The 144,179-nt window shown below is 40.5% G+C and overlaps 6 protein-coding genes across 11 annotated transcripts in view; 3 read left to right on the top strand and 3 right to left on the bottom strand.

Annotated features, from left to right (window-relative positions):
* Window positions 1-2,668, top strand: part of LOC133451035 (arrestin domain-containing protein 3-like) — a 3,722-nt gene extending 1,054 nt beyond the window's left edge. The window contains exons 3-6 of the mRNA XM_061729961.1: window positions 1-151; window positions 272-359; window positions 454-713; window positions 1,159-2,668. The exon at window positions 1-151 is cut by the window's left edge and continues 21 nt beyond it. Of these exons, the coding sequence (XP_061585945.1) occupies window positions 1-151; window positions 272-359; window positions 454-713; window positions 1,159-1,296 (637 nt within the window). The 3' untranslated portion in view covers window positions 1,297-2,668. The remainder of the gene's footprint in view (window positions 152-271; window positions 360-453; window positions 714-1,158) is intronic.
* Window positions 2,614-7,964, bottom strand: LOC133451259 (piggyBac transposable element-derived protein 4-like). The gene is made up of 4 exons (XM_061730230.1): window positions 5,966-7,964; window positions 4,559-4,701; window positions 3,446-3,458; window positions 2,614-2,633 (listed from the first exon to the last, which is right to left on the bottom strand). The coding sequence occupies exons 1-4, from the start codon at window positions 7,962-7,964 to the stop codon at window positions 2,614-2,616; spliced, it is 2,175 nt and encodes a 724-aa protein (XP_061586214.1).
* Window positions 7,965-24,806: 16,842 nt separating this feature from the next.
* Window positions 24,807-30,999, bottom strand: tmem167a (transmembrane protein 167A). Its single transcript, XM_061729960.1, has 4 exons — window positions 30,917-30,999; window positions 27,494-27,603; window positions 25,757-25,791; window positions 24,807-25,655 (listed from the first exon to the last, which is right to left on the bottom strand). Exons 1-4 carry the CDS (start codon window positions 30,917-30,919, stop codon window positions 25,585-25,587), a joined length of 219 nt encoding a protein of 72 aa, XP_061585944.1. The 5' UTR covers window positions 30,920-30,999; the 3' UTR covers window positions 24,807-25,584.
* A 27-nt stretch (window positions 31,000-31,026) lies between these two features.
* On the top strand, window positions 31,027-57,188 carry LOC133451032 (DNA repair protein XRCC4-like). 6 transcript variants are annotated; one of them, XR_009783143.1, is made up of 8 exons: window positions 36,768-36,866; window positions 37,138-37,298; window positions 38,117-38,304; window positions 49,831-49,997; window positions 50,470-50,634; window positions 51,374-51,474; window positions 55,676-55,753; window positions 56,648-56,769. XR_009783143.1 is itself a non-coding variant. In XM_061729958.1 (8 exons), exons 2-8 carry the CDS (start codon window positions 37,160-37,162, stop codon window positions 56,908-56,910), a joined length of 864 nt encoding a protein of 287 aa, XP_061585942.1. In that variant the 5' UTR covers window positions 36,768-36,866; window positions 37,138-37,159; the 3' UTR covers window positions 56,911-57,188. The 6 variants fall into 6 exon arrangements, 5 of the variants coding, with proteins under 5 accessions (XP_061585940.1, XP_061585943.1, XP_061585942.1 ...); XM_061729958.1 differs by lacking the exon at window positions 55,676-55,753 and adding an exon at window positions 56,889-57,188 and having other exon boundaries at window positions 56,648-56,729; XM_061729957.1 differs by lacking the exon at window positions 55,676-55,753 and adding an exon at window positions 56,889-57,188 and having other exon boundaries at window positions 56,648-56,780.
* Window positions 57,189-72,412: 15,224 nt separating this feature from the next.
* On the top strand, window positions 72,413-129,067 carry LOC133450405 (versican core protein-like). The gene is made up of 12 exons (XM_061729019.1): window positions 72,413-72,476; window positions 73,763-74,146; window positions 75,062-75,236; window positions 75,563-75,690; window positions 77,058-77,351; window positions 121,629-121,742; window positions 121,834-121,947; window positions 124,076-124,234; window positions 124,496-124,578; window positions 126,603-126,747; window positions 126,921-127,103; window positions 127,190-129,067. The coding sequence occupies exons 1-12, from the start codon at window positions 72,413-72,415 to the stop codon at window positions 127,333-127,335; spliced, it is 1,989 nt and encodes a 662-aa protein (XP_061585003.1). The 3' UTR covers window positions 127,336-129,067.
* A 2,026-nt stretch (window positions 129,068-131,093) lies between these two features.
* Window positions 131,094-141,714, bottom strand: LOC133450404 (hyaluronan and proteoglycan link protein 1-like). Its single transcript, XM_061729018.1, has 4 exons — window positions 141,430-141,714; window positions 134,415-134,756; window positions 133,064-133,366; window positions 131,094-132,873 (listed from the first exon to the last, which is right to left on the bottom strand). Exons 1-4 carry the CDS (start codon window positions 141,518-141,520, stop codon window positions 132,584-132,586), a joined length of 1,026 nt encoding a protein of 341 aa, XP_061585002.1. The 5' UTR covers window positions 141,521-141,714; the 3' UTR covers window positions 131,094-132,583.
* Window positions 141,715-144,179: the final 2,465 nt, after the last annotated feature.

The following is a 144,179-nucleotide window of genomic DNA, read 5'->3' as shown; positions in this document are numbered from 1 at the left end:
AGGGAAATGGGGTGAGATCACATACAGTTTGCGAGCACGGCTGACTCAGTCAATCTGGCTCGTACACAAAACCAAGGCCGCGTTCCCTTTTCTGACCAACTCGGACTTTCCCTTTGCTTCAAAATCAGAAATGATCATCATTGGACTTAAGGTGGGAAAATTATTTACTTGGTTCTATTTTCCTTTTTCTGATGCAAAACCTTCCACTCAGTGATAATCAAAATGTTTTGAGAATTGTCTCCCTGAAATCTTCCGTCTCTGTGTGATACAGGAACAACAATGTGCCACCAGAATTTCATTTCAAGGCTCTGGAAAAGTGACTATGACCGTTAGCGCGGAAAAAATGGGCTTAAAACAAGGTAAACATGTCGCATACAGTATTTTATCTGTTTCTGTATCGTCTACATTAGAATATAAACTATTTATTTTCCCAAAAATAAAAAAAAACACCAGGTGAAGCGATGGGAGTTGTTGTGGAAGTACTGAATGAATCCGCATGCTCAGTGACTCCCAAATTCTACCTGTGTGAGAAGCAGACCTTTGTTGCTGAGACGAAGAGGAGGAAAGTACACACAAATGACGTCTTGTTTGGGACAGGAGAGGCTGTTCCAGCTCGGAGCTGCCGCACCATCTCTAAAGTCCTACGTATCCCTGCACAGCTCCAGCCCACCTTCTTCAACTGCTGCATGATGAAGCTGGAGTACAGAATCAAGGTAATTGTACCTGTAATGAGAGAGGTTTATATCAATATCACTACATACCAGACTTGTGTAATGGGTTATGCCTTTATATGAAACAGGGTGAGGATCAAGACTTTTAATTAAACATAGACAATGTTTCCCTGGTTTAAAATGAAGATTGTTTGCACTAACAAACAGTGCCACACAGTGGTTGTATGATGGCAAGAGAATGAGAAATGGAGGGGTTAAAACCCACATGGTTTGTGCACATACAAATTAAGGAAGCAAAGGTTTCATATTACAGCCTAACCTGTTCCTTCCGGCCATCTGTCCTTAAAGAGACTTACCATAGATGCTGGTTTTCACAGATTCAAGTTACCTTATGGTCCATTTAGATCTGAATGATCAGATCAAGTCCCAGATTTCCATCTATGCAAATGAGACAAATACAGTAGTAACCCCCTCCCCTCTCATACAGGTAACGCTTGATGTTCCTCTCATAAGAGAACCTGAAGTCAAACTCCCTCTGGTCGTCCTGCAGAGCTTGGCTGTATCAACCACAACCCAAAGAGATCCATCTGCTTTCCAAAGCTTCCTGGTTACAATGATATTATAAAGTTAAAGAAAAAAACAAGTTGTATGCACAATAGTGTTTGAGTCTGTGTTGAAGGATTCAAGGTGATAACACAAGGGACTATGGTAAACTGTACGTCTGTTTATCGAAGCACAATCTAAATGAAAAGGATCTTTTCTGGAGGTTTAGAAACCTCATGTGCTTCTTCGTTTATCACCGGCACGTGTATCTAATAAACTGGCCGGGGAGTGTCGATACTGTCCACACACTTCCACTAGATGGAGATGTCAGAACAGAACAACGATTTGAAGGCGCTAACTCTGTGTCCTTGAATCTTGGTTTGGGCTCTGTAATTAACAACTATTGAAAACTAAGAACACAAAAACAATTAACATCATTTTCTACTTATTTTGTTCAAGAAAAACTATCTTTGTATTGAATGTCACAGAAAGGATGTCTTTGCAAGCTGATGTCAAGGAAGAGACGAGAAAATAGTCTGATGTAGATATATCAGGCTGTTATTTGATACAATGTAACAAACAAGAAAACATAATAAGGTAATTTCAAGACGGAAGCAAATTAATCTAAGTAAGGTAAATGTTTTGGAACTGCTTGTAAACACTATGATGGCTAGCCAATACACTTCACCTACTTCTCAAATGCTCTTATCATGTTACCTGGCAACAGGGATGCTGCAGGTAATCACTGTGCCCAAGTAGTAGTACTTGGCCAAAATATAGTTATTTATATGTATCAATTTATAAGATGGCTGCTTCTAATTGTATGTGGTCATTTCTACACAAGGTAAATGTACAAATCAGGTGCAGGAAGTTTGTCAGACGGTGTTGTTGCTGCACAACTAAGCAAAAGAAATATGCCCTTTTATCCAACTCTGATTGAAGGCAAAGAAACAAACTCCCTAAATATTGTGTATTCCATCCAAATATCAGAAGTACTCATTATTTTAGAAAAAAAGGCACTTTGACATATTTTTATCTTTTAAAGTGATCATGCAAATGAATCTGCACACAACAGATCCAAATGATCATAGTTGTTACAGATACAAACATTCACAGCATTTATGTCTTAACACATCAATAAGCAACAACTCTGAATAAAGACAGCAACGTTGAAGAATATATGTAGACAGTAAATAGGAAAATTGAACAGTGTATGTGTATTTATGTTCTGTTCTGGTGGTTGGAAATGGAGAGGATAGTTATGTACAATACATACATCTATAGTTAAGGTTAAATAAATTGTTATGGACTCATGCTGACAGATTCTGTGTAAACTTTACTGTTGAAGGCTGAGAAAGACCTGATTATTTCCACTACTAATGTCATTTATCAGACGCTTTTATCCAAAGAGACTCACATCTGAGAACACAAGCAAGAAATCACAGCATGGACTGGTCAGACTGCTGTGAGTCCAGTTGGAGTCCACGTGATGTGAGATAGTTCATCCTGGTGGACGAGGCTCAGAATCCATCAGACAAATATAGTTTCATAAGATGATAAATATGAAAGGAAAATTAAGTTATTCAACAAAACTCAGTTTTCAGCTTTTTTCCAGCTGCTGGTTCTTATAAAGTTCAGGCAAATCTGAGCATCAGACAGATAATCAAATTAAAGCACGAATAAGATTAAAGGGAAAATGTTTCTTTGAATCCTAAAAGCTCATAGAAGATAAACCAAAAACCCCATAGCTCAGAGTGGGGCCTATCTACAGAGGCCATTGCCCTCGTGCAGGCGGTGCAGTTATGAATCCTGTCGCTCTTTCCTGCATATCTTCTCCCTCTCTCTATACCCATTTCCTGTCCACCTACTTTGAATAAAAGCCACTAGTTTTATTTTATAAGTACCTGCCAAGCAGACTAAATTTTTATTTTTTAATTTTTAGAAAAGATGAGTATTAAACTAAACTACAATTTGACGTACATGTGTTATAATTGAGGTATACATACTTTGAAACTGTACTCGTCTTGTATGTTTACATGTAAAAAAATGTATATAGATTTTTGAATGACCCTTAAACAACTACATTTAATTTTAGATAAAGATTCTGAACAAATACATTTAATGCTATTGTTCTTGTCACAGGGATGTCTCTGTAGAGTATTCGCACACAGTCAGTCAAGAGACACACAATGAATGAGAGAACTGAGAATTGGATGTCAGGGCTTTCTCACGGTCGTCCTGATTCTGCGACAGAGGAAAGCGTTTAACAAAGGCACATTCATGATTCTCACTACATGTGTTAGCCAACCAGTTGTTCTTAAGTGAAACCAGGCCCATGTTCTTGACAGAGACTCCCAGCTCTTTCCTTGCCCAGGAGGGGAAACATGTTGAGTGCTGAGCACTTTATGGTTGGGATCCATCCTGGAAACATTATATTTGGCTATCGTGACACTGCGTACAGTACACCCACCTGCCTAAAGAGAAACAGAAGCGTGTTTGGTTCTGACTCAGCACAGATGGAGCTCTACCGTTCCCAGAACACACAGGAGATTAAGGACCAAAAAAAAGAGATGTTCTACTGCTAAATTAACCATTAATAACACAACAGAGGCTAACAGATGTTAACATAGGGTAACAGAGGCTTCACATTTATGTCTTAGTGTATATGTTTTGTTATCATGATTCAGCCCGTTTAGAAATATTAGTATAATAAGGTAAAAATATAAAATGTTGTTTAGATTAAATGTAAAATAATGATTTAAATGTACAACATCTCGAGTGGTCTACATGTAAGACCTTTGACACTAGAATATGAGTGCAGAGGAATGGACATGATGGACATCTTTAAGCATTCAGGTAGGACAGGTCTGTATGTATGAGTGCAAACTTTTGACCAGTGCTTTACAAAGTGAAGCTTTAACTGATCCTGCCTCATCTTCCGATGTGACGATACGGTGTACACGTTGGATATGACGTGGAACAGTGTGCTAATAGAGGCCAAGGATTGCTAAATCCCAGCAACACCTGCATGAAGACATCTGTAAAGCAGTACTTCGGTACGATCTTGACAGCAGTGCTGTAGCAGAGCCTGCCTGGTAACCAGCCTGGCTCGGTGTTGGGCGTGCAGACTGTCAGCCAGCCAGCTCCTTCCACACACACACACACACACACACACACACACACACACACACACACACACACACACACACACACACACACACACACACACACACACACACACATACACACATACACACACCACACCACAGCCCTCTCTAGTTTTGGAGAGAGGAATTGGGAGGTGTGGCCTCTGGCACCTCCCATCATGTAGCCAGAGTGAGTACCATGACAACCATGTGGGCCTGCTGGCGACTCCCTGTCTTCATCGGCCACGGTTGCCATGGCAACTCCCCACGGGGCTCCAGCAGATCAGCGGGACGGCCGTCCAGTTGACTAACCCTCTCCCAGCTGGGGAACGGCTGAGGGACTACAAGACAGAGGAGCGGAGAGGAAAGGAGGGGAAGGTCTGTGTGTGTGTGTGTGTGTGTGTGTGTGTGTGTGTGTGTGTGTGTGTGTGTGTGTGTGTGTGGGATAGCACAACAGAGCTCAGGGAAGGAGAAAGATAGCAAGAGATATCATCCTAAAGGAGAGAAACCTCAGAAGGAGACACGCGGGAGGCGAGTCGTCTGACCCGCTGAAGCGTCCAATCTCTGCCTACGTACGCAGCCATGTCAGCTGCTAACAGGCAACAGAAACGCTTTGGTGAAACTAGGCCTTCAAAAGTCAAAGATATTTCTTAATTAACCTCTACTCATCTCTTATGCGTCAAAAAAAGAGCTTTGATCCAGCACATAATCATTCGTCTAATCTTGTACAAGCTGTTTTACATGATTCAAATATGCCCCGCTCATCCGTCAGGCAAAGAATATTCCATCAAAAAGGCTGTTTCTTTCATTTCCCAGTCGAGTCGGAGACTTGTAGCACTTTTTGGGGTTGAACCCACTGCAACAGGGCCACAGATGGCTCTGTGGTGCGGTTGGAGAAAGAAATGGCATCACTAGGTCCACTGGCTAGGAAGTACTGAGGGGCTTTTTCTGCCCTCTAATTAGTCCAAGCTGTGTCCCCTTGAAGGGCCAGATTTTGAGCTGTGAACCAACCTGAAGATAAAAAAAACAACAACAAAAAAACCCCCACTAACAATCAGATTTCAATAAAACTATTTTTTTTAACGCATATAATATTATGGTGGTTTTAAAAGAGAGAGAAAGAGATTTGGTTTAGTTAAGTCCATCATAATGAAGTTTTTATTTTGGAAAAAAGAGAGATAAATTTCCCATTGTAAACATTTTCTCATCAATTGCAAGTGCAGAAACGTTTGACTTCATATTTTTTATACAAAATTCTTACCATGTTTTAAACGTATAAAAAAGTGACACAAGGCATTTATGTCAGTGTTACAGAAGGCGAGCTCCAAAACATTCTACACTAAATTCAAATAATCTACAGTTTCTTCGATTATTTTCTCTTATATACGTGCAATAACACCGCTAACCTAAAACTAGCTCTACGTGAAGTGTGTGACGATAACGTGTGCACTTGTAGTGCTAACCTTTGGAATTACAAAATTGTTTTACTGTTTAAAAAAAAACAAAAACAAGAAGATAATTGTGACACAAATTGTTGGATTACACAAAGCATATAAAAACAAAAATCAGTTTGTATTTATTTATGAAACTCCGAGAAGCATCCACCCCTGCATAGGTGGACGTTGCATATCTTGCAGCCGAACACGCTTTCATGCCGCAGCCCCTTGTTGGTGCAGTTCCTGCAGCGACGAGAGCGCTCGGACATGCGCTCCAGGCGATGTCCATACTCTATGGGTGAATCTGCGTGCCTCTTGCGTGCAGCCCGTTCCATACCTCTCGCCCCTTGGTAGTCTCCTATCAGCTGCTGTGCCAGGCGCACACGGAAGTGGCGCTGGGTGAACTGCTTTCCGTTGAAGCCGGCCGGGGGCGTCCCCCCTCTGCTCTCTCTCAGGATTATGTAGGCGTTCACAATGCACAGATTTACATAGAACCACAGAAAGTAGCGCCACCACTTCTTACACGGCCTGCCAACCTGATAGCATTCCCTCAGCTGGTCGCAGAGGTCCACCCCCTTCATGTTCTCTTGGTACAGCAGCAAGGGCAGAGGTCGTGGTACACCATAAGATGAACCTGAGCTGTCCCTACTGTCGCTCTCCCCCTCCCCCTCCGCGTCGTGCTGCTGCCGACCCGGACTTATGCCCACAATCCCCGGTGCACAGTTGGTGGAGAGGCAGCTGACCATCTTGACGTCCCTGGTCACCGTAGCAATCAGGTTGCCCCGCTGACACTGGTAGAACTCGCCTTGGCACAGCTTTCCGACGTTACGAGGGCGCAGGACTTCCGGGTAGCCCCTGCGCCCTGGACGAGTGGGTCCGCAGGCGTACAGCCCGTCCCTCAGCAGCCTCTGGAGGAGGAGCGCCGATGTGAAGAAGCTGTCCGTGAAGAGATGGTGGTACTGACCCTCCAGGCCGCGGACCAGGGAGGTCACCACCCTGTAACCCAAGGAGGCCGCTGCCTCATCCTCACCGGGTGTGCCCACATAGATCTTGGTCCGGTGGCAGTAGCCCGAGCGGGAGTCACACAGCATCCACACCGTCAGCCCCTTCCTCAGGGGCTTAGAGGACATGTACTGGGTGGGGGAGAAACGTCCCTTTGTGACAATGGCACACTTGTCTATTGTCAAACAGCGGTTGGGGACGTATGCGTCCCACATAGTGTTCTCAACCATGTCCAGGAGAGGCCTGATTTTAAAGAGTCCATCATAGCCACGCTCTCCACGCACGGGCTCCGACTCCCGGTCACACAGCTGCAGGTACTGGGAGAGCTTTTCAAAGCGCCTGGCCGTCATCGTTTTCTTAAAACCCGCGTTGCCTATGAAAATGTCACTGGCCCAGTACATGCCGGTGTCGGGAAGCTGATTGATCCCCATGAGAATATTCAGCCCCACATAAGCTTTCATCTCCCTCTCATCAGTGGGGTGCCAGTGGGGGTCGGATTTTCCGCTCCTCCTCTGCCGATAGAGGGCGTAATTGTTTGTTTGTTCTACCATGTGTTCAAAAAGAGAATCTGGGAAGAGTATCCGGAAATAGTCACGGGTGTCAGCGTCGTCCCCCAGCGAGTGCTGAGGGCCACTGGCGGCGGAGAAGGGCTCGATGGAGATCACCTGGTCAGGTTCCCCCCAGAAGTCTGCAGCCGCGCAGTCCTCGTCCGCGTCTTCCTGCAAGCGGAAAAAACTCCTGCGCTCCTCCTCCTCCTCCAAATCGGAGAAATCAATATCCGAATCGTTCGAGGTGGCGTCAGAGCAGTTAGTGGAGGTAGAATAATAACAGTCCTCCGCGTAGTCCTCCTCGTCGTGCTTGGTGCCGTTGCTGCCCGTCACCAGTATGATGTTGCAGCCTCCCCCCGCGATGAGGCTGGCCGCCGCTGCGGCCGCGGCTGCGGCTGCGCTCCGTCCATTCTCCCCCTCTCCGTCCTCCTCCTCCCGCAGCACTCGCTCCTCGTCCTCCGAGTCCGAGTCCGGCTTTCTGTTGGGGATTTCAAACCACCTCACATCGGCCGAAAGATTAAGCGGGGAGTCTTGGCTGTCGCGCTCCGTGGCACTTTCTGCGTCCGCGCTAGTTTCCAAAATAGTAAAAAGCTCTCTCCCTTTTCTTGCCGTCGCCATGTCGGTGTATTAAAGTGCCCCTGCATGAGTCTTTTTATGTGTGTTTTCCAGCGTGGAAAAATGATCGCTTAATAAGCCGCTCATCCGAAAATGAAGCGATGTGCACTTAACAGCAGCCCTGTGGTCAAAAAAAAAGCTCGCTGGTGTCGGACCTATGCGGCGTCTATAAGCTGGGCTCTCATTGTTTCCGCTGCTGGCTTTTCTGCTCTTTGTAGCGCAGTGTGGCCGCAGACGTCAGAAGCTGCATGCATGTCCTGCTTTGTAGGGCGTTTTGCGACTGCAGCTGGTGGGGTTGCTAGTTCTCCAGGCTGGCAGATGGCCGCTTGCTGTTCTAATGCCCGCTGGCATTCACCGCCATCAATAAGCCGGATACCCATTTTTTATGTGGCCGCGGAGGAAAAAAAAAAAAAAAAAACACACAAAACACAGTTTTAAAATCCAAAACGTAGCAATCACACGCTGTCAATCAAGTGTCAAACCTCCCAGTTGCGCTTGTGGGAACTTTGCAACTTTGCATTGGGTGATATACACTGTAACACAATCTGTAGCTGTTTTGAAGTTGTTCACAGCTTCTCTGTGTGTGATGGAAATGGTGTTAAAACGCTCACATGAGGAGCGAACTGCGGCCGCGGATGTTGTCATGTTGTCAGGACTTCTGATTCATCCTTTAGGTTATCAGACTACACACTGATCGGGGGCAGAGAAGCAGTATGTTCATTCATAAACATGCTTCCTCCCCCTGACAGGTTCCTACATGAATCTGAAGCCCTATAGGCTATTGTAGAATTAGGGACCTCCCTCTAATTTATGAATGTGGGCAGATACCCTTGTGTTTTACTCCAGGAATGAAGTTTAAGAGCTTTCCTCGATGACATTGATTGATCCCCCTGCAGTGTAGCCCCAGATTTACAATATGCTGACCCTTCCTGTCTGATTTCAAGTTTCAATCAAAAATGGTGGGGAAATAGTCAAAACAGTGCATGTAACATTTTCCCTTTTTCTAGCCATTAATATAATCATCAATACCGTGGGAATTTCACTTTAACATCTGCTGTCATTTGCAGTTACCTGCATCAATAAGCAGCAGAATAAGGTACCCTCTGTGAAAGCTATCTTTAATCAATGTTCTCAGTTTTATGGAGGACTTTGTAATATGTAATTTAAAACAAGCTGATCCACATTTTCTTTCCCTCAAAAGCCTCATGTTGGTGTGAATTAAGTACTGTCTAAATAGGGTGTTATACAGCACATATTCACAGCATAGTACACAGATCAAAAATAAAATGAAACCTCAGACTTGTATTTAAGGTCTGTTCTTTGAGAAAACCTTTGGTTTCTGGAGAGGAGATAGGTTTCTGTTAGTGTGGGGGATGGGCTGCAGGAAGGGCCCTTTCCAAATTCTTTCAGCTGTGGCCTGAGTCTACATGGCTGGCTGAGTACTGGGTTGCTGCCCCTGGGCCCTGCAGTGGAGGCACGATTTATGCGTCCTTCCTTTATTGCACAGATTCCCGTTGTCTCAGTGGTATCATATTGCCTCTGCGAGCTTCAGGCCTTGCTGTTGTTTCCATCTGCAGTGAAGGCAGTGAAGCTGCACATGCAGTGCACACTGGGAACCAGTATGTCAGAAAACTGTGGAAAATAAAGGAAGCTGAGGACCATAGATATGCAGCCCAAAAATAGAAGTAATGTGGGGGGAAAAAAGGCTCACTCCAGCGTTTCCAGGCCCCCGGAGCAGAGTGCTGCAGCAGACCCCTCAGAGACTCCCGCGGTGGGGTGGAGAGACGTCAACCAATGGGGGCGCAGGCGTTCAGTGTGGGTGTGCGTGTGTGTATGTGTGTGCGTGTCTGTGCGGCAAACTCAGCTCCTCTACAGTTCAGATCCTGTTCTTGTGGATGACTTCAGTGATGGCTTCTCTGTGTGTGTGTGTGTGTGTGTGTGTGTGTGTGTGTGTGTGTGTGTGTGTGTGTGTGTGTGTGTGTGTGTGTGTGTGTGTGTGTGTGTGTGTGTGTGCATCTGCCAGCATGTGAACAAGAGCAAGTGGTGCAACCACTGCAGTCCCAGCTAAAGACACACCAACTCTTGTCTCTGCCATTCCCTGAAATGCTGGTTCTAGTTCTCCCGCTCGCTCTTGCTCTCTCTCCCTCTGTCGGTAAGGGGCTTATTAATAATGATATCTCCTTCCATTGCCAACGGCACCCTTGGACTCAGCTGATGTGATTGGAATAAAGAGCAAATCACAGGCAGCATGATTTCTCTCTGAATGAGTGAATGTTTTGTTCATTTAAGGAGATGATCTTTGACATAAGCTAATTGGGTAAACTGATCTAGTGTTGTGGGATCTAAATAAACTGTCTCTTGGGACACCTCCAATTGTTTTTGAAATGTAGCTCTTGAAGACATTTGCTTCATTTTAGATTCTATGCCAGTGTGTGTCCCCTTTATGGCATGGTTTTGCTCTGGATAGCTGTATGTTTAGAGAACCGTATTACCTGTCTAACATCAGTGTAATGTGTATTATTGACCTTGAGGAACAGTGATTGCCCCCTCCCTTAAGGCAATTTGTGACACACTGCCCCCCTGTGGTGATTAGAGAGAAGTAACTAGTCAGCTCAGAAGTTGGAGTATTGACTAAAAATGTTTTGTGATGTATTTATTTTCTCGGTTGAACTTTGAATCTGATATTTTGGTGTATTTAATGATAATATGGTCATCCGCAATCCCAGATGTCATACCTTAGTAAAAGTAGTAACATTGCCATTCAAAATTAATGAATAGGGGTGTCCAAACTTTTGACTAAAGAATTTATACATATATATATATAAAATCTGTGTAAAACAGCAATCTGTGTAACATAAAATAATTTGAGATGAGCAACAGGTTTTCTGTCAGAGCCAGTCACACTTTCTGCTGAACCTTATTTTAACCACTAGATGGAGGAAGAAGACAAAATACAGAGACAAAAGCACAATCAGCGCTATACTCAAATCAGTGGCGTATGTTGTGTGCAAACATGTTTTAACATCCCAGAAGAAACAAAAAGCTTCTCACTTAACTAAGATGAGACTTGGCTGTTGGTTGTAAGGCCTTATGTTCCGCATCAGGCCTTATTGTGCAGGACCAGGACGAGCAGACCTAATCAGCGAGGCCTTGGACCTGGTTTTTGCAGAATTTCAAGACTTCAAATGGTTCTGGTTTTGCTTAAGTTCAATATCCTGGTTATTATTCTCTTTTCGTCACAAAATTGCCCCTTTGTGTTCACTTTGAGATTTCACTGGGTGCATTTAAAATCCACCCTTGTATCGATTTTCTATCCGTCGCTTCATCCTGGTCAGGAATGCAGGGGAATCGGTCCCAGTTGTCGTTGACATGGGGCCGGGATACACCCTGGACAGGTTGTCTGTCCATCACAGGTCCAGGCAGACGTAAATGAGACAAACAGCTGTACACACTTTCGTGCATTTCTACAGACAATTCAGAATTACCTATCAACTCAACATCCAAGTTTTTGGAAAGAAACGATCTTAACCAAAGAATTCTCAAGCAGGCACGAAGAGATGTTGCAAACCGCACACATATTTCAGCCTGGAGTCAAAGGAGTCTCTGGCTGAAAGTTCATGATTCCGAAGAACATTAAATGAATAAAAAAAGTCACAATCGCATTGTTGAATGTGAGACTCATGACTTGATAAGTTAATACATTTCCAGTTAAAACTCCATCATAACTGTGGATGTACATGTCTGATTGATTCAGATGGATACATGCCACCTTGGAAGCAACTGCACGATTTTTTTCTGAGATTAGTGCATTAACCATATCAAAGTTTATAAAACAAAAACGCAGTAAAAAAACAATATTTGGTTGTTGCTGCCATGATAGATAACTTTCATTACTATTCTTCCAGTCACCCCAATTCTGGCCCTAACACCAGCTCAGAAAAGGAATACAGCAATTCTAATTGTTTGTGTTAAGTACCTTCTGTTAACAGGAATTTGTATGTACACAATAAACATGGTCCTTTAACTGATATTGATAGATACAGTAGGACAGACATTATTTGTGCTGTTTGTCCTTTGTAAATGTTCTAAACATGATGGAAGCTCCATGTCTCCAAGGCGAGGTAATTGATTTAGAATATTTTATTGCATAGGTGTGTACTGGAGGCGTGTTCAAAACATAAATTACTGCCACATTGGGGCTTATATAAACTGTCGTGTTTGCTGTAATGCATAAATATAAACCATAAATTCAACAAGTTAAACAGCCATTGGCTGAGGCAACTGTCAATCAAAAGGCTACGCCTCATGTTAGAAATAAATGTATTGCTTTATATAAAATTACTTTATGAGGTATAAACAAATTCATCCACTCAGAGTTGTAATGGATATGAAATCATAAAACAGAGACCAAAACAATTTTTTGAACCAGGCTGTAAATCTATTTGTTTTTGCTGTCAAGTTGAACATTTTGACATGGGGGTCAATGGAGGGTCATGGGGCTCAGTCACAGAACTCCGACTTATGAGATTCAAATTAGATGGTCAGCATTTGGTAATTCTCCATTGATCACCATGTAAAAATTTCCGACTTTGCAGCAAAAATAAACATTTTAATACCCTGGTACAAAAAAAAAATGTTTTGGTTTCCATAACTTGATTTTCAAAGGCAAGGCAAGTTTATTTGTATAGCACAATTCAACACAAGGTAATTCAAAGTGCTTTACATCAACATTAAAAGTGGCAAGACACATTTAAACAGTAAATAACAAATAAAATGAAATAAAATGATAAGAAAAGAGGTAAAATAATAAAAAGCACAAGTTGTTAAAAAGTCAGGGCAGTAGAGTACAGCAAGTAAGTATTTAATTTGAGAGTACGCTTCAGTAAACAGTAATGTTTTTAGGCCTGATTTAAAGGAGCTGACAGTTGGAGCAGACCTCAGGTCTACAGGAAGTTTGTTCCACCGGTGAGGAGCAGAATAACTGAACGCTGCCTCACCTTGCTTGGTTCTGGTTCTTGGGAACCACAACAAACCAGATCCAGATGAACCTCAGGGGTCTGGGAGCTTCATAGGAACTAACAGATCAACCATGTATTTTGGTTCAAGACCATTCAGTGCTTTGTAGACCAGCAGTAAGATTTTAAACTCTATCCTTTGACTCACTGGAAGCCAGTGTAGTGATGTCATGACCGGTGTAATGTGGTCCAGTTTCCTGGTGTTTGTAAGGACTCTCGTGGCAGCGTTCTGGATCAGCTGCAGCTGCCTGACTGATTTGAAGTGGTAATAGGCAGATTTAGTGATACACTTTAGATGGCTGTTGAAGTTCAGGTCTGAGTCAATAAATACACCAAGATTTCTGGCTTGGAAACAGATTTCATGACTATAAAGGGTGGGATTTTAATTTTTTTCTTGTGCCATATCAGGTATCTTGTTATATAAAGCAGCAAATGTGTGTATAGTTAGGAGCATGGTCTTTAGATTGATGGTGGAAAAAACTACTTACCACTCAGCACTTGGCTTCTGAACTATGAATACAGACAATAAAACAACAGCAATTTTCTTTGTAACAGTAATATGGATTCTTGTGCTGCCCATTTTGGGTTGGACTGGAAAGATTTGGAATTGAAGAAAAAGCAACGTGACGTATCCTTGATCCCATTTAAAAGCTGATGGTCAGTGATAACCAGAAGACATTTAACAGACTGGTTCTGGCTCATTAGCTTCTACCATTTCAGCAGCTGGACCATCCTGTTTAGCAACTTTTCCGGTCTTTGGATCAATTCAGGCCCCTTCCAAGTTGACCAACTGGATTGCTAACTAATGACATCCAAAACTCATGCTATCAGTGATGGAGCAGGAAGTAGCGGGAGTCCACTGGGACCTGTAGTCACTCGGTTCCCAACTCTCACATCTACACCAGTAGCCTTGCCCAGTCCACAGGCAACTACAACCAGCCTAGCCCCAATAGCGGCAGGCCGAGTGACAGCTGGTCCCAGTGGAACTCCTTATTTAAGCTCTGATAGCACTCCTTTAGTTGTTTTTTTGGTAGTGACATTTGAAATGACAATGTTTGAACAGATTTGAGCAGAATCTATGTAAAGTAATATTAATTAATATCATAGCTTAGCGTAAGCTAAGCAAGCCAAGATAAAATAGCTAACTTGCAGTGAATGTGAATTGGTTCCCGTCGGTTACTGGACCTTTTTCTTCGGCCCATTTGTGATACGGTGCTTTGAAGAACACAGGGGAAAAAGGGTTCAAAAGCAGTCTTCATAAAACCTGGCCGACATCACAGGGGGGGTTGTCCAGTTCTTCTTATACAGTATATGGTTTCAAAGCACACAGCTTACTCGTGTACTGACTTGGAAGATATACGATTGGTCCTTTTGTGCAATCAGGGCATCAGAAGATGTGCTGCACTAGGGGAATCCCCCTCTTTCTCATCGTTGTCAGGCAGAATATTGTCATATTGTTGTTGAGTGACAAAACAACCAGAGACAGATTCCTACAGTGACGAAAGAGAGACCACAAAATATGACACAGCTGAGGATTGTGCAAAAGTGTTTTGTGTGCTGCATACTGACAATGACCATAAAACATTTTGCACACTAATGAACAAACACAACATTTGTTTTGAATAATGTGCCAATCATCCAACATAAGAGAACAATTCATACCAACCTTCGCAGACTGAGCATTGCTTTAAGGCTGAGGGAGCTCATGTTTTCTTTGGATGACAGCTTAAATGGAGAGCCTTTCACTGAAGTACTGTACTGTGATTTGATTATTAGCTATAAATCTTTTATTTGCTTTTTAGCCTCCCAGATGATGAGAACTTGCCTTATGTTCCCTTTAATTGGATCCAAACAGCCAGGATGGAAGAAGATGAAGAAGTGGATTGTGGCTGGTTTACACAACTATCTGGAAGTTAATGCATACATTTGATCACCACATGCGCTGCGTGTGATGTGTCACACAGTAGTTATTTACTGACAACTCTGGGCAGCACGAAGCCAAGAGCACTCTGTTAAGTCACAGCAACTCGCTGTTTCTTCATCTAGATATCATAGTTCCGCTTAAACTCCACTGATTTATGTTTCGCTACCTACCCTACCCTTTTTAAATCCCAGTTTTCAAAACAGACATCAGGAAACACTCCAAAATTGAAAAGCTTTCTCGTTCAAGCATGTTCCACCTCTCCTCCAAGTTCCATGAAATTTAGCTCTGGAGCTTCTACGTAATTTCCCTTGGAACACAAACAAACGGACGAAACAAATGACACTAATAGTGATAATGATCACATCCCTCCACCCTTTATTGTCCTTGAATTTTGAAAGCAACATATTCATCCTATGAAAAACTTCTTTTTCACCACTGAGCCTTGTCTGGTGCTATCAATACACTACATGAGTCATTGATTAAAATCTTTTGAAAAGGGCGATTCATGCTTCTGGTGAAAGTTGTTCTGTGGGAACTTGACTTAACAGTGTTAATCACTACACTGCTGGGAAAAGCAGAATTGTTACAACACCAAACAGTACATTTTAATTTAGGTTGCTTTTGTTTCTTAGTTCAGTTTGGTACTTTATACAAGGTGGCATTCGTTTCAAAACATGCTACTAATGTTATGTTAAATGCATCAGGGTATTCTCTAATTCATATTCCTCTTAAAAGTTTTTAAGTCAGTATTGGCTGATTTTGTTTTACTCAGTGAGGTTGACTCGTATGGATGACCAAAACTGACATCATTAAAAATAAATGCAGAAATATATATATATATTTTTTAAATTCCTTTTCCTTATACATGCATTTTCATCAAGAAATGTATGTGTAATGTATATAGACTTGATCTGATTGCACGTGTCCAACCAAACAACTTAAGATGACAAATACAAAGCTTTTAGGTCTCTTACTTTGTCCTCATCTAAAGGTCCAAGTAAGGGACCTTTGAAGAAATTTCTTTTTCTTTGTTTGTAGTCTTTATTCATCCTCTGGAGAGCTAAACAATGGATTTTGTGGACTTGTTAAAGCAGCCTCCTCACACTAGGGAGTTAGACAGAGGAAGTGACCACATATGGACCTTGTTACCAGCCGTTGATGCACGCTTCAACTCATAGGGCTAGGTTATCCTTTGGGAGCTGTGTGTGTGAAAGAGAGAAGGAGTCTCGTCAGTTTCTACATGGCTCTAATCTTGTTGTACGATGACATCTACCTCTCTGAAGTCAAATCTCTAGGTACTTACTACTGTGGTCAAGACTGCCTTTTTCTAAATGTTTGGTTTGACCACAAGTGCCACAAAGAATTGGTCCCACAGGCTGAACAAAATTGCTGTGAAGTATGAAATGGGCTTGGATAAACAGAAGCTAGTGACCAAACATTACTGAAACAAATTTCAATACAATCCTTCTACTGAGTATGAGCACTTTAACACAGAAGAGACAGTGATCTTTGAAAATTACTGATGTTAACACGAGTGAATCTACACCTGGCTCTGAGATGGACGGAAGTCACGTCATCCTGAGACAGCTGGGATAAGCTCCAGCAGACCCCTGTGAGCCTTATTAGGACAAAAGCAGGTAACATGACTTCAGCAAATGTGAGAATGTTTTTAATATGAGCAAAATAAGGAAACATATTTTTTCCCTCCTTCTTCTTCTTCTTCTTGTGGTGCAGTGACCGGTTACTCCAAGACATCATCTCCGTGTCTCAGCCTGAGTCATGTCTGAGAAGCAGACAGAGGGGCCTTTGTAACTCTCCCACACTTCAGAAATGTGTCTTATCTGGGCAAAAACATTTTTTCCACTGTGTAGGAGATTGGGTTGATGATACTTAACTGCTTGCTTCATTGGCACAACAATAAAGAGATCTCTGCCGTTTTACAGTCTTTTGGTTAAGTCATGTGGGTGTAATGTAAATACCTAAAATATTTAATTATTTTAGGTTATCGTACTGTGTATTTCGTTTTTTTGTATCTTTATGTATCTTCATACTTTTATACTTTTAGTAGACATTTTTTTTGGTCTTTTTTTTTATAAATGTATCTCATTGTGTTATTTATATATTGAACCTCCTAAGACCTGGTCCATTTTTTTTCTCTTGTTAATTTAGACCCCTGTCAAGAAAATACATACATATAATGACATGGACAACAAAGCATGTGATGTCTCTACATATTTGTACACCAGGTCTTAGGAAGTTAATACATTTAAATCACTTTGATTGTGGATCAGTGACATGCCCCTTCATTTATTGCCCTTCACGTCCCAGTGATGGTGGCAGTAGGGATCGTTCTCATTGCTGCATTCTCATCAGCTCAGAGACTTTCTGGTGGAACTTCACTCATTCTTGCTAGTTGGTGTTGGCGTTGACAGGCTCTCATCTTAGCCATGATCTTATCTCTCAGGTCAGTCACTCTCTCACTCAGCTCATCTGTCATTGGGGCTTGGTACCCGATCTCTGGGGGGAAGTTGGTGTTAACTCCCCCGTCTGACCTATCATCCTCGCTCCCCCTTGCCGTAGCATTTTTCTGTGTTGTACTTCCTTGGCCTCTAGCTTTGATAGCAGTTGCCGTTTCTGTACGTAGGAACACTGATCTACTAACGGTTTCAGTGTCAGTCACTAGAGTAGTTGCATTCCAACAGTGCTCATGTTCCAGTAGCCCATTTCCTGCCATAGTGCCCTATTATATATATATATATTTAAAGAATGTATTGTAATGTAATGTAAATTAAAGTGGAAAATAAGTATTTGGTCAATAACAAAAGTTCATCTCAATATTTTGTTATACCCTTTGTTGGCAATGACTGAGGTCAAACGTTTTCTGTAAGTCTGTAAGTTTTCACACACTGTTGCTGGTATTTTGGCCCGTTCCTCCATGCAGATCTCTCTAGAGCAGTGATGTTTTGGGGCTGTCGCTGGGCAACACAGACTTTCAACTCCCTCCAAAGATTTTCTATGGGGTTGAGATCTGGAGACTGGCTAGGCCACTCCAGGACCTTGAAATGTTTCTTACGAAGCCACTCCTTCATTGCCCGGGCGGTGTGTTTGGGATCATTGTCATGCTGAAAGACCCAGCCATGTTTCATCTTCAATGCCCTTGCTGATGGAAGGAGGTTTTCACTCAAAAATACATGGTCCCATTCATTCTTTCCCTTACACGGATCAGTCGTCCTGGTCTGTTTGCAGAAAAACATCCCCAAAGCATGATGTTTCCACCCCCGTGCTTCACAGTAGGTATGGTGGTTTTTGGATACAACTCAGCTTTCTTTCTCCTCCAAACACGACAAGTTGTGTTTCAACCAAAAAGATCTACTTTGGTTTCATCTGACCATATAACATTCTCCCAATCCTCTTCTGCATCCTCCAAATGCTCTCTAGCAAACTTCAGACGGGGCTGGACATGTACTGGCTTAAGCAGGGGGAAACGTCTGCCACTGCAGGATCTGAGTCCCTGATCGTAGTGTGTTACTGATGGTAACCTGTTACTTTGGTCCCAGCTCTCTGCAGGTCCTTCACTAGGTTCCCCGTGTTGTTCTGGGATTTTTACTCAGCGTTCTTGTGATAATTCCCCACGGGGTGAGATCTTGGTGGAGCCCCAGATGGAGGGAGATTATCAGTGGTCTTGTACGTCTTCCATTTTCTAATAATTGCTCCCACAGTTGATTTCTTCACACCAAGCTGTTTACCTACTGCAGATTCAGTCTTCCCAACCTGGTGCAGGTCTACAATTTAGTTTCTCACGTCCTTTGACAGCTCTTTGGTCTTGGCCATAGTGGAGTTTGGAGTGTGACTGTTTGAGGTTGTGGACAGGTGTCTTTTATACTGATAACTAGTTAAAACAGTTGCTATTAATACAGGTAACAAGTGGAGGACAGAGGAGCCTCTTAAAGAAGAAGTTACAGGTCATTGAAAGCCAGAAATCTGGCTCGTTTGTAGGTGACCAAATACTTATTTTACTGAGGAATTTACCAATTCATTCAGTAAAAATTCTACAATGTTATTTCCTGAATACTTTCCCCCATTCTGTTTCTCGTAGTTGAAGTGTACATATGATGAAAATTACAGGCCTCTCTCATCTTTTTAAGTGGGAGAACTTGCACAATTGTGGCTGACTAAATACTTTTTTGCCCCACTGTATATATATTTATATACACATACACATATATACATACATACACATATATACACATATCTGATTAAATTTCCACCATGCATGTTTTCCCAGTACTGCAGATGATACACAAAGATTGATTTATTGTGGATTGTTGGCTTTCACATAACATCATTGTGCAATTGAATGGTTGTATTGTCTCATAAAAGTGAAGCCAACAAGTACTGAATATGACTGTGGTCTATCACCTACTAACTTTTATACAGTTCTCCTTTGCATTAATACCCCCACCCCCCCACACCCCCACCACACACACACAGCATCACTGTTTGGATGCAACATTGCTGTTTCAATCATTCAGCCAATGGATATTTAATGTTAATTACACTACTGTGCCAAAAAAGTGGTGGGCCAATAAATAAAACAAACAGCACCCTTGTAGAATAATTAAAAACAGATCTTTTCTGTTGCAGTTTTCATCTTTCTTATGAAGATGTTTATACTCTGAATCTCTGTTGATTTGCTGCGCTGAAACACTGATACAACTGGAGACTATTAATGTTATTACTTCCCAATTTGGCGTTACACCCATGACTTTGAATTTATGACGGACAACTGACAGAATTTAAAGATTTATCGTAGGTTGGCATGTTTACTTTGGCTAAATGCACTTCAATGCAGCTCTCGTAGCGGTGCTGTCATTTATGTTCCTTGAGTCAGGGAACATTTGGCAATGTTTAATGGGCATGGTCTGTGTTTCCTCAACATTACTGTAGGACAACGGTCTGATTGCATACATAGTATTGCAGTGCCTGTGTTTTTAATACAACCAATAAAACACATAAAACACAGCAAGTCATTTACATTCAGAGCAGTAGAGGACTGAAGGAAATGCCCCTGCAGGAGGATTATAGAAAAAGAAAGTATGTTACATGGTTAAAGAAGAGCGTTATTAAAAATAAAAGATGTTTACAAAGTTGATGTTTTTGGAACAAAGAAAAAGATAACTTGATTTGTGTTTTAGTTATATAAGTTGTTTTTAATGATATAATCACAGTGCACTGGTGACCTGTTAAGGGTTTTCCTCGCCTTTTGCTCGAAGAGAGCCGGGACAGGCTCCATCCACCCGTGACCCTGCATAGAAAGAAATGGGTAAAGATTATGGGTGAATAATTTTAGACCGACAATGGCCTGAATTCTTATTTAATAGTATGCCACTTTATACTGAAAATGTATTTCACCTTCATAAGGATTATAATGAGTAATGTGTTATTTATATACTAATAGATTATGGAGTGGTCATATAACGGTGATCCAGGACTGTAACATGATGACAAAAGTAAATAGCTAATCAGATGCAATAACATCTATGGATTTCTTGCTTTAAAATGTAAGAAAACCTACAAAAACTTCTATAAACATTTATCTTTGCTCACCTTAGCTTTTGACAGCCTAACCTAATTTTTTGAAAAACAAACAAACAAACAAACAAAACTAAACAACCAACCTAACTCAGCACCACAGTGGTAAATCAGTGGGATTTAATTGTTTTCCTTAATTTGCCCATTGAAAAAATATTGTCTTTCTTTCCCAGAGAGAGACTTTTAGATAAGGTTTTAACATGTCATCAACAGTTGTGTGTTAAAGGTCAAAGTCCTAGATTTATGCCACCAGAAAGGTGGCAGTACATGTATAAAAGTGATTTGCATCAGAACGTTCATGATTATTCCATTTCTGGATCTGCTACTGGTGTCTACCTCATCAGCAAGTCTCACTCAGCTGCACAAGTGCAAGCTGTTACTGCACATAGGATTGTTGTTCGATCAACTACACTGTTCCCATGGTAGCTTCGAGAGGTGACGCAGAAGAACTTGTGTCTCAGTTCATATCTGGAAACCTGCCTGTTGGATGCGAGTCGCCATCTCAACTGCCAGTTGAACAAGGCTTCAGTCTTCCTGGAAATGATAGATGAACTCAAAGTATACTGTAGACACAGCCCTTGAGCATGGCAGTCAAACATGAAGAAAACTCTGAAATGAAAGATTTTCCTACATGTGTTCATGCGCTTTCACTTTAAACTGACCACGTGAATATGGTGAAATCTGTCGCTTTTGTTGTCTTCATGAGAAAATAGCTAAAAATGCTCTATTTATTTATTTTTTCTTTTTACATTATGTCATTGATAGTTTGAGTACATGTCTTTCCATGAGTTGTTTCACGGTCACACCTTTGAACTTACATTCATATCTTTCAACGTATACCGATATTATACTGTTGATCCTCTAAATCATTGTCCAGAAACGTATTCAAGCGCACGCAATTATACCAATTTTTCTGACTTAGCAAACAGCTGCAACATTTTTAATCTTTAAAGTTAAGGTTTTAAGTCTTTTAGCAGCTCATCACAACGTTCATCTAAAGCAGTACAGATTTAGGCTAACATTTAGCTTTCAGTCTAAAGTTACATCTAAAGTGTTTCATCATTGTAATATTGTATTGTTTTGGTTTAATATGTTAAATACACAGAAGAAATAAGTTACACTACAGTTAAAAGGTTCAATTAAAAAATATCAAAAAATCTACCATAGCCTATAGCCCAGTAAAAAAAAACAATTTTGATCTGAGAAGCTAATTTTCACATTCATGACAACTGCGGGATGAATTTCTTTGTACCACATCAGGTAAAATTATATATGCAATAAGGGACTTTTGATTGGTGGTCTGATTTAGCTAGCAAGCTGTTGTCACTTTTGCTGTGAAAGTTAGCACAAGCATCCAAAAAAAAACATATTTTTTTTGCTGTGGGAAAATATTAAAGATCCACTGACTTCACATTAAATTGTCCACGGTGTGCCTGAAACCCATTAAAGTGGGCTCCATTCAGACTGTGAATGAATATATTGTGGGGTAAAAAAGCTAACATCTGCAAAACCTTTCCTGGTTAATTAAGTTTGAAGTAATAAATTAATACAGAGTGGACTCCCGCTTCCTATAAGCAAGCAAGACTGAGATGTCTTCTGCCCGACCTGTGAATGGCTCTTTAATGTGCAGCGTTCCTTTACAGTGGTCTCAGAGAGCTGTCTGACATGAGTAGGGTTGAAATGTTCTTGTGTTACAATTAAACTTCTGGTAAAAGGATGACGTGTGGCAGGAGTTAGCGCTACTTTAATGGCCAATGACACTTCATAACATAATGCCCTTAGGGCTTGTACTATGCACCATCAATTATTGCATCATTCCTACATTTATTTATCAGGCTGGCCACTGACCCAGACTTGAGAACCTACCTTGAGAATACTGGCATCTTTCAGCTGGCAATATTATTCTTGTCCTTTGTTCCTTCAAAGTAAAACATAATTTACCACAGTGTAGCCTCATAATCATCTGTCAGAAAAAGGGTCTGTATCAGAACCATTAGCAACAACAAAAAGATACACAAGGTCACAACAGGGTTGATCATGCCACACCATTTAAATGATAAGCACAAATACACCCCGCTCTTGTGTGCTTCCCGACCTTTTCTACTGTCTTCCTGCTATAACCTCCCTCAAATTCTCTCCAGACATATTTGGATGTGACATTTTTTTCAATAGCAGAGTGAGTGCATTGGTTCAAACAGGCTCCAGAGAAAATTTTAAGGGTCAAAGTCTGATTGGACCCTTCTGGTTCACTCAGCAGGAGACGGTACAGACTTTATTAGCCTGATGGCCTTTGAAGTTTCCTAAACTATTGCAAAAAAAAAAAAAAAAAAAAAGCTCCAATAAGATGAAAAGAGGGAAGAGACAGGGAAATTAAAGTGATATGCTCTGGATGCTCCACTGCTGGAGCTTAATGAGTGATGATGAATAATATGGAAATGCATGAAAGCTTTATTGGAATATCTATATTTAGTACAGAGTTGCACTTGGGCCACCACGTCAAATTGTGTTGAGGGAAAATGTGCAACTTTGATTAAATATTGAGGACATTTTTTTTGTCTCCTCCTAAAAAAAGAAGTTTCTTGATAAATTGAGGTATAAATGATATCTTTATGGTCGTTACTCTTCTGATGGCCTTGAAACAGTTTTTCTTTTGTCCTTTTTAAAAAAAAACCTACATACAGGTGGCTTCACATTGTGAGGATTGCTGGCCATGGCCATGGCTGAAGGATCTGAGAAAGGGCTCAATAACTTTAAGGATATATATAATGATGCTCATCAGATTACTACAGACCTCTGACTCAGTTGATAGAATAAGATCTGCTTTCTTGCATCCTTGATCAAATCATAACATGCATTAGATTCACTTCAGAAGTTTTTTTTTGGCATTTACTTACCGCATTTCTACCAGGCGCTCTTTGTCACGGTTTAACCCCTTGATGCCTCATGTGGCATGTTCGATACATTTCTTAAAACTTTACATCACCCCCAGATTTAAAACAATAAGAATAAAACAAATGTATACAATTGAAAAAAGTTAATAAATAGAAAATAAAATAAAATAAAATGACCCAATGTCATAGACACGTAAAAACATTCGTTAGAAAACATTAAATGACAAAATTGGGGGTATTTTCAATAAAACGAAAGGAAATGTGTAATTTTCTGTATATTACTTCATATATCCTGTGAGGTTAACATCTGTAACCATAGTTCCTGAGAAATTAAGTCATTTTCATGCACAAACTGACACAAACACTTGATTGTTTAATAGAACAAGCTTAACAAGGCCCAGGAGTCTGCACTTGCCAACCTTCACTTTACTTTGCCAACGTTGTGTGGGTGTCTTTTTCAATCTTTACCGTGTAAGGGGAATAATGATAGCAGCTGCTATCATCAGCTGAGGTAAGCGACAGTAGTTCCCGTATTGTTTTCCTTCCAACATCACACGAGTCACTTGCCAGGTTCACCCAGCCAGCGACGTCCCTGCAGCCCAACAGTATCTCTTCTCCCCGAGATAGAAGCAGATGTCTGAGAGCTTCCTGCTACTCATGAATCTTCGTCACCTCCTGATAATCACGAGTTTACCAGCAGGCTTTACTTGATGGTTTATCTCAGAGTCCCAAAATGGACACATGCATATGTGGAATCAAGGATCCATGACAGGGACTGTTTTAGGGATCCGGATCCTCATCAGTGACCATGTTATCAAAGGTGAGTGTATCCCTGGTTCTATACAGAACAAAATGTGTGGGACTTTTCTCCCGTTCTACATCACTTCGCTGATTGTGATTTTTCCTGACAGATCAGTACCACTACATGCCAGCATTCATTGGGATTCCATAAAATTCCAAAGTTGACAATAAAAAATATGGTCCGATGGCATCTTCTGACAATCGAACATATCACAGCTCTGTCAAAGCTTTGTACTGTTTGAGCTTGCCGCACACCGTATCTGGAATGTTGTGGCCACATTGTGGGGAATATTGGGCTTTTAAGCTGTCAACGTTGTCCACAGTTATAAAATTACTGAAATTAGCCAAGAGTGAACAGCTTCCAAAGAATTCTGGTTTGACATATTCTTCCCAATTTCAGCCACTTAGCTATGTCCTTTTAAGTTTATTTCACCCCCAAAAAATAAAAGCGTCCAATTTTATCCTGCATCCTAGGAAAACCGTGTGAAGATGTCGACTGCATGGTTGTATAGGAGGATATTCTACTTTATCCGTCCAGAGGACTACACTCAAGACTACCAACAACTCAATCTTCTGACAATGTAACCTTAAAACGGTCGATGCAATTAATTTCATAAGGAGAGAAGATTGACAAAAGATTTATTAACAACATGTAGCTTGTTCGTTTGAAGTCATTAATGACACCTCTTACAATGTCCTATTTTCACAACAGATAAAACTGGAGGTCAACAGAAAGCACCAAAAAGGTTTATAAAGAAAAAAAAAAAGCCTTAAATCAGATTTCAAAAAAGGTTCTTTAATAAATAGCTGCAACTCACTTTTAAAAATATCAGCAGCTCTTAGAGGCAGCTGGACACCCGAAGAGCTAGAATTCTATTTTCTTTCCATTTAGTTTTTTTGTTTCCGTTCGTTTTTTTGCTGCAGAACATGAACAACCTATTTAGATTCAGCAAATGGGGCCAATTACAAGTCACCATGTAAAGCTGTTAACATTTTGGACATTTATCTGGACATTTCAGGTTGATGCTATTGTGACAAAAAGAAAAAGAAAATGTTTGAAATGTTTAGGCAAACGATGTATCATTTGATCCCATAAATAGCAGATAACCGAGAAGCACTTCTCCACCCACTTACACAAAGAACAGGACTAAACATTCCACAAACAGACACTCCACAGAGATTTAGACACACTGTGGAGACATCAGGTCACTGCCGCCCTCTCTAAAAGACATGTTTTGTCACTCCATGGTCATGATGTTTTGATGACAGTTTTCTGTTTTTGTATTATCTAAGTGACAGCCACTGGATGTCCTGCTTTGCTTCGAGGATCATACTGTCCAGGCTTTATTGTCCATCCACTTCTTCAGTGTTCCCATATGCAGTTGTCTCTGGGTATTGCGTTACTGTAGAAACAGTATACTAAAAGCCATGATGACACAGCAGCAAGCCACCCAGGGGCTCTTCCTCTCACCTGGAGAAAAGGGAAATATAACAGTTACATATTTACAATAAACTACTGACTTGAGAAAAAAAAGAAAAAAGATAATTACACTGTGTAAAAAATATACTCACCTATTCTGGCACATTTCCAGAAAATTCCTAGAAGCCTACAAGACAAAAAAAGTATAGAAAATTTACAAGCAGGTTTGGTGCTTCAACAAACATACAAATACCCTCTGTCACAACATCATCAAGGACTGTAATCCCCTTTCTCCATGTAAGGAATACACTCTGCTCAGTGAAGGACAGGGAGACAGCAGGACGTCTTATTATCTCTAGTGACAGCTGACGACAATGTGGCATTCCAGAGCTTCAATCTCCTGATTAGCCTAACTGTATCTACAAACGCAGTTTTTTTGTTTTCAACATTCAAAAGCAATTCTCTTGAGGTTAAGGGCACATGTTTTGAAGTAAAAAAATATCTCTTTTTGATGCTTGAGAGAATACATCACTCAAGTAAATAAACTTTGAGATAATCTTGTCAGTCACTTGGATGCTAAGTCTATTGTGGCATCAAAGATCCAGATCAGAGTAGAGTTATTCAGTTTCTTTATCTTCATCGTCACCCAACTTCACATCTTGATCCACTCGTTGTAAGCCTGGACAACTGTACCCATTTGCTTTGCAACCATTCTTTGTTGTGGGATGGGTCTGGTCAAGAGCCCACTTGCATTCATTTCCACCAGTAGCAAACGTACTGAACCAATCACAACAGAGGGGGGTGGGTTTTTATATGATGTCACACAGTAAGGTCCGACTATTCAAATCAACAGTTGACTGCAGAGAACTGCTAATAACACCTTGGACCAACAAGTTTTTACTGAAATGAAAACTGAAAACAGTCAGTCATCAGTGGCCCCTCTCTGCTGTCTGTCATTCTAAATGTGTTTATTGACACGAGTGTGGTTGTCACTGTCAGATACCCTGATTGGTTATATGCCTGTCCAATGGTACTTGTGTCAATTGTTACTGATCCCTGGAAATCAGTTGTAACCAGAGAGAAATTATGAGGATATCTGGCCACGCTACTTCGCTGTACCTCTTTGGTGGGTAGCACGAAGCCGTAACACCAGCTTCAAAAGAGACACACTCTACAGCAAGAGTGGAAGACTCAGCCCAGCTAAACTATCACTGCTGTAGGAAAAATGATGAAGACACAATGGAAAAGGAAGACAGTGCAGTGCAGTGCTATGTTACAGACATTTAGATCTAAGGAAAGTATTATTTGCAGGTCCGGCACCAAATAAACACAAATAATAGTTAATGTCTTTGTCAATAAATCAGGCAAGAGGGGAAAATTGTTAAATGATCCCATCTGTCACAGTGTCTTTTGGTTTGTCTGGAAATGTTTTCCCTCCCTTGATTAATGGTCAGAGAGATGAGTGAGTAGAGTTCATGCACCACGTTTATCAGTAAATTGTTGTTTGTACACCCACATATAATAAACTTGAACTGGTGAAAATAAGGCTTTCTGCTCCTTAAGTCACCTCAGTGAGGAGCTTTTCATTAGTTGCATTATGCCCTTATAAGTCAAAGTGAATTTTTAAATGATGTTTATTGTTTAAAAACTTTTCTTTAATCCACCACAGAGAAAATAGTTAAGAGTAGCATTACATCACAATCCACGATATACTAGTCAATACATACGTAGAGGAATGGTATACAGGCATACTAGTGGAAGCAATGTGTTGTGCTGCATGTGCTTAACTAACTAACTAACTAACTAACTAACAAACAAACAAACAAAGACCAACAGTTATTTGAGGTAACCCGAATGGCAGCTTCTTCAGTGTTGATATTTGATCATACCCAGTCTTATTCTTGTCTAGCAGGCTGGGGGCCAGCGCTCTGATGTAGGCACAGGTACAGATCAGGAGGAGAATCACGGTTAACAGCGACTGGAAGTTGAAAATGGCCGACTGTAAAATAAGAAAGGATGAAATGTTTAATGTCAGCAGTGTGTCTTTAAAATACAAAATACTGATCCATATTCAGGAATTTTGTCGCACCAAATGTCATCTGTGACAAAAGTGTGGGCTGACTGATCAGACCCATTTAACACAGCTCTGTGTGACGAAACAGACCAAACAGTGCCACGAAATGTATTTGCATTGTATTAGTCAGGTACCTCAGAACTTCAGGGGCCATTTCAATCTAAATTGAAGTTGTAAAAAAAGGAAGAAAACTTCAATTTGTATTTAATTAATTTGTCTTCAATTTACTTTGTCTTTTTACACTTGTTATTCTGTCAAACCAATGCGCCACTTCAGTTATAAGGAAGCAGAGCCCATAAACTGTCCTCTTTTGCATCTATTAACATTTGTACAGACTTATGGCAAGAAAGCCAAAACTGGTAGGAGATCTGCTTGTACAGTCCTTTTTATAAACTTGATGTACACATACAAAGTTAAAATTACTATCTACACTACCGCTTTAGCTGAATTACATTTTTAAGTCTTGTCAACATTTTCAAATAGCTATTTAAATTTAACACAACTTCACTGTGGCAAAATTAATTGCTATTTTGCTGCAAACATTTTCCATTCTGTGTCAAAACTGCTTTGTTTCACATTGATTTGGCTCCTTCTGATATTTTACACTCCTTACAATCTAATAATACACCTACAGCTGTTTTATCTCCAAAATATTTTATTTAACATTTACTTGACAGACAGAAATACAAAGAAAATGTTCTTCATTGTCCAAGCTGATCACCTTTAACGTGCTTAAAACATTTAGAAATATCAATCACATTTTCCAGTTGTGTAACATAACACTTGTTTTAATTACGTTTGAATTGTCTGTGAACAGAAGGTACTAGCTGCTGCTACTTCACAAGTGAAATCCATGTTCAATTCTTGCTCAATACAGCTCCTCAGCTCCTCAGCAGCCCAGGGCTGTTGTTGAGCAGTTCTCCTCTTCATGATGCATTTTAAATAGCATAAAGAGCTGGACGGCTGGCAGGTTAATCAAGTCCCCCACACACTCCATCTATGAAGCCAGGCAGTTGTAAGTCAGAATGTAGATTATGATTAAATATTGTCCTGCCAAAATAACCACAGACCTCCCAGCAAAAGACAACAAATTATGGTTATGGGTTCTTCACACATGTGCAAGTAACTCATACAAAGACCACTGATAGTTCTCCAAAACATCACAGACATGGATTTTACACATGTATCATCTTTAGCACTTATATATTGCTTCCTATTTGAATGACACTTAAGGTTGCCTTTCTATCAGCTCAAACCAGTCTGGCCATTCTCCTCTGACCACTGGCATCAACAAGGTATTTGCACCCACAGAACTGTCGCTCACTGGATATTTTCTCTTTTTCTGACCATTCCCTGTAAACCCTAGAGATGGTTGTGTGTGAAAATCCCAGTAGACCGGCAGTTTCTGAAATACAAAGACCAACCCGTCTGGCACCAACAACTATGCCAGGTTCAAAGTCACTTAAATCACCTCTGTTCCCCATTCTGATGCTTGGTTTGAACAGCGGATCGTCTTGACCATGTCTACATGCCTAAATGCATCGAGTTGCTGCCACGTGATTGGCTGTCCCTCATTAAGTGGCCGATGAGTGTATAACTGACATGATTATGCCAGTTAGTTAGGTAACGTGCCTATTGAAATTTCCCAAGACTCACAGAGTCTATTAACAATATTAAGAGTTATAAATGCTTAAAGAACCACATTCTTTGCAATTTTGCATTGACAAATATATAGGTTTTTAAAACGTAATTATTCCCCCACTGAATTTGGCATAAAGTGTCAACTCATTAGCTATTTTGACTAGAAAAGACTTCAGTCCTTTTCACAGTACAGTTACACTATATCCTCATAAAAAAGGGAATGTTTGCAGTTATGTCTTTGGTAATACATACTGACCAAACAAAGGCCATCAATGTGTGCTTAGATTATATAAATATAGAACAACAAAACTAAAATATAAAACACACAATACAATATTAATCTAATGACAAATGTCTTTCAGAACCGTGGTACTTGCATATTATCTGACATATAGAAGTCACGTTTAGACCTTCAGATACGTGTCTATGTTCATATGTTGATCCCACACTTATATACCATTATATTAATCTTGGTTTGACAGAATTAATATTAATGGAAAAATGGCAGCCTCTACCAAAAGCAATATGTCGGCCTTTAAGGAAACCTGGAATCCATTTCTTACTTTACTACCTTAATGTTGATGTAAAGCACTTTGAATTACCGTGTGTTGACTTGTGCTATACAAATAAACTTGCCTTACCATATTAAAACAGCCTACGCACATCTCCATAATCCCATAGTAAACTCTTTTTCTTTATTTCCTCCTGTATTTGATTTTTTTTGTTTTATTTATTGATTTATTTATTTATCTTTTTTAAATGTGTGCATTATTATGAGCAATACTATGTTATTATTACATTATTATTGATTATAATTATATAATTATTTAAAAAAAGTGTTATTTTCTTTTCTGAATGAATGTGTATTTTTGTATAGATCACACACACATTATTTACTACCTTGCATGTTCAAAGAGGATTGTGATGTTGATGGATATTTATTATTATATTCTACATTACTTATTAAATTAATTCATTTCCCCGTTCTTTTACTTTATGTATTCGTTATTAATTTATTATTATTATTATTATTATTATTATTATTATTATATGTATTTATGGGGGGAGGGGGATCTTATTTGAACTTTGAGATAGTATGCAACTTCTGTCATCATTTCTAAGTTCTGTTACACGTGTCTCTTGCCATGGATATTTTTTTTTTAATAATGAATAATTCTATAAGCATTTTTACATTGTAACTCTGAATTATATGCATCCATGGATGCAAAAGTGTAACTATTAGTGTAGCTACGTGGCACACACCTACAAATACTACTTTGCTCACACTGTCGGTACTTATTTGTCAGTGCTACTTTGTGTCACATACCAAATAACACAAGCGGACCACACTGTGAAACATAAGTGAAGGTACGAGTCTGTTTAAAAACTACATTCATTAAATACAGACATGTGACGTCATAGCTACATATGTAGCCCTTATTAGCTTAACGCTAATAGCGCGACTCTTAAGCGGTTATTTGCTCATTTGTTTTCACGAAATGCCAGCATTGATTCCTTCTGCTTATATCTAACACAGAGAACGTGCACAGCTCCGTCGTAAATAATGAAAGTCGCTGTTTGATGAAAACACACTTACCATTTTCGTACGGGAATCAAAGCCACATCACACTTCCGGCTCCCTGGAATTTACGTAACGTAACGTACTTACGTCAACGTCACGTGGGTAACGTCCTGCTCGCTGGTTGGCTGAACGAATCCAAGCTGTCAAAAAGGAAGGAAGAGCAAATAAGTTTTCCTTTTAATTCAAAAAGGGCTCAATTGGATATCGCAGTAATCTGCCCATGCAGTGCCGTAAGTGCTTTGTGAAATGTTTATTTGTCAGGAGCTTCGTGTGCATAAAAATACTTCATTTTGTCAACCCCTTGTCAAATCGATGGAGTAAAGATGACCCGCAGATGCAGCAGACACGGAACACTTGCACTGTTTTCAGTCATCTTTAATTTAGCTGTACTTAATTGTACACGCTTTGATGATTCTAGCATTGAAAGGGAACATCATTATTATAAAGCCCAACGGGACTCTGATAATCTTCCATCAGAACTATAATCACAGAAACATGTGAACCATTTCCATGTGTATGACTCAATTAACTGAATCAGTTTCATGGTGCTGGAAGTTTAGAGCTTTGATAGCTGATCTATGAGAAAATGTAACCTTTCAACACCTCTTTGTTATTTTGAAGAAGAAATGTGGCTATTTTATTTATATTTTGCATGCTTCAATATAGAGTAATAGAAAGAGAATAATCACGAGATTTTGTTCTAGACATATATGAACATCCTATTTTGTCATGATGACGCGAAACAAATTTTTGTGGTCCACTTTCCTCTGAAAGTTTTCACAATGAGGTTCCCTCCCTCTAACCAGCCACACAGCATCTTGATTACATTTAAACCATGTTTCACAAATCCCCCTCTATCCTTCCTTCCAGGCACTCCTAGAGAGCCCTTCTTGTAAGAGGAAATCTGTCACACTAAACCACACATGAATAACATTTTAGACATTTTACTGCAAGAATGCACGTGTAATTAGGCTCACAATCCCCAGATCACGATTCAGATTTATAGTTATGATTGTGCTGACCAGTTGAGGTTCCAGTACTGCAGTCAAATCAAGATTACATTTTGATGCCGCTTGCAGTTTGATGAGAGGTAATATCGGGCTTTACTCTTACGTGTAACTATTGGAAATGCAACAGCAATAATGGCCAGGTACTTTCCATGCTAATATTTGAAACAATGCTTATTTTCTAAAAAACAGTTTGGTTTCGGTGTGTTAGACAACTTATCAGTAGCCTATTCCAGTTTGTTTGAAGTGAGTCAACTTACGTTGTAAACGATGGAAATATATAATATGCTAATCACATATTGTACTTAGAATACACTTGTCAAGTCTACAGTGCCTTGCGAAAGTATTTAGCCCCCTTGAACTTTGTGACCTTTTGCCACATTTCAGGCTTCAAACATAAAGATATAAAACTGTAATTTTTTGTGAAGAATCAACAACAAGTGGGACACAATCATGAAGTGGAACGAAATTTATTGGATATTTCAAACTTTTTTAACAAATAAAAAACTGAAAAAGTGGGCATGTAAAATTATTCAGCCCCCTTAAGTTAATACTTTGTAACGCCACCTTTTGCTGCGATTACAGCTGTAAGTTGCTTAGGGTATGTCTCTTATCAGTTTTGCACATCGAGAGACTGAACTTTTTGCCCATTCCTCCTTGCAAAACAGCTCGAGCTCAGTGAGGTTGGATGGAAAGCGTTTGTGAACAGAAGTTTTCAGTTCTTTCCACAAATTCTCGATTGGATTCAGCTCTGGACTTTGACTTGGCCATTCTAACACCTGGATATATTTTTTGTGAACCATTCCATTGTAGATTTTACTTTATGTTTTGGATCATTGTCTTGTTGGAAGACAAAACTCCGTCCCAGTCTCAGGTCTTTTGCAGACTCCATCAGGTTTTCTTCCAGAATGGTCCTGTATTTGGCTCCATCCATCTTCCCATCAATTTTCACCATCTTCCCTGTCCCTGCTGAAGAAAAGCAGGCCCAAACCATGATGCTGCCACCACCATGTTTGACAGTGGGGATGGTGTGTTGAGGGTGATGAGCTGTGTTGCTTTTACGCTAAGCATAACGTCTTGCATTGTTGCCAAAAAGTTCGATTTTGGTCTAATCTGACCCGAGCACCTTCTTCCACATGTTTGGTGTGTCTACCGGGTGGCTTGTGGGTAAACTTTAAACGACCCTTTATATGAATATCTTAAGAAATGGCTTTCTTCTTGCCACTCTTCCATAAAGGCCAGAATTGTGCAGTATACGACTGATTGTTGTCGTATGGACAGAGTCTCCCACCTCAGCTGTAGGTGACCCCTGACCTCAGCAGTTCATCCAGAGTGATCATGGGCCTCTTGGCTGCATCTCTGATCAGTCTTCTCCTTGTATGAGCTGAAAGTGTAGAGGGACAGCCAGGTCTTGGTAGATTTGCAGTGGTCTGATACTCCTTCCATTTCAATATTATCGCTTGCACAGTGCTCCTTGGGATGTTTAAAGCTTGGGAAATCTTTTTGTATCCAAATCCAGCTTTAAACTTCTCCACAACAGTATCTCGGACCTGCCTGGTGTGTTCCTTGTTCTTCATGAAGCTCTCTGAGTTTGCTGCACTGAAAGTAAAGGGGCTGAATAATTTTGCATGCCCACTTTTTCAGTTTTTTATTTGTTAAAAAAGTTTGAAATATCCAATACATTTCGTTCCACTTCATGATTGTATCCCACTTGTTGTTGATTCTTCACAAAAAATTGCAGTTTTATATCTTTTATGTTTGAAGCCTGAAATGTGGCAAAAGGTCACAAAGTTCAAGGGGGCCAAATACTTTCGCAAGGCACTGTAGACTTGACAAATCTTTCCTATCCTGGTTCCTTAAAGGCTTAATAAGCCATTTAATTAAAGATTGAAGATGTTTATTGTCATATACAAGGAAAGTAAGTTTTCTCTCTCTCTCTCTCTCTCTCTCTCTCTCTCTCTCTCTCTCTCTCTCTCTCTCTCTCTCTGTCTCTCTCTCAATACATTTTTTTCTTTGCTGTCCACCCTGATGCTGGTGTATAATTACAAAAAAACAAAATAAAACAGAGAATACAATAACTTAAGAAATGCAAAATTAGAATAAAAACTGAATTTAATACATTTGTAAATGAAATAAAAGCAGTGAAATGCAAGTAAAAACACCCCAAATAGAATAAGACAGAAAAAAACAATAAGAAAACCCCCCCCCCCCCAACAACAATGGTACAATGCTGGTATGTATAAAGTGTCTGATGTGCAGTGAATCTGCTGAAATGTGCAACGCGGTTGTGCCAGAGTGTAGTCGTAAGCAGAAAGTAGTACAATGTAAACAGAAGTGCGGTTTAAGATGACGAGGTGGTACATGAATGTGACTCCTGTCAGCTTTTCTGTTCTGATAGCAGAGGGGAGGAAATACTTTTTGAATTGTGTTGTTCTGCATTTCAAACTTCTGTACCTCTGGCCTCAGGGTCGGAGAGTGAACAGTCCGTGTTGTGGATGGGTGGAGTCTTTGAGCATGGTGGCAGCTTTGCTGTGGACTGTCTTAACCACTCTGCAGGCGACTGCAGTCCACAACAGTAGTGCTGCCGTACCACACTGTGATACAGCTGGTTATAGTGCTCTCAACCACGCAGCTGTAGAAGTTGCTGAGGATCCTGGGTGATGTGCCAGGATCATCCTCAGGAAATACAGCGGTTGTTGGACCCTCTTAACCAGCTGTGTGTCCTCTCCTTCTTTTTGACCACTATCATCTCTTCTTGTTTGTGTTGAGGGAGAGGTTGTTGTCCTCACACCAAGCCAGTAGACCAGCCACCTCCCTCCTGTAAGCCGCTTCTCACCTCCGGTGATGCCACTAATCACTGCGGTGTCATCTACAAACTTTAATGCAACAAAGGTCAAATCTGTTCAACAAGTCGAAGACGGGAAGTGGCAGGGCAGTGTTGCACAACTTCGTGTTCTGGCTTTTAGAGCAACAAAACATAATTGGTATTCTGTTTATAACAATGACACGGTATCAGTTGGTATAAGTAACTACTCACCAATCAACATTTTTGAAACCCTTATTTTCAGCAATATGAGCATCTATATTCTGTACACCATGTGATACCTTGTATTTTTTTTTAATCTAAGGAGAACGTACTATAACAGTTCTTATATGTTTTTCACCTGTGTGATTGTTTTAATTCCCGTGTTCATATAGTCGACTTAGTGATGTTAAGATTAAGGTGAGCTGGAAGTCAGTGCTCAACTTTGAGTTTCCACTTCCAGTTATGTAGTAGTTATTTAAGACCCACTTTTAAGTTTGGGGCCATTGTTGTGCTTTTAGACTATGTTTGGGATCAATAAGACATAAAAAAAAAAAAATTAGGGATCCGCAATCATCATGTTATTAGTGTCAGCCAGTGATTAACAATAAGATACTGGATGTTGTCAAAGATCAGATGTTGCATGCCTTTCCAGGTTCTTGCTGAGATCAATATCTCTTTTACAGAGAGCTTATTAGTTCAAAGAGGCAGCAGAACAGATATAAAGGTTCAAGAAATATGCTCTTATGATACACTTACACAAAGGTTAACATTGCATTGCAATACAGAAAAAATGGCAATGAAAAGGTTATGCGAAAAATGACAGAAAGACTATGGTATCCATCAGAGCTGCAGAAGAGCTTTGGCTGATGATTTAAACACGCCGGTAATTTTGTCTGCACGTCCAGTGCTCTGAACAGATGCTGAGACTTTAGGATTAGCTTTGATGGTTTTTCTGCAGCTATCCTGACAGACAGCGCTGTTTATTTAATTGAGGTGCCCTTCTGCCATTACCACAGGGTCATCGTCCCTCCACAACAGATGTTACAGTAACTAATGAGTAGCTGGGTTTCCTTTATGGGGTTAAAGTTCATGCCTTCAGCTACCTCATTCGTTCAGCCACACCCCTCCTAAAGGTACAAAGGGTCAACTTTAATCTGCTGCATCTTTCTTGGTGTGTACTTGCACAAGATAATGTAGTGTTTGCGTGCATTGACATCCGTGCGTGAAATATCTTCTGCATGTCTCATTTTGAATACCCTTGACCTTAAACCTTCCTTACCTACCATTTATAACAAATAATGCTTAGAAAGCGTAAGACCCCCCCCCCCAAAAAAAAAAAAAGTGTTCTCACGTTATAACTTAAGCACAATGTCCATGGGCACTCATTTACATTTTTTCCAAACATGTCCAGCGTGGCTAACTGCAAATGTGGCTGTCTTTTCTGCTTCATCTCCACACACTTTGCCCTGTGTTTAAGTAGGGAAGCAGTCCAACTCACCTCTCACTTCTTGTGGAAGTAGTAATCACATGTCCTGGACAGGCCATCCGTAATCAAGTAAAAGTTTCTCAAGCAATTTGTGACCAACAACAGCGTGTAGCAGGTAAACTGACTGGACATTTTAGACAGTTTAGAGAATGGAACATAAATCATGTTCCATTCCTTAGATGAAATAGTCTTATTTGTTGAATGGAGTCTGTTTCTAGTTGTACACATAACTTTATCTGCAGAATTGAGTCAGGCTGTAAAGACAGCTGCCAGAGGGTAATGTGGCCGTATCAAATATTTTGTTGGTCAGAATATTCATCAAACAGCATTGCATTAGTAAAATATGATTCAGTATCACAGCTTTAATATTCTTCTTAAGTGAGTATTTCCTTAAAGTTTATTGGGCAAACCCATGAGATGCAGAGTGGCTCTTTGAGGTTATTAGGTGATGTCTTTTAACAAATATATTTACTAGATATAGTGGAATAAACAAACACATTGAATGCAATCAGACTACTTCTTGTACATTTCAGTGATATTCCTGTATTTATCTTTAACAGCATGTAATTACCTTCCTGGTTTGTAGGCGGCCCACATTCCCACACAAAAACATGCCAAAACCTGTTCATCTCCGTGTGGTCCCCCTGACTCAGACCCCCGCTGAAGGTACACACAGGAACTTTTATTACCAAATCCGAGCTGTAAAACAATGAAGCACATTGATGCAGCTGGGTGATTAACACAACCCTGCCACACCGAAATGGATTGATTTGGGGGTACGGAGGGGTCCTCTTTGAAGGAGGTCCTGGGACCTGATAATAACAGTAGTGCCAACGAAATGAGATGGACACAGTGCGGGGGACTGACTTGCTGGAAACATTTATCATAATGGCATCTTGGTTTGAATTTCTGAATTGCTGTCTTTGATTTTCTGCAGGCTCGAGCGCCATTCAAGAGACATGAGTGGTACAGTTCACCAGATAGCTCTAAGCACTAAACCTGGCATCCCCTACTTCCTGCGAGTTGACTGGGCCCACTGCTTGGGTGCTGGGTTCACCTTAGCTCTCACTGATGGCAGCTCAGCATGGATTGGGGAAGGTAAAGATCTCAGATGTTAAAAAAAAACAGGCCCATTATTCTCAACAAGACTGTCTTGGGATACGTTAGTTGTAAATGACCTACAATTTTAGGCTTAGGTGTATTATATAAATTTAAATCTTTTTACTGCTGGCTAGACTGTTGTCACTGTGTGTATTTCATCACGTTGTCCAAATTGTGTAGGCACCTGGCTGACCCCATCTAATAATGTTGTACCTGTTCTGGTCCTTTAACTAGTGGGACAGCAGTGACCTTGTTTCACCGCTCCTCTTTACTCCTGTGCTGCAGCTTACAGGTGTATAAGGCAGATTAAATTCTACAAGGCTTTTCTTTGTATGTGCAAGTCAATGGTCTGCACGTGTCCGTCTGTCTGTCTCTGCTGTTACATGTGTACATAACTATGTATTCTGTGGAGGGACACCTGGAACATAAGTGCTCCATAGTTGTCCATCTGCAGAGTTGACAGTTAGAGATGGGGTTGTGACAGCTTTGTGTGAGCTTCTGGATCATCTGTGTTTCTGTGTGTTTGATGTGTTAATTGGGACCTTCAAGCCTGCATGAGCAGCTGTGGAACAGCTGATGATGTCCCCCTTGGTTTCCCTGCGTGCCTTCTTTTCAAATCTGCTTTCGCATGCACTAGTGTGTTACAGAATAATTAATGTTTATAGTTTTGTCCTGAAATCCTCTACCGTCTCTTTTTTTCCCTGTGTGCAGCTCCCCTCATCTCTGCAGCTCCGAAATAATGCAAATATTGACAAAGAAAGAAAAAAGCTTTCAAAAGAATCAGTTCTTTGATCAATTCCACTTTTCTTTGTCAGTTTCAGAGGATGAGATGACAAGGGAGGCCACTGACATGGGAGTTTCAAGGGACAAGTATGTTGAGGATCTTCTGCAAGCTTTAACAAAAAGTGAAGGAAGGCAAGAGGGCGGCAAGGATGCGTTTTCTTTCCATCTCACACCAGATCACCATTATCTTTCTTATGAAAAGATCTGTAATAATATTTCGGTGAGAGAAAAGCTATTGGTTTTCTTTTATTGGTTGATTTTTTTTTTAATATTCTTTACTAACGGCATCAAACTGTCACTAATAACTAATAACTGTGTGTGTGTATATACATACATATATATATATATATATATATATATATATATATATACGTGAACGTTGAGTTATAGTTAGTTTTCTCTGGTTCTCTTTCTTCTGTACACGTCATATCTGCGTGCAAAAGCCCACGCTGATCCACACCAGTGAGTGATGTCTGAGTAGCTCTGTCCCATCGTCTGATATGGCGTCAGCTTTATCTGAAACAACAGTTCTGTAACTGCTGCCACTGATACTACGCTGTGAAGTTGTATTTGCAGGAGTTGTTTATGAGTGCTTGAGATCAGTGTTGCAGATTTATCAGTACTTCACTTTTGAATCACATAACGTTATGCCCCTCCCTGTTATCACTGTTTCCCGAGGACAAATGCCTCCAAAAACATAAAACCAAAATAAAAGGACGTTTTGTTTTTTGTTATTTTTACAGGGGGCCGTTTAAAGATAAGGTTTATTATCTCCCCACATTACAGCAGAATTCTAAAGGGCTGAAGGCCCTTAGGCAATGGTGGAAAGAGCCAGGATCCAGCATCAACAGAGTTGGGTAGCTCCCCACAAAGAAAACCTGTTGAATAAAATTTCATGTGGATTATCTGCAACACTAACTACCAAAAACCAACGACGTTCAGAGGCATGTGCTAACCACTGTTCTGGGATAGTTTACAGACATTTCACAGTGAGTGACACATTTGATTAAGGACAGGTCATGCTGCGTCCAGTGCATTTTGATGTTATTCTTCTAATTTGTGAGAGGGTGCTGTTGCCTTAAGGGGGCAGGTCACCTGGGGTCCTGGGATGCTGTGCTAGCAGGGCTGACCAGAGAAAGAAGGCCATAAGGTTAGAAACACTGTAGGGACCATAAAATCCTGATTTATGGAGGGTCGTCCCCAAGTTATAATCTTCAAAAAAACTAAAATAGACCCTTTTCTTTTGTTTTACGGTACTAACTTCCTTTTTGAGTGATTGTATCCTCTACCAACACCTCTAATATATCTGATATATGGTCACGATTATGGAAATTTAGTAGATAATTTGTCCTAGAAATTATTTAAAATAATGAAGGATTTTTATTCCTATAGCACATTTAAATACAACTTCAGTTAACCAAAGTACACAACCTAAAACAAAAAACAGATACAATGTAATCTAAGAAAATTAACTGTACATACAAAAAAGCCAAGGTATAATGCTCATGCTTGCGTGAAAGCCAGCTAAAGAGTTCTTTAACAGAGATTTATAATGTTCTGTTGTCTGGGGTGCTCGTATGTTGAAAGAGAGGCTGCTCCACAGTTATGGGCCAAACCAGAAAAAAGGTCTCTCAGCGCTACTCTTGAGTCTAGAACAGCCAAGAGCAATTGATCGGCTGATTTCAGGGCTCTGGCTGGAGAAACCTTAAGAGCTCAGACAAGTAAGGTGGTACCCTGCCATGGAGACTCTTAAAAACAAACAATAAAACTTAAACTGGATCCTGAACAGGAAAGGGAAGCCAATAAAGGGTGGCCAACATTGGAGTAATGTGCTCATGGTGTTTCCTCCCTGTCAGAAGATGAGCTGCTGTTTTCTGCACAGTCTGTAAAGTACTGAGCAGCAGCTTATCCATTGCTACCGTATATTCATCGATTTAATTCAGGTGACAGATAATACAATCTTTTAGAGAACGGAAGGCCGCCATCTATCTTAAAATGACATATTAATATATCTTCTTATTAAGTAAGGTGAAAGCCTTAATGCTGATCTTTTGAAATGAAAAGCCATTATTCAAATGTACACAAAGGTTCCTCACTAATTGTTGCACTACAATGTTAATGGGCCAAAAGCTCTATCATAACTATCTACGATGGTTGGCTTATCAAATGTGATCATTTATTATATTTATTATTATTATTAATTCCAAACATGAATGTACTTCCATAAGACAGTTCAACAGAGTTTGATCAGAAGCCACACTATTTGTCTGTATGGGGACATAAATCTGCAAATCATACTTCTTAAGAAATTTAGCCAAGAGTAAACATGGAAAATGCAAAAAGAATTGGGCCCAAAATTGAGCCTTGTGGTACCCCACAGTTAAGCAGGGATGCAACTCCTCTTTGACAAATATGACTTGAAACACGAGGGCTGTACTCTCAATGCCCACACACAGGTCTAGGTGAGCTAAAGTGTTTATGATCTATCATGTAAAAGGCAGCAATGAGATCAAATCACACCAGAACAGCAGTGCCCAGAACCAGATGTCAGTAATTTACTAATTCCTGTAAATAACATTTTCATTTTTGATGCCCATGTCCATCTACGAATTCCGGAACAGCCAAAAGCCTATAGATTGAAAATGCATATATTTCAGAGGAACCTATGTAGTCATCTGAAGCTTTTTTAGGGAGTTGTTCACTATTTTAAAAATAAATCATCGCCACATGACATACTACATGTCTTCAAATGCTATGGCTTACTAACAGGAGTGTGTCCACCCGAAATGTTTTTATCCTCTGAAAATGTTTGATACATTATCAAACATAAACATTAAGAAAGGAGGCCCTAACTGCTGAGCAGCTGAAATACTTAATCAAGCAAAAATGTGAAAACGGTTTACTTTCAACTCACAGCTCTTGGTCTGCTCAAATCCCAGACTTACTGCTCATTGTACCTTTTTAAATTCGGCTCTGATTAAAAAACAAACTTGAAAAAAGATTTTTGCCACCATTTTACTTGCATATTATAGTGTCACAGGCTTTTTGGAAACAGGATTGTTAAAAAAAAAAAGGAAACAGGATTGTTAAAAGATTTTGAGGACTTAAAAGACATCATTCTTTGAAGAGATGTTATTTTTTTAAGTTACAACTGCCTGCCTATGGGGTGAAATGGATAACCACCATCATTCTAGTCAAGACTGAAATTTTGATTATTTCATGCAATTAAGAATATTTTATGTATCAAATTTCACATAGAAATTTGGAAATTTCCATGGTAAAAATTACAGGATAAATAGTAATAATCCCTCAAATGTTTTTGGCCCTAAACACCAACATGACCTCGATATTACCTGCTAACCACTCATCTATGATCAAATAAAGCTTATTTCTGAATGTTTCTCATTCAGAACAAAAGACAGTATGTGTCCTATGATTATCTTAAATAACTTTATAATATGTGCTTGAGTGTTGCAGGCATGACTCTCTGACGGAAGAGTAAGGGGGACTTGAATAATGTACATGCTAATTTAACCACCGTCCTTGTCCGACACCTTTTTTTTCTTCCTTGTTTTTTTTTTCTTTTTTTACATGTTCCAAGCTGGTGGAACATGTTTCTCTAGTCAGATAATTTCAGGTTGTAGGAATTTGGCAAGCTTCCCATTGGAATAAGAACAGAAAAAAGGTTGGACACAAAACAGGTGGTAATCTTAACCTGATATTAATGTTTTATGATTATGACCTCAATAGTTGTAATGATGGATGTAATTAGGTGCTCTTTTGTTTGATTTTTACTCAACAGGTGTTATTCATGAGCTAGTCAAACATTATCTCTTCCTAAATGTCAGTTTAAGTATCAATCTGTCATTGGTTAAAAAAAAAAATGACTAAGAGTACTTCTGAAAAAACCTTCAAAATGTCAATGTCATTCGTAATTTATTCTCTTATCTATATAATTATTTACAAATATTCTCTCATTTGCTGATTTGTTAATTATTGGTTGTATCCGTCTATAAGTATAGCCAACATAGTAATATAACTAAACATTATAACAAGCGCTTGAAGTTGTCACATGCCAGTGAACAGTTCAGCCTGGGGTCCATATGGTTTTTGACTGTCACTGATAATAAGTATATTTTTCTTTTTTGCATTGTATTTTTACTCAACTACAAACTGTGAATGAAGTATTTTGCCTGACTATGGGATATTTAACCCTTGAAGTGCACTAAGGGTCACAATGACCCCGCGACTGCGCTGAGAGGGTTAAAGTGGGACAATCCTTCCAACAAAGTAAAAAAATGAATTAAAAACCAAATGAATGATAGAACATCTCTCCACAGATTTGTATGACGCTGGTGTCCCCCCATGCTGTCAGTATAGTGTATAGACTTTTGTTGCTGAGATAATTCATCCATTCAATGTCGACTACACAATCGATGACTAAAATCCCTCGAAAACTTTTAAAAGACTGATGTATGGTCACTCACATCTAGAGACTATAAAGCTAGTTTTAAGTTGTGGATCATATGGGGTCACTGTTTACATGACTACAGCCGGATTCCTTAGGAATAACACGACACCCCCCCCTCCTAATTTATTGCTGACATTGACTGCAATCATGGAATTATACATTTTGCATGAGACAAGACTAAATGCTTGTGGTGATATTAAATATGATTTATTTTGTTCCCAAGACTCTGTAAAAAATTGCCACCTTACACACAAGTGCGCCCCAAATCGAGCAAGGCACAATTCTTTTTTTCCGGAAATGTGTCCGTAACGTTGAAATCCCTTGTAAATTTGTTATGTGTGAGACTTGCATGAGGGTTACAATTTGGATAATTTTGCTATTGTTTGATAACGGAAAGGGGTGTGCTACTCTGCCTGTTTTGTATATGCTCGTTAAAAATGAATGATGAAGTCTAAACCGGAGATGTTTGCGCAAACATAGTTGAGTTGATGAAGAAAAGTAAAAACAATGACTTGATCCTTTTTTACAGAAAAGATATGTTAAAGCAAAAACCATAATGCTGCTAAAAATTAGGTTTAAGAAATAGGTAGATTCCACATCCCTTCTCTGCCATCTTACTGACAAACTGAGGCTACTTACGTACAATCTCGCTGAAAACGGCACTACATATGGTACAATTTGTCTCTTCTTGTGATATGATTTAATCTGAGTAAGAAAACATGGGTCCTGGAGTTAAATGTGTGGTTGGCGTCATGCTGCACAGCTGGAGTCCCCAGTGTGCTAATTTCTCTGACAAACATAAATCTGAGAATAATCAGTATCACATTTACCCCCCCATCCTATCCAGAATCCTGCAGCTTCACTAATCACAACTGTTTGAAATTATCTTCATCGGAGCTGGTTGAAAATGAGAACCACGCAGAGGGAGAGAAGCTTTGGGAAACCAAAGAAACTTGTTAACATGTTAACAGTGGCGCGTGAAATGTTTAAATCCTTTAAATGGGTTTAAATGGGATTTGAAAAATCCATACACGAAGAAAACAATAAAAAAAATCAACAGGTTGTCATTGTTCACTTTAAGGTTTCAGGGTTTTACTAAAGTTAGTAGTTGTAACCTGTGGAAAATTGTGGCACAAATGGAAACCAGGTTGACCACACTGAGGATTCTCATCCAACCACACATCAATCCAGCTGTCCCCACCAACAGGTTCCATAGCAAAGCAGCTGGTCAGAGTTGTAGTTTATTCATGTTAATAATTGTGTAATGAGCAGCAGATATCTTGTAGCCAATACCTCCCTGAAAATAAAGTATTCTTCAATCTGCTCTTGAGTTAGTCATGTGTTGCAGTATTATCACCACTTCTCTGAAGGTTTGTGTTATCAAGGATGTATTGGCTAATTGTCGCCCCCCCCACATCCTGCTCTTTATCTGGCCTCACGCCTCTTCACAGCAGATGAGGGAATTTATGGGACATCTAATCTCAATTTTTGTGCCCACATTTCCCTAACTGGGTGCCCGGCCTAACCCTGAACACTGTCTCTTTGTCATCATGCACACAGCGCTCACCCACTCAGTTCCCTGTTCCCAGAGAAGGGAAGAAAAGGAGTACAAGCATTGCCTCTATATTTTTGTTATATTTGAAATTAGAGGCCATTGCCTTTTTATTGCAATGTGAAAATTCAACTCATAGGTGGACTTACCCATGAGTTACCCATGAATATCTGTGACATCATTCTATTGATTTAATGGAGTTTTCATTTAAAAGGGGCAGATTATCCAATGTTCCTTGGGATTGAATCTTGGTTGAGGTCTCCAGCTGGTTGGATGGTGTGATAACAAAAGCTGTGTGTTCTCTGTTCCCAAAGCATGTTATGGTATCATTTTCACTGGGACCTGCATACCTACGTCAACGTTTGACCTTATGGTCTAGCTGACTGTCTTAAGGCTCACACACACGTACAAACAAACAACTGGACCACACACACACTAAACCACATTGTTATGATGGAGAAATTTGTCTCAAGAAGATTTTATTTTCACACATTTGGATAGATGTGGGTGTGCGAGATGTCACACAGGAGGTTTTTCAGGGTGTAGAAGGTCAAGAACTGTTCCTCAGATGAAACATAGATATAAAAAGGATTTAGTATTAATTCCTTTGTGCTATCTTTTTCTCTATACGTGCAGAAATTATTTTAATTGTTTTACATGTGGAAATGCTTGCTCTAAACAATATCCTTATTTTATTTTATGTTTTTTTTTTTTTTCTCCGTTGAGGAAAAAAATGCAGCAGTGGGTTGTTGAACAGGGACAAACAGTCTGACCTCCTACACCTTGGCAGAGGTTGGCAACAGCATGCCAAGTGACCTTTAACGTTATCTTTGTGTCTCAGGAGAGCAGAAGAAACTCGAAACTCAAAGCCTTATCAGTCAACATTAATCACTTTATAAAAACAAAAGCAGAACAACATTAATTGCCATTTGTCACTTGAAGTTTGTATGCTGCCCAGCTACATTTTCAAATTTATGTAATGTTTGGTGTAATCCCTCCTTTTTGCATCCAGTAAAACTGAACTTTACGTGATGCCGAATTCTGGTGTTTACTGCAGTAGGAAACCTGAAAGTAAAGACGGTGAACCCTTGCAACCTTTGCTATTTAAAAGGCAGCAGGAGCAGAATAAATAAACAACAGCTGAGTTTCATTTCCAGTGTTAATTCAACAAATAAAAGTTGTGCCTTCAGCAGTTTAGATGTCGGACTGGCATCTTGAATGGTTCCTGTGCTGGCTAGAAGATTTATGGCAGATTTATGATTTAAACTGTGTCTGTGGGTAAAGCAAAGTTTAGCAAAGGTTCCAGTCATTAAAATGGATTGAGACTTGTAATGCGAAATGTAGAACATGAAACCATTCTTTGAAGTGTGGAAATATTAGTGTACTCAGCATGTCAGAGAGTTCAAAGCCTTGCTAGTATGCATTTTCATGTGATTGATTTATGTCGTATGACCTTCCTCAGGTGCACAGTACTCCAGAGATTTAGGCATAGATAGCAAGGGGAAAGTTTTACAGAGAAGATGTAGATGATCTTCAAGAAAAAGATCAAAGCTTTCTTCGTTGCCACTCATTCACTAATTATGCGGCTCTGGAAAAATGCATACAAATGGTAAGCTATACCTTATTGCACTATAAGATTAAAAAAAAATAAAAAAACAGTTGGATGTAATTATGATTACTCAAACATAGTCCATTCTTTTGGTTTGTATAACCACTAGTTTTGCTGTTTTAGATTAATGCAACCAACTTGCACAGTCACATCACAGCTCACCTGTTGATGACTACAGTATGTCAAAAAAATCTCCTCAAAAAGACAATCCTGAACTGGACACCTGAGACAAACGGATGTTCTTAATTTTAGAGATGTCGGGATGGTCGTGTCTCTTAGATCCTGGGTGGTCTTTTTTTCCCCTCATCCCATTGTGTTTGTTTTTGTTAAATCACTGATTGTTGGGATTTCCCATGTGCTGGAAATGTGGACAGGTTATTGAAGATGTGATCTTCTTTGAACTTTATGACTATATCAGTCTATATGGACAATTATTGTAGGTTTTTTCTTTTTCAATCAATAACGTTTTTTTCAGCTGCTCCAAGTTTTGTTGTTGCATCCAGTGCTGTAAGGACATACACATTCATGAGTCCAATGCTTACTACATTTTTTTTTCTTTTGCCAAGTTGAAACACAACCATGCACATGCAATAACTCAAGATGAGCAAGACTCTTGATAGTGGATTGCTAACACTGCTCACAGAGTCAGTGATTATGGATATATACCAACTCACATGGATGTGTGTGTGCAGCTCTTCAAGCTACAAAAAGTTAAATTGATTTGGAACCTATTATTGATTGATGACTTGGGCACAGCCTGCTCCTACTAGTAGCACGACCCTTGTTAACAAAATAAACTGGTTTATTAAAACATTTGAAATGCACTGTTTGACTCGGATATACTTTTGAGGTTAATACATTTCAAATTTGGCAGTTTTTTGTATGGCTTCCATTAAGATGAACATAATTACAACTGCCAATCCAAAAAAGCAAATGAAAAGCAATGCACCAATTCTTACATTGGCCTTGACTTGTATATATTTGTGTTCTTTTGTTTTTCTTTTCTTATTATTCTAGTGAAGTTAATTTCATTTGTCGATACATTAATTTAGCTTTTTGGGCTGACAGCACATTCCATAAAAAAGTTGGGACACTGATGCGTTTACACTTGTCTAATATTGTCATTCATGAAGTGCTTCATTTGTTAGTTTGTCCCTTTTTTCCTGCAGACCTTTAAAGGGATTGTGACATGAAAAACACATTTTTCTTGATTTTTTGTGTTTTGTTGGGTGTCTTGACATCAATTACACCCAAAAAACAACGAACTTTTAACATTCAGTGTATTGTGTGCTTTCTGGGATTTTCCGCATAACTGTGCAAAAACGGCGCATGTGGTTTGGTGGCGGATCGTTACGTAACGATCCGCTAAATCACCGCCCCCTCCACCCAGCTCCCTGTCTCCTCTCCTCTCCAGCGCGCCATAAAGGCTGATTTATGGTTCCGCGTTACACCGACGCAGAGCTTACGGCGTAGGGTTACGCGGCGACGCGCACCATACGCTGAACCCTACGGCGTAGGCTCTGCGTCGATTTAACGCGGAACCATAAATGAGGCTTAACACAGAGCGGTTTAGAGCCTCTTTTGTTCTAATCACCGGAGGAAAACTGCTAAGAAGACCCGCGGCCACTGACTGGACTTAAGATAAGGGGACAGTGCTGCTTGCATGCCTTTATTTTTATGATTGTTTGCTGTGGTTCGCCCTCCTGCTTTTCCGTGCATGCTTCGCCTCTCGCTCCGACGCCGCTGTGAGCGTATGGCTGGAGGAGGAGGAGGTTTGGAGGAGGAGCGGAGCAATGATTGACAGGAAAGGGGGGAAAGGAAGCATTTTTCACGGCGCAAAAAAACACTGTAATAAAAAGCCAGGAAAATAGTACTAGAGTGAAGTTTTTCTTGTTACACTCTTTTAGACACATTTGAGGGATGTTGGCCAAGACTTTTAATAGTGTTAAAAGCATGTTAAAAATGATGTCACAATACCTTTAAAGGTGTCAAATGGTACTGCATTGTGATTCTGATTTTAACAAATATTCCACTCTTTCTAATTGGGGACCTGTCAGGATTGCAGCCTGTCCAGTTACTTTCATACTCTGTTCTTCCTCTGGCATTCCTTTGGAAATTGTGCACAATATGGGTTTGCATTTTCTTGTCCTGGCGTCACTGGAAAAGATGTGGCGTTGAAGGCAGCATGTTGCTGTGTGATCTCAGTGTACTTTTCTGTAACAGTGCTGTCATCACAGAAATCTAAATGACCCTTGCAACAGGAGCAGTACAACCTCATACATCACAGAGTCAGGCTTCTGGACTGGACTTTTCATCATTTGTCAAAAAGTTCTGACACACCGATTTATCCAACCCCAATATGCATTTTTGCACCGTGATGGTCCATCCCACATGCCATCAAGCCCAGAGACATTGGTGTGCCCTCTGGTCAAGGTTAACATAAGGCCTATTTCTTGCACTGTGACGTTTTAATGTAGCATTTCTTAATATACCTCCGTATTGTCGCACCTGGGTAAAGGTTTCTCAAACACATCCCGTGCCCACATGATTATATCAGTGATTAGTTAATGTTGGTTCTTAATTTTGTGCAATCTGAAGGATTTGACATTACAGTTCTCCAGACCTGCAACCTTTCTCATTATGCACTCTAGTTCCTGTAATGCACATTTTCCTACCAGTCCTCCTTTGAGGAACATTGTATTTAAATATTTCAAAATGTTTTGTTGACAAATTGCAGATCCTGATCCAAAACTTGCTCCTCAAACGCTCAATCATGGATCCTGCTTTTGTACTGACATGTTGATGTCACCTATTTAGGATAAAATACTTTTTGTTTCACCTTCTTACTAGTATTACATTGCCCCATGCCAACTTTCTCTTGGTATGTGTTGTAGACCTGAAATAAAAAAAATGTTATATAATTATTTGTGTACCTTAAGTTATGACATATAATATAGTACCTGCTCTACTTTTTTGCTTTTTAAGAGATAGGTGTTTTATTCTCACATATTTGTAAGAAAAAAGTGGGAAGAAAGGGGAGCGAAAATAGAGGATAGACCAGAACAAAAAGAAATGAGAAGAACACTGCAAGAACAAAAGTGCTGCCTGTATAGCCGGTGTCCGTTCAGTGACATGTTCAAGTTCAGCAACGGAGACTAGGAAAGAAAAAAAACCCCAACAAAAAACAGCTGTGTGGCCTGCCAGGACAGCATCAGTCCAAGACAAAAATGACAGCTATTTTATGAGAGCTTTTGAAGTTGGTGGTTTTATTATTGTGGGTCTGTGACCTCAGTCCAGCCCAGTAAAGATTTAGCGTCCCATAACCTCCTGTTTTTTCTGTGTATCATAAGGAATACTTCTGTGTCTTTCCCTCTCTTTCCTTCCCTCTTTTCTGTGTGTGTGTGTGTGTGTGTGTGTGTGTGTGTGTGTGTGTGTGTGTGTGTGTGTGTGTGTGCATCTGCCTGTGTGTGTGTAGATTCTGTGCTTTGGCAAATCCTGCCATTTTTCATATTTGTTGTAAACAAAGATGTTTTTTCTGCTTACAGTGAGAGGTCTATTGTAGTTGTTTAATTTTCCTGAAGTTAGCTGCTACGTCTCAGGCCTGCCGGGTGAATTCAGGTCAAAACGCAACCCAAATGCAAACTTCTCCATCTCATAGTTCACTAGTGACCAGTGAATTCAGTCTGTGTTCCTCCCAGACACAAGAAAGCATGTCATCACCGTTAAAATATGTCTCTCAGTGAAGAGAAAATCTTACGTAATATTTCTTGCACCTACTGATGACAGAAAGATACTAATACTTACTCATATTTCACTGTCAAATGATTTTTTTGAAGGAGGGAATTACTTTGTTGGGTTTAACCTAAGGATTCATGCGTCACTGTCAGGATTGGGATGCCAGGTGAGCTTTTCTCAGGAAATGTCTGTAGGCACTCCCAGAGAAACTCAGTTCCCAATTGTCAATTGTGAATAATCAAAGGGAGAGACAGACAGAGTTGATGCTCCTCATTAACAGTGCACTACCTGAACTAACAACCGTACTCTGCCGTGATTAGATCATACTCCTTTTTTTTTTTGCCATCCATTGTCATTTCTCTTTCGGTCCTGGGCATAGGTGCAGTTGGGGTCTGTGGCGATCCAACCAGCTCCGGACCCTCTCGATCTCATCAGAGAGATGATCACCCAGTCCCTAAAGCACAGCACCAATCTGAAGACAGAAAACTCGCAGTTGTTGGAGGACAACCACAGACTGAGGCAGGATCACCGGCAGATAATCAAAGAGTAAGGATGGGGAGGGAAATACCCTGGATACTTTTCAGAAGCAATGGTGGTTATTTGTCGCTTGTGCTGCCTGCATACCAGCTCCTTTTGCGTCTTTGAGTTGTGCAGCTGACTGTTTATAGCCACAATAATTCCCCAGTATAACATCATCACAGGGCTTACATTAGAGAATAATGTGGGTTCCACCCAGTCATGAAAGTGAGGCTTGATTTCTGGAAACTAACTCCAGCTTTTTTATTTGTATGAATTGTTTGTATGATTGAATTTGAATAAGCATTAATTGTGTCATTGTTTGTCTGCCCTTTGATGTGTGTTCTATCAATGGCACACTTGTGCTACACAGATTTGTTTCATCAGCATCATTCTTCTTAAATGGTCAATGTGAAGCCAAAAATCTGCCTTGCTTTTAAAACAAGTGTTTATTTGTTTCAGTAGAGGCTCATAAATGTATGTACTTGTGTCGTTTCAACAGGCTGGAGGAGCGGGTTCAGGAAAAAGAGACTTTAGAGAGGGAGCTGTACTCACGTTTTGTCATGGTGCTGAATGAGAAGAAGGCCAAGATCAGAAGCCTCCAGGATGTTGTCCAACAGATCCGCCAATCAGACGACCGGCAGAGACATGAAGAAGGAGCACAAAGGTATGACAGATGTTTGATTTTTTGGGTGTTTTTCAATGGATTCAATTATTTTTCTGGGACAGAACCCACAGTTCTTTATTTGTCCGGATCAAGATTTCAGTAAAGTTCCATAATTCAGCCATATCAAATAAATATATACTGTAGCCTTACCTATTTCTAATTGATTTTTTTGTGTCATTCCAAATACTATTTGTGTTGAAATGCTAACTACGGGTGGGTGCATTTATCAGCTGGAGTAAACGCATCGAAAAGGTTTCTGTAGTTATGTTTTGATTGTTTATTGTATTAGTGCTCTTCATCTACCACAACACCAGTGGGTATGATATGTTTTTAAAAGAAGCTCTAAATTTTGCAGCAGCTGAATTTGTTATGCTTACATTTAATAGAAATTCTGTATAAAACGCCACCACCATAACAACCACTTGTACTGTTGCACCTGTTTTTTTGGGATTTTGATTTAAAACAGATGATGATTACCATGTTTCTTTTTATTCCAACATTACGTAGTTAATGTCAGTATATGGTGACAGGCTGCTGAGTGTGCATGGAACATTGTACCTATCATATCTCATTTCTTGTGGTCAATCATATTAAATACAGAAAGAAGACTTCCAAATTCTGCCAGACTGCTTCAAACTGGTCCATATTTTCTCCTGCCTCTTCACTCATGAAACCTCCCTTTTTCCTAACACTGATCTGAAGGAAACACTTTTTTCCAAATTTGTGTGATTCTTCTTAGTGACAATGGCAGAACTCAGGGTGAAGAAGGCAGTGAGGACAGAGGAGAAGAGACTGTTCAGAGCATCCATCCATCCCAGGAGTCAACCATCCTCATCACAGGTGTGTGTGAGTAGTTGTACGTGCTCATACTAGTAGGATCATGCCTGCAAAAGTGACCAAATGAATAATATAAAAACGTAAAATTTTATTCTTGACCGTGGTCAGTTTGCACTAGGAATTGAAAGCAGAGGCCAGACCAAACACAGATTTAAACTGGTTTTACATCTAAGTTTTTGCTGCTGCACCTCAAGTCCAGTAATCCACGTCAGTGCTTTGGCTAGTCCAGGAGAAATTATTCAGTTCAGTTTATTTATATAGTTATAACAGTTAATTTCAAGTCAGTTCAAAGAAAAAGTATGAATAATTACAGACCAGTTCAACCCTTTTTAATTTATTTATGTTGTGATTATATCCCATTTAAATAAAATTTATTAAAATATTTTTACAATTTAATTCTCTCATATTCACTATAAATACCCATATAATTTTATCCATGGAAACAACAGAAATGCATCACATGTTTAGTTCAGTTAAATCCAAGCTGGAAAAGCCAAGGATATGACTGGGATGGCCGTGTGATGGGAATTTGAGAATTGGACTCATGCTGTAATTATGTTGCAGCCAAGTTTTAATGCTTAAAGGGGACCTATTATGGCATTTAATGTCTATTTTAAACAGGCCTTGAATGTTGAATCTTAAAAACAAGCTTTTGATTGTTTTTTCTATATAAATTAGAAATTCACCCTCACATGCAGTTACACGGTTTTATAGTTGTGGGCGTGGTTTGCATTTTGGTTACGTAATGAAAATGCACCGAATCTGAACAGCTCGTAGAAGTCACATGACACTGGACGGCTCATCCGGGCGACTGTACAGACACTGCAGAATTTGGTTGCTGTCCTCCTTCTCTGAGTTGGCAGGCTGAGGGGAGACCACTTTATATATGTTAAAGCAAGAAAAAACGTGTTTTTCATAATAGGTCCCATTTAAGCATATGTTTTGTATAGTTCAATAAGTCAAAATGGGATGCTTTTTTGTTTGCCTGTGTCTCCATGCTCGAAGATGAGCCCAATAAGTTAACTCAGGGAGGTACCACCTCCAGGAGAACTTCACCCAGATTCCGAGGGAGGCTGGGGACATTGAGTCTGAGTGGACCATGTTCTTTGCCTCTATTGTTGACCTGGTGTCTCGAGGTTGTGGACGTAAGGGGTCTGGTTCCTCTTATGGCAGCAACCCCAGAACCCGGTGGTGGACACCAGAAATAAGGGATGCTGTCAGGCTGAAGAAGGAATTCTATCGTGCCATGTTGGCCCGTGGGACTCCTGATGCAGTTGAGGTACCGGCGGGCCAATCAAGCCGCAGCCCTGGACAATGACCGCAGCCCTGGACAAATATGGGAGTTTGCCCAACCAGGCCACATGTGCTTTGTGAATCTGAATCTGGCATTCAACTGCATCCCTTGTGGTATTCTGTGGGGGGCTGCTTAATAGTCACTTTTGCACTAGTATCACCTCAGCTCGGTTCTACCCGTTTTGCGCTTTTGCATTAGGGCTGAGACGGGTAGAGCCGCTCCAAGCCGATACCTTTTTCTGTAACCATTTCAGTGAGGTTCTATAGCGGGCTGAGCAGGGACTATTTCTGACGTCACCACCCTCCACGCCACTGATTGGTCGGGGGGCGGGGCCGTCAAACGTTTGAATCAGGAAGCGGGAGTCAGCGCGAGGCGACTCGCGGCGATTTTATTATACAGCAAAAACGTCTGTTTGGCGATCCAACTCTGAGGTGCAGATGTTCATAAACCTGGTGGCTGTCGAGAAAAAATTAAAAAAGCGATGTAGACGGGCTGTTTTTTTCTCAGCCGCTCTCGGCTCCAGCTGATTTCTCATCTGCGCCGACATGAACAAAGGTGTTGCGCAATCGAGTACGTCACAGCAGCTTCACCCCACCCCCCCCACTTCTCCCCTGGCTGTGCGAAAACACACGTGTGGAGCCGCGCCGAGCCGAGTCGGGCCAAGTAAGTCCTAATGCAAAAGTGCCAAATGACAAATGGGGTCCGGGGCCCTTTGCTAAGGACTCTTCGGTCCCTGTATGATCGGAGCAGGAGCTTGGTTTGCATTGCTGGCAGTAAGTCAGACCGTTACTTGTTGGACTTAGGCAGGGCTGCCCTTTGTCACCGTTTCTGTTCATAATCTTTATGGACAGGATTTTTTGGCATAGCCAGGGGCCGGAGGGGGTCCAGTTTGAGAACCACATGATTTCATTGCTGCTTTTTGCAGATGATGTTGTCCTGTTGGCTTCATCTGGCCAGGACCTTTACCATGTGCTGGGGTGGTTTGCAGCCGGGTGTGAAGCGACTGGGATGGGAATCAACACCTCCAAATCTGAAGAGTGGTTCTCAACCGGAAAAAGGTGCTGTGCATGCGGCCAGTGTACCGGACCATCGTGGTGAAGAAGGAGCTGAGTCAAAAGGCAAAGCTCTCAATTTAATGGTCATTCTACACACCCACCCTTACCTATGGTTATGCACTTTGAGTAATGACCGAAAGGATTGTGGATAGAAGCTGCCAAAATGAGTTTCCTCTGCAGTATGGGTCGCTTAAAGATGGGGTAAGAAGATCAGTTATTTGGGATGGGCTCAGAGTAAAGCTGCTGCTCCTTCAAATTGAGAAGAATCAGCTGAGATGTCTTGGGCATCTGTATTGGATGCCCCCTGGACGCTGCCTTAGGGAGGTGTTCCAGGCATGTCCCACTGGGAGGAGACCCCGGGAAAGAGCCAGGACACGCTGGAGAGACTGTATCACATGGCTGACCTGGGAATGCCTCAGAATCCCCCGGAACAGCTGAAGGAAGTGTCTTGGGTGAGGGAAGTCTGGGTATCTCGGCTTAAACTGCTGCCCCCGCACTTACTTAAATATTGTCGGGTAGCTCAGAAGACTTTTCTATATATAAGTAGCATGTATTAGCCTGTTTTTAATGGGTACTACTTCAAATGCCCTGTTGCAGGGTCATGCCATGAGCAGCTGTGCTCCAGCATGCGCTCACTTACATACAAACTGTATCCTGTGACAGGATGCCTTAGTATCGAAAGTGGCAAATTTACTTTTTGAGGTTTAATAGTGATGATTAATGTGATTCTGAAACAATGCAAATCTGTGGAAACTCTGAAGTATTTGATCTCCTCTTGCAGATTTTACTGACCATTAAACTCAACAGTTAAATTTAATTGCATTTGCATGTAGGGGGTTTGAGTGTTAACCTAAAAGCAGAGACAAAACCTTTGGGTAGCTCAGTTCTGGGAAATACTTGTCAGGGACTCTGCGCTGATTGCTTCCACACGGCAAACTATGAGGTGGTCTGCCCTTTCCTGCGTCATGCAGAGCAGGCGTGTGACATCACATGTGCTGAGTCATACCCCCACCGACTACAGCACAGTGGTCTCCTGGGTTTAACCCAATGATCGCTTTCTCAATACTTGTTTTTGTGGTAAACTTGAGCAACCTCAGAGAACAACTCAAGTTTTGACAAACTAGGATGTTAAAGTGGCTTTTATTAACATACTTGAGTCCTTTTGGCACAGTGGGTGTGCCTTATTGGTACAAAAGAAGAAAGAAAAGGTGTCCTTGTATAAGTGGCACTGTTCCTCATTCACATAGACCGAATGCAGACATCAGAGAATCAACTCAGTGAAAGGAGCAGTGGTAAAATAATAATTTGCTGCCGGCTCGCTCTCACACACAGCTCGTCTCCACCCTATTTTGGCTCTGCTACTACCTACTAGAATAAAAGTGTCCTGCCATTCCACCCTAAGGTCACTCACGACTGAAACGAGCCAGAATATCAGTGGAAACGTCCCGCTTTTAAAGTGCAGTCTGTAAGTGGCTTTTATCTCACTCGCATTCACACACAGGTACCCTCCCCCTGGCAGTGTTTCACACGCTTTTGTTTTCTGACCCCAAAGGATTTTAGCTCATCAGTGAAGTCCCTTTGGACTCAGTAACAGTGTTTATTAATATAGATTGTCTGGAGGTTTCTTTCCTAGCCAAAATCGTGGAGGAAACAAGGTTATTCTGTGGCTACTTAAGGGAAAAAAAGGAAGAAATTATGCTGAAGTGCAATGTTATTCCCTCTTGTTTTTACGTGTGCAGCCTTAGCGTGGTAACCGCAGCAACCAGTGAGACAAGAAGCATTGAAACATACAATTCTTTCATGTTGTTGTCATCATTCAAGTCATATTACACCTCTTTGACTTTTCTGTGTCCAGCGTAAGTCCTCACACATTTGGCTATGACGAGACTCGACCCAGATCAGACGAACAGCACCGCAGCACACCAGTGCTCTGGTGAGCTACGATTTTCCCCTTTGACATGCTTAGCCCCCGTTGACCTTTGAGCCCCCAGGCTGTGTTTTCATGCTAAGTAGAGCTGAAGGCTCTCTGACCCGCTCCCTCCAGGTTTAGTTTCTGATAGTGCAAACACAGGAAGCATCACTCACAATGGGAGAACGGGCAGATAAGGGAGAGGGAGACAGAAGGAAAATGAAAGGACAAGAGAAGGGCTGTGTCACTTAAGAGGCGAGGGAGTGTCTCTTTGGGGAGATGAGTGAAAGGAGGAGGAATCACCAGATATAACACATTCTTATCTCATTTAAATGTAAATACGGCATCTACAGTAGCCTCAAGTTTACGTCTTTTCTCTTAATCAGTTCAGATCAAGTGTTTCTTTGTTGTAGAATAACAGCTCAATCTGGCGATCTTTGAATGGGAGTATGCTTGCGGCCGTGTTAAAGGGCAAACAGGTGTGTTTGTCTCCGTATGTAATCGATTGTGACCAGGCCTGCGTGGAATGCCAGATCTCTACTAGCGATAAAGGTTGTGGAGTTGTTCTGGGTTTGCAAAGGGTATCTAGGGTAATTTTATCTGAAGCTGCTTTAAATGTGGCACAAATGATGCTGATGGAGAATCCGCTTGCGCTGTGAGGGTGGACCACTGGGATTTCTGTTATTAAAAACCAGCCAAAGATTTGAATGGAGAAATTAGTTTTGAGGCGGTCACAGGCTGTTGTTTAGCCACAGTTTATGAACTTACAGTGCAAAGGTTAAACGCTTTTGATTTACAGATATATATATATATAGTCTAGCTTATATTTATGAGATCACACATTTAATTATAACAGTACCTGTGAATTAGTGATACTGATAGCTTATCATAAATGTGATGTGTGTCGTGTATTTCCAGGTCATAATCTGGTGGCGCATGGTATCTCTATTGAGCAGCCTTTTTCCGATGATGAAGATGAAGAGCCGGCACGGAAGCTGAGGTTACGTCGCTCCCCGAGTCCCCACTCTTCTAAAAAGAGATGAAATTACAGGTTTATTTGATGGACACTATACTTTCATGCTATAAAAACATTTATTGACACAACTTGCACTCAGTAGGAAAAAGTGAAACAAAAGTAGAAGAAAATATGTTTTTGCAGATGTTCGGTCCGCCCATGTTGAGATTCTGCCAGTCCACTCTTCTATCACCAAGACAACAAACTCATCCCAAATCTGAGTTAAACAAAAGTGCAGGTGAAGAAGGCACTGCTGAAATGTTACGTCCTGTTCATTCCATTTACCACATTAACGAAGATTGAATTTTGTTGCAAAAAAGCAAAGACAATAAAATACAATTTTTTACAACTGTATGTGTTCAAATAAGTTTTTGTGTGAGTTTATGATTTTACAGAAACAACCTTTAAATATGACAACCTCACACAGCTCACATGTGCAAATAAATGACACAGAAAATGACTCCAGTTTGTCTTGTGACTGTTCAGAAATTGACAATATGAATACAAAACACACACTTTTAAACTCTTACTTGCATCCTCAGTCTTCTATTCTTATATTCATTAATTTGCTGCTGTTTCTTCTCCTTTCTTTAGTAGAATATTAGCTCCTGACGTGTTGTATGTTGAAATGAACTTTCCAAAGAGCAGCTCCATATTGAAGGGTATTTTTTCCTCAATTCTCTTTTTCTCCCCATGTCTCGTCTGCACCTCTACAATGTAGTATGCGAACCAGATTTAACCTGATTGAAGCCAGTTTTGTTTATTTAAGTACCCATTGTCCTGTGATAAAGAACAGTTGAGGAGTTTTTGATGATAAGTTTGGTTTTCACCAGACAGGGCATTTTGCACTATACAAACATCCACGGGTATCATCTTTCCAAAGGACATTGTTCCAGAAATCTTGTGTTCATATTCAAGTTTGCAAACCAAATCAATATAATATTCTCTTTAGAGGAAGAGGCGCTACATGGAAACCCTCTAAAACAAACCGTTCATATGCAGTCTTGAGTAGCTCTTGGATTAATTACAATTTCTCTTTGTAGTTTTCTGACACAAGGATGAACTTGTTCCCTTCTGGGATGCTTGCAGGTGTCTTGAAAGTTTTCCAAATTTTCCCCGCTGTGGACTCCAATTTGTTTTGGCCTTTGCCCTTCTCAGATTTATGGGCAGTGACAATTAGCCTGATAGATCAGTCTCACATATAGAAAGATGTTGGGTCTTAAAGTGATCCATAGGACCTCTCCATCCAATGGGTGGCACGGTGCAACAATTGCTTATCCAATTGTCTTTGCACGCAGCTGGTAAGGGTTACGATCGATCGGAGCAACACACAAGGTGATGTGTTCAGAGCGTCAGAAAAGAGTCAACTGGAGAGTGTGTTATGGAGCAAATATACTTCTCAAAAAAATAAAGGGAACTGACGTGTTTTAAAGACATTACAAAGTTGGAGTGTGGGTTTTTTTTTTCACTTTAATTTTCAGTGTGACTCCAAATCCAGACCTCCATGTGTTGCTTAATTTGCCATTGATGATTTTTGTGTTATTTTTTTTGTCAAAATGTAACTTGATGGTAAAGCTGATTTAAATGGCCAGATTCCTTTACTGCTTTGTAGTAATTGTGTGAAACCCACCCAGAGACTCTCTCTGCAAGGATAGACTGATTTGATTGGCTCCCCTAGCTTTTTGGGCATATTTAATGAGCTCCAACAGATGGTAGCTAGATGTACCTGCAAAGAAAATGTAAATGTGATTTCTAGGTTAAGTAACAATAGCATCTAAGATCATTCCTGGTACTGGCTGATGCATAGCAGGATCAATGCTACCAAGAAGACCAATCACAGCTGTTGCTTTCCCATGAAATTAAAACAGGATTACGTTATTTTTCACATGATTGAATGTGGGCACCAAACTTTGGCTCGTCAAATTTAAAGCACTACACACAACCAAACGCATCATCAACCAGGCAACGGTGTCCCAGATTTTGTCCCACATTGTGAGAGCAAGTTTCAGAAAGCCAGAGCATGTTACGGCCATGTGGTTTGCTTTAACGGTGACAATTACCTGCTGCAGCTTTCATGAGGCTCTTTAGTTGCCTCTTGTGCTCAATAAATCAGAAGCCAAGCAATTAATGACACCATATTTCCCCAAACTCTCCAGAGAGTCTATCCTGAAAAGTATCATTATCCATGTGATAACAGGAACTTCATTATCTCCAGTACTTTCTAAGCAACATATTGTGCTGCTGATAATAACACGGAGAACATGGTCCGAAATCTGGACTACGAGTATGGAAGCAATTTGTCATGAGTTTGACTCTCAGCCCTGAGCTGAAAGTTTCTAGCCAAGCCCTCAACATCAACTCTGTGTACAACAACCCCCCCCACCCAATGAAATCTACTGCAAGACAGTTTGCTACACCCAGAAAACAGGGTGTCACCGCCAAGGAACTGAACCTCCTTTGTTGCTTCTTATTCATCATGTCTCGCTGCTGTTTTCTTCTCTTTTCATTATGAAAATAAAGGATAATCCGTCTTTCATTTTCCCTCTCTAAATTAGCATTTAACAAGTGTTGATTTGACCTCCTTGCTTTCATCTGCCCTTTTAATTATGTGACTGTTCTGCAGTCTTGACTACCTAAAGTTTGCTTACCAGAGTCTTAATAAGGTTATGTTCTCACTGTCTCCTTCTCTCCAGCTCGTCATTTTACCTTGGCTACCAGATTTAGGTCCTGAAGGTCACTGCAGGGTGTCTTCACACTGAGGCAAACAAACCATCCCGTTCTGGGTCTTTATCTGACCATTCTACCTTTGGCTTTTAGACCCTCTTGCAGTCTTTGTTATTTTGATGATACCTTTTTGTCTGCTGAAGACCACGGGTGGCCGCTTGGATAATCCCCTTGCAACACGTTCTTTCTGGTTTAGTAATCCCCACAGGAATGTCACACTCTCTCCTCAATTACAAGCCACCAATTAGGTACCTTACAAAGGGCGGTAGAAAAGAGTGCAAAAGGCTGATTTACAGATGAGTGCATGGCAACGCAGGATTGAGATTAGGAAACTACCTTTAATATTTTGTTGGTTTTATTGGAAACAAAATGGCTATGCCTTTAATTTAGGCCCCGTTTACACGGAGCAAAAACGGAGGCGTTTTCATGCGTTTTGGCCGTTCGTTTACACGAAAAACGGAGCTCAAAGTCACCAAAAACGATCATTTCTGAAAACTCCGGCCAAAGTGGAGATTTTCAAAAACTCTGTTTTCACGTTTGCGTCTAAAGAGAGGAAAACGGAGATTTAGGCTTCAGAACGTCACATTATGCAACAGAAACGTCACCAGCGTCATGAGTGCGACCTGTGTTTACAATTAGTTTGACCACCGTCAATATTTTCTTGTATTTTACCTGTTTTATATTCTAAAGTCACACTTATTTGGTATGTTTGATTAAAAGTGCTGGAGATTAGTTTTTACATTTTGTAAATACATTTTGAATGGTGTAAATGTTCAACCCAGTTGATGCAGCAGTGATTTGAAAATATTTTCCTTTTGAATCAAAGAAAAAGTAAAAATATTATTATTGTGGTTCAAACTGTACAAAATGGTTTGTAACATTATAAAACGGCTGAAGCGTGTTAATGAAAGCCTGACTGTGAAACCGTTTTGTATCATCTTTAACTTTTCTGACATTTTCTGATTTAATATTTATCTTTCTCTGTTTCCATGCAAATTAGACAAATTGTTGGTTTCTTTAACATTTTTCCCCCTGAAATGTTTTTTTTTTGTTATGAAAGAAAAAGAAAATTAATTAAAGTTTCCGTTTAAAACTTACAGTTTGTGTTTTAATGCAGTGATGTACAAAGTCTAAACCTCCATTATTGGGAAGACAATATTACCATGACAGTTTTGATTCTCATATAAATGTAATATTGAAAATATTTGTAGCTTTGAAACCCCAATCAATTGTTACAAAAATAAAATGAAGTGTAGGGGAGAACAGAAATGTGTCTTACTCAATCACTACCGTTGGTTATGTTTTTTCAGACAGATTTGTCTCGAATGATAATGCCAGGGTTAAAAAAATGCTATACCTATTATTGTATGGTAAGGAGCGTTTTGTTCGGGACCAAAACAATGTGAACTGAAGCTGTTTTGAGTTGAAGCAAAATGACAATAAATGTTCAGACACACCTTGGATCACATTCTATAAAGAATTCATAAAATATTCACCACTCGTAAAATATAGAACTAAAGATGCTGACAATAAATATAGAAAATATCAAAATAAACTGACAACTATTTTACGGATATCAAAACAGGAAATCCATAGCAAATTATTAGACAGGAATACGAATAACATTAAAGGTATTTGAAATATATTGAACAATGTCCAAAGGATAAGTTCTAGACAGACTTACCAGCTAACTAGACGGACAAAAAAAGGTTATTGAGGCTATTGTTAAACCACTGACATCTGTAATCTGCCGTTCAGAACCCGGGACATTTCCAACAGAAAAAAAAACCTGCAAAAGTCATCCCATTATACAAAACGGGAGACAGACACCAATTCTGTTTCTTTACCCCCACAATTTTCTAAAATTTTAGAAAAACTATTTATTTACAGAACAAATTTATTGATAAACACAAACTGCTTTCTGAAAGCCAATATGGATTCAGATCTCAAAGATCCACATGATTGGCAGTCCTGGACTTAAGAGAAGAAATCACCAGCTCCATAGACAAAAAGAGATTTGCAGTTGGGGTGTTCATTGATCTTAAAAAAGCATTTGACACAATAAATCATGACACATTAATCAAAAAACTGGAGCGTTATGGCATCAGGGGAGTGGCTCAGACTGGTGATTTTCAACTAGTACAGAGATGATGATCTGAGGTGAAGTTGGATGTCTCTAATGCTGTAAATAGGATTGTAAATACGAGTATGACTGTATATTTTTGGGTGAGTGTGTATTTGTGGATAAGTCATGTTGGATTGGTAGGTAGTTGGACCTCCTACGCTTTTCCTGGTCCCTCTTTGTTGTGGTCTGGTTCCATGGATGTCTGGGTTTGGGTTCCAGCAGCGGTCCACATCTGGTGCCCCATGGTGGCGGGGCGGGACCAAGGTTCGGTTCTCAGGTGTGAATGTGTATAGGAGTATCAGTGTGTAGTTGGATGTGAATGTCTATCTGTAAAATTTAGCATTAGAATCATATTAGATTACTTTATATATATTTATATGCATTACTTTATATTTAGACATGTTTTTTTTTTTTTTTTTTTAATTTACAAGACTCAGAAAACCGGATGGATATAAAGTGTAAATACTGCATATTGGAGAAGGGGAAGGATTAATTAAGTTTTACTTCTCCCTACCCCTTTTCATGTTAAACAGGATTTGTGTGTTATGTGTATTGTTATGCATGTATATAGGTATGTACATATAGATAGATTCAATTAAAATATTCAATTAAAATGTAAATTTAATAGTGAACAATTTTTATTATTATTAAGAAAACAAATTATTTTACTGTAAAAGTGAAAGGAATGACATCCAAGTATAGTTCACAACAGAAACACATCTGACTTTCTTATTGTTGTTGTAGTCTCGAAGCTGTTGAACCTCTATATGGATACATTAAAGTACAAACCTGCTGTAAAGTCGTAGTGTAACAGGTTAGTATTTAAACAATGTTCAGATTGGTCTGTATTACCTACCTATTTACATCTTAAAGAATGTAACTGACAAATCTTGTGCTATTGGTGCTCTAAAGAACAAGAAGGTCCATAGAGCAGAAGGATTACCTGGTATGACCTTGCTGCTTTGTGATTTCACATCAGTACTGGTAATCTTACCATCATCATGTTTAAGGTACGTAAAACTCTTACTAATACTTACATTTGTGTTGGGATAAAGATAGTTTTTATACAAAAGGAATCATTTTGGAATAACTTTGTCATGACCCCACAGAGCCTGTTACCAAGGGCACGCTGCATCCATCAACTGCACACATGCTTCTGCAGCTGAAGGGGTTAACTCTGTTTGGGAAAGAGCAGTGACAGCTGGGCCAGCCTGAAATTAAACGTACTTATCATCGTCGTTCACTTACAGAGTGCACCTGTAGAGTTCCCATCATCCAAGGGAATGACAGGGGTCTTCCTGCTCTCCTGCCTCAGAGCTGCACTGAGACAGAGCGGTCTTTGTGCAGCGCTTCTGTGCTCTCACCGCTTGGTGCTTTGCAGTGTAATGTCTGAAATAGTTTGGCCTTGATACAGGCAGCGTGTGAAAACTGAAGATGACATCTTATTTGCTAAATTCTATCAGATTGGTCAAAGCTAACAGTTTACTCACACTGCTAACAAACCGGCTATTTTGGTGTGTAACGAGCTCATGATTACTGGTGCTACAGTTAACCTCTTTGCTCTATGAATAAATTAGGATTCTCATTCTTTAAAACGGTGGTGTCTCTTTGTGTCTTGGTTTATATCAGATTTTTGAAAATATATTTTCTACACGACTTGTGATGGCTACCTGTAAAGGGGACATTCCTGCATCTTGCCCGTGGACAGCTGAGATAAGCTCCAGCAGACCCCGTGATGGATGGATGGATGGATGGATGGATGGATGGACGGATGGATGGATGGATGGACGGATGGATGGATGGATGGATGGAAAGATCAACACTTTTTTCAGCCTCAGAACTGTTAGCAGTTTCATTAGGTTGGTCATGTCTTTATTACAGTACCTGTCGTTTATTTGGTTCTCACTGGGCAGCACACATATCTTCATAATCAGAATCAGAAAGAAGTTTATTGCCAAGCAGTTTAACACACACAAGGAATTTGTTTGTTTGATTGGTGCAATACAAAAGAGCAAATAATATTAAAGGAAAAAAATGTACAACAAGTTGGTTCTAAAGTGCCGGAGTAATGAGTCTGTAGGAAAAAAAAAATGTACATGAGGTGACCTGGGATGTGCGTTAATGTGACGCATAAGGTCAAGAGTAGAGTCTTTACGTTAAAGTAACGTAGAGTGGGGGGACAGTCTGTGGTAGCCGGGGCCTTGTTGACGAGGCCAGCTGCAGTTGGGATGAAACTGTTTTTATGGCGTGACGTTTGGGTCCTGATGGACCGCAGCCTCCTGCCAGAGGGAAGAGTCTGAAACAGTTTGTGTCCCGGGTGGGAGAGGTCTGCCACAATCTTTCCTCTTTGTTAGATTTGGATAAGATACATACCAGTAAATGGACAGCTTGTTTGCAATTTAAAGAATATAGTCCGGAGCAATCTAAAAACCCTTCCTTTTGAATGTGGAAAAACCTGTGCCCTCTGTACTCTGTATGTAAGAGGGTACTTTCTAGACTTTCTAAGTGTGTTGTTTTATTCATTTAGATAGATGTCTCCTAGCAGACACCTTGTTCTCTAGAGTAGTACTAAAACCGCTTGATATGACAGTTTAACTATTGAATGGCTTAGCTGACAGTGTCATAAGTGCAGTTATGTCTGGTGCTTTCACAGACATCCCTACTCATATAAAAGTCACGGCCGTGGCTACAACGAAACGTTCTTGGCTGCCCGACAGTGACAGAATCAAACACAAATCTCAACTCTACATGAGTGCCTAATTATCTCCCAGTTGTGGAGTCTGTGCTGCAATGGCTTGTATAGCCAGGTATCACCACGATTAAAGTGGTTTCTCCTTGGGAAGCTAGTGTGAACTGATTGGCCTCATTGTTTGAATTAAACCAAATGTTCTGCAGGTTTCAACTGGATGCAAATTGAACGGTCTGCGACAATGATGGCATGCTGCAGTGCCGTACTCGGAATAAGCCTTCTTGTTTTTTTTTTTTTAAATGCTAGGAGTTTACAACTTGGTAAAAAGACGTGCCAATAAACCGTATAGCTTTCTCATTTATTCATTTATTTATTGCGTTTACATTTTGTCAGAAAGAAGAAACATCTTGTATTGAACTTTAACAATGTTCACTACCAACTTTATGACATTTTAAGTGCAGGAGGGTTGAAATCTGTCCCACATTAACTTTCTGAAAATGAATTAGTGTTTTGGCTTGTGTCACTATGGCAACATAATACTAAGAAATGCACAGGGGTGTGCAGTAACTTCTAAGCAGTTTTTAATGTGTGTATGTCAGCCGAGCATTTAAATTGATGACTTAAGACTTGTATTGCTGTTCTACCAAAACATAATTTAAAATGGAAATGGAAACCAAAGTCACCAAAATGATTCTGCACAGCTGACTTGATGTTCCTCTAATGACTGGGAGTGCATTATATTGTTATCTTAACTCTGTCTCGGTTAGAGAGCAAATGATCATCAAACTCTGCACAATGCCTTCTCTTTTGTAGGCCTAATAGCTTCTTGGCTTAAAAACCCACACGCCCAGTTCTGCTATGGGTGAAGTGCAGCGAGAAGCATGACTCGAGTCGATGGATGTTCACATGGTCTGCGTCATAGTCGCATGTTTTGAAATACCTTGGTACTAAGTGGTCAACAATAACTGCAAAGCCTAACTGGAATCATGAGCCAATGCAACAACCAGGGGGATGAGGTTTTAGTGTGTGTGTGTGTGTGGGGGGGGTTCCCACAATGCCGCATTATGTTAAGTGTGATTGGCAAAGATCTGTAAGATGGGAATGGTCTGTGTTTGGTTATACTCCCCCACCCCCCTTTGCTCTGTTCTTCCTCCGTCTTTGTTGCATTGCCTCCCCGTCAAAGTGAAGTGGTTTCCTAGATTTTGCATTAAAATTATTATTATTTTTTTTTTTTGAATAAACAATGAATTGTAGTCTGGTTTCACAGCACCTGGTGTTTATTTTTATTACAACACGTGAATAAAGATGCTAAAGTATGAAGACAGGAGTGTAGAAAAGATACATGAATAACCAACTGAATGCAGAAATGAAGGCTAAAAGTCTAATGGTTCTCACTAAAGGCAGTTAGTGGGAAGAATGGCAAACTTTATTTCTTTCATTGGACTTAGTGACAGTCCAGCATAAACTGCTAATTTGTGACTGACACCTACATTTTTTTTTTAAATCTTTTTTTAATTTTTATGGAATTTGGGACTTCTTGGGAAACAAGTTGATGTTTCCCTATAATAAACACTGTTCATTTTTTGATGATTCATTAAAAATGTCCTTGTCTGCAATTACAGCTTCATGAGGATGAAAGTATCAGTTTATTTTTGAATGCAAGCTAATTTGACAAAATGTAATGTTTCAGACTGATATTTGAGCATCCATCTATGTTGGCACAAATAAAAGTAGAGGTGAAGTATGGTATATATATCCTTTTTTCATATGTGTGTTTTTAATTACATCTATATTTGAGATTTTCAGTGAGGTCTATTTAATCCTACAGAACACATATTTCTAAGTCCATAATGCAGCAGTTCACAGACTGAGCTTAAATGTATTTTATTATTGTTTTTTTTCTTCTTTTTTTAAATTATATTGTACCCTTTGACTATTGCATTTTTGAAGAGTGTGTTACCGGTTCGAAAATCGCCACACGTTCCCCCTTATCCCTCATTTAGCTTAATCTTTGAAAGTCCCTAACTATTTTATTTCAAAAGTCTACCAACTTGATAGCAAATTCAGTTGATGTGCAACACATGTTTTCCTCAGACAATCCAAGAAGAAGAAGAAGATCTGTCTGACGGTTCGAAGAAACGTAATAAAAATCAATTCCTGTGTCGTACTTTCCTTTTGACAAATCTGAAGGGATCAGCCGCGGTGGTCTGGACCTCCTCACTTCACTCCAAAGGATCAAGGTTCACGTCTGTCCAACTTCATTTTCCCACATGTTCTACTCTAAACAAGGGGTTCACTTGCAAACACACACACACACACACACACACACACACACACACACACACACACACACACACACCCTGGGAAACCACAGCTGGCTGTTTTGTTTTTTCCCCCCTCTCTCTCTATCACAGGTTTGGGTTTTGCTTACATTTCAATTCAACAACTAGTTTCACACTATTATTTATTAATTTGTTTCTGCTCCAGCCATGCTGTGAAGAGTATTCTTATGTATGCCTGTTTGATATTTCTGTGTATTTATACGGACACAAACATGTTGTCAGGCGCAGTGAGTAACTGCAGATTTTCTTTATTGTTTCTGATCTAGGAGGTCTGATCTACATTTAAACCAGAGCAGCTTTGACCTCCAAAATTGAATTCTAAGTTTCTGAGGGAAGCCCCTTTAGGTTGGAGAAGTTTAATGCACATTTCATGCTGTCTGTGGTGGCATGGGGCCGGAGGCAGACCACCTTTATAGGTCATGTGATACGTGGGTCATCTTGGGGCCCACACAGCAGATCACCAGGATCAAACACTCTTTAACTGGCTCGTCAACTCCATGATTTGTAGGTGCTTGAAGGCAACAGGACTTCCATGGTTACACATACAGTAGAAACACTTTACATGGCCCTAAGTGACTTCCAGCTTTTAACTCAATGATGAGCCAATTTGGAATATAAACCAGTAAAATGATGAAATGATTCTTAGAGCTCTGAAATGGATTGATTCTTTGTTAAGATGAGGTTTCACCAGCAGCTGGTTGCTGCAAGGCTTTGTGCAGTTGTTTTAAAGTTACAGAAACTGGGCACTTGAGCTGTGTTGTCAGAACGCAATCCGTCTTTGTCGTAGCTCATGACTGATTGCAGTGACAGATTGCACCTTTGTTTCCTCTGAACCGTCAAAGTTCAAATGTGTCTTTAAGTACACATTTAAAATGTGTGTTTAAGTGTCATTTTCAGATTTTCTCTCCTTGGCCCATCTAATAATGCCACAGTAAGAGTGGCAGGTTGGAGCTGTGAGTTAGGAAATTAGTTCAAATTGACCGCCTGTTGCCTCCAGCCTTCCCTTTCTGTCTCAACTACTGCTTCCTTTCCCTCCTTATCCTCTAAGAGTCTGGCTGGTCCAGACCAGTCCAGCCTTGTAGGAGAGAGGTGTATTGTGGGTAAGTGTTGCTGGCCCCCCAGATGATTACAATGCACGCAGGTACGGAAAAGGCACCTACAACGTTTTACAAGGGCCCTTAAGCCTCAGGGAAAGGCTTTTCTTTTAGAGCATTTTGCTTCTGCTTTGACTCTTTCCTCTCAGTTGGCTTCAGACAACAATAATGATTTAGAACAATTAGCCCACCCCCACACCGAGTGTGCACCAACTGGGCTTTATTGATGACTTGTAGTTGAAAACTGATGTATGATTTTAAAGTCTAGACCTCTTTTTTACCCTCTTATCATCAGCTAAAGTGTGGTTGCAACATTCACAGAACACACATTTGTTTCTTTTGATTCCTCTTGTATTTTCGTTTTTATACTAATTAATTAATTAATTAATTAATTAATTAATTAAATAATTTCCTTTCAGGGATTAATAATTAATACAATATTTTTAAGAAAATGGATTAATAAAGTATTTTTGAATTTAAATGTACTGATATTTTGTTTCATCTAAAATAGACATTAAGAAGTCCAGGTTGATGTGAAAGCTTTTCTCACTGGTGATGTCAGTTTGGTGGTGGAAAGTTAGGATACACAAAAATGTAGCGTGAGCTCACTTGATATTCAGTATAAAATGTTATATATATGCTACAATAAAGAGGCTGCATGCTCCAAATAAGAAGCCAACAGACAATCGTAATGGGAGCAGCAATGGTTTGTGGTGCAGTATGCAAGTTTACTTAAGCACTTTTTAGTCATTATTGGGTAAAATGTGTGATACATTCAGCAATGTGCTCCAAGTCTTTTTTTTTTTATATTTCTCATTTTGCATGGAAAAGAAATGATGTGCCCTCTGTTGCGTCATGGTGTGAAATACTTTTATGTTGGATGAGTTAGTTAGGTTTGGGCATAAAGAACAAAGACTGGTAGTTTAGATAAATGTGTCACAGACAAGCAGTGTGACTAATACTTTACTCAGGTCAACTGCTCACTTTCCCTGCAAGATTTCTTCAAATATAAAAATTTAACAAATATGGACTTGGCAAATAATTAGCTGGACAATTTTCATATATAGATTGACTTGGAAAAAATAGATCAACTCAATAAAAATACATAGTTCTGTACTTGACTTAACTTTATGTAAATAGTACTGGAATTCTCAAAGGCAGCCGGATGTTCAGTTACCGGTAACTTCATTGAGGATTATCATGACCTAAGATTTCAAAATCACTTATGGAGAAAACCTATGGGTGACATCATCGATAATCCATGAAGGTAACATAAAATATTTAATTAGCTGTTGGGTGAGGAAAAGAAGAAGCCTTTCCAAAAGCTATAAGGAGGATCATTCCACAGTAAATAGTTTGCTTCAGTAAGACTGCAGCACTGATACATTCAAACAACATTCCTGTGTAGGCTTATCTTTTGTTAAAAATCTCTGATGTAGGCTAAATGTAAAATTTCAATCACTAATGGTGCATACTTTTATAAAATATGTTGCTGACTTTTAGGAATATAAGTATTAGCCTTTGCAAGTGTTACGGAGAACTAGAACATAGATTAAAAAGGGCCAAACATCATTTGGAATTTGTGACCTTGCTCCCATTCTTATGCAGGCAAAATCTGCATCAAATGGAGGTATCAAACAGGCTTACGTAGGTTAATTCTTAATCACTTGAAGTAGTTCCCCTATCTCAAGAAAACAGCGATGGATGGGAGACACGAAGGAATGGTTATCTTAATACAAGGCCAAATCCACCATGTTTGGATTGGAACAAGACAAAGAGAGACGAGTGATTGGGACCAATCTAGGCTCCAATGAAGGCAGGACTAAGTCTACGCCATGGTTCCTCGCCATCAGTTTAGCCAATTATATTGTAATTATTTATCTAAATATTTGCATTTTTGTCAGTAGAAAACTATGATGCACATTCTTCATCTGGTCTTTTCTGGGAGGTTGTCCGTTGAACAGAACAGGTCAGTGTTTAAGTTTACTTTGAATCTTCAATAAGAAAAACTTTAATTGAGAGAAGTTGTTAATCTTTATTTCTAACTATGTGTCTTCTTTCTCATATCAAAGAGCATGCAGATTTATAACACCTAACACTGATTCACAGTTTAGAGAGTTTTCTGTAAACTTTCCTGTTAGTTTTGAATCATATGCAGAGGCTAAAAGCCTTCCCTTAAGTCAATATTGATGACACCAGGGCTCAAGCTTATGTATGAGAATAATCACTTATCTCTCTATGAACTATGACACGATGGGGGCAAAACAGGTCATCGGTTAAACAAGATGCAGACCAAATACATACAGATTAAAATAATTTTATTTATATTGTCTGATATGGCCATTACACTTTTATGATCCTACAAGGCAACTATAAACAGACGTGCACACGATCACGTCTCGCCTTCTAAACCCCTCCTACTTGTCTACAGGACCCAATCACGTTGTTTATTGAAGCGTTGATGAACTAGGGTCCAGCCCCCACTTATCCACAGTCGGGTGGCTTCCACTCACAGCGCTCAGAGGGAATTTATTTCCACGTCAACTGATTATTTTCCTCTGATAAGCTCTTCTTTTTCAAATAATGAGTAAACTGCATGAATGTAAACCAGCTGCAAAAATCCCACCATGAGTGTAATTGAGCCAAGTGAGGATTTGCGCTTCGCCAGAGATGAGACCAAGGTGTCTTCAATGGTCCACTGACATGGACGGGAATACACCCTCACAATACTGGCAGAAATGTGCGGTTGAAACAGACAGGGCTCTATTTTGTGACTCAAATTCATCCGGAGACATGACGGCACCATGTTTCCATTGCACACCCTTGAATATGACTGGTGCGCTCTCCACATGGCATCAGCGTGAGATCTCTAGTAAAGGTTGATCATAACTATCATTTATATTGTGGAAGAAGAAAAAACGCCCTATATCAAATAGTTGTTTTAAATTGTATAAACTATTCCCTTTTTGATTACATTTGTATATTACTTGTCGGCTCAAAGTAAAGATTTACCCACTTAAATGAATGGGGAGGATCCATGAAGAGAGAAAAAAAAGGATCTGCATGATGTCAGAAGAGTCTGATTGGATGAGAATTTAGTACCTCTCCGGCACTTGGTCATATTAAGCTTTTCTTTCCTTTTTTTTCTTCCCTCCACAAGGTGTCTCATTCACTTTTTAGATGGGCTCCTCCTCTGTGACGAAATAACAGAGTGGTTTAAGCAAAATTGAACTTGTTTCTTGCCAACACTTCACAGAATCTGTTGCTTCGTCCAGAACAAGGATCATCCCGTGGTAACGGACTGCAACTGTTGAGCATCAACGAGAAGAGAAACAGCTCCCTGGGAAGATAAATGCTGCTGCATCAATTTGGAGTGGACCTATCCGGGCACTGATTTACGCACGCATTTTACGCACTGGGACTATCCCAATTTAAGGATTTACACTATTGTTTGCACATTTTATGGAATAAAGAGAAATTATTTAAATGTAAGTATTTTCCTATCTTTTAACTTTTATAATCTGGGGTGTCGTAATATTTGTGTTTATCAATATTTAATGCTTGTCTCGACATGTCAGTTTTCTGTGATCATTCAGTTAAAATCACCACATACGTCAATTTAAATCAACTCATCATTTTGCAAACAATGCATTATGCAATGTTTGTTGTCTGTAGATAAGTTACAGTTGCGTTTCCTGCTCCTGACACAGGAAAGTGAAGTTTTTCACGACAGGTCCATCCGAGGGTTTTAAATTTGCCTCCCAGTTTGACGTTAACAGGACCCGGTTATCATGTCATAACTTCGTTCGAGCATAACAACGTGGTGGATATAAGAAAAATAAGTGATGTGAATGAAAAGAGAGAAAAAAGAAAAGTATTATTTTGACTTTGACAGTCGCGCAAGCAGGCATATTTCACATACTGTGCAACAGGAGCATCTCTGCTGCGCATGAGGGGCCACTGGCTCCAAAAAGATCTGCAAGCAGTTATGCGCCTGCGATGCTGAAGGGGGTGATCTCTTTTAAATGACGCTTATTTCTGTTTCCTAGAAAAAGCATCTGAAATCGCAAAGGCATATTTTTTTTTTTTTTTTTTTTTAATATGACTAATTGTTAGATAATCGATACATTATGAATTTGTTAGGATGGCTCTGTTGATGGACATTTGGCAGAGATGAAGTCACAATCCCAGACTGCCTGAACATCTCAAGTGATTGTTATTGCACGGTGATTGAGAGCTCCCACCGTTTTCAGCTCCCACTGTGACCCTACGCTTGTGTTTATACAGTTGGGTGCTAATGAGACTGAGGCTGCTCCTGTCCCTCTGACTCCAAAAAACTCCAAAAAAGTTCGACCCCACATGAAGTTTTAGCTCTCAACTTCACCACCCACTAATCCCTTGAAAACACTCATTTATCTCATTAGATATGTTTCCTTTTTCATCACTGTTTTATCTTTAACTAAGTAATTTGGAAACCTCAGGTAATAACAAACATGTGTCCTCAAAGACAGATAGATCCTTTATCTAGCACATATATTCTGATATTTTCATTGGTTAATTTTGGGCTAAGATAATGTTGAAGAATCTTTGAAACCAAATTACCCTGAAAATGTGAATAAGACAACACAAATAATAAAACTGGCTAAATACGTTTTTTTTTCTTTTCTAATGTAGCTTTTTATTTTCCCCAACAGATGATCCTAAATATCAAACATATCCTGTGGTTATATTATCTCTGCGAAGCTGCAGCTGCTACAGGTAAGCTTGGAATGGGCTACATCTTCTGCTTTTCGCTGTTTCTTGGTCACTCCCCTTTCTCCATCCACGCCCCTAACCACTCCTCTCTTTTCTTATCTCCCTTCATCTCTCATTACCAAAGCCCTCCTCTCTTCTTTGTGATTTTAACATTCAGTGTAACTTTACAGCATTTTCTGCAACAAAATGTTATATATATATTTCTACATCATGGATTTGGGGATATTTTGTTTATAGTAATTGACTATGAGAAGGTCCAGTCAGTCGTGTGAACCATGATGATGTATGAAGTTTATCTTGGGGCTAAGTGGGCCCCAGTGCTCTGCTGGCTCTTTCTCCCTTGCTTTGTCTCTCATATGGACACCTTTCAATTAGACTCAATTCCCAGCCTGGAAGCTGAACAGCTGGTTTTATCCTACATCCTCTGTGAAAGCACATAGGCTGATGCCTCTAGGGCTGTCCCACCACTGTTCCCTGAGTATTCCCTACATTATTCCTTGCCGATGGTCCCTCAAACCCTGAAACCAAAAAGAACAAAAGTAAAATGGTGAATTGGTTTCTTCTCCAGTGGGCTTGGTGTGATTCCATAAACTTAATTTGTCCCCAGTAGCCCTCATGGATGTCTTTACTTTACGCAGCTGAAATTGAGGATTACGTAACTGAACCCATGTCTGATTTATAAGCAGTCAAATTCTTTTCTATTTTCAACAGAATGTTTAAAATATAGGATTACATTAAATGTGCCTTCCTAAGATCATTCAAGTCTTTTAACGTTATTGACAGCTCAGATAGGCTCCAGTCCCCCAAGACCCTGAACAGTATGATGTCGGTGGGGATCTTCATGCCATAACCACATTGTCCTGCTGGAGGTGAAAGAGGGATTAATCAGTGGGAATATGAACATGCACAGAACTATGCAGTGGCATATCATAAAATGATGAAACCATGACTCCCCTCTGTAACAAATTATCCTTAACTTCATACAAATTTGCTGTACATACAGCACAGTCAGTGTTAAACATCCCCACATCCCCACACCCATCGTTGAGGATGAGGTTTGACTTTCCAAGAGCTACTTTCAAGCCATGATGCATGATTTTTTAATAGCCTGGGTGTAGTTGTCACACCCTATCAATGTAAATTAGTCAGGCAGTTTATTGTGTCCAATTTAATGTGTTGGGGTAAGAGCAAGTCCATTATATATGTATCTGGATGGAAGGAAATCTGATGCAATAAAGTATGAATTGAAGATACATTGAAATCTTTTTTTATGCTTTTTTCCCCCACAGCCTCCAACAGTTTAGAAATAATCAGCCCAGTTTCTGGGTCCCTCGCAGGGAAAGTAAGTCTGCCCTGCTTCTTCTCCATAATCACAACTTCAGAACCATTCATCAGTCCCAATGGAACAGCCATTTATAATGATGACTACTTACGGATCAAATGGACCAAAATAGACGGTCAAGTGGAATCCACAGTGTTAGTGGCACAAAATGGGGTCATCAAGATTGGCTCAAGTTACAGGAACCGTGTGTCAGTGCCCAGTCACCCTGAAAATGTTGGTGACGCCTCGTTAACAGTGGTCAAGCTGCGTGCCAGTGATGCAGGTACTTACCGTTGTGAGGTCATGTACGGCATTGAAGACACCCAGGACACAATTAACCTTGACGTCAGTGGTAAGATTTTCACAGTTTCTTTCCCACGCCATGCTGGAATCAGAGTAAAACCATGAAAATTGTAGAGGGGGGTTGAGGCAAGGGCTTAATAATAGTGAAATGTAATACAAGTGGTGATAGAAATGTAAACAACATGAGAGAGCTTTGGGTGCCCTTCAGCTTACTTTGATAGCTGCAGCTACCTAGTTGTTACAGAGACTAAGCACAGTTTTAATTTGTCCTTATTTTTAGAGTCGATGCTTATTTTGAAAGAATCAGATGAGACTTTTGGTCTCAGATTTTGTCAAGCACGGTAGTGTTTTAATTCCACCATTAACCTTATCAGCCATTCTAGTCCACTAGCTGAGTTATAACTCTGGTATCCCTCCATCTTAGATGCCTTGTCAGATTAGTTGGTGAAACATTCACTGCACATCACCATCACAGTTTCTTGTTTTATTGTGATACTTACTAAGCAAACAGTATTCCCCAATATAAAAGTCTGTCAGGGTGGGGAGGTGGTTATTAATGAGAAGTATTGTGGGAGATCCTGTGTAACACTTATTGGAACCATTGTGGGGTGGAGGTGACGGGGGGTGAGATGCTGAGATAGTTTTGGTTTATTGTCTGCATAACTTCTTCCAACTATTTGCAATGTTAATTGAGACTATCAATCTGTAACGTCTGTGTGTTTACTGTCCACAAATATGGGGATTTCAGGGCTGTGGCATCATAGGCAGTTATCTTGCTCATTTGCGGTGAACTGTAAGCACCAAAGTATTTCACTCATAGAGCCTACTTTATAAGATATTTGCCATAATTTATCACTCTGAAATTATACCAATGAATTCCAGATGACTATTTTCAACGTTCTGTGCACAGTTTTATTATGTCTGATCTTTGAATTCCTTTTTTTGTTAATCTCTTTGTTTCCAGGTGTGGTTTTTCACTACCGATCTAGCACCAGCAGGTATACTTTCAATTACCAGACGGCTATACAAACTTGCCAAGATGTTGGAGCAACCATTGCCACCTATGGCCAGCTGAAATCCGCATACGAGGACGGCTTTGACCACTGCGATGCTGGTTGGCTTGCTGACCAGACAGTGAGGTTAGCACAGTTACTTTCTCACGGCAAAAACTAATTTCTAAGACAGTCAAAACACTTTGTTTAAAGGAAATTAGAAAACTACTTTAAACTGTTGTACTAGTTTTAAGAATTCTAGTCAAGAATATTTGTTTACCCCAATTATAGAACCAAGACAATGTTTTGCTTAAAATAAGGCAATGTTGACTAGATTTAGGAATATTTAGCTTATTTCTAGAGGGGATGTTTTAGCAGTATATTGTTAATACTATACACACAGACTTTTTGCAAAAAGGCATAATGATTTGACATGGGTACTGTAATGGCTTTTTGTTTTTCTGTCCATACAGATACCCAATTATAAAACCAAGACAGGGCTGCTATGGAAACCTGATGACTAAGCCTGGCATTAGGTCATATGGAACCAGGAACCCCACAGAGACCTATGATGTGTACTGTTACGTAGACAGGCTTGATGGTAAGCTTTGGAGTGTCATTTAGACACATGCTCCAGCTAAGAAAGCACAGAAAACCCCCTGGGGGACTATGCTTATTGGTTTTATTTGAATACTTCACTTTCATTTCTAGTCAATGTTTTATATATGTTGTTACACAAAACTAATCCACATGTTAAAACAAATGGGATTAGGGGAAACTTGTATTTTAACAGCCCTTTGCACTGCTTAGGGAAAGTTTCTTCTGAGTCCTTAGTCCCTTTTCTGCCAATCCAATATCTGTCTTTGTACTTCTGATGTACTAAACTTCCCATAGAGCATGCCATAGGCATTAAAACTTCACTTGTCATGTCTATAGTGTAGTCAGTCCTCTGCACATGTTCCTTTTATATGCGATGTATATGAGATATGTGCAGTACCTGATATTGACATTTTGTTTAAGATTAGAGTCATGAGGAGACGATGGTTGCAAACGGGGAATATCACTTCATCCACAGTGACAAACATTGACAGTAATTACATGCATCCATTATGAAGAAACCACAACACCCACTTTATTTTTTCATGTTGTTATTGATATTATTCCAACTTGCTGTCCACAGCGTCAACACTGTGATGAGAGGCTGTGGTTTGATGCATACCAAAGTTGAGTGGAAAAGTCCAGCCTATTAATCACCAAATCTCCTCTGGGAGCTGTATGATAAAGACTGTGATAAGATTTGTCTGCTAAACATTTTTTCTAGAGGAAATTGATATTAATTAAAAGTATTTCAGAGTAAAAACCTGGGTTCACTGCATATAACATTTGTAGTCGTGTCTATGACATGTTAAGCAGCCCTCCTCTCATTTAAGATGTTTGGTTTAAACTAAGACCTTGAATTTTTGTAGTCTTATTTCCATTCAGTATTATCTTATAGACAAAGACAAATGTTCATATAGCTCCCACACATATTGCTTGTGGAGCATAATTCTTAGTAACAGAAGGTGTAATCTAGAAGCTCCCTTTGTTCACTAATGGAAAACTGAAACTACAGACACGTTCATCGACAGGAACATTGTCTGCATTGTTATCCCACATGATTAAGATAAAGAATGAACTACTGTTTTCCTAAATGTGATCAGTGGGAGATATATTGGGCTTGTGCCTTAGGGCAAAAAAACGATTTTTGTCATAGTTTAGGCCTATTCTGATATTTGTAAATATCAGATGTAACTTGTGATTAAGGTTAAAAAAAAAAAAAACGATAAAGGTGAAGTATCTGTACTTCTGCTTTTGATGCAAGGCATCTTTTGAAGTAAACGGTTGACTTCAAACAATAATTTTTAGGGTACTGTTGAGGATTTATTGCTGTTTTGTCTTTAAACTTCATTTTTTTGTCTTTTGATTCAGGTGAAGTCTACTATGCTCCTGTCAGCCATAAGATGACTTTTAAAGAGGCTAGTGAAGAGTGTAAAAAGAGGAAGGCTGTCCTGGCAACCCCCGGCCAGCTCCATGCCGCTTGGAGACACGGACTGGACAGATGCGACTATGGCTGGCTGGCTGATGGCAGCGTGCGACATCCTGTTGCAGTACCCAGAACCAAGTGTGGGGGAGGTCTGCTCGGCGTCAGGACCATGTATCGCTTCAAAAACCAGACTGGCTTCCCAGAACCTACTAAGAAGCTCGGGGCTTACTGTTTTAAAGGTAAAAGCTCATTCTTGTTGTCACCATTTTGTGCTTTTAGGGTACAGTGGCAATATAAAATATGTGAACCCTTTGGATTTGTTGCTGTTTTCTGAAATTCACGGAATCCGTGGGCCAATTGAAACTGGAATTTAGCAGTTTGCAGGGGGGGTTGGGGGGGGGGGGGGGGGTTGCTCTGCTGTCTTAGGGCAACTTGCTATTATGAAGAAGTACTGAAATATTCAAGACGATAATGTATGAGTAGCTAACCACCAGCTGAAGCTTAAAAGAAGTTGGGTGGTGCAGCAGAAAGCAAATCCTGCTGAATCCAGTGAAGTAAATCCACCGCAGAATGGCTTCAGGAAAAGAAAATCTGTCTTTTGGCGTGACCGGGTCAGAGCTCAGACTTTAATCCCACATGCTGTGGAATGACCTCAACAGGGCTGTTCACACCAGGCATCCCACAAATGGGTCTGCGCTGAAGCAGTTCTGAAAAGAGGAATGGTTAAAAATGTCTCCTGAACCTTGTGAAAGTTTACAGATACTGAAATCGTTCACTTGAAGCTGCCTGAGGAAGTTCAGCCAGCTTTTAACTCAAAGGTTTCACCTACTTTTTTCCCCAACACAGTTAATACTTCATTAGTCACTAGAAATATATCTGTGTTATAAACTTGAACACTGTGTAATATTTTTTTTATCACTGAGACCTTTCCTTCTTTTCTGTATTTGGATGAATACATCCTTTACTGAATCTACTAGGTCATTATGTGCGTGTTTTATGTTTGTTTATAAGACATAGACAGTGACTGAGGGAACAGGCCAAGCCCTGTGACGAACTGTGAGCTCATCTCCTACATTTACTCACGTCTTTTTCTTCACCCTTTGATTTTCTGCTTCTTTACACCCCTGTGCACTTTCCCACATCTGAAACAGAGCAAATGTTTAAAATCTCCACCACCTTTCCTCGTCGTCTTTTTCCGCAGCTTGCATTTGCATTGCCCATGACCGTTTTACAGTTTCACCATCAACAACAGCTTGAGAGAAGCAGGGGCAGGATTTTCTTATGAGTATTGCTTGTTCTGTGCCAGACTGCAGTGTCCAGTTGACCTCACTCCCTCACGCCCATTTCAGAGGAAACAATTAGTTCAGAGGAGAGTACAAACATAGTGGTATGCTCTGTTTACCTTTGGGAGCCACAACTTTTTTCTATTAGTTTCCTCGAGAGTTGGAGTGCAGTTAGTTATTTTGTTTTTGTTGTTTTGATTTTGTATGTCTTTTTTATTCCTTCAGTTATAAAAAGTCTTGTAATAAGCATTAAGGATAAGCTATTACATTTATTCAAATAAATCTAAACGTTACCTGGCTTTGTTGAAGAGGGTGTTTAGATCTTGTTTTTTGGGGAGGTTGTTTTGTCACTGAAGGATTAGTTGTGCACAGATATGACATCTGGCTTTAAACTATGAAGATTATTGACCATGAATAGAAGAAAAGAAATACATCAATGGGTCCTTATAGATAATGACCCTTCACGGTTCAGTGGAGGTTAACAGAATTAGACAAATCCCTCCAAAGTATAATTGTTTTTAACTAAGCAGTTTTACCATTGCAATATCAAATGACAGATTGCAGATGCCATCCAAGAAAGCGGTTAAAGTACCTCATTGCCCACCTTACAGCCTTTTTAGCCTCTCTATCTTATCCCCTTTGCATCTTTCAGCTCTCATTTCCGTTGCCCGTTTGTCCTCTGTCATTCTCACTTGTACTTATCAGAGCAGACATTTGGATAATGGACAAAGCTACTGCTGGACTTCTAAATTCAGTCATCCTCGCTGACCTCTGACCTTGCCTTTCCATCTTTACAAACGAGAGGCTGGACAGATAAGCCATCCACTGTCTGGTCATTTTCTCCCCCTTGGGCCATGCTAACTCTCGCAGTGATAAGTCTCCATGCAGTTCAGAGGGCACGCAAACAGGCCACCCCAATGTCCTGCCCTGTGTGTGTCATGTCAGCTCTCTCAGTTGTGTTGTACTTACACCTTCGTGTAAGTGCTTTTCAAGTACCCTCGTTTGATGGGACTATCTCCGTCATTTCCTGCTTTCCCACTCCTAATTATGTCTCAAAGGAGAAATATTAAGGAGACTAATGTCACTTAGATCATACATACAGACAAGGAGAAAGGAGGTGGGATGCAGAGGGAAAACAGGGGGAATAATTGCTCCCTGATGTTTTTGGACCGGTCCGAAGAAGACCTCTGCAGCAGCAACGACTCAAATGCATTGTTGTAATAATCCTGTTCTTCTCTCTGGCCCTGGTATTTATGTAAGGGAAAAACTGTGTCTCACACCTTACATCAGAGATAGTTTAATAAGGAAAGGTCTGTAGTACGTAATGGTCAGCAGCTGCCTCTAGGCAGCCTGGCTGTGCCATTGAGGAAAACTTTCTGCAGCTGTTAAACTGTCTTTTATGGCTGTGAGTAAATACAAGAGTGATGGAGGAGGGCAAGGAGAAGAGACGCACTTAAGAGGGTCGTAAAAGAGTTAAGAGGACTCATTAATAAAATGTTAAGGTTTAATACTGTAGATAGGGTTACCAGTCGGCATCGCTGAAATTAAAAAGAGAAATCCAACAGGTGAACAGTTGGGAAATGGGTACAGAAATAGTCTGAATAACTAAGAAAACAAAATTCTACATTCTTTCAAGTTTTTATGCTGTTTAATTTGTCTGTCACAGTCATGGGAACTCGTTCAGGCAAATGAGGATATGTTTGCAGAAATGTTTTAAGTCCACTTGGTTTTTCCGGGAAAAGGAACCCTGTAAGAATGACACCACAAACATCCAGATTAAGGGGTACAGGAGAAACACTGTTAAACAATTTGATTAACAGTCTGCCGTCTAATGCACATCCATACGTCCAACTGTGTCTCTAACAACATTGTGTGAGAATGAATGTTGTAGCTGGTTATAAACAACATAAAATCTAAGAGAGGATGTTGTTTGCTCAAATGTTTTAGGGACTTTTAAGATAAAGATCCTGGTGTTTTTGCAGCTGAGGAATTTTACTCCTTGACTGCAGGTGACTCATAAAGTGAGCTTACTTTTTTGCATCACATCTAGCAATATTGTATATTTTATTGAAATAAGGTTGACAATACATCAGTTAAATACTTGATGGTATATTTGCACACATCAATGTCACATGGTGGTGATACTGAGGGAATCGTGGTCACATGGATCAGTAATGGATTTCCAGATAATCAGTTTTACCACCATTTCAATAAATGGTTTGAAAAATATTATCTTAGTCCAACAAAAATAGCTTCAAGTGCCAGTGATGTAATAAGGTTAACGTTATCTGATTTTTGCTGTAATGTTTCATGGTTATTCACAGATAATATTTCAATATTCAATATTTTCAAGGGTCTGTGCTTCTGTGTGTTGAATAGGAAGGAGACACATATTCAGCGAGGCATCTTTTGTGGATTTGTTCGTTGCGCGAACCACACCTGCACTGGAGAGCAGCACCACTGTTACCACCACATCATCTGACACAGTGCCAGAAACAGGAGAGTTTCCAGACTCTGTACGTCCAACAAATCATCCGTCCATGTTCTCGACTTGTATGTCTCCACCTCGCCCCACTCCTGCAGGTCATGAGGAAGAGTTAATTACCACAGTTGCACCCACTGATGATGAAGATGACAGTAATACAACACCGCTGTTCAATATTAATGACTTTGTAAGTGGAAACTCAAACGTTGTGGAATCTGCTTCCCTTCGCGGGGATGTGATTACAAACCCTCAAATCAATGATACTACAGTGTCCGTGGAGGATCCATATGACCAGTCTGTGATTGAGATTAGCACAATCCAACCTGACGTCCCCATGCCAGATACTTCTCTGAATACAGATTCCATGTTTGCAGAGGGGAAGACTGCAGAAACTATTCTGGATTCTAGCATCATTGGTTTCACAGATACGTCTACAAAATCAAGTGAACTGACCACTGCGGAAGTTTTCAGCTCCCCAGACTCAACACCATCACCTGCGACCATTCAAAGTCATTCAACAACATCCTTTCTAGACTACAACCCTTACGATGATTACATTTTGACTGACTTTCCTGTTGAACGTCGGCCACCAGAAAGGCCATTTCAAGAGGACATCTCATTCAGCTCATATGGCAGTACTGTTCCTGTTGAAACAACAACCTTTTTGAGCAACACTCAACCCGGAAGCTGGGGGGAGACAAGCGCCACAGAACCACCAGAGACCACTGATTCTGACACGCAAACTACGTTTCATGCAACAGGTAAGATGTACAACATGTTAAACTTCTGAAACATAGTGATAGTGATAATAATGACTTGAAATGGCTTGATCTACATTTGACTGTGAAAAGAAATTTGTGGGATTTAATGTTTGCCGGAGTTGTTATTCATTGGTTTATAGTTGAAGTTGTTTCTGTACAGTAGCTGAACATTGGAGTCAGCCGTGCAAGTGTGTTGGAGATCCATTATTGCATTTATCATTTCTAAGGACTCGTTGGGGTTAGGGGAAACCAAAAAATATGTCTAAAGAAAAGGCCTGTCCTTACTGTTTTACCTCAGTCAGTTTTACGCTATGCGACTTTCAGATTTGTCAGATTGCTGGACTGTTCAGATTTCACAACTCTCCGTCTTGCAAAGTTTATGATGTTTTCTCAGGGAACAGTGGAGAGAGGGCATGGAAGTAACTGGCTCTTTCTGTGTAAAAGTAGGCTAAAACTTAATTAATTATTCTACATGGATCATTTAGAATAATCGCTTAAAATGTTGCACTCTAGAAGGGAAACCCTCATAAATACTGTAGACATGCAACAGAGCCAGATTTGAATTTCATTCTGTGCCTAGTAAATACTATATTCAATTTGAGTGCTAAAACATAGTTTTGTGCTAGGTGCAAGTCAATGGTAGATCTGTTCCTAAGTTTCTGTCAGCTACTCAGCAAATTTCATATTTGAAAAAGCACATGCAAGCTAAGCATATGCAATCTGCAGCCCCTGTATGGGCAGAAATATGTGCCACTAGAAACTGAATTTGAATAATTTATATTTGAATTTGAATTGCTCAACTTGAATAATTGCATTAAAAAACTGAATATGAATCACATAATTTGAAGTTGTATTGTTTAATTTGAATCATTGCATTGAAAAACTGAATCTACATTCAGTTCTCACAATTCAAATTCAGTTCTTGCAATTCAATTTCAATTTACTGGAGTTATTGTGCCAGACATCCGGGTCTTCCGGAGGAAGAGCAATCGAGTGCAGATACAAATAACTCCTTTTCACGTACAGTAGCCTACTATAATCTATTTTCTTTCAACGATATAAACGACCAATGGGAGCTAGATATTTCGAAACCTATTGTGTTTTCTCCATTCTGTGTAAAAAGTGTAGATTTATATCTTGCCGTTTTGTAGAAAAATTTCTGCTGAGGAGGGTGTGAAGATTTGCGGCAACGGGTGACACGTGACGAGTGCGCGCAGGGAGGAGAGAGGGACAGAGGGGGAAACTCAGGGATGTTCCCCTTGCACTGAGGGTGGGATCTCAATAGTGTCATACTGTATGTGCTGTGTATTGGCAGCAATATTTTGATTCAATACATGTCATATTACAGGGGTCCTGATTCAATGAGCTGTGATGCTTTGAACATCAATATTTATATATATTATAATATATATATATATATATATATATATATATATATATATATATATATATATATATATATATATATATATATATATATATATATATATATATATATATATGTATATATATATATATATATATATATATATATATATATATATATATATATATATATATATATATATATATATATATATATATATATATATATATATATATATATATATATATAATATATATTTACAAATAGGGCTGAGCAATATATCACTATTAAATAAAAAGTATATATAAAATATGTATAATTACAGAAATATGAGCAGTATATTCAATCTACTGTATATACTGCTCATATTTCTGTAATTATACATATTTTATATATATTTTTTATTTTTTACTTTTTAGTCTCTTTTTACCCCTCCCCTGCATGTGTGCTAAGTGTACTGCTGCCAACAAAATAAGTTTCCCCACTGAGGGAGAAAATAAAGGATTATCTTATCTTATCTTATCTTATTACACCAATATTGTGATAGCCAATAGATATTGGCTGTGATGGATATCTTAATGTGATATAGTGTTGTCCTTTCCTGGATTTAAATACTGTATTGAATACTCTCATAGTAAAGGAATGCAATTTTCTGAACTTAGCAAACTGTTTTCGCTGAAAATTTCCTCAATCAGTTCAGTCATTGTAGCTTCTGTGGCCGACTCAACCTTAAAAAGACACACACACACACACACACACACACACACAGAAAAAAACACAGCTTTAATAAGATATTTAAACATGGGATTTCTGATAAACAGTTATTATTAATGTGATGACAAAGGAGGTAGAGCCAAAAATAGATCAGCGAAAACAGTTGCGGTGCGACCTGGATGCTCCTCCCCCCTCTGTCCCCCTCTCCTCCCTGCGCACACTCGTCACGTGTCAAGGCTGATTTATGGTGCCGCGTTACACCAACGCAGAGCCTATGGCATAAGGTACGCAGCGACACGCACCGTACGCCGCGCGTCCGCGTACCCTACGCCGTAGGCTACGCCGTACCCTACGGCGTAGGCTCTGCGTCGATTTAACGCAGAACCATAATTCAGGCTTCACCCGTTGCCGCAAATTCTCACACACTCCTCAGCAGAAATCTTTCTACAAAACGGCAAGATTTAAATCTACACTTTTTACACAGAATGGATAAAACACAATAGGTTTCGAAATATCTAGCTCCCATTGTATGGAGGATTTTTTGTGCCAAAATTAAATAAATAAATACATCATTAATTAATTAAAATGGGAATGAAAAATATCATTAATTAATTAAATGTGTCATTAATTAATTAAAATTAGAATGAAATATGTCATTAATTAATTAAAATACAATTCATTTTAAGTAAAATATATATTAATTATTTCAGCATTTAATTAATTAATGACACATTTAATTAATGATTTCGTGTTACGTGTGAATCATGAAATGTAAAACTGCATTTAATTAATTAATGACACATTTAATTAATGATTTCGTGTTGCTGAATCATGAAATGTAAATGTAAAACTGTCAGTTTCACTCGTCAAACTCAGTGGGCGGAGCTAACGCAAATCTAGTGGAATCCACTGCTTTGGTCTGAAACTGGAGGTGGAAGAGGAGACTTTCTAAACATGGCAGCTGTGAGTTTGGAGGATTTTCGTGAACTTTGTAGAGAGTTGGTGAGCGATATCTTCGACCTTGCAGAGTATGTGGAAGCAGGACCTGCTGACCCCGAGCATGTAGCGTGTAAAGCAGAGGAACTGCTCGAAGTCGTTGGAGTTATTTCTGCACTTTCCCATCTTGACTTGATGTGCAGGGGAATCAATGAGGTGTTTGGAATCCGCCCACTGAGTTTGATGAGTGAAACTGACAGTTTTACATTTACATTTCATGATTCAGCAACACGAAATCATTAATTAAATGTGTCATTAATTAATTAAATGCTTAAATAATAAATATATATTTTTACTTAAAATGAATTGTATTTTAATTAATTAATGACATATTTCATTCTAATTTTAATTAATTAATGATACATTTAATTAATTAATGATATATTTCATTCCCATTTTAATTAATTAATGATGTATTTATTTATTTAATTTTGGCACAAAAAATCCTCCACACCATTGGTCGTTTATATCGTTGAAAGAAAATAGAGGTTATAGTAGGCTACGTGAAAAGGAGTTATTTGTATCTGCACTCGATTGCTCTTCCTCCGGAAGACCCGGATGTCTTGAAATTGAATTGCAAGAACTGGATTTAAATTGTGAGCACTGAATGTGAAAGTATAAAGAGAGTTGAATTTTCAGTGAGGATCAAATACAGTTTCAGAACAATTGAATTCAATTTCATAATGTGACATTCAGTTTCAAGTTTATAGAAGTTCAGTTCCAAACTAATACATTCAATTTCAAATTATGCTATTCAGATTCAGTTTTTTAATGCAATTATTCAAGTTGAGCAATTCAAATTCAAATATAAATTATTCAAATTCAGTTTCTAGTGGCACATATTTCTGCCCATACCCCTGACCTGCGCTGCTGGTCCTGGTGGAACGGTTGTTGCTGGTGCTCTGATGTGATAGAAGCAGTCTTCATGCACTGTAGAGTTTCCATCTACAGCGGCGGTACACTGGCACTGCAGTCATGTTATCTGTCAGCATATCGAATGATGAAGTGATGCAAAGGGTATTGTGCGTTTATCATTCATGTTTTCATAGACTAGGCAATGCACTAGGACAGAGTTAGTTTATTAAAAGTAAATTCTGTGTCTCTTAGATAAACTAGCATGACTTTTTATGTCCATAACATGTGATTTCATCGAAGCAGCAGCTGCATCATATTTCATCTTGTGGTGCTGGATTTATTGAATTTGATCACTGGTTTATTTGGGAAAATTTGAAGATAACCTACCATGCACCTCACCTGACAGCGATAATCTGTCCTGCAGATTATGCGCATTAAACTAGCTTGTTTGATCACTGGCACCAAAAAGTGCATGGGTCGGTTTGGTTACTGACAGAATGCAGTACGTTGCTTGTCAGTTTGTCTGTGCATATACATTATTGTATGTGAAATAGAAGTTTGTCTATAGCCACTTTTTTGTATCTTTGTTACTGCAATTAACTCATGCATTTGCAATAGTTCTCCTCTTGAGTGTGACTGACATCCAGCCTGGCAAAAACAGGGGTGTGTTGGCAGGCTACCTGAGTAAGCAAATATTCCTGTGTTCATCACAGACTGGAACACACCTCATGAGCTGATGTCATTGCTAACACACACAGCCTCCCTTCTCTGTCAGGACAGCTGTAGGCTGCCTCACCAAACTGGGTGATTATACCTACTTTAACTGCTGCATCATGTGATCAGCTGAGACATTAGGTCTATTTTCTGCCCTCCCAGTTTGTGTGGCCAAAGCTTGTGGAAAATATTGTGGCACTGGAAGAAGTGTGTCGCCTGGCAACGTGATAACAAAGTACCATATTCTGAAAAAGAAAAGCAGCAAATTAGTCTTTAGAGTTGGTCAAAATCTTGCAGTGCTATTGTGAACTGTATTCATCTGTTTCTGATTTACTAATGACAGTTAACTAAGTGTTTATGTGACATATTATGACTTGCTGAGTTACTGATCCTCTGAGGCATGCCGAGCACAAATGTCACAAAATAATTTACAAAACTGCCAACAGCACATTCTTATTGGGAGTAAACATGTATTTGATATTCACTCAGCTGAGGCTTGGCAAACTAAATCTTTCACTTTGGCACTTTGGGAAATACCCTATAATTGAATTTCAGTGAATTTTATGGCTGAAAATTGAGAGACACATTAAACAAGGCGGTTCATAAAACCTGAAAATGTCTACAGTATAAAATGTTATCAGTGAATTGAAATGCAGCAGGTAGATTTACTTATTGTGTTGCATTGCATTGCATTGTCTTGTAGAAAAGCCACTAAAGTTTTTTTTTTAGGTACAAACAAAATCTACTCCTGCCTTTTATCATGTGTAGGACTTACTGTACGCACACACAAGAGTGCACATGAATAATGCTTTATGGACTTTACAATGTCAATGCTCTATGGTTTCTAATTTTCACCATACACAAATACCTTTAAAACATGTGAACCTTGATAATACATCAGAAATATGACGGTTATATCTTAAATGATGAGCATTTTACATGTTGAAGCTTATGTTTCTTAACATGTGTGTAAAAATTATTGTATTCCCTGGCTGCCACAATGCATAGTAATATAACGCATAATGTTCTTTATAAGGATGAGGATACACCTTTACAAATCCTTATATGGTGGCCCTGGGTGGGGATTTATAATAATGAATAAGTAGCGGGATTGCACTGCCAGTTTATGATTAATTTACATGTTGTTTGTTGTTTGTTGAAGATATGCGTTCTTACCATCAAATCTGTGTTTTAATCCAGAGTAAATTTATGGTAAGTAGATTATTTATGTGCAAAATCTACAAATGGATTCACATACATTTGGCCCACTGTGTTTTAACATGGTCTCTGCTGTGAAAAAAGCGCCAGGCATTACATTTTGTTCATTGCAGTCCCAAGCAATGGCAATTGATTAAAACATTAAATTCACTGGGTTGCTTTTTGAATAAATAAGGCTGGCGCTGTGTCATTTTGAAAAAATACAACAAAACTGAATCGTCAGTGATGCCGGAGATGGCAAGAGGACAAGCAATTAAAAGAAAAATCTTGAGGCTCAATATTTGCTCTTATCATTACATAACACAATTATCTTTAAAACCTGTATATCACGATCTGCCTGATGTGGATGCTGCATGAACTAACCACCAACTAACTACATGCCGGCAGTTAATGCACAATGAACCCAACTGAAAGTATTGTTTATTTTCTTCGCAGCTGGCACGATATTTGGTCAGATACTGCTAAATTTGTGCCTAAAGTTATCGTCAAGACCTAGTTAGTTGGTATTTCCTTGACCGTTTGTGTGAAGCTGGTTGATGCTAAAAGGTGAAGGGGGACCACAGCCAAAGGTGCTGGTCGGGTGTGGGATAAGTATGTTAGTGGGTTTGTGTGTGAGACAGAGAGTGACTGCGAGAGAGAGGGAGAGAGAGTCAGGAAGTCAGGCAAGCAATTGTCAAAGTTCCCAGGCCTAACCTGGATTTATAACAGGTGCCTTTCTGCAGCACTCAGCGGATACAGGTGTTTTCTGCTCTAACCGATAATCTTTCTAGTCCTTTATTTGTGGGAAGTAGAGAGAAAAAAGTGTCTGAGGGAAGAAACAAAGAAATAGCGAGGGAGAAAGCAAGAAAGAGAAACAGTGATAGAGGCAGATGTTGAAAAGTTTTGAATATAAAAATGATATAGATTTTGTGTGTGTGGATCACCATTTTTTTCCTCTTTCCTTGAACATCAAACACACACCAGTGAAAAGTTGACCCACCAGTTAACAAGTAAAAGTTGATTTAAGCGCTACTCTGTGGATGGGCTTACATATTCTTTCATTTTCATGCGCCGCACCATAATTTCTTTTTTTACACTATCATATTATACAGGCAAGGACATGATTCAGGAAATTGCTTTAATATCTTCAATGATGGACTTCTGGTTTTAGTTCTGGGCCACTATTTCTTAGGGTGGGTGGAAAACTTCCATCGAGACAACTTTGTGTTTTATTTATATGTGAGGACATACACTCATGTGAGGCAACACAGTGTAGGAGGATAATGATAACATTACTGTAAAGGGAATTGAATACTGCTTCTGTGAGCAGACAGCTGAAGTCCAAAATCGCCTCAGGGCATCTCATTTTAGAATATATACAGAGAGTGGGCAAAAACACCCGCAACACAAATATTTTCAGGTTTAATGTTGTTCCTTCAATGTTACCTTTATGATGGTTAATATTGTTACTGATGTTTCAGATTATGTTGTAAATTTTTTATATTTTGGTTTGAGTTGCATATAAGGAAATGGTATTGACGGTTTACATCCAGTGCACTTTGAAGTGCCAACTCCAAAAACAATATTTCTCTTTATATGCACATGGGCGTGTGAACGTTGATTTAAAGGGCAAAAAATAGCTTTAAGTATTACACAAGCAAAAGTACTACATAGACTGTGTGACTAAGAATACATGTGTTATATAAACTGACAAAAAAAAGGTTTAGAAGTGCTTTATAAATGCAGACCGTGAGGTGATGGAGGTTAATGTACAATGAAGGTTTAGATGAGCGTTTTCCAAAATAGTACAATATGTCTATTGTGTAGAGATGTATTTTGATGTTTTACCTAAAAATGAAAACAACACCATGTACATGCAGTGCATATAGTATGATTACCCAGGGGTGTTTTATTCACATCTCACATGTTTTTGGGATTCATATTATTAACATTATTAAACTTTCATTTCCTTAGCAACAATTTGCCCTTACTTCCCTTTTATTTTATTTGCAGATGAACAGGCATTGGAGCCTCAGGGTTCTCAGACTCCTGCTGTGCCAGATGTACCGGCCTATCCCATTCCCTCCATGGCTGATGGTGAGCCGACCCTGCTAAACGGAGGCCCAGACCCATTTCCTCAAGCTGCTGTAACTATCACTCCAACTATCAGCTTCATAAATGGTAAACAGGAGATCACACTGGAGCCACAGAGTTCAGAAGGAGAAGAGGCCAAAGGTACTGAAATTTTCACAAATGTGATCAATCTGGGGCCAAGTGATGAAATAACCACAGGGTTTGATTATAACTCGACTGATTTAACTGACACTAGCTTCACCGACTCAATAGAAACACATACAGCAATGATGACCACCGAGGCCCCTGAAGAGGCTCACTATGACTATTCAACCATAAAAGATAAACTAACCACAAAAGACCCTCCAGACACAGACTCAGCATCACCCTCCACAGTAGAAGAAGAGATTCCTTCAAATCCGACACAGAAAACTGAAGCTAGCCCAGCTGCAACAAATACTGCTGACTTTGTTCCTACAGTACCACCATCTGAGCCACTGATCAACAAAACAACTGAAGAAATCCAAACAACAGAAAACCAGATGAAAACCATCACTGTCAATACCGCGTCTGGACTCAAAGATGTGGGCGAGTCAGGGAGGACTCCCGTATATGTGAAAACTGATTCAGAAGTGACTCAGACAGGGAAGGCTGTGGACAAATCCCCTGTAACCTCTTCAACCACACTTTATACAGCCACAGATGAGGCTAAAACCACAGAGGAAACAGACAGCACATCTGCCACTCCAGCTGCAAAAGAAAGCACTCAAATGTCAGAAACAACCAGTGACTCAAAGGGCTCCATTGAAGATGGGGAGGAAAAGAAAGACAATAAAACCCAAAAAGAAATTACTTTTAACACAAATATCAGAATATTTAACAGTTCAGCCTCTACAGAGCAGACTGTTGAGACTGAAAAAACGTCATATTTAGAAAGAGTCAGCACTGCATCACCAGCATCTGAAGCACCTACAATGGGTGCAACCTCAGAGGAAAAAGTTACAACTCAGGGAGGGAGTACATCCAGCCAAATACCTTCCATCCCATCTACGGAGACATTTGTAACTGATGCAAAATCTGCACAAGAGGAGGACGACTCAAAAGCCCAAAGTGTAACATCACTGCCAAGTTTAAGTTTAAGCCATATTGAAGACCAAACTCCATTGCATAGTGCAATTACAGTACCAACTATACATAGAACAGTCACAGATAATAAATCTGGTTCCAACGAAGAGGTGACGGAAAAATCTCTCATCTCAACAACTGTGCGTGAAGAAAGACAACTTGATGTAACTCCAACTCCCACTTCCACATTATATAGTGCCATTGAAATATTGAAAACAACAATGGCCTCAGTCAATGATTTTTTTAGTCAACAATTGTCTCAGACTACTTCAGTAATAACAGAATTACCTTCTGATACGTCCTTCACTATTGCAGATGTAAAGGATGGTGTTATTAGTAGTGACTCTACCATAGTGGAGTCCAGTCCTTTTTTCAGTGGATCAACCACGGAATCTGAAAAAGAATCACTCCAAATCACCACGACCGAAGATGGTTCTGGAGACACCCTTACTAATTTCACCGACAAATCAATTATTTCAGCAACTCCTGCCTCCTCAACACTGGTTACAGACTCACCAGACACAGTATCAAATAAAACAGGTTCCTCATTATTTAGCACAGAGAAATCAACAGCCCTACCCACTGGGGATCATGAGAGTTCCCGTACAGATCAGACAACATTCTCCTCCTTTTCAGCCCAAACTCATGTGCCTGAAAGAATGTCTTCCACAAGTTCACCAGATGACCTAGGTGGTTCTGGAGACACACCTTCAGTTTTCTTTACCCCAAAATACTTGAGAACTACTACTGCCTCTCCTCACAGCTCCAAAGCACCACCAGATCATTCAGTTGGAACATCAATATCACCTGATACAGAAAAGACAAACGTGCCATCTTTTAGTGAAGAACCGTCAGTTTCTCCAGTTTCTGATGGAAAACCTACAAGACCATTGACAATGTCTCCAAGTGTACCTTCGGGTGCATCTTTCACTGTTGCAGATGTAAAGGATGGTCTAATAAGTAGTGAGTCTACCGTGATGGAGTCCAGTTCTTTCTTCAGTGGGTCAACCATGAAATCTGAAAAAGAATCACTCCACTTCACCACGACCGAAGATGGTTCTGGAGACACCCCTTCGGTATTCTCTGAGAAGGCATTTATAATGTCGACTACTGTTGACTCCATACTGAGTACAAAGACGTCAACAGTCACGCCATTGCACACTCCCAAACCAAGCGATTCTTCTAAATCAACTCTGAGGACAGATTCCTCACTCTACAGTACAGAGAAACCAACATCAGTGTTGCTTGGAACACAGGAGACTTTTAGTACAACTCAATCTGAGGAATATTCATCAAAACCAGAGGAAATGACCATGTCCACAGGTTCTCCTTTTACATATGAGACTGAGGAAACTTCTGGCATTACTGACAGAGATGGAAAAGGTCCTGAGGATGCAACTCCAAACAAATTCACAACTTCGCCTTCTATCAGAGAAAAGTCGTCCTCACCGCTGAGTGAAAGCACAACAATCTTTCCTGAAATAATTTCACTCCCCATAACCGTGGAGCAAGAAGGTTATGGTGACAACGTCACTAATTTCACTGACAAATCAAGTATTTCAGCAACTTCTGCCTCCTCAACACTGGTTACAGACTCACCAGACACAGTATCAAATAAAACAGGTTCCTCATTATTTAGCACAGAGAAATCAACAGCCCTACCCACTGGGGATCATGAGAGTTCCCGTACAGATCAGACAACATTCTCCTCCTTTTCAGCCCAAACTCATGTGCCTGAAAGAATGTCTTCCACAAGTTCACCAGATGACCTAGGTGGTTCTGGAGACACACCTTCAGTTTTCTTTACCCCAAAATACTTGAGAACTACAACTGCCTCTCCTCACAGCTCCAAAGCACCACCAGATCATTCAGTTGGAACATCAATATCACCTGATACAGAAAAGACAAACGTGCCATCTTTTAGTGAAGAACTGTCAGTTTCTCCAGTTTCTGATGGAAAACCTACAAGACCATTGACAATGTCTCCAAGTGTACCTTCGGGTGCATCTTTCACTGTTGCAGATGTAAAGGATGGTCTAATTAGTAGTGAATCTACCGTGATGGAGTCCAGTTCTTTCTTCAGTGGGCCAACCATGAAACCTGAAAAAGAAGCACTCCACTTCACCACGACCGAAGATGGTTCTGGAGACACCCCTTCGGTATTCTCTGAGATGGCATTTATAATGTCGACTACTGTTGACTCCATACTGAGTACAAAGACGCCAACAGTCACGCCATTGCACACTCCCAAACCAAGCGATTCTTCTAAAACAACTCTGAGGACAGATTCCTCACTCTACAGTACAGAGAAACCAACATCAGTGTTGCTTGAAACACAGGAGACTGTTAGTACAACTCAATCTGAGGAATATTCATCAAAACCAGAGGAAATGACCATGTCCACAGGTTCTCCTTTTTCATATGAGACTGAGGAAACTTCTGGCATTACTGACAGAGATGGAAAAGGTCCTGAGGATGCAACTCCACACAAATTCACACCTTCGCCTTCTATCAGAGAAACGTCATCCTCACCGCTGAGTGAAAGCACAACAACCTTTCCTGAAATAATTTCACTCCCCATAACCGTGGGGCAAGAAGGTTCTGGTGACTACGTCACTGATTTCACTGACAAATCAATTATTACAGCAACTCCTGCTTCCTCAACACTGGTTACAGACTCACCAGACACAGTATCAAATAAAACAGGTTCCTCATTATTTAGCACAGAGAAATCAACAGCCCTACCCACTGGGGATCATGAGAGTTCCCGTACAGATCAGACAACATTCTCCTCCTTTTCAGCCCAAACTCATGTGCCTGAAAGAATGTCTTCCACAAGTTCACCAGATGACCTAGGTGGTTCTGGAGACACACCTTCAGTTTACCCAAAATACTTGAGAACTACAACTGCCTCTCCTCACAGCTCCAAAGCACCACCAGATCATTCAGTTGGAACATCAGTATCACCTGATACAGAAAAGACAAACGTGCCATCTTTTAGTGAAGAACTGTCAGTTTCTCCAGTTTCTGATGGAAAACCTACAAGACCATTGACAATGTCTCCAAGTGTACCTTCGGGTGCATCTTTCACTGTTGCAGATGTAAAGGATGGTCTAATTAGTAGTGAATCTACCGTGATGGAGTCCAGTTCTTTCTTCAGTGGGCCAACCATGAAACCTGAAAAAGAATCACTCCACTTCACCACGACCGAAGATGGTTCTGGAGACACCCCTTCGGTATTCTCTGAGATGGCATTTATAATGTCGACTACTGTTGACTCCATACTGAGTACAAAGACGTCAACAGTCACGCCATTGCACACTCCCAAACCAAGCGATTCTTCTAAAACAACTCTGAGGACAGATTCCTCACTCTACAGTACAGAGAAACCAACATCAGTGTTGCTTGAAACACAGGAGACTGTTAGTACAACTCAATCTGAGGAATATTCATCAAAACCAGAGGAAATGACCATGTCCACAGGTTCTCCTTTTACATATGAGACTGAGGAAACTTCTGGCATTACTGACAGAGATGGAAAAGGTCCTGAGGATGCAACTCCACACAAATTCACAACTTCGCCTTCTATCAGAGAAACGTCATCCTCACCGCTGAGTGAAAGCACAACAACCTTTCCTGAAATAATTTCACTCCCCATAACCGTGGGGCAAGAAGGTTCTGGTGACTACGTCACTGATTTCACTGACAAATCAATTATTACAGCAACTCCTGCTTCCTCAACACTGGTTACAGACTCACCAGACACAGTATCAAATAAAACAGGTTCCTCATTATTTAGCACAGAGAAATCAACAGCCCTACCCACTGGGGATCATGAGAGTTCCCGTACAGATCAGACAACATTCTCCTCCTTTTCAGCCCAAACTCATGTGCCTGAAAGAATGTCTTCCACAAGTTCACCAGATGACCTAGGTGGTTCTGGAGACACACCTTCAGTTTACCCAAAATACTTGAGAACTACAACTGCCTCTCCTCACAGCTCCAAAGCACCACCAGATCATTCAGTTGGAACATCAATATCACCTGATACAGAAAAGACAAACGTGCCATCTTTTAGTGAAGAACTGTCAGTTTCTCCAGTTTCTGATGGAAAACCTACAAGACCATTGACAATGTCTCCAAGTGTACCTTCGGGTGCATCTTTCACTGTTGCAGATGTAAAGGATGGTCTAATTAGTAGTGAATCTACCGTGATGGAGTCCAGTTCTTTCTTCAGTGGGCCAACCATGAAACCTGAAAAAGAAGCACTCCACTTCACCACGACCGAAGATGGTTCTGGAGACACCCCTTCGGTATTCTCTGAGATGGCATTTATAATGTCGACTACTGTTGACTCCATACTGAGTACAAAGACGCCAACAGTCACGCCATTGCACACTCCCAAACCAAGCGATTCTTCTAAAACAACTCTGAGGACAGATTCCTCACTCTACAGTACAGAGAAACCAACATCAGTGTTGCTTGAAACACAGGAGACTGTTAGTACAACTCAATCTGAGGAATATTCATCAAAACCAGAGGAAATGACCATGTCCACAGGTTCTCCTTTTACATATGAGACTGAGGAAACTTCTGGCATTACTGACAGAGATGGAAAAGGTCCTGAGGATGCAACTCCACACAAATTCACAACTTCGCCTTCTATCAGAGAAACGTCATCCTCACCGCTGAGTGAAAGCACAACAACCTTTCCTGAAATAATTTCACTCCCCATAACCGTGGGGCAAGAAGGTTCTGGTGACTACGTCACTGATTTCACTGACAAATCAATTATTACAGCAACTCCTGCTTCCTCAACACTGGTTACAGACTCACCAGACACAGTATCAAATAAAACAGGTTCCTCATTATTTAGCACAGAGAAATCAACAGCCCTACCCACTGGGGATCATGAGAGTTCCCGTACAGATCAGACAACATTCTCCTCCTTTTCAGCCCAAACTCATGTGCCTGAAAGAATGTCTTCCACAAGTTCACCAGATGACCTAGGTGGTTCTGGAGACACACCTTCAGTTTACCCAAAATACTTGAGAACTACAACTGCCTCTCCTCACAGCTCCAAAGCACCACCAGATCATTCAGTTGGAACATCAGTATCACCTGATACAGAAAAGACAAACGTGCCATCTTTTAGTGAAGAACTGTCAGTTTCTCCAGTTTCTGATGGAAAACCTACAAGACCATTGACAATGTCTCCAAGTGTACCTTCGGGTGCATCTTTCACTGTTGCAGATGTAAAGGATGGTCTAATTAGTAGTGAATCTACCGTGATGGAGTCCAGTTCTTTCTTCAGTGGGCCAACCATGAAACCTGAAAAAGAATCACTCCACTTCACCACGACCGAAGATGGTTCTGGAGACACCCCTTCGGTATTCTCTGAGATGGCATTTATAATGTCGACTACTGTTGACTCCATACTGAGTACAAAGACGTCAACAGTCACGCCATTGCACACTCCCAAACCAAGCGATTCTTCTAAAACAACTCTGAGGACAGATTCCTCACTCTACAGTACAGAGAAACCAACATCAGTGTTGCTTGAAACACAGGAGACTGTTAGTACAACTCAATCTGAGGAATATTCATCAAAACCAGAGGAAATGACCATGTCCACAGGTTCTCCTTTTACATATGAGACTGAGGAAACTTCTGGCATTACTGACAGAGATGGAAAAGGTCCTGAGGATGCAACTCCACACAAATTCACAACTTCGCCTTCTATCAGAGAAACGTCATCCTCACCGCTGAGTGAAAGCACAACAACCTTTCCTGAAATAATTTCACTCCCCATAACCGTGGGGCAAGAAGGTTCTGGTGACTACGTCACTGATTTCACTGACAAATCAATTATTACAGCAACTCCTGCTTCCTCAACACTGGTTACAGACTCACCAGACACAGTATCAAATAAAACAGGTTCCTCATTATTTAGCACAGAGAAATCAACAGCCCTACCCACTGGGGATCATGAGAGTTCCCGTACAGATCAGACAACATTCTCCTCCTTTTCAGCCCAAACTCATGTGCCTGAAAGAATGTCTTCCACAAGTTCACCAGATGACCTAGGTGGTTCTGGAGACACACCTTCAGTTTACCCAAAATACTTGAGAACTACAACTGCCTCTCCTCACAGCTCCAAAGCACCACCAGATCATTCAGTTGGAACATCAATATCACCTGATACAGAAAAGACAAACGTGCCATCTTTTAGTGAAGAACTGTCAGTTTCTCCAGTTTCTGATGGAAAACCTACAAGACCATTGACAATGTCTCCAAGTGTACCTTCGGGTGCATCTTTCACTGTTGCAGATGTAAAGGATGGTCTAATTAGTAGTGAATCTACCGTGATGGAGTCCAGTTCTTTCTTCAGTGGGCCAACCATGAAACCTGAAAAAGAAGCACTCCACTTCACCACGACCGAAGATGGTTCTGGAGACACCCCTTCGGTATTCTCTGAGATGGCATTTATAATGTCGACTACTGTTGACTCCATACTGAGTACAAAGACGCCAACAGTCACGCCATTGCACACTCCCAAACCAAGCGATTCTTCTAAAACAACTCTGAGGACAGATTCCTCACTCTACAGTACAGAGAAACCAACATCAGTGTTGCTTGAAACACAGGAGACTGTTAGTACAACTCAATCTGAGGAATATTCATCAAAACCAGAGGAAATGACCATGTCCACAGGTTCTCCTTTTACATATGAGACTGAGGAAACTTCTGGCATTACTGACAGAGATGGAAAAGGTCCTGAGGATGCAACTCCACACAAATTCACAACTTCGCCTTCTATCAGAGAAACGTCATCCTCACCGCTGAGTGAAAGCACAACAACCTTTCCTGAAATAATTTCACTCCCCATAACCGTGGGGCAAGAAGGTTCTGGTGACTACGTCACTGATTTCACTGACAAATCAATTATTACAGCAACTCCTGCTTCCTCAACACTGGTTACAGACTCACCAGACAGAGTATCAAATAAAACAGGTTCCTCATTATTTAGCACAGAGAAATCAACAGCCCTACCCACTGGGGATCATGAGAGTTCCCGTACAGATCAGACAACATTCTCCTCCTTTTCAGCCCAAACTCATGTGCCTGAAAGAATGTCTTCCACAAGTTCACCAGATGACCTAGGTGGTTCTGGAGATACACCTTCAGTTTACCCAAAATACTTGAGAACTACAACTGCCTCTCCTCACAGCTCCAAAGCACCACCAGATCATTCAGTTGGAACATCAATATCACCTGATACAGAAAAGACAAACGTGCCATCTTTTAGTGAAGAACTGTCAGTTTCTCCAGTTTCTGATGGAAAACCTACAAGACCATTGACAATGTCTCCAAGTGTACCTTCGGGTGCATCTTTCACTGTTGCAGATGTAAAGGATGGTCTAATTAGTAGTGAATCTACCGTGATGGAGTCCAGTTCTTTCTTCAGTGGGCCAACCATGAAACCTGAAAAAGAAGCACTCCACTTCACCACGACCGAAGATGGTTCTGGAGACACCCCTTCGGTATTCTCTGAGATGGCATTTATAATGTCGACTACTGTTGACTCCATACTGAGTACAAAGACGCCAACAGTCACGCCATTGCACACTCCCAAACCAAGCGATTCTTCTAAAACAACTCTGAGGACAGATTCCTCCCTCTACAGTACAGAGAAACCAACATCAGTGTTGCTTGAAACACAGGAGACTGTTAGTACAACTCAATCTGAGGAATATTCATCAAAACCAGAGGAAATGACCATGTCCACAGGTTCTCCTTTTACATATGAGACTGAGGAAACTTCTGGCATTACTGAAAGAGATGGAAAAGGTCCTGAGGATGCAACTCCACACAAATTCACACCTTCGCCTTCTATCAGAGAAACGTCATCCTCACCGCTGAGTGAAAGCACAACAACCTTTCCTGAAATAATTTCACTCCTCATAACCGTGGGGCAAGAAGGTTCTGGTGACTACGTCACTGATTTCACTGACAAATCAATTATTACAGCAACTCCTGCTTCCTCAACACTGGTTACAGACTCACCAGACACAGTATCAAATAAAACAGGTTCCTCATTATTTAGCACAGAGAAATCAACAGCCCTACCCACTGGGGATCATGAGAGTTCCCGTACAGATCAGACAACATTCTCCTCCTTTTCAGCCCAAACTCATGTGCCTGAAAGAATGTCTTCCACAAGTTCACCAGATGACCTAGGTGGTTCTGGAGACACACCTTCAGTTTACCCAAAATACTTGAGAACTACAACTGCCTCTCCTCACAGCTCCAAAGCACCACCAGATCATTCAGTTGGAACATCAGTATCACCTGATACAGAAAAGACAAACGTGCCATCTTTTAGTGAAGAACTGTCAGTTTCTCCAGTTTCTGATGGAAAACCTACAAGACCATTGACAATGTCTCCAAGTGTACCTTCGGGTGCATCTTTCACTGTTGCAGATGTAAAGGATGGTCTAATTAGTAGTGAATCTACCGTGATGGAGTCCAGTTCTTTCTTCAGTGGGCCAACCATGAAACCTGAAAAAGAATCACTCCACTTCACCACGACCGAAGATGGTTCTGGAGACACCCCTTCGGTATTCTCTGAGATGGCATTTATAATGTCGACTACTGTTGACTCCATACTGAGTACAAAGACGTCAACAGTCACGCCATTGCACACTCCCAAACCAAGCGATTCTTCTAAAACAACTCTGAGGACAGATTCCTCACTCTACAGTACAGAGAAACCAACATCAGTGTTGCTTGAAACACAGGAGACTGTTAGTACAACTCAATCTGAGGAATATTCATCAAAACCAGAGGAAATGACCATGTCCACAGGTTCTCCTTTTACATATGAGACTGAGGAAACTTCTGGCATTACTGACAGAGATGGAAAAGGTCCTGAGGATGCAACTCCACACAAATTCACAACTTCGCCTTCTATCAGAGAAACGTCATCCTCACCGCTGAGTGAAAGCACAACAACCTTTCCTGAAATAATTTCACTCCCCATAACCGTGGGGCAAGAAGGTTCTGGTGACTACGTCACTGATTTCACTGACAAATCAATTATTACAGCAACTCCTGCTTCCTCAACACTGGTTACAGACTCACCAGACACAGTATCAAATAAAACAGGTTCCTCATTATTTAGCACAGAGAAATCAACAGCCCTACCCACTGGGGATCATGAGAGTTCCCGTACAGATCAGACAACATTCTCCTCCTTTTCAGCCCAAACTCATGTGCCTGAAAGAATGTCTTCCACAAGTTCACCAGATGACCTAGGTGGTTCTGGAGACACACCTTCAGTTTACCCAAAATACTTGAGAACTACAACTGCCTCTCCTCACAGCTCCAAAGCACCACCAGATCATTCAGTTGGAACATCAGTATCACCTGATACAGAAAAGACAAACGTGCCATCTTTTAGTGAAGAACTGTCAGTTTCTCCAGTTTCTGATGGAAAACCTACAAGACCATTGACAATGTCTCCAAGTGTACCTTCGGGTGCATCTTTCACTGTTGCAGATGTAAAGGATGGTCTAATTAGTAGTGAATCTACCGTGATGGAGTCCAGTTCTTTCTTCAGTGGGCCAACCATGAAACCTGAAAAAGAATCACTCCACTTCACCACGACCGAAGATGGTTCTGGAGACACCCCTTCGGTATTCTCTGAGATGGCATTTATAATGTCGACTACTGTTGACTCCATACTGAGTACAAAGACGTCAACAGTCACGCCATTGCACACTCCCAAACCAAGCGATTCTTCTAAAACAACTCTGAGGACAGATTCCTCACTCTACAGTACAGAGAAACCAACATCAGTGTTGCTTGAAACACAGGAGACTGTTAGTACAACTCGATCTGAGGAATATTCATCAAAACCAGAGGAAATGACCATGTCCACAGGTTCTCCTTTTACATATGAGACTGAGGAAACTTCTGGCATTACTGACAGAGATGGAAAAGGTCCTGAGGATGCAACTCCACACAAATTCACAACTTCGCCTTCTATCAGAGAAACGTCATCCTCACCGCTGAGTGAAAGCACAACAACCTTTCCTGAAATAATTTCACTCCCCATAACCGTGGGGCAAGAAGGTTCTGGTGACTACGTCACTGATTTCACTGACAAATCAATTATTACAGCAACTCCTGCTTCCTCAACACTGGTTACAGACTCACCAGACACAGTATCAAATAAAACAGGTTCCTCATTATTTAGCACAGAGAAATCAACAGCCCTACCCACTGGGGATCATGAGAGTTCCCGTACAGATCAGACAACATTCTCCTCCTTTTCAGCCCAAACTCATGTGCCTGAAAGAATGTCTTCCACAAGTTCACCAGATGACCTAGGTGGTTCTGGAGACACACCTTCAGTTTACCCAAAATACTTGAGAACTACAACTGCCTCTCCTCACAGCTCCAAAGCACCACCAGATCATTCAGTTGGAACATCAATATCACCTGATACAGAAAAGACAAACGTGCCATCTTTTAGTGAAGAACTGTCAGTTTCTCCAGTTTCTGATGGAAAACCTACAAGACCATTGACAATGTCTCCAAGTGTACCTTCGGGTGCATCTTTCACTGTTGCAGATGTAAAGGATGGTCTAATTAGTAGTGAATCTACCGTGATGGAGTCCAGTTCTTTCTTCAGTGGGCCAACCATGAAACCTGAAAAAGAAGCACTCCACTTCACCACGACCGAAGATGGTTCTGGAGACACCCCTTCGGTATTCTCTGAGATGGCATTTATAATGTCGACTACTGTTGACTCCATACTGAGTACAAAGACGCCAACAGTCACGCCATTGCACACTCCCAAACCAAGCGATTCTTCTAAAACAACTCTGAGGACAGATTCCTCACTCTACAGTACAGAGAAACCAACATCAGTGTTGCTTGAAACACAGGAGACTGTTAGTACAACTCAATCTGAGGAATATTCATCAAAACCAGAGGAAATGACCATGTCCACAGGTTCTCCTTTTACATATGAGACTGAGGAAACTTCTGGCATTACTGACAGAGATGGAAAAGGTCCTGAGGATGCAACTCCACACAAATTCACACCTTCGCCTTCTATCAGAGAAACGTCATCCTCACCGCTGAGTGAAAGCACAACAACCTTTCCTGAAATAATTTCACTCCCCATAACCGTGGGGCAAGAAGGTTCTGGTGACTACGTCACTGATTTCACTGACAAATTAATTATTACAGCAACTCCTGCTTCCTCAACACTGGTTACAGACTCACCAGACACAGTATCAAATAAAACAGGTTCCTCATTATTTAGCACAGAGAAATCAACAGCCCTACCCACTGGGGATCATGAGAGTTCCCGTACAGATCAGACAACATTCTCCTCCTTTTCAGCCCAAACTCATGTGCCTGAAAGAATGTCTTCCACAAGTTCCCCAGATGACCTAGGTGGTTCTGGAGACACACCTTCAGTTTACCCAAAATACTTGAGAACTACAACTGCCTCTCCTCACAGCTCCAAAGCACCACCAGATCATTCAGTTGGAACATCAGTATCACCTGATACAGAAAAGACAAACGTGCCATCTTTTAGTGAAGAACTGTCAGTTTCTCCAGTTTCTGATGGAAAACCTACAAGACCATTGACAATGTCTCCAAGTGTACCTTCGGGTGCATCTTTCACTGTTGCAGATGTAAAGGATGGTCTAATTAGTAGTGAATCTACCGTGATGGAGTCCAGTTCTTTCTTCAGTGGGCCAACCATGAAACCTGAAAAAGAAGCACTCCACTTCACCACGACCGAAGATGGTTCTGGAGACACCCCTTCGGTATTCTCTGAGATGGCATTTATAATGTCGACTACTGTTGACTCCATACTGAGTACAAAGACGCCAACAGTCACGCCATTGCACACTCCCAAACCAAGCGATTCTTCTAAAACAACTCTGAGGACAGATTCCTCACTCTACAGTACAGAGAAACCAACATCAGTGTTGCTTGAAACACAGGAGACTGTTAGTACAACTCAATCTGAGGAATATTCATCAAAACCAGAGGAAATGACCATGTCCACAGGTTCTCCTTTTACATATGAGACTGAGGAAACTTCTGGCATTACTGACAGAGATGGAAAAGGTCCTGAGGATGCAACTCCACACAAATTCACAACTTCGCCTTCTATCAGAGAAACGTCATCCTCACCGCTGAGTGAAAGCACAACAACCTTTCCTGAAATAATTTCACTCCCCATAACCGTGGGGCAAGAAGGTTCTGGTGACTACGTCACTGATTTCACTGACAAATCAATTATTACAGCAACTCCTGCTTCCTCAACACTGGTTACAGACTCACCAGACACAGTATCAAATAAAACAGGTTCCTCATTATTTAGCACAGAGAAATCAACAGCCCTACCCACTGGGGATCATGAGAGTTCCCGTACAGATCAGACAACATTCTCCTCCTTTTCAGCCCAAACTCATGTGCCTGAAAGAATGTCTTCCACAAGTTCACCAGATGACCTAGGTGGTTCTGGAGACACACCTTCAGTTTACCCAAAATACTTGAGAACTACAACTGCCTCTCCTCACAGCTCCAAAGCACCACCAGATCATTCAGTTGGAACATCAGTATCACCTGATACAGAAAAGACAAACGTGCCATCTTTTAGTGAAGAACTGTCAGTTTCTCCAGTTTCTGATGGAAAACCTACAAGACCATTGACAATGTCTCCAAGTGTACCTTCGGGTGCATCTTTCACTGTTGCAGATGTAAAGGATGGTCTAATTAGTAGTGAATCTACCGTGATGGAGTCCAGTTCTTTCTTCAGTGGGCCAACCATGAAACCTGAAAAAGAATCACTCCACTTCACCACGACCGAAGATGGTTCTGGAGACACCCCTTCGGTATTCTCTGAGATGGCATTTATAATGTCGACTACTGTTGACTCCATACTGAGTACAAAGACGTCAACAGTCACGCCATTGCACACTCCCAAACCAAGCGATTCTTCTAAAACAACTCTGAGGACAGATTCCTCACTCTACAGTACAGAGAAACCAACATCAGTGTTGCTTGAAACACAGGAGACTGTTAGTACAACTCAATATGAGGAATATTCATCAAAACCAGAGGAAATGACCATGTCCACAGGTTCTCCTTTTACATATGAGACTGAGGAAACTTCTGGCATTACTGACAGAGATGGAAAAGGTCCTGAGGATGCAACTCCACACAAATTCACAACTTCGCCTTCTATCAGAGAAACGTCATCCTCACTGCTGAGTGAAAGCACAACAACCTTTCCTGAAATAATTTCACTCCCCATAACCGTGGGGCAAGAAGGTTCTGGTGACTACGTCACTGATTTCACTGACAAATCAATTAGTACAGCAACTCCTGCTTCCTCAACACTGGTTACAGACTCACCAGACACAGTATCAAATAAAACAGGTTCCTCATTATTTAGCACAGAGAAATCAACAGCCCTACCCACTGGGGATCATGAGAGTTCCCGTACAGATCAGACAACATTCTCCTCCTTTTCAGCCCAAACTCATGTGCCTGAAAGAATGTCTTCCACAAGTTCACCAGATGACCTAGGTGGTTCTGGAGACACACCTTCAGTTTACCCAAAATACTTGAGAACTACAACTGCCTCTCCTCACAGCTCCAAAGCACCACCAGATCATTCAGTTGGAACATCAATATCACCTGATACAGAAAAGACAAACGTGCCATCTTTTAGTGAAGAACTGTCAGTTTCTCCAGTTTCTGATGGAAAACCTACAAGACCATTGACAATGTCTCCAAGTGTACCTTCGGGTGCATCTTTCACTGTTGCAGATGTAAAGGATGGTCTAATTAGTAGTGAATCTACCGTGATGGAGTCCAGTTCTTTCTTCAGTGGGCCAACCATGAAACCTGAAAAAGAAGCACTCCACTTCACCACGACCGAAGATGGTTCTGGAGACACCCCTTCGGTATTCTCTGAGATAGCATTTATAATGTCGACTACTGTTGACTCCATACTGAGTCAAAAGACACCAACAGTCACGCCATTGCACACTCCCAAACCAAGCGATTCTTCTAAAACAACTCTGAGGACAGATTCCTCACTCTACAGTACAGAGAAACCAACATCAGTGTTGCTTGAAACACAGGAGACTGTTAGTACAACTCAATCTGAGGAATATATATCAAAACCAGAGGAAATGACCATGTCCACAGGTTCTCCTTTTACATATGAGACTGAGGAAACTTCTGGCATTACTGACAGAGATGGAAAAGGTCCTGAGGAAGCAACTCCACACAAATTCACAACTCCGCCTTCTATCAGAGAAACGTCATCCTCACCGCTGGTTGAAAGCACAACAACCTTTCCTGAAATAATTTCACTCCCCATAACCGTGGGGCAAGAAGGTTCTGGTGACTACGTCACTGATTTCACTGACAAATCAATTATTACAGCAACTCCTGCTTCCTCAACACTGGTTACAGACTCACCAGACACAGTATCAAATAAAACAGGTTCCTCATTATTTAGCACAGAGAAATCAACAGCCCTACCCACTGGGGATCATGAGAGTTCCCGTACAGATCAGACAACATTCTCCTCCTTTTCAGCCCAAACTCATGTGCCTGAAAGAATGTCTTCCACAAGTTCACCAGATGACCTAGGTGGTTCTGGAGACACACCTTCAGTTTACCCAAAATACTTGAGAACTACAACTGCCTCTCCTCACAGCTCCAAAGCACCACCAGATCATTCAGTTGGAACATCAATATCAACTGATACAGAAAAGACAAACGTGCTATCTTTTAGTGAAGAACTGTCAGTTTCTCCAGTTTCTGATGGAAAACCTACAAGACCATTGACAATGTCTCCAAGTGTACCTTCGGGTGCATCTTTCACTGTTGCAGATGTAAAGGATGGTCTAATTAGTAGTGAATCTACCGTGATGGAGTCCAGTTCTTTCTTCAGTGGGCCAACCATGAAACCTGAAAAAGAAGCACTCCACTTCACCACGACCGAAGATGGTTCTGGAGACACCCCTTCGGTATTCTCTGAGATGGCATTTATAATGTCGACTACTGTTGACTCCATACTGAGTACAAAGACGCCAACAGTCACGCCATTGCACACTCCCAAACCAAGCGATTCTTCTAAAACAACTCTGAGGACAGATTCCTCACTCTACAGTACAGAGAAACCAACATCAGTGTTGCTTGAAACACAGGAGACTGTTAGTACAACTCAATCTGAGGAATATTCATCAAAACCAGAGGAAATGACCATGTCCACAGGTTCTCCTTTTACATATGAGACTGAGGAAACTTCTGGCATTACTGACAGAGATGGAAAAGGTCCTGAGGATGCAACTCCACACAAATTCACAACTTCGCCTTCTATCAGAGAAACGTCATCCTCACCGCTGAGTGAAAGCACAACAACCTTTCCTGAAATAATTTCACTCCCCATAACCGTGGGGCAAGAAGGTTCTGGTGACTACGTCACTGATTTCACTGACAAATCAATTATTTCAGCAACTCCTGCCTCCTCAACACTGGTTACAGACTCACCAGACACAGTATCAAATAAAACAGGTTCCTCATTATTTAGCACAGAGAAATCAACAGCCCTACCCACTGGGGATCATGAGAGTTCCCGTACAGATCAGACAACATTCTCCTCCTTTTCAGCCCAAACTCATGTGCCTGAAAGAATGTCTTCCACAAGTTCACCAGATGACCTAGGTGGTTCTGGAGACACACCTTCAGTTTTCTTTACCCCAAAATACTTGAAAACTACAACTGCCTCTCCTCACAGCTCCAAAGCACCACCAGATCATTCAGTTGGAACATCAGTATCACCTGATACAGAAAAGACAAACGTGCCATCTTTTAGTGAAGAACTGTCAGTTTCTCCAGTTTCTGATGGAACACCTACAAGACCATTGACAATGTCTCCAAGTGTACCTTCGGGTGCATCTTTCACTGTTGCAGATGTAAAGGATGGTCTAATTAGTAGTGAGTCTACCGTGATGGAGTCCAGTTCTTTCTTCAGTGGGTCAACCATGAAACCTGAAAAAGAATCACTCCACTTCACCACGACTGAAGATGGTTCTGGAGACACCCCTTCAGTTTTCTCTGAGAAGGCATTTATAATGTCGACTACTGTTGACTCCATACTGAGTACAAAGACGTCAACAGCCACGCCATTGCACACTCCCAAACCAAGCGATTCTTCTAAAACAACTCTGAGGACAGATTCCTCACTCTACAGTACAGAGAAACCAACATCAGTGTTGCTTGAAACACAGGAGACTGTTAGTACAACTCAATCTGAGGAATATTCATCAAAACCAGAGGAAATGACAATGTCCACAGGTTCTCCTTTTACATATGAGACTGAGGAAACTTCTGGCATTACTGACAGAGATGGAAAAGGTCCTGAGGATGCAACTCCACACAAATTCACAACTTCGCCTTCTATCAGAGAAACGTCATCCTCACCGCTGAGTGAAAGCACAACAACCTTTCCTGAAATAATTTCACTCCCCATAACCGTGGGGCAAGAAGGTTCTGGTGACTACGTCACTGATTTCACTGACAAATCAATTATTTCAGCAACTCCTGCCTCCTCAACACTGGTTACAGACTCACCAGACACAGTATCAAATAAAACAGGTTCCTCATTATTTAGCACAGAGAAATCAACAGCCCTACCCACTGGGGATCATGAGAGTTCCCGTACAGATCAGACAACATTCTCCTCCTTTTCAGCCCAAACTCATGTGCCTGAAAGAATGTCTTCCACAAGTTCACCAGATGACCTAGGTGGTTCTGGAGACACACCTTCAGTTTACCCAAAATACTTGAGAACTACAACTGCCTCTCCTCACAGCTCCAAAGCACCACCAGATCATTCAGTTGGAACATCAGTATCACCTGATACAGAAAAGACAAACGTGCCATCTTTTAGTGAAGAACTGTCAGTTTCTCCAGTTTCTGATGGAACACCTACAAGACCATTGACAATGTCTCCAAGTGTACCTTCGGGTGCATCTTTCACTGTTGCAGATGTAAAGGATGGTCTAATTAGTAGTGAGTCTACCGTGATGGAGTCCAGTTCTTTCTTCAGTGGGTCAACCATGAAACCTGAAAAAGAATCACTCCACTTCACCACGACTGAAGATGGTTCTGGAGACACCCCTTCAGTTTTCTCTGAGAAGGCATTTATAATGTCGACTACTGTTGACTCCATACTGAGTACAAAGACGTCAACAGCCACGCCATTGCACACTCCCAAACCAAGCGATTCTTCTAAAACAACTCTGAGGACAGATTCCTCACTCTACAGTACAGAGAAACCAACATCAGTGTTGCTTGAAACACAGGAGACTGTTAGTACAACTCAATCTGAGGAATATTCATCAAAACCAGAGGAAATGACCATGTCCACAGGTTCTCCTTTTACATATGAGACTGAGGAAACTTCTGGCATTACTGACAGAGATGGAAAAGGTCCTGAGGATGCAACTCCACACAAATTCACAACTTCGCCTTCTATCAGAGAAACGTCATCCTCACCGCTGAGTGAAAGCACAACAATCTTTCCTGAAATAATTTCACTCCCCATAACTGTGGGGCAAGAAGGTTCTGGTGACTACGTCACTGATTTCACTGACAAATCAAGTATTTCAGCAACTCCTGCCTCCTCAACACTGGTTACAGACTCACCAGACACAGTATCAAATAAAACAGGTTCCTCATTATTTAGCACAGAGAAATCAACAGCCCTACCCACTGGGGATCATGAGAGTTTCCGTACAGATCAGACAACATTCTCCTCCTTTTCAGCCCAAACTCATGTGCCTGAAAGAATGTCTTCCACAAGTTCACCAGATGACCTAGGTGGTTCTGGAGACACACCTTCAGTTTACCCAAAATACTTGAGAACTACAACTGCCTCTCCTCACAGCTCCAAAGCACCACCAGATCATTCAGTTGGAACATCAATATCACCTGATACAGAAAAGACAAACGTGCCATCTTTTAGTGAAGAACCGTCAGTTTCTCCAGTTTCTGATGGAAAACCTACAAGACCATTGACAATGTCTCCAAGTGTACCTTCGGGTGCATCTTTCACTGTTGCAGATGTAAAGGATGGTCTACTTAGTAGTGAGTCTACCGTGATGGAGTCCAGTTCTTTCTTCAGTGGGTCAACCATGAAACCTGAAAAAGAATCACTCCACTTCACCACGACCGAAGATGGTTCTGGAGACACCCCTTTGGTATTCTCTGAGAAGGCATTTATAATGTCGACTACTGTTGACTCCATACTGAGTACAAAGACGTCAACAGTCACGCCATTGCACACTCCCAAACCAAGCGATTCTACTAAAACAACTCTGAGGACAGATTCCTCACTCTACAGTACAGAGAAACCAACATCAGTGTTGCTTGAAACACAGGAGACTGTTAGTACAACTCAATCTGAGGAATATTCATCAAAACCAGAGGAAATGACCATGTCCACAGGTTCTCCTTTTACATATGAGACTGAGGAAACTTCTGGCATTACTGACAGAGATGGAAAAGGTCCTGAGGATGCAACTCCACACAAATTCACAACTTCGCCTTCTATCAGAGAAACGTCATCCTCACCGCTGAGTGAAAGCACAACAATCTTTTCTGAAATAATTTCACTCCCCATAACTGTGGGGCAAGAAGGTTCTGGTGACTACGTCACTGATTTCACTGACAAATCAATTATTTCAGCAACTCCTGCCTCCTCAACACTGGTTACAGACTCACCAGACACAGTATCAAATAAAACAGGTTCCTCATTATTTAGCACAGAGAAATCAACAGCCCTACCCACTGGGGATCATGAGAGTTCCCGTACAGATCAGACAACATTCTCCTCCTTTTCAGCCCAAACTCATGTGCCTGAAAGAATGTCTTCCACAAGTTCACCAGATGACCTAGGTGGTTCTGGAGACACACTTTCAGTTTTCTCTACCCCAAAATACTTGAGAACTACAACTGCCTCTCCTCACAGCTCCAAAGCACCACCAGATCATTCAGTTGGAACATCAATATCACCTGATACAGAAAAGACAAACGTGCCATCTTTTAGTGAAGAACCGTCAGTTTCTCCAGTTTCTGATGGAAAACCTACAAGACCATTGACAATGTCTCCAAGTGTACCTTCGGGTGCATCTTTCACTGTTGCAGATGTAAAGGATGGTCTAATTAGTAGTGAGTCTACCGTGATGGAGTCCAGTTCTTTCTTCAGTTGGTCAACCATGAAACCTGAAAAAGAATCACTCCACTTCACCACGACCGAAGATGGTTCTGGAGACACCCCTTCGGTATTCTCTGAGAAGGCATTTATAATGTCGACTACTGTTGACTCCATACCGAGTACAAAGACGTCAACAGTCACGCCATTGCACACTCCCAAACCAAGCGATTCTTCTAAAACAACTCTGAGGACAGATTCCTCACTCTACAGTACAGAGAAACCAACATCAGTGTTGCTTGAAACACAGGAGACTGTTAGTACAACTCAATCTGAGGAATATTCATCAAAACCAGAGGAAATGACCATGTCCACAGGTTCTCCTTTTACATATGAGACTGAGGAAACTTCTGGCATTACTGACAGAGATGGAAAAGGTCCTGAGGATGCAACTCCACACAAATTCACAACTTCGCCTTCTATCAGAGAAACGTCATCCTCACCGCTGAGTGAAAGCACAACAATCTTTCCTGAAATAATTTCACTCCCCATAAACGTGGGGCAAGAAGGTTCTGGTGACTACGTTACTGATTTCACTGACAAATCAATTATTTCAGCAACTCCTGCCTCCTCAACACTGGTTACAGACTCACCAGACACAGTATCAAATAAAACAGGTTCCTCATTATTTAGCACAGAGAAATCAACAGCCCTACCCACTGGGGATCATGAGAGTTCCCGTACAGATCAGACAACATTCTCCTCCTTTTCAGCCCAAACTCATGTGCCTGAAAGAATGTCTTCCACAAGTTCACCAGATGACCTAGGTGGTTCTGGAGACACACCTTCAGTTTTCTCTACCCCAAAATACTTGAGAACTACAACTGCCTCTCCTCACAGCTCCAAAGCACCACCAGATCAGTCAGTTGGACCATCAGTATCACCTGATACAGAAAAGACAAACGTGCCATCTTTTAGTGAAGAACCGTCAGTTTCTCCAGTTTCTGATGGAAAACCTACAAGACCATTGACAATGTCTCCAAGTGTACCTTCAGGTGCATCTTTCACTGTTGCAGATGTAAAGGATGGTCTTATTAGTAGTGAGTCTACCGTGATGGAGTCCAGTTCTTTCTTCAGTGGGTCAACCATGAAACCTGAAAAAGAATCACTCCACTTCACCACGACCGAAGATGGTTCTGGAGACACCCCTTCGGTATTCTCTGAGAAGGCATTTATAATGTCGACTACTGTTGACTCCATACCGAGTACAAAGACGTCAACAGTCACGCCATTGCACACTCCCAAACCAAGCGATTCTTCTAAAACAACTCTGAGGACAGATTCCTCACTCTACAGTACAGAGAAACCAACATCAGTGTTGCTTGAAACACAGGAGACTGTTAGTACAACTCAATCTGAGGAATATTCATCAAAACCAGAGGAAATGACCATGTCCACAGGTTCTCCTTTTACATATGAGACTGAGGAAACTTCTGGCATTACTGACAGAGATGGAAAAGGTCCTGAGGATGCAACTCCACACAAATTCACAACTTCGCCTTCTATCAGAGAAACGTCATCCTCACCGCTGAGTGAAAGCACAACAATCTTTCCTGAAATAATTTCACTCCCCATAAACGTGGGGCAAGAAGGTTCTGGTGACTACGTTACTGATTTCACTGACAAATCAATTATTTCAGCAACTCCTGCCTCCTCAACACTGGTTACAGACTCACCAGACACAGTATTAAATAAAACAGGTTCCTCATTATTTAGCACAGAGAAATCAACAGCCCTACCCACTGGGGATCATGAGAGTTCCCGTACAGATCAGACAACATTCTCCTCCTTTTCAGCCCAAACTCATGTGCCTGAAAGAATGTCTTCCACAAGTTCACCAGATGACCTAGGTGGTTCTGGAGACACACCTTCAGTTTTCTCTACCCCAAAATACTTGAGAACTACAACTGCCTCTCCTCACAGCTCCAAAGCACCACCAGATCAGTCAGTTGGACCATCAGTATCACCTGATACAGAAAAGACAAACGTGCCATCTTTTAGTGAAGAACCGTCAGTTTCTCCAGTTTCTGATGGAAAACCTACAAGACCATTGACAATGTCTCCAAGTGTACCTTCAGGTGCATCTTTCACTGTTGCAGATGTAAAGGATGGTCTTATTAGTAGTGAGTCTACCGTGATGGAGTCCAGTTCTTTCTTCAGTGGGTCAACCATGAAACCTGAAAAAGAATCACTCCACTTCACCACGACCGAAGATGGTTCTGGAGACACCCCTTCGGTATTCTCTGAGAAGGCATTTATAATGTCGACTACTGTTGACTCCATTCCGAGTACAAAGACGTCAACAGTCACGCCATTGCACACTCCCAAACCAAGCGATTCTTCTAAAACAACTCTGAGGACAGATTCCTCACTCTACAGTACAGAGAAACCAACATCAGTGTTGCTTGAAACACAGGAGACTGTTAGTACAACTCAATCTGAGGAATATTCATCAAAACCAGAGGAAATGACCATGTCCACAGGTTCTCCTTTTACATATGAGACTGAGGAAACTTCTGGCATTACTGACAGAGATGGAAAAGGTCCTGAGGATGCAACTCCACACAAATTCACAACTTCGCCTTCTATCAGAGAAACGTCATCCTCACCGCTGAGTGAAAGCACAACAATCTTTCCTGAAATAATTTCACTCCCCATAAACGTGGGGCAAGAAGGTTCTGGTGACTACGTTACTGATTTCACTGACAAATCAATTATTTCAGCAACTCCTGCCTCCTCAACACTGGTTACAGACTCACCAGACACAGTATCAAATAAAACAGGTTCCTCATTATTTAGCACAGAGAAATCAACAGCCCTACCCACTGGGGATCATGAGAGTTCCCGTACAGATCAGACAACATTCTCCTCCTTTTCAGCCCAAACTCATGTGCCTGAAAGAATGTCTTCCACAAGTTCACCAGATGACCTAGGTGGTTCTGGAGACACACCTTCAGTTTTCTCTACCCCAAAATACTTGAGAACTACAACTGCCTCTCCTCACAGCTCCAAAGCACCACCAGATCAGTCAGTTGGACCATCAGTATCACCTGATACAGAAAAGACAAACGTGCCATCTTTTAGTGAAGAACCGTCAGTTTCTCCAGTTTCTGATGGAAAACCTACAAGACCATTGACAATGTCTCCAAGTGTACCTTCAGGTGCATCTTTCACTGTTGCAGATGTAAAGGATGGTCTTATTAGTAGTGAGTCTACCGTGATGGAGTCCAGTTCTTTCTTCAGTGGGTCAACCATGAAACCTGAAAAAGAATCACTCCACTTCACCACGACCGAAGATGGTTCTGGAGACACCCCTTCGGTATTCTCTGAGAAGGCATTTATAATGTCGACTACTGTTGACTCCATACCGAGTACAAAGACGTCAACAGTCACGCCATTGCACACTCCCAAACCAAGCGATTCTTCTAAAACAACTCTGAGGACAGATTCCTCACTCTACAGTACAGAGAAACCAACATCAGTGTTGCTTGAAACACAGGAGACTGTTAGTACAACTCAATCTGAGGAATATTCATCAAAACCAGAGGAAATGACCATGTCCACAGGTTCTCCTTTTACATATGAGACTGAGGAAACTTCTGGCATTACTGACAGAGATGGAAAAGGTCCTGAGGATGCAACTCCACACAAATTCACAACTTCGCCTTCTATCAGAGAAACGTCATCCTCACCGCTGAGTGAAAGCACAACAATCTTTCCTGAAATAATTTCACTCCCCATAAACGTGGGGCAAGAAGGTTCTGGTGACTACGTTACTGATTTCACTGACAAATCAATTATTTCAGCAACTCCTGCCTCCTCAACACTGGTTACAGACTCACCAGACACAGTATTAAATAAAACAGGTTCCTCATTATTTAGCACAGAGAAATCAACAGCCCTACCCACTGGGGATCATGAGAGTTCCCGTACAGATCAGACAACATTCTCCTCCTTTTCAGCCCAAACTCATGTGCCTGAAAGAATGTCTTCCACAAGTTCACCAGATGACCTAGGTGGTTCTGGAGACACACCTTCAGTTTTCTCTACCCCAAAATACTTGAGAACTACAACTGCCTCTCCTCACAGCTCCAAAGCACCACCAGATCAGTCAGTTGGACCATCAGTATCACCTGATACAGAAAAGACAAACGTGCCATCTTTTAGTGAAGAACCGTCAGTTTCTCCAGTTTCTGATGGAAAACCTACAAGACCATTGACAATGTCTCCAAGTGTACCTTCAGGTGCATCTTTCACTGTTGCAGATGTAAAGGATGGTCTTATTAGTAGTGAGTCTACCGTGATGGAGTCCAGTTCTTTCTTCAGTGGGTCAACCATGAAACCTGAAAAAGAATCACTCCACTTCACCACGACCGAAGATGGTTCTGGAGACACCCCTTCGGTATTCTCTGAGAAGGCATTTATAATGTCGACTACTGTTGACTCCATTCCGAGTACAAAGACGTCAACAGTCACGCCATTGCACACTCCCAAACCAAGCGATTCTTCTAAAACAACTCTGAGGACAGATTCCTCACTCTACAGTACAGAGAAACCAACATCAGTGTTGCTTGAAACACAGGAGACTGTTAGTACAACTCAATCTGAGGAATATTCATCAAAACCAGAGGAAATGACCATGTCCACAGGTTCTCCTTTTACATATGAGACTGAGGAAACTTCTGGCATTACTGACAGAGATGGAAAAGGTCCTGAGGATGCAACTCCACACAAATTCACAACTTCGCCTTCTATCAGAGAAACGTCATCCTCACCGCTGAGTGAAAGCACAACAATCTTTCCTGAAATAATTTCACTCCCCATAAACGTGGGGCAAGAAGGTTCTGGTGACTACGTTACTGATTTCACTGACAAATCAATTATTTCAGCAACTCCTGCCTCCTCAACACTGGTTACAGACTCACCAGACACAGTATCAAATAAAACAGGTTCCTCATTATTTAGCACAGAGAAATCAACAGCCCTACCCACTGGGGATCATGAGAGTTCCCGTACAGATCAGACAACATTCTCCTCCTTTTCAGCCCAAACTCATGTGCCTGAAAGAATGTCTTCCACAAGTTCACCAGATGACCTAGGTGGTTCTGGAGACACACCTTCAGTTTTCTCTACCCCAAAATACTTGATAACTACAACTGCCTCTCCTCACAGCTCCAAAGCACCACCAGATCAGTCAGTTGGACCATCAGTATCACCTGATACAGAAAAGACAAACGTGCCATCTTTTAGTGAAGAACCGTCAGTTTCTCCAGTTTCTGATGGAAAACCTACAAGACCATTGACAATGTCTCCAAGTGTACCTTCAGGTGCATCTTTCACTGTTGCAGATGTAAAGGATGGTCTTATTAGTAGTGAGTCTACCGTGATGGAGTCCAGTTCTTTCTTCAGTGGGTCAACCATGAAACCTGAAAAAGAATCACTCCACTTCACCACGACCGAAGATGGTTCTGGAGACACCCCTTCGGTATTGTCTGAGAAGGCATTTATAATGTCGACTACTGTTGACTCCATACTGAGTACAAAGACGTCAACAGTCACGCCATTGCACACTCCCAAACCAAGCGATTCTTCTAAAACAACTCTGAGGACAGATTCCTCACTCTACAGTACAGAGAAACCAACATCAGTGTTGCTTGAAACACAGGAGACTGTTAGTACAACTCAATCTGAGGAATATTCATCAAAACCAGAGGAAATGACCATGTCCACAGGTTCTCCTTTTACATATGAGACCGAGGAAACTTCTGGCATTACTGACAGAGATGGAAAAGGTCCTGAGGATGCAACTCCACACAAATTCACAACTTCGCCTCCTATCAGAGAAACGTCATCCTCACCGCTGAGTGAAAGCACAACAATCTTTCCTGAAATAATTTCACTCCCCATAACCGTGGGGCAAGAAGGTTCTGGTGACTACGTCACTGATTTCACTGACAAATCAATTATTTCAGCAGCTCCTGCCTCCTCAACACTGGTTACAGACTCACCAGACACAGTATCAAATAAAACAGGTTCCTCATTATTTAGCACTGAGAAATCAACAGCCCTACACACTGGGGATCATGAGAGTTCCCGTACAGATCAGACAACATTCTCCTCCTTTTCAGCCCAAACTCATGTGCCTGAAAGAATGTCTTCCACAAGTTCACCAGATGACCTAGGTGGTTCTGGAGACACACCTTCAGTTTTCTTTACCCCAAAATACTTGAGAACTACAACTGCCTCTCCTCATAGCTCCAAAGCACCACCAGATCAGTCAGTTGGACCATCAGTATCACCTGATACAGAAAAGACAAACGTGCCATCTTTTAGTGAAGAACCGTCAGTTTCTCCAGTTTCTGATGGAAAACCTACAAGACCATTGACAATGTCTCCAAGTGTACCTTCAGGTGCATCTTTCACTGTTGCAGATGTAAAGGATGGTCTTATTAGTAGTGAGTCTACCGTGATGGAGTCCAGTTCTTTCTTCAGTGGGTCAACCATGAAACCTGAAAAAGAATCACTCCACTTCACCACGACCGAAGATGGTTCTGGAGACACCCCTTCGGTTTTCTCTGAGAAGGCATTTATAATGTCGACTACTGTTGACTCCATACCGAGTACAAAGACGTCAACAGTCACGCCATTGCACACTCCCAAACCAAGCGATTCTTCTAAAACAACTCTGAGGACAGATTCCTCACTCTACAGTACAGAGAAACCAACATCAGTGTTGCTTGAAACACAGGAGACTGTTAGTACAACTCAATCTGAGGAATATTCATCAAAACCAGAGGAAATGACCATGTCCACAGGTTCTCCTTTTACATATGAGACTGAGGAAACTTCTGGCATTACTGACAGAGATGGAAAAGGTCCTGAGGATGCAACTCCACACAAATTCACAACTTCGCCTTCTATCAGAGAAACGTCATCCTCACCGCTGAGTGAAAGCACAACAACCTTTCCTGAAATAATTTCACTCCCCATAACCGTGGGGCAAGAAGGTTCTGGTGACTACGTCACTGATTTCACTGACAAATCAATTATTTCAGCAACTCCTGCCTCCTCAACACTGGTTACAGACTCATCAGACACAGTATCAAATAAAACAGGTTCCTCATTATTTAGCACAGAGAAATCAACAGCCCTACCCACTGGGGATCATGAGAGTTCCCGTACGGATCAGACAACACTCTACAGTACAGAGAAACCTTTGTCATTTAGCACGGAGACAGCGCATTTCAGTGATTTAGTTTCCTCTTCATCAGCCCCTTTGTTTGAGTATCATGATATGAGTGTAGTCACCTCTGCTACATATCCCACAATCCATGATGTGAGAGACATGATCCCTTCAACAACACCTTCTGCTTCTCATCATTTACTCTCAACGTCTGTGTCATTAGTCAGTAATGAAATATCAATGTCAGTGCCAGCCGTCTCTTCTTCCAAAAGTCATAGCAAACTTACATTTCCCACACCAGCAGAGGAAAGTCAGTCAACTTCTATTCAGAGCATATCACAGCCTGGTGTTAAGTCAACAGTTCAGTCCTCATCTGACTTCATAACAGGATCCTCCATAGATGCTGCCCTGTATTCATCCACAACTGAGGCTCTGAGTTCATCAGTGTCTGAATCAGAAAGTGGTGATTCTGCTGAACAGTACTCAAGAAATGAAACATCTGGGTACATAGATGAAACGCTAACAGCTGCTGAGATATCCACTGTGGAATTACCAACCCTACTGACAACAACATATAGACCATCAACAAGTGAAACCTCTGAGCTCATAGCAACACACAGTTTTCCTGTGTTGACTTCAAGAGAAACATACACTGATATGGAGGACTCTAGTGGCTTTTCTGAACGTAATGTGGAGTCAAGTTCAGATGGATCTGGTGAAGGGTCCATTGAAACAACCACAATATTTCAGGATGGATATATTGTGGCAACAGATGAGACTGAAAGAGATGACACAAAAAGCACATCAGACATGGTCAGTGATGCATTGGCAACCCATTTCAGTACACAGCCTGCCAAAGTAGTACTGACTTCCACCCAGTCTCCACAGATAGTCAGCAGTAAAGCTTCTTCTATTGAGGGGAGTACAGATGACTATTCAGGTGATGATGAAAGTTCTGGAGACCCCACCAGTACTTTAACTGCATTTGTGCCAGTCACAAGTGCTGTTGTGATACCTAATAGTGTGGTAACTACTAAACAATTCCAATCCCCTGAAACCGATGCTGACTCAGTAGTATCTTTTCTTGACAGCACAGTAACAACAAAAGCAATATCTCCTGAAGTACACACCTCATCTCCACCATCTTCAATCCCACAAACCTTACTTTTTGGGTCAATGACTTCTTCCCTAAGAATAAATGAAAAGCCAACTGAACCAGCTCAAAGTAGTAGTGCTCCTTTAATGGACAGAAGCCCAGTGAATACAGAAGACAGTGGTACTGATGGTAGTTCTGTAACTCATGACAGAGCATCTACTGATACAAAGAAGAGCACAACCTCTTCACTGTTCAACACAGAGAAACCTAATACAGCAGCACCCCATGACAGTGGAGCATCCAAAATCCCTAAATCCACTGTAACTTCAGCTTCGCCTCTCTACAGTACTGAGAGGCCAACCACAACAACAGCATATGGTGTCCCTTTCATCCACTCACCTGAAGTAACAGGTGAAACGGAAAGCTTTGTTTCAGGTACACCAACCTCCGGGGAGCAGGTTTCTGAGACTACTTTCACTTATGAAGCAACAGGAGATCCTGGTTCAAGTGCAACAAAAGATGAAATAACTATAGCTGACCATACAACACAATCTACGTATACAAAGTCATCCCACACACCTCAAGCTGTGATCAGTGATCACACAGTGGTTGATGTCATCCCTGCAAGCTCAAGCAGTGAACATAAGAAGGAGGAAATCACATCGATGTCTACCCCACTTCCCACCATTATATATCATGGTGTTACAGACCAACAGGTTGTGATTGTTACTTCCAGCAGCAAACAAGTCAAGACTAATTTAACTGAACAAACACCTACTATGGTTCCTTACGCATCCAAACCCTCAACCATCACATCCATTACTTTAACAAATGCTGCAAGAGATGAGGATGAATTGATTTCTGCAGTGAGCGACAATATGAGGCAAGGCAGCCCCAGACCTGATATTATCACAACGGATAATGTCATCTTTGATGTAGATAGTATCATTAAAGTATCCTCTTCATCACTTTACCCAACCCATAAGACAGAAGAAGCTGGGGGTGTTACACCGTTGTCATTGACACAAACTTTTGAGGTAATAGAAGAAGGTTCAGGGACTGCTACTGCCACCATCTTCACTCCTACACCTGAAACAATTAACGCAGGCTCAGCTTCTAACTCTGTCCCTCTTCAGACCTTCACCTCAACCACAGACTTAAAGTCTGCTACACCTCAGTCAAGTGAGGAATATGTGATAAGCACAACTGAACACGACAATTTAGTCACTCCATCATCCACAACCATATCACCCACAAGTCATGGCATGGATATAGAAAGCTTAAGCTCATCCATTTTCATACCATCTACATCTGAAACTCTCATAAGATCTACAGACTCTCCACTTTATAGTACTGAAATATCAACCAAATCTGACAGATCTAAATTACCCATAACAAGTCCTGCCTCTAGTCTTTTTAGCACTAAGAAGCCGACAGTCACTTATTATCCTGGTGTTACAAGAACTAATGAATCAGATGATCAGCCTGTGACGCAGTCAAATGTTTTTCTGCAAAGTACAATGAAATTTGACCAAATTCTGCCCACAACAAGATCTCTAGTGTCCGCTTCAGCAGAAACAACTGCAGAGATGGAGCAAAGCCATGAGAATAAAACCTCCTCAGTTTCAGTGCAAACAAAGAAAGTCCCATCACCAACTATATCCTCACTGTTTAGCACTGAGACTACAGGGGTGGCTTCCTCTGCAGATGTTACACATCATGAGGCCTCTGAAGAGACAAGACCTTCCTTCACCCCTTCCCCCTCTACCACTAAGAAATCCACTACAACAGACATCTTGTTGAATGAAGATGGTTCAAATGACGCAACAGACAGTAAAGAAGGTGGTTCAGGAGAGATTACTTCAAGTACATTTAGTTCTGACTCTGTCACTCCAGATGTTTCATTCATTTCCAGTCATTCTTCTTCACAACGTCCATCTGTGACCAGCTCAATTGAGTCACAGAAGCCATCAACATCTTTAGAGTTCGGATCAGCTGCAGACAGTTCTTCAAATACAGAGACGGAACTATTGGTCACTAAAGTTTCAGGCGAACTCATATCCTTAAAACCCACTTCAGTTGTTTTTTCAGCTTCAACACAGCCTGAAGATGTGTTTCAATTTGACACAACTGTTGCTCCTGCACACCCAGCAACAACTCCCCAGAGATCATTTGAACAAGTGAGGTCAGAGAGCACAATAACACAGCCCCCTCAGACTGACCTTTCCTCTAAAGATGTATCGCTGACTACAACTCACCCTATCTCTGCAAGTCATGAAACAAGTCAGATTACAGCATCAGCAGCTTCTGGGGCTGTGGATTATTCTGTGACTGAGCCTGGATCAGCTTTAGAAGCTGACGAGACAGTTGAACCCAAGACTAAACCATCTCCAGACACCGATGTCCAAAAAAGTACATCTCTGGACTATAATATTTATAATAATATAGATTATCCACCCCCAGATTATGGAGAAATGAATCCCAATATAGTGGAAACGATTCCCCAGTTCAATGAAACAACAAATCCAAGAGAGGACACTGTGGTTATTTCTACAACAGTGGCTGTTTCTCAAACATCCAAGCAGTTCGACAGCATTGAAAGCACATCTGCAATCAGCCCACTTGTTCTATCAACAGCTGTCACTGTCATGGCAACAAGTCCCACTGCAGCAACCCCTTTTTCTCAGAGTAGCTCAGTGGAAAACATGATCATAGGAAGCACTGCTAAGCCAGATTTGGATGAAATTGAGAACATCACTTCAGAGCAGCTACCTACTTCGACCAAGGGGCCACCTTTACTTAGCACAGGGGCAGAAAGTGGCTCGTCCGTTTCTGAGACTACATCAGGCAGCTCTGAAAATTGGTCTGGAAATATACAGAAGATCAATGCAATGGAACAGCAGCCTCTGTCCCAAGATGAAATCCAGATCATATTCAAGGGAGATGTTACACCAGCTTCAAAGACGGAGACTGTTAAAACTTACAGCCCCCTGAGGAAAGAGGAAGTTGTCAGCAAAACTGGCACAAAAGACAATGAAATTTCCACAAAGACACCCGCAGAATTCACAACAGCTACAGAACCACAATCACAAAGTGAAGAAGTGTCATCAACATCTGTAGCCACCACAGCTACAACTGGATTTAAGGGCCATACAAAGGGGGAGGAAACAACTACACCACCCACTATAGGACTTGATTTGGAGCTCAACATGGATGGCGAGAATCTGGAAATTCCTGGTATGCATTTTCAACTGGCTTTCATTGATTTATAACATAATTTGGATGCTCAGAATGCACTTCTTCTCATTTCAACTTTTATTTTTCTTCCTTAACAGGAGTTCATTCTTGCATAGAAAACAACTGTCTGAATGGGGGATCCTGCTACAAAGATGGCAGCGTCTCCTCATGCAGATGCCCTGCTGGTTACACTGGTCAACGATGTGAAACAGGTTGGATATTCTCCTCACATTCATCATCAGATTAAATCAATACTAATATTAATATTAACAATAAAATCTCCTTTTTTTGTTTCCTATTAAGACATTGATGAGTGTCAGTCAAACCCATGCCACAATGGAGGCACATGTGTTGATGGGCTGGCTTCCTTTACATGCGTGTGTCTCCCAAGCTACTCTGGGCTGTACTGTGAGATGGGTAAGTTTGTTATTCATTCAAAGGAGTCTCTTAATAACTTTATATTTCTAAGTGCTTTGTTTCAAACAAGTGTTTTTTTTTACATTTCAGTTGCAACTACCTGCCTATCAACAATGTCTAGACTGACACAAACATTCATAAGACAGGATATAATCAAACACTTAAACATAGTTTGATTTTATTATATTAAGATACTTAATACAATCAATCATCCTCATCAAACAAGAAAAAATGAGTCAGTCTTATTCTAGACAGACCACCAATATTTAACCAAGTTACCTACTGTATATAGCTGAGCATTTTCCCCCCCCTGTCTCCCAGGCATTATATGAATCACAAACACCTTTAAGTCATCGCCACAACCACTTTTTTACAGCCTCCTTAAAGTGTTGCCTGAAGGTTTGTTGTGTATGATAACATTTGGGACTCTCTTTGAGCTCCCTTGACGTCCATTAGTTTCAGACACATACAACTGACACATCGTCTGCGTATGCTATTGCCGACATTCAGATCTTGATGTAAAGTCTGAGGGTGTGGTTGAATGATTTAAAAAAAGTCTTATATCAAGCATTTTCCTCCTCCAAATTTATCTCTTGACCTTAGTAGAAAATGTCAAGAGTTCAAGGAAAAATGTGAAGGAGAATTAATGACCTGAAAAGGGCAGCCACGTTGCTAAGTGAATCAGACTGCACTTGCACCAGACTATGACAGAGGTCAGCTGTGGTGAAATGTTCTGAAGACAGACACATAAAAGTGTTGTCGTTACTCCAGCTGATCCATTCTAACCATCATTTTTCATGCAAACATGTAAATAAAGGTAAAAAAAATCTGTTGAAGAATACAACTTCACAGCTGCATGCTCGTGATTAAAAATATAAGAAAATACAAAGCAAAAGTCTCACTGATGAAGTTTAACGGCTGCTCTTATAACTGTTATTGAATTTAGGACACCCAGGAAAAGACATCTAGGTGTAGCGTACCCAGTGTTTGAGTCATGTGTCTGTCATTCATCTATCTTAAGTTGCAAACAAAATGCTCTGTCCTTGGATGATTATTCCATGTATCACGAGAGATAGCTGATTAACATGTGCCTTCTTCCTTCGTGATTGAGATTTTAGCATCAGCATAACAAAACTTCAGTGCCCGATGTTACACCAAGTTGCCCATCACTCTCAGTATTGAGACTTACAGGCCTGTAAAAGGATTATTATCATTTTAACCCCTTTCATGACTTCTTCTCATATTAAAAAAAGACAAAAAAACAAAACATTTTCAGGTGTCACATAGAGAATGGTTTCTCAGTTATGATCCTGTTGAGGCAGTGAGGAAGATAACTAGACTGGAAGTAACTTAAGGCTGGGTGCCAAAACTGGGTAATCAAATGTCTGTATTAGGCCTTCTGTCCGGCGGCAGAAAGGATTCTGTTGGCAACATAGGGCTTGGCGGATTTCTTTCAGCCAGTGTTTACGCCCTAAATTTTATTTGAATCTCTCCTCAGTGAATCCCACCCAGATTGTGTACTCAGAAACAGCTGTCTTCCATAGAAGCTTTGCCAAATAAAAAGGGTAAAAAGTAACCTAAGAAGGAACAGCCCGGAAAGCCTTATTGTTTTCGTCTTAGTCTTCACAGACAAAAATGAGGAAGGGAGACAGAACAAGCATGGAACAACTCACACCAATAGTGTGGTAAAGATGCCTTGAAAAATTCACCTGCAACCTCTCAGGAGTTTACATGAATTTGACATATTGACACCAAGTTCATATGTTTGATATACTGTAGGTTTCCTATTCATGAATACTTATTAAAAAGCTTTAGAGGAATCATGATCTTCAACATCTCAACTGCACCTTTTAAAGGTCTTACTGCATAACTTTGCCTCCAGATAGCTGGTTCTAGGGTCCACATGGAAGGATCAATCACAATGTTCCTCTTTCATCTGCAGACAGTATCAGAGATAACTGCAAGCCTGAAGGCCTACTGTACCCAGGTGTTAAGTGTAATATAGATTTGTAGATTAAGTGATGCCATGAATCCTAAATTGTTTTTTTTTTGTATTTATGTTGATCTCTTACATATATAAATTTGTTTCTTGTACACTCTAATTCTCTTTCACTGTCTCTTCCATCAGACACAGAAACATGTGATTATGGCTGGCACAAGTTTCAAGGCCACTGCTACAAATACTTACCCCAGAGGAAAAGCTGGGACTCAGCAGAGCGAGAGTGCCGCATGCACGGGGCTCATCTTTCTAGCATCCTTTCCCACGAAGAGCAACAGTTTGTCAACCGTAAGTTAAAGGATGCACTTTCACATAACCAGTAAGATATATAGGAACATATACAACGGCTATTTTACGATACTTGCTAGAAAAAGAAAACCCTGATAGAGTCATATCAAAGAGAAAAAAGCAGAAACATGATTAAGGCCTTGAAAATGCCACAGTTATCCCTATTTTGTCTCACATTTTCTGCATCTGGACAGTCCTTAAAAGGCATTATGGCTAAGGAGGAGTGTAATCTGTTGTGTTTCACTCTGCCCTGCATGGCAGGTCTTGGACAGGACTACCAGTGGATCGGCCTGAATGATAAGATGTTTGACGGCGACTTCCGCTGGACTGATGGCAGCCCTCTGGTAAGATAGGTTGCTTTCTCACGTATTTTTGTCTCAACAAACATGGCGCACAGACAGTGTAAATATTTGGAAGAGATGCAGATGACAGATGAAGTCATCCAGGGAGAGCTGTTCTTCTCAGTAAGCTCTGGTGACTTTCTCATGACGTCCTCCACTCTGCTTCATATCGCTACGCCCTTGTGACTGCTCTGGCAATAAAGCTGATGGAGAACATACTGTAAGTCACCACCAAGTCCCATAATGAGGGTCCAGCATGTGAAAACCGACAGATTCAGGGATGTAAGTTGTTAAAGGGAAAATGTGCACTGTCCTTGAATGCAGTGTTTATAAAACTGCATACAAATTTGCTCCTTAAGATTCCCTTTACTGGACAGAAGCTTGGCTAATTACAGTGTACATCTGTGTTGCACAGACTGATGTCTCACTTCAAAGATGATCTTTCAGGAGCAGAGATAGGAAGGAAGCAGAAAGAATGCCAGGGGGTTAAAAGATAAGCATAGGACTATTGTGGAGAGCGATTTAGAGGTGATGAAGGTGTGAGTGACGTTGTGTGGAGGGGAGTCGTGCAGACGTGGACTGGTATCTGGTCATCCCCCTTAGTCACGAGAGGGCGCAGCCAGCAGGCAGCCACCTGGGGTGAAGGCTACCAAACAAGCAGCCACACAGATGGAGAGCACCTGTGCTCAGCTGCAGACAGAGAGAGAAAACTGTATGGAAGCAGCCCCGGGGGTCTAGGTGGGTGGTCTCTCTGCTTGATCTAAATAAATATTAAGACTCATTTTAAACAAGTGGGAACTATTTACACCTGAAAAACAATAAAGGGAGTGTAGTAATATATTTAAGACATATAAAGACACTTGCAGACATGGTGTTGCCCGTGTTCATGCGTATGATCAAAGTTTGTTTAATTATCTTGAGGAGGATGCAAGCCCTGCCGGGCAGTTGATGGGTTAACCATTTGTTGTGCCGGGGTGAGCAGAGCAGGAAGTCACTGTATGTTTGTTAGCTGTAATGACAGAGTAACAGAGCCTGGAGGCATGGATTGGAGAGGTGGGGGTGGGTCACAACTTTGAAGAAGCTGTTTGAACCTTGAATGTGCTGAGAGATTGCAGTTAGCATCAATTCTAGCTCGAATGCCCCACAGCTCTACAGCTGTGTGTATACTGTATTTGTAAGGATTTTCTTTTTGTGCAGGCACATGACCATGTGGAGAAATATCAACACAAACTTAGGATTGTCATTATTGCAGAAACACAGACATTGGTGTGACTTGGGTACCAAACATGTCAGGCTCATTAAGCAACCCCCCCAGTGTGATACAGCACGAGCCTCTGGACCACAATATTCTGCTTCAGATTCATGTTGAAAAAGAAAAAGTCTGTCAGCTATCGCTGCTGCCCATACAGTGTGGGTGCATATTATTAAAACACTCTTCATAAATGTATCTTGTATTGTATTTTAGCTCTCCAGGGTCTCAAAGGTTCTGTCAGACGTGAGTAAAGATTCATTTAGTGTAGCACAGGTGGGTCCTAGAGAGATCCAGTTACTCCATCTTGTGGACATTCTTTAAAATTGCAGACTGCTGCTGAAATTAAGCATAATCTGCATTTCATGGATCACTTTGCTGGAGCGAAAAATGAAATTGTAGCAGAACTATCTGAGCCATGACTTGATCAAAAGTGCACTATCAGTATTAGTAACGTACAAAAGAAGGATATTCTATTCTGTTGTCTGTTTAATAAATGAGAGTATCATCCGGTAGTTGATGTTAACTCTTTGTCCTGTACTACAACCAAAATGGCACTGCTGCACACACTTCAGTTGCATTTTGGTTTACTTTTGGTTCAATAATTTATAACAGCGTAATATATTGTGTTTGTCATCTGAGATTTTAATTTCTTTTAAGATTTCCTTAAGACCAGATAATCTTTTCTGTTATATGCTGTTACATAAAACCATAAAAGATTAAAAAAAAAATTGAAAGGCACCATCATTTTCTTTTAAATCCTCTGCTCTTCTTGCAGCAATATGAGAACTGGAGGCCGAACCAGCCTGACAGTTTCTTCTCCTCTGGTGAAGACTGCGTCGTGGTCATATGGCATGAGGACGGCCAGTGGAATGACGTCCCTTGCAACTACCACCTAACCTTCACGTGCAAAAAGGGCACAGGTAAAAAGAACGGAAAGGCGAAACTGATTATTTTGACTAATTCTAAATATAAATTAATAAGACCTGCAATTTCCAAATATCTCGACAAGTTAAGACATTATGAATACAAATCTTTTGTTGTTGTAAAATTCTTTCTTTTAGGAATATTTATTTTTGTCTATTCTGCCTTTTAGTGGCTTGCAGTGAACCTCCGATGGTGGAGAATGCATATACCTTTGGCAAGAAGCGTGAGCGGTACGAAATAAACTCTCTGGTGAGGTACCAGTGTCGGACAGGCTTCATTCAGAGGCATGTCCCAACCATCCGTTGCCGTGGGGATGGACGATGGGATATCCCTAAAATCACCTGCATTGACCGTAAGTACAGCTGGTACTGCGCCGTGACATATGCAGTTCTGAAGACAGACATCGTTACATTCATATGTTCTTGTTTTTGATGACAGCATCGAGCTACAGGAGGACCTTCGTGAGAAGACATCAGCACAATAGTCTCTACAGCATCAACAACTTCAAAAACCGGCAACACATCGACCAGCAGCGCTACCGGGGAAAAAGGGACAAAACTCACCATAAAAGGAAAAGGTCGTGATTTCCACATGTTTCCTCGAGAGAACAACGTAAGCCTGATGCCCGTTTGGAGAGAGGGAAAAAGCAAACGCAAAAAAGAAAGTTTTTCCAAGAAACGCAGGAGATAAGTTGCAGATTTCTTGCAATTTGGATGGCGATGGAATCGCATGAAGTGCCTTTTAGATGTTGACGCAAGACTTTTCATATCTGTTGGTGATTGTTGTAACAGTTTCAGTGTGGTTTAAAAAAAACTACTTTCAGTTGACTTATGGAAAAGCAAAGAGTACTATCTTTATATGTGTATATTATTTTCTAACAGCAAAAGTCTTTTCCTCTTTCTTAGCTCATCAAATAATTCATTCATAGCTGTTACCTAATACCTCTGTACACCAACTATGCCATTTATCACTGCAAGTGCTCCTCATTTACAGGAAGTAAGGTGTTGAAAGAAGCGTTCGTGTTAAAAAAATCCTGTTATCCATCCTGCCGTTTCAGGAAGGGCTACAAGCAGACATACACGACGGATGATCAAGCCCTCATGTTTTCAGCCAAAGTTCTCTTTGTGAGGAGATCAAGCTCTGATTTCTAAGTACACAAACTGCAGTGATTATGCAAAGGACCCATTTCAGATTACATTCAAACAAAATCTAACTTTTATATGAAAACTAATTACAACCCTAAAGTGTTCTATGTTAGTGAACAGAGGCCCAGATCATGTTGTTACACATGGTTTCATAGCTTTCTCAGTAGTTACTGAAATTCCTAATCTAATCGAGAAAATGTAATTTAATTTCCTTATGGAGGCAGCTTTCAAAGAGCCAAATGACCAGCATTTATTATTTCTGCTCTGATTAGTGAATACGATGTCAAATGACATCTTCATAGATAGAAAGCTTAAGAGAGAATCTCAGAAAATGTTATCTAAGAATACTCTCTAAGTACTTATTGACAAAACCTTTATTTGGAGGTGAATATAGATGTTATTCTTTTTTTAAACAGAAGAAGGGAAGTGTGGTTTTGAGTGCATAACTTACACTCAGTTAATACAGCATGTTTACATGAACTATTGTGCTGTTTTTAATCTCTCGCCAGAGTCTGCTGCTGCTTTTCTGTCGTAGCTTAATATATCTTTTCCTACAATGTTTTCTGACTCGTGCTTTTCTTCACAGAACAATTCAGTTTTTGTGGTCACTTCAAATCAGTCAGTGAGTGAATGTATAGTATTTTTTTTTTACGAAATACTCAGAAAGACTTGAACGTAAGAACTGTTTTGGCAGAGATGCGTATAATTTATTTTCAAGCTGCTCTTGATCTCCTCACTTATTTTTTACTGACATGAAAAGTATGATGCTGTCACTTGACCCAGCAATGCTCTTCATGTATTTTTTTTTTGTGATTTTTAAGAGGAAACAAGCCACATTCACAGACTGTTTTAAAAGGATGCAGTGAAAATGGAGAATTACTCAGCAGTATGATTGATTTGCATGTCTTTTTTACATATTCAACAGCAATCGGTGGTCTGAGAGTCCACATCAGCAATGATCTGCAATATTTATGTCTTGTATCATTGGCAAAATATTTGTACATGTGGGTGGTGATGTGTCTCAGCCAGATTTTTAATAGAGAAATGTCATTTTTGTGCACATAATACATTTTATATTTATAACTTAAAAAAAAGCAAAAAACAATTTATAATGTGAATATCTGGGATGTTTGTGTTTTTGTAAGGATCATTTTTTCCTGCTTTAAGTCACCAAAGAAATAAAGTAAATATATTGATATTTTAAAACTTGTATCCATAAAATGTTGGCCTTTGTTCGAATGTCGAGCGCCTCAGCTTTTTCTTGAGTTCTTGATAGTTTTAATGGCGCAAGAGCCTTTTGATTTATTTATTTGCTTGCATGGAAAATGTCCAAAAGTTAAAATGTGCAGGAAAAGAAAGTGTTTGGAGAAGAATGTTGTTTCCTCTCACACTAAGCACTGAGGGAAGTGTACCAGCAGGTAGTGCTATCAGACTACAAACCCAAACCCGGAGTTTGTGAGCTGTAATATAAGACTTGAGTCCAGGGGGACCTATCAGACACGGCCAACAAACCTGTAGATAAACTGACAGTACATTCACACAGTGCTGGTGAAATGTGGCAGACCACATGGTGTGAGAAAAAAAACTTTCTGAGTACATTACCCTTCAAAACAAGTCCCAGAGTGCCTCCTTATGCAGCACTCATTTGAAAATCACAATGACATTGCTGTCATAGAGCCCCATTACCTGGGAAATAACATCGAGCTAGTTGTAATCTTAAGGTTTTCACTGTCACTGCCCACGCTGTCATTAGACCAGAATTGACATTTGATTAAAGGTTACTCCTGGATGCCCATCCGAGAGTACAGGCTGCAATCTGTCCTCATGAAATGCAGATGTCTCATGACTGATTAGTGGAGAAACCTAGACCGTGCTGCCCATGACTCACTGGGATTTAACTAGATCTGCAGGTTCACTGTGGAAGGGAAATGCACCTCGGCTATACCTACTGTCTTAGCCTTGACATGTGCTTTGTCAAGTCCAAGGTAAAGTTACATTATATCACTCACTAATTACCCTGCCATTCTCTTGTCTTTTATAACTCAGTGTGGATGTGTAAGTGAGAACTATTTTGGAAGTATATATCAGTAGACTTTATGACAGTTTCCACAACATCTGATTGTTTGAAACTGCAGAGCTATACCAAATAAAAATGCTCTGCATAACTGCAGCAGCCATTGATTGCCCATTCAAATAAGCCTCCAGACAAAGAAAATCTCCAGTGCGTGTAAAAGTGGTATAAACACATGCTTGCTTTATGAGAAAATGCAATACTATTCTTTTCCAGGTAAGAAAAAAGTCTTATAGCTCACATCTTCCTTGTATTCCATCTAAATACTGACCCAGTTCCCATGGATTTTCACAATCTTTAAAACATTGAAACCCTTTCTTTGTCTTACTATGGTTTGGGCTGGTAGCATTGGGCATAAAAAAAGATAAATAAATGCGAAGGGATTCTAATCTCAGCTTGTCTCTGATGTGAGGCGACATCCGATATATAACCCCTAATTTGAAAGCGTAATTGATCATATTTAAAGTCACTCTATGTAGCAATATCACTTCTGAACACATGGGGGCATATGGGTTTACTGTGTTGACAAGAGCTATTGACAGTCCTATGCACAGAGAAGAGATGGTCCAGATGTCTTGTTTGTACCACATCTGGTAAAGTTAACACCTCAGAGTCAGCTCTAATCACTGTAGCTATTTAGCACTTGGCATTTTCAGTGAATTTGGCATCAGAGATGTGACTTGAGAGGTAAGAGAGCATGATCAAATTTATTGTCAAGCTTAACCATAGTGACTACTGGGGCCTGCTCGGGATTAGATTTAAAGGGTTTATGAAGAAGCCAGGTCACTAAATGGCACATTGCCTCTGTTCAGGAGCCGAGATAGGAGTTGAAGTAACCTTCTTCTGTGGAAGCCTATTGGTGACCAGCTGACATGTGGCCCATTTTAGGATTAACCAGTGTTTGATGTAGTCGGTCCAGTCAACATGAGCTCCCATGAACTGCTCCTCAGACAACTTCAGGTGACATCACATACAGAGATTGTCCACTTTTCATTATAACATTTCTTGTGATATGCTGCCCCCATGTGGTCAGAGGTGATATTTCTACATACAAAGGCTTTACATATTATCTTGAACATCACCATCTCTACATTGTGATTTATTGTTGAAAAAGGACACTTAAAGGTTTAAAAGTTGTATTCTTTATTTTACACTGCATTCTTGAAAAGGTACATGATAATAAGATACAAAAAATACCTTCATATTCATCATGCACATGTGTGCACATACACACATCTACACGTCTGCAGTAAGTACTACGTCAGTGGCCAGGGTTAGAAAAAAAATTAAAGTAAATAAAAAACACAAAACTTCATTTTAAAATGTTTTTTTTTTTACACACTAACTATAAATTTGTGCTATCTACTGATTGTGGCATGTCTCTAAATTATCAAAACATCAAGATCAAGTTTGCTATTGTCCATAGGAAACTAATTGAGGAACTAGATCCAGTCACCACAGTGAGTTAATGTTTTTATTTTCTTTTTTTTTATTTAGAAGTATGAGAAACTATAAATGTTAGGTCTTTAAAAGATTTGACTGCTTGTGGAAATTTACGGCTCACAGTAAATTTCTACCATCAGTCAGAGTGGTTTTCCACTCATACATTTACCATTTATAGCTGTAATATATAATACTATAATATCACATATTTTGTTTATTTGTGGGAATGGCCATTATAAGTACTCATTTCGGGGTATGTTTTAGTTCACAACCCCTTTGTACTTTTCATGCAATTATCATGCAATAGCTAGCCAAAGTCCTGCTAATATAACCGTAAAAAGATAGAGTTCATGAAAAAAAAACTTGAAAGAGAACAGTAAGCATCTGAAAATCTGAAAAGTAAACTAAAACAAATGTTGCATGAGGTTTGAGGGGTGAAATCTAGTTTAGATTGTAATTGGGAGTTGATCTCATAGGAACTTTTAATGCAAAATGAGTCCAAGATCAAGACATTTCCAGTCATTCTTTTTGCAGATAATTTGGCCACAACACTTGAAGTTAGAAAAACCTTTTTTACAGTCTCACAGATTACGAAAGCAACCAACAAAAACCCCCAAAACAAAACAAAACTAGATTAAACAAATCAGAGGCTACTGCTGCAACAAGTGATCAGTCAAACATATAACTTGCTGCAGCATAACATGTGTATATCAAATCATAGCCAAGTTATGTTTATCACATTGCAACCAGTTTGGTCTTTCATAGCTGTGGCACATAAAATACCATATTATTCAGACATATTTTGAAGCAGCAAATATCTTCTGCAGAAGAGCATAAATGTTTTCGATCTTGAACTTCATATGTAACCAAACTCAGATGATGCTGACAACTAAGTTCTTGTCTCAGTCGCACCTTAATACTGCTACCATTTACTCAACCATCTGATGCAGAGCTTTTATAAAAAAGGGAAAACCCAAAACAGCAAACAGTGTGTACAAACATTTTGTTGTGTATTGCATATGGGCAGGTGATATTTGTGTTATCACAGCTTTAGAAAGGTTTTGAGTTCATGCTAGTTGATATCCAAAGCTTATGGGCTTCACTGTTGATTTTAATGGCTGTGGTTGCTTCTGCTCTTTGGTGGTTATGGTTTCTCTACGACATTCTACGCCCTCATTCATCAGCCTTGAAGCAGTAGACGCCGTAAGACTTTTGATTTTTGTCTGTGAATCCAATAAAGCGCACCGCGGCTTCTGTGGGGCTGCAGTTCTTGCGGGGTCTGGATATGGGGTAGCGGACACTTCCGTCAGCCAGCCAGCCTGCATCACAGCGATCGTAGCCCTGAAGCTTCCAGGCGGAGTACATTTGGCCAACCTTGGCAATTTCTGCATTGTCATCTAAGCACGCCTGCACAGCCTCATAAAAGGTGAGCCTCTCAGGCTGGACCAACCAGTAGATGTGTCCTGACAAAACAGAGAACAAAACAGTCGGCCAAAGGAAGGACTTTCCTCTGGTGGAGCATTGCATCTGAGAAGCTGCATGGTGGTCTGCATGACCATTTTTTTGTTCTAGCAAAAACCAATTGATGGAATGCAAAAAAGAATACTGCAAACAACAACTAAAAACACGGACAAGATAAATGTAACTACTTACCTTTGACTTCAGAAGCAAAGCAGAACACATCAAACCGGCTCGTCCTCTTGTCTCGGCGCCCGTAGTTTCTGACACCGGGCCCGCTGTTTGAGCCACCACAAGCCTCTCTGGGTATGGTTATGGGATACTGCACAGTACCGTCACTCAGCCAGCCAGCGTTGCACCAGTCCAGACCATCCTGCCAGGCTTCATAAAGCTGATCATAGGAGGCAATCTCAGCATCCTGCTTTGCACAGGCTTCCACAGCACCGGTGAAGTTCAGGTTGTAACGGCCTCCACGAGGGGAGTATGGGAATACAACACCTGAAAAAGCGAGAAGGTATTTTAGGAAAACATAGTCTGAAAGATAGTGTATTATGAATTTAAAAAATACATTATATATTTGCTCTTATTATATTATCAAACTGGATGCAAAACCTGTGGAATTATCTGTGTTTATCTGCTATATATATAAGTGTTCAGCACAGTCAGATGGCAAACATAAACAAAAATTGAAGTTTGGATAATTGTGGAAATTGTGCAAAATTCAGCTACACGAGTTAAGATATCCATTAGTCCGCAGTTATACACAAATAATCTATAAATGAAGACATCTCGATACTCTCCCTATACATGCGTGTTTTCAGCAGTGGTGAACTCATAGGCACGATGGCAAAAGACAAGGGGAAAAAGACGCCAAAATTAGGCTAAAGACTAAAAAACTGGTTTCACACAATGAATACAGGAAAATGTGTGAATCCTGAGCAGGTGGTGTTTTGTTGTATTTTTTTTTCTCTCCCTGGACTGTGGGGACGCTTCTCTATATATATAAATGAAAAATAAATAAAAAGTTGATCACAAAAAAAAAAGGAAAATGTGTGAATTATCTATACTATACACTTCACCTGGTAATTCCAGCTGGAAATACTCCACAGTCGTGTCATGAAACAAGAATCATGCTGCAGAAATCACTATTACTGTATATAAAACAATGTAGAAAAATTCTGAAGGAGCAACTCCTATCAGGAATCAAACTGGGTTGTTATAAATGTTTCATTCTGTTTCTTGCAATAGTCCCTTGTTATTGGACATCTCCACAAATGGCAGGTCTAGTAAAAGTCCAAAGGATTTTCACATGCAACCATCTCCAGAGCATCGGCCAAAAAAATCACATTAAATGATTTTGATAAAGAAAGATACAAAAACTTAACCAAAAATCTTAATTTTTTTACAAGAATTAGACTAGGGGCCTTATTTTAAGAGGGTGACCATATACAAGATAAGAAATAATGATTTGCTTTTTGTACATAATTATTGTGGGAAATTGTTGACTTGAAAGTGATACTGAACAAAAGAAAAGAAAAATAATTACCCATGGTGAGACCACTTTCCACCTCTAAGATGATTTCTTGCACCATGTCCTCTTCTCCGCTGATGATCTCACACAGGTATTTTCCCGTGTCCTCCACGGAGACGTCTTCTATTACTATGGATGCATCGTTATCACTGTCGGGGTCCCTCAGAAACACGCGATCCTCAAACCTTCCATAGGTCCTCCTGTGGAATGCCATTGAGCTCAGGACATCCTCACTGGAGGATTCATCATCTGCCACTTTGACCCATTTGACTCGCAGGCCAACATTGCCAAAGAAAAAGCTGTCGTAGGATAGGAGCTTGCAGGGCAGCGTGACGTTGCCACCCAGTTCAGCCTTGACTAGAAAAGAAGAAAAAAAAACACCTTGTAGTCATGGTAAGTTTGACATACTTTAACTTCAAAAATATTATATAGTGCTTGTAAAACATTTTTCATGAATTCCACATAATACATACAAGAAATCTTGCTTTGGTTTAGTGACTGTGACTTACTTAAAAATGATTCAGTGAAAATCAGTTGGAAAAAACACCAAATTTTGAATAATGCTCAACAACTGGTTTGTTGCACAATAGTTACACAATATATTGTGGCCCATGTAACTGTAAGTATTAGCAAAATACAAATGTGAGCACTGATAAAGTGTGCAGCTCTGGTCAAAATCTTTCTTGTAAAAGGGTCTAGTGTCTGGTTATTAAATCTATTACTGGGCATCAGCCAGTCCTAAGCCCCTGGAGCCAATCTTTCTCTTTGGTTTCCTTCCTGCTGTTTTAAGACGTGGCTGCTGCAAATCCTTTGTTCCTCAGCCTTTACTTTCAAAGTGAAACGCTTATCTTTCATCCACACCATCTGATTTATGTTATAAATGTCAAGCTCACAAATGAGTAGCAGGAATGATTCCCTTTGAGCACTGCTTCTCCATCGTTCCCTTCCAAACTAGGCCACCCTTTAGCTCAAAATGGAAGGTCATCTGTGTCTCATCATGGGCTTCCATCATTTTCCTGACCTGCATGTTTACACCTTATGGGACTTGCTTACTTAAGAAGACCCCAACATGCAGGAGCTGACCTGTGCCAGGAACTAATAAGTACCAGATGGATGAATGTACAGGACCTCTGACTCCACTCCACCCCCAACAAACAAACACACCCCGGGATAGTTAAGCCTTTAATACTGTCTAATGTAAACAGAAGTACAATCATGCAAAAGGTAAATGCAACAAACAAATCACAACTATAGTTTCCAAGTGATACCATGTGATTGTTCCGACAGCCCATTATTCCTAAAACTCAGTTGTGCAACAAAGGCCCACCGATCCACCATCCCACTGGTACGATAGCCCATTATTGAAAATAGACAAAGCACTACTCTGATTTCTCACTGTTGTGAACAAAGTTTTTTTTCCACGGTGACCTGAACTTGGCCGGTGACCCTGACTGTGTCTCAGACCATGAATACTCTTTGCATGACTCAGCACTGTGAAAGCTGCATGTACTTATGCCAAGATTATATTATGATGGTGAAATTAAGACCTAGTTTTGATGAATAAAGGGACTGTTGTGTTGGGTGGGAAAAAAATAAAATCCTTTAGCATTAGCATGGCAGCACCTGTGTCCAACTGGACTCGCAGCAGTCTGACCAGCACTTATCCATGCTGTACCCTCTTAAGTATTTCCTGCTTGTGTTGTTCTCCCAGATGTAAGGCGCTTTGGATAAAAGTGTCTGCTAAATGACAGTAGTAGTAGTAGAAGAAGTAGTAGTAGTAGTAGTAAAATAAAAATGATGCCCAGCCTGCAACTCCACATGCTTTTTGAATAGTGTGATCTTTGTGCAGGTTTTGGGCATGACCAAGGGAAACATTTAAACAACATTTAAGCATGCCATGCACCACTCAAAATAACATTTGAAGCTTTTACATTTGATATATTGAGCAAGATTACAATCAGGACTGTGCAGAGACCTTTGAATGGATAGCCTAGGTGCTTGAAGAAAAAAAAAACCGTCATTGCATCACTGAACTCTGGCACTTCAGTCGTGTAATCTTGGTATTTTTAGTGATTCACATTCAAATAAAATGAAACATGGAATTGCATTAAAATATGTGAAGACCTACCTCTAACCCACCAAGTGAAATAATCACACATCCCATGTCTCCGAGGAGCTGTGTGAGCCTAGCGTCTGCTCAAATTAAATACCGTCCACTGGAAATCTCACAGTACCACACATTGCTTTCACAGTTGTGTGTGAGAACAATTGACAAATGTATCGAGAGACAATGTCAGAAAGACTGTGCTCTCAAGTTCCATGTTTGACTTTTTTCATTTCGATATGCATCCAGGTTAAAGTGTTGTGTAACACCATGTTTTAGTCCTCCAAAAAGATAATGTTCACACATTTCACCCTAAAATGTATTGTAATTAATTGGTAACATAACGGCATTGTTTGTTGCTGAGAGGCATACAACAGTTAAAAATTTCACAGGCCTCCTATGGTTAGATAACTCTAACTGGTGCTATTCTTTCTTTATGTTAAATAAATTAATATATGAAAAGAAAACCCGTAAGGTTGGACAAAACTAGTTTTTGGCTTTGTTTGGACCGAAGGGACATTGGAGCGTGGGGCCAAGTATTATGACGTAAACAGACTGTCGGACGAGTGGGGTGTTGGTCCACTGACAATTTAACTGGGCTGTCAGATTAATTCAGTACTGAAACGATGAGAATTATAACTGTTTCTGACATGATTAGTGTTAACAGTGGTTCAAAGTGGTTCTTTAAGAGCTTTTCTTCTCACTTACTGCTAGTGGATGGTCTGTTTCAAGTGGCCATGTCTGTCTCTGTAATCTGATCTGGGAATTATTTAAGCTGACATGTCTTGCCAGAACCATGCAAGCAAAATGCTCTTCAAAAGAAACGAACGTGTCCCCCATGGGTTCTTTAGGAAATAAGAACAGCTACTGGCTTTCTGCCATTGCCACTCTGCTCAAATCACAAAATTTTCAGTACAAAGACACATGCGTAGAGAAACTACAGTGCTATCAACTCCTAACTAAATCCAAGCCGAAAATGTTCTACTTGAGTTTTAGTTTGAAGTTGGCATCCTGTTGCGATTTGAAAAATTACTTTCTTCATGTGTCAAGTTTTATTTTACTTTCCAACCTTGAGACTGTTTTCCTGCTCTGATTGGTTTCACCTGCATCTTGTTAACTTTGGCTCCTTGTGTATTTAGTTTATGTGTTTTGCCCGTCTTGATCATGGAGCGTTATTTAGTGATACTACTGCTAGTGAGGTATATTGGATTAAAATATGCAGTTTTCAGTGTCATGAAGTTGGCTCTTTTAATCTGACTTGGTGACTATATTTTGCTCCACATGTTTTTTATTTAAATCGGATGAAAAGACAAACACCATAAGTAGTGCAGATTTTCAGCAGCAGAAAGACATGAACGATGTAAACTTATTGAGCTGTACCTCAGTTATGCCCATGCAGGTATAACAGCGCCCCATCATGGTAATTTACCATGCAAACATTACTATTACATAAAAAGCGTACATATTCATCATGACCAGTCCTTATATACTGTCAAGGCTGTCTGTAGGATTTCACAAATCTCTTCTTGACTGAATTAGGCAGCATGTGATACATCTTTTTGAGAAAACCAGGATGACACATTGAGCACCCCTTTTTTATGAGAAGATGGAAGAGTCCGAAGAAGAAAATCTGCGTAAGTTAACCCTTTGAACCCTTCAGACATGGTATAGAGTAGAGTATGTATAGCATATAAATAACACCTCAGAGCACCCTTGGGTTTTAGGAGTTAAACAGTATCTTAATTGGGGCTTTAGATGTATACAACACCGGTCAAGGAGGTGGCATGCACCCCCTGTCCAGTTCTTCATGCACTGTGAAACATAGGAATAACTATGTCTCACTTTTTGGTAGACTGCCTGTTACTTGAACTCTTCAACAAACTTCCAGTTCGGTTAATCACCTTTATCTGCATCACATTCCAAAATTGGGTCAAAATCGTGCTTCCAACTTATGCATTAGACTTATCACTTCTTCATAAGCATTTAATCAACAGAAGCCTACACACCTAATCCCTCCCTCGTACCCACTTCTTGTGACTATACATGTCTCCCCTTTCTCTTTTAAAGGTCTACATAAAGTGACAGGGTCTATTTCCAAATCACCACACCCACCAGCCCCAGTCACCTCTTGAGTAGTCAGCAAGATGCCAAGTATTTCATGAGGTAAGAAACACCCTCCATGCCTATTACTACTGTCTTTCCACGCAGTGCAAAGTTTAAGAGCAGTCTGGATAGGAGTCCTCTTAACTTTTCTTTTTGCCACAGAGGAATGGCTCACAACTTTGCCTGGCTCATTAATTCTCCACATGAGCAACAGTGGCGAAACAGCCCATCAAACCTCAGGCAACAGGTGAGGGCGATGGTGACATCAACTCACCAAATGTGATGCCACCTATTTTAATTGCCTAGACATTCTGACTTTTCCAAACCATGCTCAGGATATTAGAGCCGATGGAATAAAGAGGTTCATTGTACTGTCTTGTGGAAACATTACTCCATCCAAAACAGAAAAGCAGCCTGTGGTTTTTAATCCTGAAATATGAGATGCAATGGGAGCATTGATTAAACAAATGTTCATACTGCCTTAAACTTTGAGGCATATCCATTGTGAAGGACCTTTGAAGTTAATAACGCTTGAGAGAACGTAGTAGCAGCAAACCAGGATGTTAAAAGTATCTTTCCTGCTCCTGTTTTTTCCCACCACATAAGATGGTCTTGATCATAAAGCCGCAGCCTGTTTTCTGTACTTACACCCGCTGGGCAGGATAAGAAGCCAGCCATTTTTTCTCTGACAAATCTTGAGCTACATGGCTCTCTGAGGTCAAAGGTGTACAGCGAAATTGTCTAATTTAAAAGACAAATATGTGATCAAATGATACAAACAGTTTGTATCAGGTTTTTTTTCCTTTTGAATAGTGCAACTGGGAAAGAAAACAAAGGAAAGTACTAAGTGAGTGCATGTGCATAACAATGAAGCAGCTGCAGCCAAGCCCTACTGCCATTTTATTACCCAGTCCAACCCTCTCTCACTCAGTAAAAGGTTGCATTAGCAAATGATTGGAACCATCTGTTTCTTTGCAACGCTGAACTGTTAATTAACAACAATAAAGCAATCCAAGTCTACTCTGTTACCTATATTCTGAAACTACAAAGCGTCTCATTATGCTGTTCAATCCTTTAACTTGATTTCAAGTCACTGAATGACCAAACCTGGTCCGAATCCATCTTCTGTGAAAGCATGGAAACCTGCATAATGCAATCTTGCACGTCTCCATCAGTGTGTGCACAATGAGCCACACCCTCTGAAAGAGCGGGGCGGCCTGAGTCACTTTACAACTTCCCAACAATTTGCTCTCTTCTGCTGCTGGCCCATTTGTGTCAATATGGAGTAGGGATTAACAACCACAGCTGGGACAAACACAGCAGGCCACCTCCTACACACCCATTCCAATAAACTTTTTCCTGTGTTCTGTCATGCAGAACAAGCACTAGCACAAAGTCTGTGCATCTGCGCAATCATTTGGGAGCACGTAAGCAATCATAAGCACACTTGTACAGTCAACTGTCCAAGGCAAGTGTTGAATTTCACTCAGGATAAATGCATACAAATGCAAAAGCATCCAACATGGCTCTAACAACATTTTCAACTCAGCCGCCAGCCTCAGCCCCGTATCCAGCCAAGCCCTCTTTCCCACCCAGCCCCAAGCAACCGGGCCAAGCCTCAGTAACCAATAGCCACAGCAAGCATTAGACTTAACAGACCATTACTTCAGAAGGAAAGACAGAGTCATTTGGCTGCTGTTCAGCATGGGGCTCTGTACGTTTGGCTGTGGGTCATTAATCTTCACTCCCCTCTTGACAGGCTGCCTGTTACTATGACTGGTTTCCAAAAGCTCCCGCTTGTAGAGTGAGTCACTCGGTGTAATGACAGACAACACCCCATGAACGGACATGGTGCTCGTATTCCAAAAGAAACATACATTTACTGTGCCGAACAGTGATTGATCTGGATTTAGCTGAGTAAATGGTTCTGAGTAATGCAGACAGTTTGGCCGATTTTTTAGGCACATTACTGGCCTGTGGAAGAAATTTTTGAGTTTTGATGAGAGGGCTGAATCCCTTCACAGTGTGAATCTTCTCCCTGCAGAGCGACCGTTTCCTCTGATCCTCGGACGATTGCTGAGACATTCCTAATTTGAGATCTACTGAGTCAGCTTGCGGAGTTACTGAAAGTGCATTAAATATCACTCAATCCATATAACACAAGGGTTTCTGGCCGGCCCTTCTTCTTCTTTCACCACATCAATAGATCTACTCTTTCACAGTCACAGCAACTATTTCAAGGTGCCATCCTTAAGGCAGGTATGACTTAAAAATTTGAACAGCCCTGTGCTTCAGTGCAGGTTTTCTCTGATAATAAGTTTCTCTAGGTTTTCATTTTACAACAAAAACTAAAGAAAAAAAGAACAGTTTTACAGGCAAAAATTCTTTGCTATTTTCCTACCTACCCCAAGAAGTATCCACACTTTACAAAGGGCAAGCACTACTAGCCCAGTTTCAGCTACCATGGTACTTGTGACCCACTTTAAACAACCATTAGTATTAGTAGTGTGGTTTTTCATTCAGCCTCTATGAATGACAAGATAATTTATTCACCAGCCACTTCATGCTGAGGTGGTCTGTATGTAATTCAGTGAGTAAATGGTGAGTCACAGTCTGGGAGTGTGTGTTACCCAACAGACAATTCTGTAGCTTCTACAATGACACTCTTGTTACAGCAGCCTGCGCTGTGGCACTTTACTCAGATCCCTTTCAAAGCTCATGTTCTTGATCTTTCACTCCATGCACACACTGACACACACATTCTCATTCAAAAAATAGAAAAGGAAAATAACCAACACTCATTCAATATCATTCTAGTCTTACCTGTTATTATTGTGGATGGACTTGTCATTTCACAGTATGCACTGCCAGCCAGGGTCAGGGAGATTACTATGATACACAGCAGATTCATCATTTTATCTTTCGCTCTCTTTATGTTTTCAGCTCAAAACTCCTTTCAATAGAAATATAAATGAAAAATGAAATAATAAAAACAAAACAATCTAAAGAAAAATGAAAATACAATTGCCAGATAAACCAGATTTCCTCTCCTTTAATTTTCATTCATCTGTCTCCTCTTTCTGTTTGTGCAGCAGCCGTCTGCTACTGGAAAATTTGGTCTCCTCGGAGGTCCAGACAAATGCCTTTTATTGTAGCCTAGCATGGTAGAGACCACTCCTCCTCCCCTCAGCCCATCACCATGGCACTTCCTCTATGAAACTCCCTATTCTCCCTTGGGGGAAACAGGAAAACAGCAAAACTCTATACAATTAACCTGCAGATAATTATCCGCAGTTACGTGTTTGTCAGATAGAGCGAGAACTTGCTGGAAGAAATGCTCTAACGGAATCATACAGAATCATCTGTTTCTTTGTCATGCTGAACTGTTACTTAACGGCAATAAAACAATCCACTTTCGATCTATCTATCTATCTATCTATCTATCTATCTATCTATCTATCTATCTATCTATCTATCTATCTATCTATCTATCTATCTATCTATCTATCTATCTATCTATCTATCTATCTATCTATCTATCTATCTATCTATCTATCTATCTATCTATCTATCTATCTATCTATCTATCTATCTATCTATCTATCTGTCTGTCAGTACCCTTCCATTAAAGAAAGAAGAATCCACAGCACTCAACGAAATAACTTGAATCTAACAAAAGCAATAAATAAATAAATAAATAAAAACTGACTTAATGGGAATCAGACGGCTTTTGAATTGTGGTTGAACAGAATCATTAAAAAAGAAAAAAGACAAGTAACTGTTTGAATCTGGCCTGGACAAATTAGTTGGTGTCCCTAGAAATGACCACAGTGACATGTTAAACTAAAATGTGTCCTGTAATTAGCATCACAGCTGGCTTCAGTCTTGAAATCAGTCAGTCTGAATATTTAATGTATGAAAAGTTGTCCCTTTGCCGTATGATATCTAGGTGTGCCCCACATTGAATATGGACAAGAGAAAGCATAGGAGAGGGTTGTCTGAGGAGATCAGAAACATAATTCAAGACGAGCATGTTAAAGGTAAAGGCTGGAAGACCATATCCAGCATCATGAGCCTGACTACAGTAGCAAATTTCATTCATGAGTTCAGTGTCCCAGGGACTTGAGCCAAGCTAACTGGATGTGGCTCCATAAGGGAAATTGATGACAAATTGAGGAGAGAGAAGATATTAATAGTAACCAAAAAGCCCAGAGAAAACTCCCAAAGAGATTCAAGGTGAACTCCAAGGTCAAGATACATCAGTATCTGATCAAACACTCATTTCTCTTTGAGCCAAAGTGGAATTAATTGAAGACCAACGAGGGGGACTACACGGTTGACATCAAATCATGAAAAAAAAATCAAGACTGGAATTTGTTAAAATGTATATTTACAAGGCACAAAGCTTCTGGGACACTGAAATTTGAAGATGTGAGACAAAACTGTACCTTTTTGGGAAGTCAAAAGTTACTTTTGTCAGTTTTGCTTTACTTTACTTTAGTGACCATTGTGAGGTTCTCTTTCTTTAATGAAAGAGTATCTATCTATCGAGTGTGTGTGTGACATAGGGGGAGGCATGGCGGAAATCTCCAGTGATCAGCAAGCGGTATTCTGCGATTAATTACAGTTTGGCAGCAGTTGAGCCAATGAAATAACATGCTGGATTGACGGAAACTCACAGCCAGCTGTTCATTATTTAATGTATAGAGACCTTCATTCAGAATAATATGGCTGAAAAATGTCAATGTGTTGTCAACAAGTACAACAACCCCCCCCCCCCTCCTTCCCTTAAGAAGCTCAGCATCAAAACTGGTGTAGACAGGATATTTCAAAACCGAGCATATTGACAGAAAAATAGTTATGTAAAAATGTCAAGAAAACAGAAAAGTTGCAATATGATCAGATTTACGGCAACAGGCTGCCACTGGTGTGGCGCCGTCATAGGGCAATTACATTTACACAATTTTGGATGAGACAGACAGACTGAAAACATATGTTTCAGATTCTTTCTGGTTTAGTCTCACTTTTATTATTGTTCATTCCATATTTTAGACTTCATTTGAACATTTGATAGATTTTCTCAATGATTACCTGTGAGAGGTAATTAACTCTGCTCCTCTCCATTTCCTTTAATACTGTTGTAAAAGGCAAAGAAGCACTGAGAAAGTAGGACATGGACTTGTAACAGCTATTAACATACAGTACACTGTAAGGCCTCGACTGAACATTTAATCAGTCTGTAAATGGAACAAGATGTGGCTCAAACTTATCCACTCTGCTGGAGGTATTACATATCCATATTGTATGTTTTACAGCTGGGGCAAACTAAATTGTTTTCTTTCAGTCTTGCCATTTCTTTCCTCAACCCCTTCAATCAGTCTTTTAGTCCCCGCAGAAATGACAGCACATTACACAGAGGACCTCTGATGTATGATCTGGAAATGTCTATGTCCCAGCTTGCATTGCATCCTTTAACCCCAGGTAGGGGGCAAAAGAATGGGCCTGATTGAGTAATGAGTAAACAAGACTGCCCCAAGGTAAAATTATGATCACACATGGCTCCAGTGTGAGGG

Source organism: Cololabis saira, chromosome 9 (genome assembly GCF_033807715.1).
Source record: "Cololabis saira isolate AMF1-May2022 chromosome 9, fColSai1.1, whole genome shotgun sequence".
NCBI classification, from domain to species: Eukaryota; Metazoa; Chordata; class Actinopteri; order Beloniformes; family Belonidae; genus Cololabis; species Cololabis saira.
Note: the sequence above shows the minus strand (reverse complement) of the source record. Positions and strands in the feature narration are given on the sequence as shown.

Bases quoted from the DNA above. Each gene is read 5' to 3' on its own strand.
- LOC133451032 (XM_061729956.1), top strand. From the start codon at position 37,160: ATGAGTGGTACAGTTCACCAGATAGCTCTAAGCACTAAACCTGGCATC. The intron at 49,998-50,469 runs GTAAGGATGGGG...TCGTTTCAACAG, and splicing joins CACCGGCAGATAATCAAAGA to GCTGGAGGAGCGGGTTCAGG. The intron at 51,475-56,647 runs GTGTGTGTGAGT...GTGTATTTCCAG, and splicing joins GTCAACCATCCTCATCACAG to GTCATAATCTGGTGGCGCAT.
- tmem167a (XM_061729960.1), bottom strand. The intron at 25,792-27,493 runs GTATGATCAAAT...TTTGTCTTGTAG, and splicing joins CTAGACAAGAATAAGACTGG to GCTTCTAGGAATTTTCTGGA. The intron at 25,656-25,756 runs GTGAGTATATTT...CCTTTTCTCCAG, and splicing joins CTGGAAATGTGCCAGAATAG to GTGAGAGGAAGAGCCCCTGG.
- LOC133451259 (XM_061730230.1), bottom strand. From the start codon at position 7,964: ATGGCGACGGCAAGAAAAGGGAGAGAGCTTTTTACTATTTTGGAAACT. The intron at 4,702-5,965 runs GTGGATGCTTCT...TCTGTCTTGTAG, and splicing joins CAACGTCCACCTATGCAGGG to TCCCTCAGCCGTTCCCCAGC.
- LOC133450404 (XM_061729018.1), bottom strand. From the start codon at position 141,520: ATGATGAATCTGCTGTGTATCATAGTAATCTCCCTGACCCTGGCTGGC. The intron at 133,367-134,414 runs GTAATTATTTTT...TCGCTTTTTCAG, and splicing joins GGAAAGTGGTCTCACCATGG to GTGTTGTATTCCCATACTCC. The intron at 132,874-133,063 runs GTAAGTAGTTAC...CTGTTTTGTCAG, and splicing joins CTTTGCTTCTGAAGTCAAAG to GACACATCTACTGGTTGGTC.
- LOC133450405 (XM_061729019.1), top strand. From the start codon at position 72,413: ATGATCCTAAATATCAAACATATCCTGTGGTTATATTATCTCTGCGAA. The intron at 72,477-73,762 runs GTAAGCTTGGAA...TTTCCCCCACAG, and splicing joins CGAAGCTGCAGCTGCTACAG to CCTCCAACAGTTTAGAAATA. The intron at 74,147-75,061 runs GTAAGATTTTCA...CTTTGTTTCCAG, and splicing joins AATTAACCTTGACGTCAGTG to GTGTGGTTTTTCACTACCGA.